The sequence below is a fragment of the Diplotaxodon limnothrissa genome, linkage group LG3 (genome assembly GCF_057381915.1).
Source record: "Diplotaxodon limnothrissa isolate DT_005_m linkage group LG3, D_limnothrissa_male_GT1.1, whole genome shotgun sequence".
In the NCBI taxonomy this organism is placed as follows: Eukaryota; Metazoa; Chordata; class Actinopteri; order Cichliformes; family Cichlidae; genus Diplotaxodon; species Diplotaxodon limnothrissa.
This window is the reverse complement of record NC_140598.1, coordinates 50,089,883-50,234,061: the sequence shown is the minus strand read 5'-3', so window position 1 is coordinate 50,234,061 and position 144,179 is coordinate 50,089,883. Positions and strand designations below refer to the sequence as shown.

The window sequence follows — 144,179 nt, the reverse complement described above, 5'->3', positions numbered from 1 at the left end:
AGGCTTTGTGCTCAAAAACAGAACATTTCAGAAAAAGTTTCGCGTGGTTTACGACAAGAGACGTCTCTTTCCAGACGGCACAACTCTGCCTTTTGGGTACTAGTGTTTTTGTTTTAGTTTTCTTCTAAAAAAAAAAAAAATGGAGGAAACTGATTTTGATCACAGACTGAAAGTGCCTTTTTCCTGTCTCGTTGTGGGTCCTAGCGGGTGTGGGAAAACTCATTTTGTAAAGTGTGTTTTGGAAAACTGTGAACGCGTCATGGATACTGTGCCCGCGAATATTGTGTGGATTTATACTTCTTTTCAACCCATGTACGAGGAGCTTTCAAAGACCAATAAAAACATTAAATTTGTCGAGGGGCTGCCTGATTCTTTCGAAGATTTCCGAGACGTTCTGGTGGTGCTGGATGACGTCATCTTTCAGGCCTCGGATCACCAGGAAGTGGTTAAAATTTTCACTCAATACCGCCACCATAAAAACGTCTCGGTCATGATGCTGACCCAGAATGTTTTCCATCAGGGTAAATACAGCCGCACCATCAGCTTAAACTCCAATTATATGGTGTTGTTTAAAAACCCCAGAGACAAGCTGCAGATTGAGATTTTGGCCCGTCAGATTTTCCCTTCGCAAAAAACATTTTTCTCCGACAGTTTCAAAGACGCCACCGAGGAGCCCCACGGGTATTTAATCCTCGATCTCACTCCCTCGTGCCCAGAACGCTACAGAGTGCGCGCCGGTCTGCTTCCGGGGCAGTACCCCGTCATTTACCTGCCTAAACCCAAGTAGCCATGTCTCAGCGTATAAAAAGAAACGCAGTCTTACTGCAAGCTCTGTACCACGCGTCGCCGCAGAAACGCAAAGACATTCTCGCTCACAGCTCCCCGGATTTCCTCCAGGCGCTGTGCGAGAGCGAGATAGCTTTAAATCTTTTAAAGGGAAACATACCTCTTTCCGCTTCTCAATACCAAAAACTGAAACGCCAGAAAAAGATCATCAGGCTGCTGGCCGACAAGAAAACGAGTTTAAACCGTAAACGTCAAGTTTTAAAGAAACAAACGGGCGGGTTTCTTTTCCCTCTGCTGTCCGCAGCCGTACCCATTCTGGGGAACCTGCTGGGAGGAATATTTCAAAAACGCTGAGATGTTTAAAAAAATGATTCTCGTTCCCTCTCACGAGTTGAAAAAACTGACCCGACCCACCGAGCCTACCGTCAGAGAAACTGCCAAAGACGATTTGGACGAAAAGATGAAAGCCATACTGGAGGATCCGCGGCTAAATTCGTATGAAAAAATCAAAAGATACGAGTCTCTGCTGCGGAGATATCTCACACTCTCTAAACAGGGCCGGGGCGAGGAGAGTAGGGTGACTTTCCACCTCCCGCCCGAGGAGGCGCAGCAGCAGCAGGTGCAGCAACAAGTGCAGCAGCAACAAGTGCAGGTGCAGCGGCCCAGAGAGGAGGATGATGAAATGATGGAAGAAGTATTAAAATCCTTACCCCCTCGAGATCGCAAAAACGCCCGCTACATTATGCAGAAATTAGCTGAGGGTGGAGGAGGATGGACAAAGAGGGGTTCGCACATGATCGATCTATTTAAAAACCTCTCCCTCTCTTTTAAAAGTAAAAACCAAACGCGACCGAAAGGATGGAACGCGTTTTTAACTACTTTGGTCGAAACAAACATCCCCTCATCCTCAATACATAACCGTAGAGCTCGCGACCAGTATGCGCGTCTTAAATCTGTGGAGGAGGAGGAGGAGGGAGGACAGACACCTGCGCGAAGGGGGAGAAAACCTTCTCGGGTCAAAATAACGCTTTCCCCGACCTGGACCTCTATGTAAAATCAAATGTTTTTTGTTTTTTACAAATGAAATAAAAAACGCTGCAACAAACTTTTTTTTTGTTTACGTTTCTTTATTCGATACACGCATCTTTAAACTTTTGTAAGGAGCACGCCCCGTGATGACCTCTGCGAGAGCGAGCGGGGCAGCGTCCTTTCAGAAAGTCAGACACCATGTCATCATTTTTAAACACATCGTTATAGTACAGAGAAAGTATTTTACCGACGGATAACCCCTGAGCCTTGTGACATAGATAAAAAATGCAATGTTGCCCGCAAACGACAGACATAGGGTGCTGAAGTTGACGATCGTGATAGAGTATTTTGTCAGAGCGGCCTTCCAGAAACTCTGAGATGACCGAGGGATAGTGAGCAAAGTCGGGAGGGAATCCGTAAGAGTCAAAAAAAGTGGAGGAACCGTCCCTTTCCAGAGTCAGAGCCAGCCAGTGTTCTCCCCTCAAGTGCGAGGGGTGAGTGTTTACTATAAAGTAGGCGGGGGGTTTAAAGTCGCGCCTCAAAAAGGCCAGCTGGTCCGAGGCCCAAACCCCGCAGAAAACGTCTCCCAAGGCGCGATGTAGAATGTGCTCCAGCTGAAGGTTATCCATGTATATTTTTTAGTAATAATCCACCAGCACCTGTCTTTTAGAGTCAATCTCCAAAATGGAGTCGTAGCAGGCGTACACTATGAGAGTGGTGGTCTGAGGCAGAGGAACTCTGAATCTCATCTCCAGCCTCAAATTCCCGTTGGAGACGGGAGACAGGGCGTCAGCATCCTCGCTGGGTTCCAGATTAAAGGCAAACAGGGCGTACCCCTCGTTAAATTCCCGGCGGTCGATGCTCAGAGGTAAATCTTTGAGGTGTCTCCCCGTGGCGGAAAACATGTGATAAAACTCCCTGACCGAATTTCCGCGGTCAAACTGTGGCTGGAAAGCTTTGGCGGGCACCTGCCTGCCGTCCTGACACAACGCCAGATACTCCACATCGTTGTGTCTAAAGTTGAAAGGCGACAGATCCCTCCTCCCGGTGAAGGCGTCGTGATGAACCATGCCCAGGACCACGTATTTGGGCATGGCTCCCAGAAAGAGATTCTCTTGGTTGCAGATCCTGGAATTTTCAGGGATGGAGTAGGTTTTCACAGAAACGCGCGAAAGAGGATAGAGGGCGTTTCCTTTCATCAGGGCCGCGGCGTGCCCCAGCCTGACGGCCGGCGAGACCGTGACCTTTTTAACAAACAGAGAGGCCGAAGTTATTTTCAGGGCAAACTGCGAATCCCGAGTTCCCATCAGACTGAAGGCGTCGCTGTTGCGTATCAATTTAATTCTCAAATCCACAGAGTTCAGCAGGAGCCTCTCGCAGAAGAAAATATCAGCGTGGAGGGGACCCAGCAGGTCCACTTCTCGCGACTCGGCCGTGAAAACGGCTCTCTGTTTTATCCCTTTGTTCGGCCCGTTGCTTATAACTATAGAATCCATGTCTCCGGCCGTGTCTTTGTAAAACAGACCGGCGCTGAATTGACTCTTTAGAGTGTCTTCTGAAAAGTTGAGCAGCGTCTCGATCATGGCTCTGTAAGGATGGGTGGCGCTGGACTACGAAATCAATCGATCCCCCAGAATAACGTCGCACTGACTGAAAATTGTGTTGAGAGGATAATTGATGAGGGCTACCCCTGCATCGGGTGGGATGTTGCTCCCGTCCTTTTCCGTAATTTTCACTCTCAGATGGAGCATGGTGTCGTTCAGATCGAGATACTTTTCCCCGTCTCCGGGGATGAAAAATTCAATGGGTGAGTTGTCGTTCAAAGCAGAGGGGCTGACATTCTTGATATTTTTTATCCTCTATGGATAGCTGGGTCATGGGAGCCGAAAATAGATCCAGTTCGGCAAGGGTGCATTCGGCAGATTTCTTGTGTAAGAGAGACATTTTTTATTTATTTATTTTCTTCTAAAATATGTCCGAGCTCCTCTGGGGCTTCCTTCTCTTCCCACCGCTGGTCTTGACTGATTTACTTTTTACTCCGGCGCTCTTATTTTTAATCCGCTCGCCCGGAGGGCGTTTCCTCTTCCTGCGGGAGAGGACCATCATACCCCCCGCCCCCTCCTGGCGAGGCTCTGTCAGCTTACCCATCACTCTTTTCACAGCGTCTGTAGCGATATTGGTTGCGGCCGTTTTCAGGTGAGGTTTAGCTACGGCGAACCCGGATTTGAAGAGAGGAGACACGAAACGAAACAGTCTGGAGAAGATGGATCCTATCCCTCTGCCGTACATCACGGGCGCTCCGTAAAAACCCGGAAGGGAACCTCCCACCTGCCCCTCATAATACCTCACAAAACGGTGGGGGTCCTGTGGGAGACGCGCCGCCATTCTCAAGCCGGTTTAAAGTGCAGCTTGACTATCGTTTTCCCGTAAACAAAATCCACGAATCTGTCGCGGTCCGTTTTAATTTCTACGTGTATGGTTTTAATGTATTTTTTAGATACGCGCAAGTAATGGACCGTATTATGTCTGATGCTGATCACGTCTCCGTAATCGCCTTTCACGTTAAGGACGCTGAGCAACGGTGAGTAACTGTCACCGACCGGCTGGTACTGAACGATGTCGGTGTAGAGAAACAGGTTATATACGCCCGCGTTCATATCGCACGGATACGGAGTAGAGCGCTTCGACAGAGTCCACCACTCGTTCGTTTTCAATCCCAGCATGTAAGCCAGAGGAGGGAAGACCTTTATTTTATGGCTCCCGACTCCTTTGACATCCAGACGTTTGGTGATGTTGTTGAAAGAGGCCTCGAAGGACGGGTCGTACTTTTGGATCGCCGGCACCAGGTGATCCAATAGATCTTTAACGCGTCCGTAATGACCTCCCCTGCCGAATTTTAAAATCACCAGGGGCTGATCTTCCTCCGTCGTCCGCATCAGCTCCAAGTAGGAGGCGTCCGGCGGTAGATTGTACCATGTGCGCGGATAAATGAATTCGCATAAGCCCACGCTCCATTCTCCGGTCAGCTCGAGGGGTTTGGCCAGATCCACCGTGTAGCAGCCGCTGGTGTTATCTTTAAATAAGTCCTTGCTGGCGTTGGAAGGCAGGGTCACGTAAAACCCTTCGGACTCCATGATGAATTTTAAAAAATGAGCTGAATGATGCGAGGGGTCTCTTTTTTTATACGCCTACCACTTCCGAGGCTTTCACCCAGCTGTTGAATTTATCCGGCCAGTTTTTCCACTTGACAAAAACCTATTTTTCCCCTCTGACTGTGCGCCGCTTTAAAATCTTCTCCACATGAAACGCTTTGTCCTCGGTCAGTTTCACTTTCTGCAGCTCGGGCTCATAAAACGACCCTTCGATAGGCTCGCCGTCATAATCTTCTAGCTTATACACGGGTGGCGATCGGTGAAGGACCCGGATCACAGTAAAGATTTCGTCCGTGAAACTCTGTTCGTATTTTTTATCAAATACTCCTCTCAATTTGGATATTCTCACCAGATCCCCCCTCTTAAATTTCAACTTTATTTTAGGACGGGCGGGTGTCTTTCCATACAAGTTGCGAAACACCTGATCCGCGTTCTCGGGGCGCACCTCGGCAGGTGTCATTTTAATGCTGCTGTGATAACTGCGGTTATATCCTTCTAACAGGTCGGGCAACACCTCCAGATAGCGTCTGGTATTGTGCGCGGTGAAATATCTCCACATCCTCGTTTTCAGGGTGCGGTTAAATCTCTCCACCACCGAGGCCTTTAGGTCACTGGCGGTAGCAAAATGGGAGATGCTGTGATTTTTCATCAGAGCTTGAAAACTCTTGTTGAAAAACTCTTTTCCCGCATCAGTCTGTAAATTTTCCGGTATTTCACTCTCTCTCAACACAGATTCGAAAGCTTCAGTCACTTCCGAACCCGTCTTCTTTTTCAGGGGGCGGGCGTAAGCCTTTTTTGAAAATACGTCTATGACGGTTAATAAATAATTGAATCCGTCGTTGTATTCAGACAGGTGTCTCATGTCGCACAGGTCGGCCTGAAGCTGCTTCAGGGGTTTGGTCACAAACACTCTATTTCTCTTAAATCTTACTCGCGCCGGCTTGTTTAGAGTATAGGCGTCCTGCTCGGATAAAAAATTCTGCACCTTGCGGATATCAACTTTTTTTTACCAGTTTCATCTTCTAAAGCACGTCGGAGTCTATTTACCCCTCCGAAACTACCGGGGTGATGTGGGTCGTAATACACTTTTTTCATCTCACTTTTCTCGGCCATCTCGTCTTCTGATAAAAAGCCCGTGTGCGTTATAGCGTCGCAGGAGTCGGCTTTTATTATTTTATTCAAAAACCAGAGATGAATGCTTTTTAAATATTTTTTATTCAAAACCAGAGGGTTTAACATGCAAAAAACAGGAATACATTTTTATTCAAAAACCCTGAGATAAAACACACTTATAGAATACAAAAACTCTTTTTTTTTTTTATTCAAAACCAGAAGGTTTAACATGCAAAAAAAAAACCAGGAATACACTTTTATTCAAAACCCTGAGATAAAACTCACTTATAGAATCAAACAGGAATACAATTAAGTTACAAAAACTCTTTTTTTTTTTTTTCAAAACCAGAGGGTTTAACATGCAAAAAACAGGAATACATTTTTATTCAAAACCCTGAGATAAAACACACTTATAGAATACAAAAACTCTTTTTTTTTTTTATTCAAAACCAGAAGGTTTAACATGCAAAAAAAAAACAGGAATACACTTTTATTCAAAACCCTGAGATAAAACTCACTTATAGAGTCAAACAGTTACAAAAAAACTCTTTCTTTTTTTTTTCTTTTTTTTAAAAACATGAGGTAAACATGCTAAAAGGTTACAAACAGGATACTTTTTTTTTTAAAGCATACACGATTAAAAAATGAGGTAGGATTTTAAAAAACAGAATACATGATTAAAATAAAGCAGGATTAAAAAACGAGGTAGTTTTTTTTAAAAAAAAAAAAAAAGAAACAGAATACATGATTAAAATAAAGCAGGATTAAAAAACGAGGTAGTTTTTTTTTTTTTTTAAAAGAAACAGAATACATGATTAAAAAACAAGGTTAAATATAGGAAGCATGCAGGATAAGAATCAGCAACCTTTGTAAAACTCCGTAACCAAACGGAGTTCCCCGATTTTGACCACGTCTTGCCCCACCAAATCGTCATAAGCGTCTGTGATGGCGTCAAAGACTTTCCTCACCGATTTCAGCTCATGAAGCAGAGTCTCCGCAACCATCCCAACTTTAACGTCCTCAGTCTTGATGTTGCGGGCAATCAGCAGACGTTGAATGGAAGGGACAAAGCGAGGGGTGAGCAGTTTCTTTCTGATGTTGTAATAGTTGTCGGAGTAAAAATCATCCTCCAGAATTTGCAGACACTCGTGTTGTCTCTGGCTGGGATGATCTATCTTACAGCCGTTACATTCCTCGGTGCGGTACTTGTTTATCACCAAGTTGACCAGATGATACACAGCCGTTTTCACAGTGTCGATGAATAAAGAAGACGCCCAGCCGTCCATCTCGTCGGCATGCCGCTGCCGCCGCTGTCGCTTCAGAGGCCCGTAGTAGCCGGGAGTGTCGGGTACCAGTTCACCCTCGTCAGAAAAACAATCGGTGGAGCTGGTCTCCTCATCGCGAAGCAGGGGTGCAGAGTCCATCTCTCTCTGAGCTAAAAAAGGCTTTTTGATCGGGCTTCCTTTTTTAAAACAGAAGGAAGGGGGGCGTGGTCCGGGAGGGGCGGGGATTTTCAAAAGCTGAGACATTTCCTTACTCCTACAGCATCCCTCCAGCAGCGGCAAGTTTGAAAAAGAATTGTAATATCCTTCCTCACTTGCAGCATTCTTACGACCCACTCTTTGGCTGGTAAAACCATCATGCTGCGAAATAATCCGCAGTTGGAGTTGAATTTCTCCATGACAAAAATGTCAGGCGCATCAGACTCATCCGTTGAGCGCAGGCTGGCTCTCATTCTCCATCTCCCCGTGGCTGTGGTTCCTGAAGACCAGACGGTTGACAAGATTGTTTTAGTCTTGATCAGTTGCTCATCATTGAAGCGTATGCCCCCGTTCCGTGGCGGAGGAGGGGGAATAGCTTCTATTTCTTCTTCCGTAGCTTTTTCTGGAGCCGGGGGAATGTTTTCTTTATTCTCAGCGGCTGCTTTCTCCTCTTTTATTTCTGGAGCTGGGGGAATGTTTTCTTTATTCTCAGGGGCTGCTTTCTCCTCTTTTATTTCTGGAGCTGGGGGAACATCGTCGTCTTCTGGAAGTTTTTCATCCAGGGGCTCATCATCTTCTTCTTCTGTAACTGTGTAGAGAGGATGATCATCATCATCATCAGCTGATTCAACAGCTGATTCATCAGGGGAGGAAACATCCTCTACAGAGGGGGTCTTTTCTTTATCCTCATCATTCTCAACAGCAGGGTTAGTATCCTCTTTTTCATCAGAGGAGACAGAAGGAGGGGAAGGGGGATCTTTTTCATCATTCTCATCATCAGCAGCATCATGCTCTTCTTCTTCATCATCGGAGCCGAAAGGAGAAGGAGGAGGAGGGGAAGGAGAATCTACCTCTCTCCGGCGTCTTTTAGGGGCAACATCTTCCTCTTCAGGAATGGGAAAATCCTCGTTTGCCTCTCCGATAACCATCGCAACCAGCAGCTTCAGCACGGCCCAGTCACCGGGAGTCAGCTTCACAATGCTGCTCGATTCCGTCAAGCTCTCCCCTTCGTTAAGCTGATAAAGCCAGAGCTCCCCCGACTAATATTTGAATATGTAGCCCCACTTTCCACAACCCTCAGCAGGCAGAGTCCATTCTCCCCGCAAGTTTCTCGGTGCTGGAATTTGGCTGCGGAACATGAAGACGCTCTTACTTCTTCCTTCTTTCCGCGGAGTGGCGGTTGCTTCGGATCTGCTACTGTAGACAGAGACGGGCGTATCGCTGATAATCGACGAGGACCACTCGCTGCTGCTGCCCCCCATGCTCGAGGGTTCGGAGGGAGAGCAGATTTCTTCGCCGTCCAAGTAAACAGGAGCGCTGCTGGGCTGCAGAAGGAAATCCATCTTGTGTGTCTGTGACTTAGAAATTGTGACGGACTCCTCCTCTCTGCTTTTTATTCTCCTCCCCTGCTGCAGACCCTCCCTCTAAAAACTTTTTTTTCCCCAACAACAGATGGCGCTCTTCCGGGGTTCACCCCCCCTTCTCCGGATGCAATTCGTCACGCTCATTACACACTTCCGGGGGGGAGGGGGGAGGTCAAAAGGTCGTGATTAGGGCCATCAATCACTTCGGATTAAATTTTGTCATAAGCTGTATGGGAGTATCTCTCTCTCTGGTCCTAGTTATCTGTAAATGTCTATGTAACCCATGGTTATTTTTATTGTAAATGGTATTTTTTTTTTAAGTTTTACTCTTTGTTAAGTTTAAGTTTTCCTATGTACCGTGAATGCACCTCAGCGCTGCTCTACGGTGTGCATTATATGTGCTCCATATTGTCTGCGCGGAGCAAGGTACATCTCTCTGTATATTGCACTGTGTTTAATGGGTAAAAGAGCTCCATGAAACTTTGTTTTGAGCAGTGATTTTGTTTTGTAGATGCACAAAGCTGTTGTGGAACTTTCAATCCTGTTGAGCTACAGAGTTAATGTATTGTGTGAAGAATATCCTGGTGAGTCTCGAATTATGCAAATTGAATTGTGATACACAGTCTGGTTTCAAAGTTATAAAATCGGTCAGGATATGATGTTTTGTTGGAAATGTGATTGCAGAAGCTGTTAAGGATTTCTTAGCTGTGTTAGCCCTGTGAGAAATATGCTAGCATACCCACATGTGCTCCCTGGGCTAATGCGCTTGCATGAGACACTTTTCATGGTTCACTTGATTTGCGCTAAAATGTATAACATTGTTATTGGCCAGTAAGAACTGTATAGATGTATGATATGTAAAGACACTTACAGGAATTTGATTTTACTTTTTAAAATTTGTACAAATGGGATACAGGGAAGATTAGTCGGTAGAAATATGTGCTTTATTTATTTATTTATTTATTTATTTATTTTTTATGTGCTTTATTACAAGAGAAGTGATTGCTCCGCAGATTTGTGTGCAGCAGATCTTTTTGGTAGAAATCTGCTGCAAGGACCGAGCGGTGCCATTTAAGGACTAGGGATGGGTACCGGTATCGGTTCTGACATAAACAGTAGTAGCCAGACCGAAAAGCAGCGCACATTTCGGTGCTTTATTTTGGTGCTTTTTATTCGTGAGATGTCATACACTTTGGACTCTAGCCAATCATTTTTCCTTTCCAAGGATAGAAGGCGGGCCCAGGTACGTATGTTCTTTTAGAGCAGAGCTACAGATTAAAAATGCCCAAGGCGAAGCAGTCAAAAGTCTCGCTGTACTTCACAGCAAAAGATGCAAACTCAGCAGCCTGCAACAAGTGCTTTAAGGTGATACTGTGCAAAGGAGATAACACCTCAAATCTGATGAAACACCTGGCAAAGCATACCGTTTTTTTAAAAGCCGAGAAATGCGCCGTATTTGATAGCTTGCTGCAAGACCTCACACCGAGCAGCGCATCTACTGCGGGTGTGGTGCCTGTTATCGGACCCGGAGCTAGCAACATCCCCCAAGAACCCGAAGAGGAGAGTCCTGGCCCGTAGCCCTGCCAGGGTAGCAGAAATGATGACGGATGATGATGGCAGCAGCAGCCGTTCTTCTCTGGGTGAGTAGCTTAGCCGTATAGTGACGCATGACAGCCACGAGAAGCCGACGGGTAAAGAGATAGTTTTTTATCGGATTACGTTGTGGAAGAGAAATTGTTCAAGCCATGTTTCCGATGCAACAAAGAGGCGACAGATGGCCTGGATTGCAGCCATTCGAAGACCAAATATAACGTCCAGGAACACTTCAGCTCACATGTTAGTCTGCTCCAAGCATTTCCACAAAGGTAGGTCTTCTGTTGTAGTTATTACGTAATTTATCATAACATAATTGTTGATGTAGTTTACAAATAAGTCTTATATTGATTTGAATTGAATTAGTTGCGCTATGCTGCTTTGTTCACTGTGGCTTTGCGGGCTAATGTTTGTTGTGTTTTGTAGGAAGACCAGCCTACAAAATGCTGGAATGCGATCCAGACTGGGCACCTTCTATCAACCTGGCTCATACCGAGTTTAAAGCTGCTATCATAGCGAGATTTGATCGGTTAAGAGAGAGAGCGATATCAAAACAGCCACGAAACGTCCCGCATATATGTGCCCAAGGGTTGTATTGAAGCAATCAAGTGATGAATAACTGTTTTCCAGTATGTTGTGTTTTTTTTTTTTTTTTTGCATTGTTGATTTGTTTGTCAGCGAAGCAGCTAATAAAGCATGATGGAATACAATTTTGCATCTTTCTTGTAAGATTCTATAATAGAATGAAACAATAATGCCAGTTATAAATAAAGACAATAAATTGAATGAATTACAAAAAACTCATTTTTTTTCTATTAGATCCGAAAATGTTGTGTAATACTACAACCTGAAACGACAAATAGTTTGCGTTTGCCTGTACAGGAGATAGAGGGAAATAATTTAACAACAGCTGTGAAATGGAATAGTCCAAATCACCAAAGTAAACTGGACCTGGGCTTGTTGCAGGGAGCTGAAGTTAATAAACATCTTGTGAGTGTATGCACTAAAACTTAGGACCATATAATAATAAAATGTGCGTGATGAAAGTTGGGCAGCACGCTAACGTCCTTACTTCACTCTGTATGCTCGTATGCGTCTGACCCTTTTACTCCTTTGATTTTTTTTCCTTGTCCTTTTTTTTTTTGCCTTTTCGTCAAGTCTGTCTTTGTACGGACCTGCCGTGTTGTCCGTCGTTTTGTGCATAACTGTTTTTGGGGAAAATAAAATGCAAGTAGGGATTAAAACCGCAGAATTAATGATTACCTGTGCTGGAAATACTAGTGCTTGATGCAGTGTTTTGATTTTGTTGCCACGGGTACCCACAAAGCAATGGGTGAAAGTCACGTGGTCTGTCAATCTCTATAAAATGAGGCCATATTGTTGTCTGCAGTTCAGAGTTCATTAAGTGAAAAAGATGCAGTGTGTGTTTCTGATGAGAGCAGACACTTTAACTAAAGCCTCTAAGATTCATTTAAAAGAGGTAACATGTTAAAAACAACTGAAGTAACTGCATCATATGTTGGTGCAACAGGTAAAAAATAAAAATAAGACAAATGCAGAAGAGAAAATATTGGATGTTACTGTTGTTCTTAGTGGATGTGTTGGAGCAGCTGAAACAGGTTCAGCATTTGTTCTGCACTTCATGTATTAGAGCTGCACAGCAGAGAAGTTACTCTGATATGTTTTGTTCTCTTCACTGTGAATAAAAAGCTGCTTTTTACAGTTTTTTGTTATCAGAATAAAAGAAAAATATTTTACTTAACAGCACAAAAGAAACCGCTACAAAGCTGCAAAACAAGTGATTTCACTTATTTTGATAGCAGATGATGTGGATGAAACTTACATGATACAGTCAGTCTGATGATATCACTCCACTCTGTTAACAAATAGTCCCTTCTGCCCCGGCAGCTGTATCCTTCACCATCAGATTCAGTAACTGTGATTCTGTATTCACTGGATGTTTCAGGTATGTTTTTCTGGCTTTGTCTCCATTCATACGTCCACTGAGCTCCTGCACCTCCCTGAATCTCACATCTGACAGTGACTGTCTCACCGCTGTATATCTGAGTCCAGGATGGCTGCAGGGTCACAGTGGGCTTAGGAGGAACTATTCACATAAGAATGATCCAGTTAGGAGAAGAGAGACATGAAAACTCTGCTGTTTATAACATAAGAGTAGAGTCACTGCAAAGCAAATGATTCACAGACAAACAGTTTAAACTTTAAAACAAAGTCACAACATAACAATTTCAAACTGTAACACAACATTTTTTACAAAGTGTGCAGTATTTACTTTGCACAGTTATCATCTTTTGTTCAGATTCCAAAAGTTACAGATTATTTTTCATGAGTTGACAGCAGATTAAGAAGACTGGAAGAAATTACAGTGCGAGAAACGTTTTCTAAAAGTTCTGATGAGGTCATCATGTGAAACTGGTGCAGTTGCTGATTTGGGACATTGGAGTGTGTCACACTTGTAGTTATTGTATAACAAACAGGTTCTTGTGGCTCTGACTGATTTTCCATGAACTGAACTGTACCAGTTTCACATGATGACCTCATCACAACCTTTATTTTTCATTTATTTGAAAAAAATTAATTGATTCCATGAACAACAATTACATGAAAGAATCTAAGTGGAACCTGTAATGTAGCAGAACAGTCTCTAATAAAATGAGGTTATATTGTAGCCAAACCTGAAACGTCGAGGAATTAATGTAAAAATGCTAAAAACAAAGGAAGTAACTGATCTGCAGTGATAAACTCCACATGTGCAGCCATGAGGTCAAGATGGGACAGACTGGGATTATTACGTTTTGAGTGAATTCTTCTATCAAAATAACAAAATATTTTTCAGAGCGATTATTAAATATTTAATAATGACATTAAAAAATATTTTAAACTGCTTTTGATACTAACCAACAACATAAACCTACAGTGCTGTTGAAAGATAACGTGTTTGGTTGAGGTGATGAAACACTGCAGTATAAATCAAAATGTATGAAATATGTCCAACTTACTTATTACTCTCAATGGGGTGCTATTACTCCACTCTGTCCAGGAAGAGCTTCTTGTGGCCCGACAGCTGTATCCTCCACCATCAGACTCATTAACACTGTTGATTGTATATACACTGGATGTTCCACGTATGTTTTTCTGGCCTCCTCTCCATTCATACGTCCACTGAGCTCCTTCACCTCCCTGAATCTCACATCTGACAGTGACTGTGGTACCTCTGTATATCTGAGTCCAGGATGGCTGCAGGGTCACAGTGGGCTTAGGAGGAGCTGTTCATAAAAAATAACATCATCAGACTTATAGAAATATAAAATGATAATTGAAGCTTTCCTGGTTTTAGTGGTAATCACATTTTTTTCATCCCAGTGACAATTTGACTGAAAATCAACAAAAAAAACTTTAATAAAAACAAACAGATTAAACCTGGTAATTTGCTGATATTTAGAATCTACCAGCAGAGTGACTGAAAACAACCAGATGTGCACAAAACTAAACTGTGAGACTGAACATCAACACATAAACACACAATATCATGTAAACAACTTCAGTTTCTCAGATTTTACATTGCATAAATACTTTTAAAAGTCAAATATCCCACTATTTACTTATTTCTACATCTTCACATTTGCATATTTGTACATTTATGAACATATAATCCAGAGTTGTCAATTGGCTGTTATCCTTCTGAATAACCTGAGATCTTAGTTTCTAAGGAGGCTCAGATCCTTTAATGTGTGGAGCAAGATGTAGGAGATTTTCTACCAGTCTGTGGTAACAAGTGTGTCTATTTTACTGTTGTCTGCTGGGGGGCCCCACTTCAGAGGCACCAGAGCTCCTCTGACTGATTCAACCACGCTGCCATAAAGAACACTTCAATACATCATTCCAACCATTTTCTATAAAGCTGTATAATAACCCTTCATAAAATCCCAAACATATTAGTTATTAATGCAATTTGCATTTCTGTCTTACACAATATGAGCCTTACTTTTACTGTTTTTAACAAACTTTATTTTATTCATTTTTTTCACTGTAAATATAAAAATTTCTGCGCTGTCTCATAGTGTAAGGCCCCACACCAGGCCCCATTGGCACTTTTATTTTATTGTGAAACTTTGTTGTTTATAGTAGACTTTACTACTTTCACTTTTTATCATGCTGCTCTAACACAACAATTTCCTTTGTGGGATCAATAAAGTATCTATCAATATTGACCTGTTGAATATGTGTCCTATGTTGTAAACTCTTAGAGCCGGAACTTTGACGTGAACGACGCGAGCCGGGAGCCGTGTTTTTTTCTTTCTCTCAGGCACTTTTTTTCCGCTTTGCTCCGCAGGCGAGCCTTGTGGTTTGCGCTGGGAAGAGGGGGGAAGGGCGGTAGTTACACTCTCAGTAGCACAGGAACAGAGCAGGAGGGAGAGACAGAGAAAGAGCCACGGACAACAACGTCACATTAGAAAGGTATAGTAATCATCCACAACTATTTTCAGTTGCAGATGATAAAGGATTTAGAAAGTTTATTCATGCAGGCCTATGTGACAGAGAATATGCATGTTCTTTTTGTTTTCATATTTTAATTTATATTTAATTGTGTTGTGGTTTGCAGTGTTTTGTGTTGTTTCATTTTAAATTTGTTTAAAAGGAAAAAAGCTGAAAATTTAAATAGTTAAAAGTTGAAATGTGAATAGTTGGTTTTTGTATTATGATTTATTTATTACATTTTATGTGGATTGAATAAGTAAAAGTATATTTACGGTGGTCCCTACAGACAAAGCACGTACAAACTCCAAAACACGTACAAACTTCAAAACACGTACAAACTCCAAAACACGTACAAACTCAGAAGCACGTACAAAACACAACAGAAGTGCTCCAGGATGCTGGGCGCAGTGTTGAACTTTTGTTACCTAGTGGCTACACAAGCCAGGAAGTACCAACGACCGGATTTGGTGTGTGGTAGTAACAGGTAAATGAATATTTTTGTTTAAATTATTTGAATATATATGAGTGCTTGTGTATAAATACACAAACAATACACATATGCTTTCAATTGTGTAATTTAAGTGATCTAGGTAGCTCTGTTTTGGAAGTTCATTTCATTTTGGGCCGTTTCAATGTGGACGCACAACTCTGTGAAAATGACTGAAAACGCCAGTGTGGACTCAGAGCATTTTCGGACATAGCCTAAATGTTGTTTCTTGGAACTGCAGAGGGCTACAACAAAAGAAAAGTTAAACAGGTTATGAATTTGAATCACATATAAATTATCTGAAGTTGTTTTCTTACAAGAAATTCGACCTTTTGAATGTCTGAGTGCCGGCATGTGACGGCCGTACTGAATACCATTTTGAGTTGTTCCACTGACATTTCAGCGAAATGGATTAGCCACATCATTTTTACACTTTGATTTGTGAGGTATCTTTGAATTCAGCCTGCTGTAAGTTTGTAATTTTCAATTCCATCAAACAAAGTGATGTCCTTTTGTTCCTAACATAAGCTTACATAAGCTGTGATCTTAAGTTTTTCTGTAAACCTTTAGCAACATGTTTTTAAATAACTTAGTTTCAAATGATTAATAAAGCACAGAAAGAGTTCATCATAAGCAGGTAAGGTTTTCATCGTGTGAGATGTCGGATTCAGCAATTTTGTTTTTCGATGGCAGTTCGGCAGTTCGATGGCAGTTAGCACATGTTACAGTGTAATTAGTGAATATTGACTTCCATTACAATTTGGAGAAGACGTTTTTCAACTCTCAAAATTTTTTAAACTCATTAGTTTCCTGAATAATGACTGAATCGCTTTTAGTTGTGACTAAATTCGTGTTTCTTCTCCTTCCTCTGCAGGTGTAGATGCCTCCATCAGAGACAGAGATTGCACTCTTAGAGCTAAAAGAGATGATCTCATTTTCAGATGAGGTTTTTCTGAACAGAGTAATTCACCTCACAGGTCAGTGTCACACTGCCCCCTGCTGGTGTGGTTGTGCTGTCTGCTGTCAGAATGGCCTTGACTTTAAGTTCTGTAACTTAGACAAATATGAGGCTATTATTGTGGTCCTTTTAGTGGAAGAAGGAGAAACCCACCACATCTGCCACACAGATGTTCCAGCTGGTTTTATTTCCTACTGCAACTGAGACTCAAATACAAGGTGAAGAGCAGGTGAGCCTGGCTGAGTAATACGCCACCTGGTGGTTTGTTCTGAGTGTGACAGAAAGCCTGAGCCTGTGAGCCTGAGCTCAGGGTTAATGAACCCTCGATTACAGAAAACCTTCCACACTCATCTGTGGATCTGTCACAGCAGCAGTGCAGCAAAGGTCACAAGTAATAAAACAGACAACAAAGAGAGCAGGTGAGCTGAAACTTGACCACACGTCTGTATTTTAAGTGCTTTATGCAAAACTTTAAGACTTTCCAGCTGATAATATCTGTGCACACAGATGTTTCGACATATTTACAAACCTGATCACACACAGAGATAATAAAATGCACACAAGGGTTAATATATATACACATGACTTTGCTACAGTAAAATCTCCAAACTAAGCTACTATCATAGAAACACCAAATTAGAGAAAAAGTATTTTGTGTCCATTCTTCCAGTAGAGTCCACAGACTTGTAAATATGTGTCTCTGTAACAATGAGTGGAGTGCAGAGGTGTGAACTTAAATGCAGGAAGCAAAATAACTTAAATAAAGCTGAACTAGCTGAAATAGTCTAAAAATGGAAACATACAAAGAATCAAAACGTAAAACTAGAAATAAATAAACTGTCAATAGAAACAACTAAGAGATGAACACACATGAGTGTTCACAGATGCTCTGACAAAGACTGACAAGACACAGCAGGACTATTTAAACATGACTGGGAATGAGAAACAGTTAAAAACAAACAGGAAAATCATAAAAGAGGAAGAAAAATAACACAAAGTAGGAAAGAAAACAAACCTTTAAATTAAAGAGGAAATAATTTTAAAAAAAAACTAAACAAAGATGGGGAAGAAGCACTCAGACTAAAATGATGAAACACCATGACAGTCATAAATGAATAAATCTATATCGATGGCACTTTGTCCAGTTTGTTTTACTTGTTACTCTTCTGTATGTGAAGTCTTTAACAACTTTTAGAGGTTTTTTCAAGAGGACACTGAGGCAGACAGCACACCATGACACTATAAATAACTGAGAGTAAAAATTCATAATAAGACTCATTAAAGTCTTCAGGCAGGACTTTAACTGGCTGATCTGTGGTTGCGTCTGTTTTCAGATTAGAGTTACCTGCATTTACCCTAAACTCATCACGCTGTGCTGTAATAAATTAGATTGATCCTCCAGTTCATCAGCATCTTGTGAATCCTAACTGTGATCTGTGAGGATGGACAGATAAATACTCATGAAAAGGAAATCAGTCAGTTTCAAGGCAACAAACTCTAGTAAATATAAAGTTTGTGTATCGGCTGAGTGAAACATCTGCTCACATGGTTGCACTCTTGATACGATCATTTTAATATTTTAACCAATAAACGCAGTGGAGTGTGAGCTGTATCATATACAATATTTTGTCCCTCAGGTTATTCCTGAAATATAGTTTGTTTCAACTTTGTTATATGACGGGTCACATTTATTCATCTGCTTCTTCCTGGTCTGCTCCAGTCAAAGTCCGCCATCTAGTGGTTAAATGGAGCAAGTGCCGAGTAATAATGGCTAGAGCTCCGTGTCTGTGATAGTTCTGCATCTGCTGCTCTTGAGATGGGATAAAGTGTAAGTTTGGGCAGATGATGGATTGCTTCTACATATTAGTGCTCTGTGGGTCTGTGAAGTTTACATTACTACTGTAAGCTAACTGTTAGTGCTTTGTTTTGCCTGTTAGCATAAAACATGTCAGCATGTGGTATTTGTATTTACATCACTTGACAGGCTTTGTCCATTTATTGTTAATGTTATGATCTTGCATTGGTCATGTGACATGTGTGCATCTACACTGAGATTAAATGTACCTGCTCTGTTTTGTTGTTACAGTTTTACAGACTGAAAGTGGTACAAATGGTACATCAGTAAAAGCTCTGAAGAACGCCACAGTCTCCACATGGAGCGCTTACTGAAGCCATTTATGTTTAACTGCACAGGCTGAATAGAAGCATTGAGTCTGTGCAGAAGATAACATGTAAACACAGGGAGGATATTATTGAGCACATTATAGGACATAACAGCTACATATATGAACAGGAAGAAAAAGATCATTTCTTACCTTCAGCGTTTCCACAGATGACAGTACTGAGCACTAAAATAATGAATAAAACCTCATCAGACATTATACAACTGATAAGATCAAAAACAATATAAAGTAAGACTTTCTAAAGATACATTTCCAGATGAACAGTAATCACCAAATTTCTGTGCTTCTGTTTGTCAAACAGGCTCAAACATAATAACTCAAACTGTTGTAACACAGTGTGTAACTATAAGTGATGCAAAAAGCAGCAGCGTATCAAACATTTAAACACTTAAAGAATCACAAGTCTGCTTTGTTCCAGCTCTCAGGTAAACAGGTTAAAGCAGTGACTCACTGTAATTCTCACAGATCAGAAACATTTTCATTAATCGCTGCCGTTCAAACAATGTCAGACGTGTACTTACAGAAAAAGCCCATCATGCAGAGCAAAGAGTGCCCCATCGTCACATCCAGCCGGCTGCACTCTGATCCTCAGATAATCAAACAGTTTTAGTTTGCAGATAAAGAGAAGTTGTGTTTAATATAGATACAACAAGAGTTTTTCTACAGGCTCTTATTCTGATTGGTCTCTCTGTGCTTCCTGCCGTTACACACAAAACTCAAACAGCTCCTGTAGCTTTGACCGCAGCAGTTGGTTGACATGTTTATATTTCCTGTCCACTGCAAACATAGAAGCTTGTTTCTTGTGTTGTGTTGTTTCCTTTCTCTATAATATATAAAGCTGTTCTGTTGCTTCATGTCAGGACATTTCTTTTGCCCGTTTGGGGTATTTTTTGGGTGCAATATCCACTAATATTTGTCTCCTGGCAGGTTTCTGCAGACTGGGAGTCACTGAGAGTGAATATACCAAAACAGCTTTTCTACTTTGGTGCCTGTATTTTCACTAAAGCCTTTTTAAATCATTTTTCTCCTTTTAATTGTTTAACTGCTGAATTAAAATTAAATTCTTACTTTAGGCTGCATTAAAATATGTTTATTTTTTTTGACTCTTAGCTGAAACATCATCATGCAGTCATATAGTGAAAAGGCTCCTTTGACCTCAGACCTGTGAAAGTTTCCACCTTGTGGTTAAATTCTGGTTTTAAGTTTTGTGGAGACCCAAACACAGGAAATGACTCAGTGTGTGGCTGAAGTGAGACTAAAGACCTTTATGTTTCACCAACTAAAGAACAATTAAATTCATAGATAAATTCAAAGTTATATTTATTATCTGTTGTCATTTCAAAGTAAAGCAGGAACTCATTTATTATGCAGACTGTTCTTTGTCTTGCTTTGACATGTATGTGCAGATGCACACTGACCTCAGCCTCTGACTACATGTAAACACAATAAAATAAAACAAGCTGATGTGAAACAATGATTGAAACACTGTAATAATGATGTTTGTGTTGAACACCACATGTTACCAACCAAGATCATGTGATTGTGTCCAGAGTCAGTTCAAAAAGCAGACCCACATATCCAGAGCAGGACTCAGAGTACCAAACAAAGGTGACCTTTATTATGAAGCTGATAGTTTCAGGCCTCGATGGTAACAAATGAAGAAAACTGAGTTACAGATAACTGATCACATGAACACAGAGACTTACCTGTGGGTCATCACAAAGTCTTCCAGATCACAGAAGTTTCAACTTACACCCTCCAGTCAACATAAATAAATAACTGAGACTTAAACACTGTGTGATTCCACAAATGTTAATCTGTCCAAATGATTCAGTGATGTGTAGACTAATAGATCAGAAGATACTGTGGTGTATTACCTACAACATGACTGTAGACGGATGTTTTTTTTCTGTGTATCTAATGTTATAATAATTATTCCTGATAGACTTTTGCCCTTATTTTTACTCATGTTGCCATAGTAACTTTAAATCGTAAAAGTCTACTGAGAAAATGCACAAAGCAACAAACCACATGTTGCTTCATTGTGTTAAACAGTTCACTTATAACTGGACCAAACTTCCACTTCCTCTTTACATTTACTGAAGTTTGCTAACAAGAATAAGTAACCACACCAGACACCACATCCACACCAGAGTTTTTGAAGTGTTTTAGAGCGGTGGTTTGATGTGGATGATTGTTTGTCCTTGTATATTATGTGCATGTGATCACAGCCCTGGGCCCTGTCCTCAGCTTGTGACGGGTCCCTGGACTCTGGGAGGGTCGGCTGCCCGTTGCCTCTGGTTCTCAGAAGCTCTCCTCATGGGGTCTCTGTCTTCCTTCTGCTCTCTTTCAGGTGCTGTTTGTTTTCTGTATCGCTACCTCTTTTTTCTCTTTCTCTCTCTTTCCTTCTCTTTCCTTCTTCTAATTTCTTCTTCCTAGTCTGGACCTCCCCACCTGTCAGCTCTGGCACTGTTACAGTAAAGATGTGTAATCTTTTTTTTTTTCTTTTACTTTAATACCTGTAAATACTTAATGCAGCAGTTAAAGCACAGTTTCTATAGTAAATGTTCTTCCTCATTTTAACTCTGCGGGCTGATGAAGAAAACAACAAAAGAACATTGAGGTTTGTTTCAGTGCAGAGATGGTGCAGATAAGACTGCAGCTCTGTGTGAACTTGCAGTTATACAAATAACAATGTTTACACAATATTTTCCATCATTTTGAGAAGTGATCCTTCCTGTCACAGTCTGATCTACAGGTCAGAGTCTAAACACTTTCTGCATATGTTCATGGTCTCAATCATTAAACCTTTACATCTTACTGACATGTTAATATTTTAAAGCAGCGGTCTCCAACCTTTTTTGCGCCATGGACCGGTTTATGCCCAACAATATTTTCATGGACCGGCCTTTAAGGTGTCGCGGATGAATACAACAAAATAAAACTAGTACCGGTACCGAAAAAAAGAAGATTTATTCATAACACACGTGAAAAGACCAAGGAAAACTGAGTAAATGATAAAAACGATAACAAAATAACGCTGAAAACCGATAAAAACCTTGAAAACCATACATTTCACACCTGAGCCTCAACTCTCGCGGCCCGGTACCAAACGACTCACGGACCGGTACCGGTCCGAGGCCCGGGGGTTGGGGACCGCTGGTCTAAAGTATTGTCCTCATCAGGGTATGAAGAGGACAATAAAGTGCAGTGTGCTTTAGGACCTTATGTTTGCTGGATACTGATGGCTTAAAATAAGACACTGCTACACACAAAACTGTTGTTTCAAACCACAGGCTGCATTTCCTCTTTTCTATGTGGCCCAGTCGAATATGAGGCCGTTCAGTGGATTAAAAATAAACCTGTTGCAGAACAGACAGCAACCACCAACAACCCTTCACACACATGTGGACACTGTAGCTGCCGCCCTGTGTGTCGGCATTATTCTGTATTGTCACGTTTGCAGTTTGATCTTTAATTTATAGATAGAGTTAGAAGAAATATAATTATATATATATATATATATATATACACACACACACACACACACACACACACATACAGATACACATGTGGTATATATATGCTACAGATACACATGTGGTAAATGCAGACTACAGATACCATGGCAGTGCCAGGATTGTGAGTGATTGCTGAAAATGTTGAATTGTTTGTACTCACTCACTTTTTATTATTATTTGTAAATATGTGTACAAATGGTTGGTTTTTTGTACTGTTTTTATCAATAAATCTCAGCAACAAAGGACATACACCCATGTGTGTTGATTTCTCCCTAAGATGGCAAACTGAAACACTCCAAGTTGGTGACTTTTGGAGATTTATTTCCCTGGATGATTGAGAATGCATCAAGATGAAACACAAAAGGGAAGTTCACAGCTTTTAGCAGCTCCCCCACCCCCTCAATCACACACCCCCACTCCCCTCCCTCCAGAATTCCCAGGTAACAGCCTAATATACATATGAATGACTAGCCAATTTAGCTTCCACTTCCACCATTTGACTGCTCTCCGGGTTTTATAGGTAGAAACGCAAAATAATGTTGCGTGGGGGTTTAAGTGTTAACATCTGCTTAATCTCTGATCTTATTTTATGTGACAAACACCTTAATAAACACTTTGGTTAAGCTTTGGTTACTCTGGCATTGATCCATCAGAATGAGGACACAATGAGACAACTCAGTCACTGAGAGGAAGATTTCCTATATTCATGCAATTTATATTTTTAAGCAATTGTGTGAATTTTTGTACTGATGTACTTGTCTTGATTTCATGTGTACAGGTGTTCCACACACTAACTCCTCTGACTGTAATGCTGTGATATTTTACATTTGTCCTTACTATTGGCTTGCTGAACATAAGGATTCCTCTCATGAGTATTTGGTCTTACATGGAACAAGTTCTGAATTTGTGGGGCAAAGATTTATTTGCTGATTTGTACATTGTTTGCACAGTTCTGAGGTCAACCAAATCTTTAAATTTGAGAATATTTAATTTGATAAAAAGTGGATTTAATGGTTCTCTTGAACTAGTTTTATTTGTTATGCTTATTGCTCTTTTTTGCAGAATCTATATTGGATGGGTGTGTGTTTTATACGTCTTTCCCCACACTTCCACACAGTATGTCATGTACAGCAGTATAATAGAACAATAGATAATATAATGATGTTTGATTGATGAGATCCTTAACCTTGTAGAGAATTGCCAGAGAATTTGATATTTTGCCTTTGATATAAGTAGTTTATAGTTTGTGATGTATTATCACACCGATGAATTTTATTTCAGATACTTTGTCTAATTCAATGTTATTTATTGTCAGTTTACTATTGGTCGAATATGTGCGATTCCCAAATATTATGATTTTTTTTTTCTCAGGTTCAATGTTAATTTATTAAGGTCAAACCAGGTCTTCAGATTATTTAATTCATTTTCTAGTTCATTCAGACGTTGCTCCAAGTTACTTCCACAGCACAGTAAGTTTGTATCATCTGCAAATAATATTACTTTCAAAGAGTTTGAAATTGCACATTTCTCATTAATGTACAATATGAAAAGCAGCGGCCCCAAAACTGATCCTTGGGGAACCCCTCACACAATTTTGGCATTTATTTATTTATTTATTTTTACAGTTTTTAAGGTAACTGTTAACCCATGATAATGCCAACCCCCTGATTCCATATGTACATAGTTTAAGTAAAAGGTTGTGATCAACTGTATCAAATACTTTCTTTAAATCTAAAAAAAACTCTGACAGCATATTCTTTGTTTTCAAAACAGTGTTTACTGTACCTATGAACTCCATTAAGGCAAGCGTTGTGGTCCTTTTGGGTCTAAATCAATATTGCTCTTCATATAGTACATTGTTTTTTGTGATAAAGTCATAAAATCTATTGTAAAATATTCTTTCCAGTATCTTAGAGAACTGCAGTAGTAGAGAGATGGGCCGATAGTTTGTGAGAAGATGTTTATCTCCAGCTTTATATATTGGAACTACTTTTGCAATTTTCATCATATCAGGAAATAAACCACTTTGTAATGACAGATTACAAATTTAGGTAAATTGTTTCACAATACATCCAATAATATCTTTAATTAAGTCCATATCAATGCCATCACAGTCAGTTCATTTCTTAGAGTTAAAGGATGTAACTGCATCAATAGTTTCCTCTTCATCTACTCCCATCATAAACATTGAGTTTGCTACATTAATAGTTTTAGTTTTAGGAGGGTTTCAAGTTTTTACAATTTCTTTTGCCAAGCCAGGACCAACATTAAGAAAAAGGTCATTAAAACGATTTGCATTTTTTTATGTCACTGGTGTCTTTGTCACAAAATTAATATAAATTTAATCCTGTCAGACAGGACAGGATTGGAAGGTTGATGGTTCGCTCCAGTCTGTGTGCCAAATATCCTTGGGGAAGATACTAACCCCAAGCTGCTCTCTGATCCGTCTACTGAAGTGTGAATACGTGACAGAAAGCAAGTAAATAGAGAAAAGTGCTTGGGTAAATTGGGCAAGTTGTGTACAGCGCATTGAGTGCTCAGAATAAAAAAAGTGCAGTATAAGAACCAAACCATTTATCAGACATTCCTCAGAGGTTCCTCACACCTCGATGCTCTTCCTGGTTGTGTTGTTTTGTCTTTCTCCAGGTCTTTCCCTGCAGGATGGTGGCCCTCTCTTTATGCCCACTTTCTGCATCACTTATTCTCTGGTGTAGTAGAGAAACATATAATCAGTAGTCAGGGAGTGAATGTTTCATTTCATTCATTTTTTCATTTCATTTCTTTGTTCATTTTCAGGCACAACAAATACCTATATTGAACATAAAATGCACAAAACAAAAAACAAAAATTGCCTGAAAAAGGAGTGGGACGAAGAAAACTTATTAAATCCCACCCCTATACTTACTCATCAACAAAAAAAAAACAATAAACTTCCCGCAGCTACGCCCATCATTGCATACAGACCCATCAACAGCCCCGGGCAGATACAAGCATCTAAACGGCAGCTCGCAAACAACAATTAGAGCCTTCATAACTGAATACAGAATATATAAATTATAAATTGCATTACCACAGGTAACAGGCAGTAATAACTACAAGTAACAAACACACATACATATACATACATATATATCTACACACACATGTACATATATGTACACGCACACTTTTTTTTTTGGAATCCATACCAGCAATGGTAAGAGAACAGACATTACAGAGCACACTAAAAACCATCATGTTAGTTACAGATGATCTTACACACCACCTCAACATAGTATAGTTTGTATAGGCGTATAGGTTAGCTTGTAAGCCTCTGTATACACACACACAAACAACAACAAAGTAAAGAATCAACAGCATAATGTAGTGTTTGGGATTTCTGAGGTTCAGCAGTGCTGGGAATAGTGGGAGTGTTACTGGGAGGTGCTTGGGTAACAAAAGGCCATGCACAGGTGTAGTTGGCCTCTTTGTCTTAGTTTTGTTGTGTTAATGAAGCTAAGTTTTTCCTCACAAATCAGCTCTGAGCCTGAAGGACTGAAAAGAAACCATTTAAACTTTCACAGCTGCAGAAAAAGATTCAGTGACTTTGTGATTATTTCCTTATTTTCCAACAAAGACCTGACGTTCAAACTTGTGGCTTCAGACATTTTCACATATCTCAATTCTGTTAAGGAGAGATGCTGACACCATGTGGACAAATGCTATTATTGCTGGTTTGTGGGTTACAAATGTTTTTATCATGGCAAACCATATAAGTAATAGTAATACTGGTCCAGTGTGGAAATATCTGTGTGTCCGTTGTTCCAATAAGTGTTTTTATTCATCATTTCTATGAGGAAAAGAAGAAGGGAAAATGTTTCGACATTAAAGTGACAAATTTGTGAGAAAAAAGTGGCCCTTTAGTGCCGAACTGCCATCGCCTGCAGTACAGTAACTGATACCCAATGTCTCATTTACAACAGAGACCCGTTTCAGACAAACATATTTAAATTACAACATCAGCATGTTTGTGATATCAGTGTTGTGACCTGTAGATTGTATAATTCAGAAGTGATATGCTCACTCATACAAACAATCACAGACTTTTTCATGTTTTTAATCCTGTAAGGAGACAAAAGTGATCCAGAGGAAATGTTTTAAGCGCACTGGCGTCTGTTGCATCAGCAGTAAGATTATTTCTAAATTGGTGAACCCAAAATCTTCAAGATTTAAGACGAGGATTGTTTCGAAGGCTTAACTGGTGCAAAAGGTAAAAACTCAAGATAAGATTGGGAGATTTGTTAACATATATTTGATTATTTTATTTTTTTAACCTTTTCCTCTATAACATTATTTTTGCTTTTATTTAGGCCAGAAACAAAAGTAGGCTAAATAATTAAATTTGAAAGAGAGATTATTTTGAAGTAAGAAAGTTTAAAAAAAAATCACAAAAAAAAAAAAAAAAAAAAAAAAAAAAAAAAATCACACTTTTAACACTTTTATTTAAAAAAAAAAAGAAAGAAAGTAAGATCGATTTAAAAACAAATTGCTATGGTTACTGCAGGATGCTGCCTTTAAGTTTGCTTAGAGGCGTGAAAAACAAAACAAAGACCAAAGAACAAAAATGTCAGCTCTTTCAAACAACAAGGATTTTATTTCTCACAGTTTTACTGACAACAAACTGTATTTATATAATTTATTAGGCAAAAGAATTTAAACAAAAACAAAGTCAAGCAGTAAATAAATGTTGTTATGAATTAAAAAAAAGCCACATTCTTCTTTTTCCAAATATTAGATAAAACAGTAAAAAGTGGAGTGTGTTGTAACACATATTTAAAGTGTTGCAGTCATATGTTTCTAATCCAGCTCATTACCAAAACTGTCTTTTAATAATTTTACAGAGAGCAGCGGAAAAACAGAACAACACAACCAAAGATTTTACAAAAACATCAGATGATGTCAGGAAACAGACCAGTTTACTGCTGTTTAGTATAATAGTATAATACTGTATAGGGAAAATTATGAATGCATAGTTGTTATTAGGACTGTCACAAATGATTATTTTATAGTCGACTAGTCACCGATTATTTTTTTGATTAGTCGACTAATCAGATCATCATCCACTGGACGTAAAACGTACAGCTTATTGCACCAGCAGCATCTGCTTTCATATAACTATCACTAGCTTACAGCTTGAAGTGTTTAAGGTATGTGCTCACTATAAAAAAGACGAGATGATAGTTCATTAAACTTTTAATTAAATTTGCAGATTGTGTCGGTGGATTTTAATAAACTCAGCCATCTGCTCTTTGCTCCCTAAAATATAACACAACCGTCATGGTCCTGGGTCGTTGACCCAGCGTTTTGTGTTTATTCTGAATTGTATTAGTTTAGGGTTGAACCTGTAGTTTGGTGTATTGTCAGCCCTACCTGTGTCTGTCCTTGGTGATCTGGGGCCCGTTCTTCGTACGTCGCTTACTACATCCAAGATCAAATGACACATCCAAGATCAAATCATCGCGCTAACCGTGAGCTCGCTAATCCGGTTCCCCGAACACACCTGCTGTTGACGATTACTACAGCTGGACGCAGGAATGTGACATCACTGGGTGTCGTAAAAGGGGCTACGCATCGATAGTAGAAACATTGATCGGCAACCCGCTGATTGGTCGGCGAAAATGTCCAAGGGGCGTGCTCGGTATTTTCCGGCAGCAGAGCAAGAACTCATGAGTGAGGGATTTCAGGAGTTTCAGAGTTTAATTAAAACGCAAGAGAACACTGCAAAGGCTGCAAAAGCAAGGAGAGAGGGCTGGCAGAAAGTTGCTGACAAATCAAACTCGTAGGTAATTTAATAATAATAATAATAATGGATTGGGTTTATATAGCGCTTTCCAAGGCACCCAAAGCGCTTTACGATACCACTATTCATTCACTCCCACATTCACACACTGGTGGAGGCAGCTACGGTTGTAGCCAGGCTGCCATATCGCGCCATCGGCCCCTCTGGCCAACACCAGTAGGCGGTAGGGTAGATCTATCATATGACACTATATTGTCCAATATCATATGGCATTATATTATATTATAATATGTTATATTATATCCCCTTTCACATTAGAGCCACAACAGGACCCACAAGAACATGGGAACAAGTAAAAGTGGAATACAGGAGTATTCTACAGAATGGTAATATTTATCTCTTAGATTGCTTTGCGTCTCTTGGCAAGGTAATACTGGCCTGTAATACTCTGTTAGTTTGTTCATAACAGCAACCAAGAAAAGGGCAGAGGAAAAAAAGACAGGTGGTGGTCCTGCACCCCCTCGTCAACAAGTTGGTTAAGTAAATAATACCCTCACGGGAATATCGATATCTCTCTATGAGCACACTGTCGTGCTGAGCTAAAGGATCCTGTCTGTCCCGCAATATACGCTGAATTCTGAGGACTCTCCTTATCAATCTTGCACCTTCCGCAATGGGTTGGTCGCGTATACGGACAGGACATGGCTGCGACAGGCTTCCCAAATCCACCTTCGCTTTTATAGCCGTGGTCTCTCATCTTGATTACACGAAGTAATTTACAATTACTACTCTGAAATATGAATTACATCTGTAATAATCACATACATGTAATAGAATGTTAATAGTACATTTCCCTTTTTTAGGAAATGACCTGTATGTATCTGTGTGACATCAATAAAAGGATCAAGTGCTGCATTATCTTTAGTTACATTGATAATATTTATTTATGGTGAAACAGTGGAAAAATATCGCTGTTGCTTTCGTATAAATGAAGCGGACATACCTGCGTGGCCGCGATCTAATCCTGTTTACATAAAGTAAACCTGCTCCCGAGCAGGTTTACGCTTACGGCTCTGTTGCTATGACAGCAAGTCCCGGATGAGCTTCGGGGAACCGACTGATCCAGGATCACGCGAAATCGTCAACAATCTAATCCGGCTAACCTACTTAGCGAGGTACGAAGAACGGGCCCCTGGTCATGTCCCCGTGTTGTGCTGTAAAACAGTCTGGGTGTTTCCTGTTTTACTTTGTAGGTCTGTGTCTCGTTATGCCCATTAGTTTCAGCTGTGTCCCCTCCTGTGTACCATTTCCTCATTACCTGGTGTGTGTATTTATAGTTGGTGTCTGCCTGTGCTCCTCGTCGGCTCGTCTGCGTTCCTCCGTATCTCTCTGCATTCATCCGCGTTCCATGGTGTCCTGTCTCTGCGTCTCTCTGCCCCGCACCCCTTTTGTATGGTCTCAGGTAGTGATGGCCAAATGAAGCTTTCCGAAGCACTGAAGCTTGTATTGAAAAACGGTTCATTACTCGAAGCTTTTCAACACAGTCCTCTCCGGTGACATCTGGTGGTGAAAATTTTGAAGAGCAGCTTGAATCTGCAAAATAAAACGGACTGCTCAATTATCACTGCTCACTCAAGAGTGGAGTTCTCTCTGATATTGGGCCACCGTTCCGTTGCTTTGAACATGTAATTGGTTTTGTTTTCTCGATTGGGGGGCTGAAAAAAATGTAATGCGTATCTGCGTAATACATTTTGATCAATAAACTTTCCCTATTTAAACATGCACTATGGTGTGGCCTTTCTTTGCTCATAACTCCTTGATGTTGGTAAATACAATAAGTGAGCAATATATATAATATACATATGATAATGCACAGCACATTATGGAGTATGCCCCTGCTGTGAAGTCCTGCCTCCATCTACTTGTCGTTTAATCACTGGACAGCTGGACAGGTTCATACAAAATATTAGATTAGGCCAATTCCTATACATATTTTTGACCTAGGGGTGGGATTGATTGTGAACTGGAAAGGGAAAATGCTTAGGGGGCTGAGTACGGCTGCATCGTCACTGATTTGTAGAATCCTTTTGATTCGATACAGGATCCGATTCAATTTGATTGGAATCTGGAAAGTTTTGCCTCAGTCAGAAATATTACAATTCTGATCATTTAACAGTATATATCCATAATTTCGTATCTATTAAAAGAAAGCTGACACATGTGAGACTTAATTAGAGATGTAAACAGAGAGTTATGAAACCTGCAGCTGCAGAAGCCAGCGAAAAAAAAAAGAGGCAAACACAGCGCGGACCCGACGACACACCAAAATCTGACTCTGACGCGTCGGGTCCGCGCTCTGTGTTTACGTTTGTATGCAGAATCCGTAAACCTGCTCGCAGTTACTGTTTTAGCTGCATGGTGTTTGACGACATGTTGTGAGGTTTAACCTGAGATGCTGGCGTTTCAGGCATAATAACGTTAATTTACAAATCGACACAGGATTGTAATGAATCAATATCACTTTATTCAATTTAGCATGGATTGTAATCAGAAAAGCGATAATCAAAACCCACCCCTAATCAAGAACTTGCAAAGTAAAAACATGATCTATGTAAGGTAGCCCTTTTGTTATTTACATTTAAAAAGAGGATTAGTGTTACTGTGCGCTGGCTGAGTCTGTTTCTTTTCTTAGAAATAGTTTCTCCTGCCCTGGAGAAAATCCACTTGCATGGAACAGAAGAGGCTGTGGAGTGCAGGAACCACACTTCAAGCTGGTAGATATGCAGGTATTCCTGGGTCCTGCAGACTATCACTTAAAAACAATAAACAAAATGATTTTCTAAACTGTAGCAATGTAATGTACGTATAGTGTCAAATACATTTTTGTAGTCTTCATTAGCTTTAATTCACATGGAAGTGTTCCTAAAGTCATATGCTGTAATGATATTTACATTATGAAAACATGATTTTGGACATTTCAAGTTTTTCACTTCGGCAGATAAAATGAATTGAGCAAAATCAACTCAAAATATTTCCACACGCCATAACGTCCTCTCTTCCTCGCTGGCTCCATATCTGTCAGTGGAATGATCACCTCGTCGCTATCTGTCACCATCAACACACTCCACGAATCCCGTGGATGATTCACTTCCTTATATCCGTTTGAATCAGGTACCGAAGCAGTTACGTGCGTAATGAAGCTTCGGACGTCACTGGTCACGTGACTTTTGCCAAACGAAGCAAGCCTCGACACAGTGCTTCTGAACCAGTGTGTTGTTTTTTTCGACACACGCTCCGGAGCGTCAGCTTCAAGCGGGCCATCACTAGTCTCAGGTTTGCTTTTTAGTTTCTCCCAGTTTAGGTTTCCGTTTGTAATTGCTCATGCTGAGTTGCCTGTTTTTTGCCACCACCTCCACCACCTTGTAAATAAACATCACTCGTGTCATCAGTTTGCTGCATCTTGGGTCCTCCTTTTCCTCCACACCACACGGCTCCCCCCGCCAGCCGTGACAGTACGAGCCGACCAAGCATGGACCCAGCAGCATCCGCGCCGTCCTAGGAGTTTCGGGAGGAAGTGATCGACAGTGTTTCCAGGTTGGTTAACCTATGGCTCGAGCATGAGGGGGAAGAGTGTCTCCGCGCTGTAGAAGCCAGGCTACAGCAGCTCATCTCTGCTCACTCCTGGCTGCTGGACTCTCTTCACCCGCTCGCACAGGACTTCATCCTTAACGAACTGCACCTCCACCCTCCAGCCGCTACCGCTTCCCAACCCAGCCCGGCGGTGAAGATTCTGCCCGGCCCGCCGGAGGTTTTGCCCGGCCCGCCGGAGGTTTTGCCCGGCCCGCCGGAGGTTTTGCCCGGGAGGAAGCGACGATCGCGCCGTCGGCACGTCGCCCCACAGCTGGAGATTAGGACTTCGGAACTGCCGGCTGTGGTGAGTGAAAAAGACACTCCGTCTGGTTTGGCAGCTCGTGTGACTGTTTATTCCGGGGCTGTGTTTGTTGAGCCAGCTGCCCAGCCGGTAGCTCTGTTAGCTGCCCTGCAGCCGCTACCTCAGTTAGCCACTCAACCGTCACCTCCATTACAGTCACAGCCAGACCTATTAGACACTTGGTTACAATCCATAGCTCAGTCAATAGCTCAGTTGGCAAGAGACTCATCAGCCTTATTATCACCTATTCAGCCATCATCTTCACCAACTCCTCCTGCACAACAAGTTAAGTCCATCCAACCCAGAAAGAACTATTTTTCACCTGTTCATGTAAAGCAGAGAGACACACCACATACTGTAGTAGTCAGTCCGCAACAGCTGGCCAGCCCAGAGACTGTGACGCACTCCAGGGCCTCCCCAGAGGCTGGGTTCCAGCCCCCGGCCGACTCTGGACCCCTGGAGGTTAAGAAGCCAGCTGAGGACTGCATCCGGCTGTCGCTGCCTGAGCTGAGTCAATGCTCCGTGCAGCTGCAGTCTGCCTTGTGTTTGCCAGAGGCCCGTGCGCCTGCTGGTTCTGAACTGTGCCTGCCAGAGGCCCGTGTGCCTACTGGTTCTGAACTGTGCCTGCCAGAGGCCCGTGCGCCTACTGGTTCTGACCTGTGTGTTCCAGGGGCCCCGGTGCCCACTGGTCCAGAGACTGTTTTCGCTGGGGGGCCCGAGGAGCCCGTCCAGCCCCAAGACTCGTCAGCTGGAGGGCCCGAGGAGCCCGTCCAGCCCCCTGCTGCAGCATCATCATCTGCCTCGCCTGGCCCGGCTTCAGCATCATCATCTGCCTCGCCTGGTCCAGTCTCCTCATCGGCTTCAGCCTCGCCTGGTCCAGCCTCTGCTTCAGCCTCGCCTGGTCCAGCCTCTGCCTCTGCTTCAGCCTCGCCTGGTCCAGCCTCTGCTTCTGCTTCAGCCTCGCCTGGTCCAGCCTCTGCTTCTGCTTCAGCCTCGCCTGGTCCAGCCTCTGCTTCAGCTTCAGCCGCGCCTGGTCCAGCCTCTGCTTCAGCTTCAGCCGCGCCTGGTCCAGCCTCTGCTTCGGTCTCGTCTGGTGCTGCGACGGCCACGCCACCTTCGGGTCCTGAACTGCCGCCTCGACATCGGCAGTCATCTGCCAGGCCGCTGGTGGAGCGTCATCGTCAATATGGACGACCTCCTAGAAGCCGCCGCTGCCTTCCGCGCGGTCGGCCTCCAGACTTGTGTCATCGCCGCCGTTGCTGTCCGCACGGTCGGCCGCCTGAACGGTTTCCTCATCGCCGCCGTTGCTGTCCGCACGGTCGAACCCCTGAACTGCCTCCGCTCCGCCACCGCTGCCTTCCGCTCGGTCGGCTTTCGGAGCTGTGTCGCCGACGTGGCCGGCCTCAGAAGATGAACTGTCCTGGACTTCTGAGCTGTCAGCCTCTGGGCCGGCCTCCTGAACTGTGTTGTTGTTCTTGTGCTCCAGCATGTGTGTTTTTGTTTTGGTCAATTCCCTCGGTTCGCTGGAGCTTGTTCTGTTCGGTGTTGGTCCCTCCGTCCTGGTCCCCCGCCGCCCGCCCTGGGTTGGTCGTTTGTTTTTGGTTTGGGCTGTCCTTGGTGATCTGTTCATGTCCCCGTGTTGTGCTGTAAAACAGTCTGGGTGTTTCCTGTTTTACTTTGTAGGTCTGTGTCTCGTTATACCCATTAGTTCCAGCTGTGTCCCCTCCTGTGTGCCATTTCCTCATTACCTGGTGTGTGTATTTATAGTTGGTGTCTGCCTGTGCTCCTCGTCGGCTCGTCTGCATTCCTCCGTATCTCTCTGCATTCATCCGCGTTCCATGGTGTCCTGTCTCTGCGTCTCTCTGCCCCGCACCCCTTTTGTATGGTCTCAGGTTTGCTTTTTAGTTTCTCCCAGTTTAGGTTTCCGTTTGTAATTGCTCATGCTGAGTTGCCTGTTTTTTTTGCCACCACCTTGTAAATAAACATCACTCGTGTCATCAGTTTGCTGCATCTTGGGTCCTCCTTTTCCTCCACACCACACGGCTTCCCCTGCCAGCCGTGACAACTACACAGGAGTAAATTCTCAATCATGTCACACTTCTGTTTAATCAGTTTTCTGTTTGACGTTTATTTCGCCGTGTGAAAACTATAACTTTAATCTCCGCTAAACTGATCTACTCAGGAAAAAGTAAAACACTGAAAAAAGCCAAATAAAAACATTTTTAAGTTATCTAAGTTATCTAAACCGGCGAACCGTGGGCAATATGCCAGGTGACACAGCCTGACGGGACACGTCAGCAGCAAGAGTGAACTCACGAACGAGTTCTTTCCCTGCATTCTGTGTCTCCCTGCATCGCCATTTAAGGTTTCAGGTTTGTTTGTGTTAGTATTTTCCAGTTTAGGTTTGCTTAGTTTCCATCCTTGCCTTCGCTGTTTCTCTTTATTTCACCACTTTATGAATAAAACTGACTTGCATCTCAGCTGCCTGCATCTTAGGTCCTAACTCTCAATGTCCAGTCATCTGCCACGGCAGACGTGACAACAATAAATTCAAAAGTAACTGATGTTTGTTTAAAATAATAATAAAAAGTATTTTACCAACCTGGTGAAGCAGGAATCTGTGAAAGAGACAAATGTTATTACACATGTTTGTCATGTATGAATTGTTCCACTGATATTTTGTGTCATGAGATCAGAATACATGTATATGTGTGAATAATTAAAGTGTATGTAGTAAATAAACTCTCTAATACAGCATGAAAAGAAGAGGCTCTTACACTTGGACTGTCTGCAGCGATACAACAAGAGCAGGAGAATAATAATGAGAGAGACTCCACAAACCAGTCCAACCATCAACCACACAGGAGATGAAGAGCTGTCAGCTCCTGACACAGTTACTGTAACAACAAACAATAACAAGACATCTGAGAGCACAAACCTCTGCCAAGGCAGCTCACAGGGAACAGTATCGTAGTATCTATGTATTCCATTGTTTTATTTGTACAATGAGAAGTTTGTAGAGAATAAAATACAACCACTTATTTGGTGGTTGTATGTTATATCTGATATTACAAAACATAGTTTAATGACAGTTATTACAAAATAGACCCAGGTGGCTTCAAACATTAAAAGAGATAATATGATGTTATTTCTAAGCCATGAAACTCATTTACAGAAACACATCAAATATTTTGATCCTGCTCACCTTTAACTGACATCCAGCTCTGTGCTGACTCTCTTCCTGAGTACTGACACTTGTAGAAACCTTCATCAGACTTTGACACTGCAGAGATCTTCAGCTCCCCTCGGGGATCATTTTGAATAAGTTTGTCATTGTGATAGAAAAACACATTGGAAAGTATTTTTTGTGTTCTCAAACTGCAGCTCAGACTAACAGAAGCTCCCTCAGTCACAGGATGAACAGGACTCACCAGGATAGAAACATTACCATCATCTGTGACACAATCACACACAATTGTTTCAGTCACATCAGCTGGTGCACACTTTTAGAAAAAGGTGACATATAAATTTGAATTTCTAAAAACTAAACAAAAGTTTGATCTGTAAAGAAAAAAAAAACATTTAAAGCATTTCAAATTCCAACTTTGAGTCGTGTCTTATGATCTACACAGAGACCTGACTTCAGAGAGATTTTCTGACCCACTGGTTCAGCTAAATGGCCTTTCAAGTGTTTGTATGGACAAAAACTATAAATCAGGTAAAATGAGGAGTGATGGCCTCATCATTGATAATGATGTAAAAGTTTTACGGTTAAGGATACTGTATTTACTCTTGATCTTGAGCTTTTATGTTTAAGTTTAAAACCTTTTCACCAACTGGGAGAACTCAGTAATATTTCTATGTGTGTTGTAAAAATCCCACATAGCGGACTGGAAGTAGAGTTTCCAGTCCACTCATGATGAAGGGAGTTTGGATGCTCCCTTCATCTTCCTTGCAGGAGTCAAATAATTATCAACACAATTATTGAATGGTTATGAGTGAAATTGTAAATGAGTTCTCTAGCATATCGAGACTCTTCACACCGTTACATATTCCATATGTACCGGGTACCCCCCTTGGTCGTGGTGCATGGATGCTTCTTTAAGACACTGCGGCTTGCCCGGCCACGCCCCACAACTCACGTATAAAACGGCTGTGCAGATGTGACATCGGTGATTGTTTGATCTCCGACTTGTGTTGTGCGTGTGAGTGACTTTTCTTCGAGTGTTCGAGTGCTGTGTCTGTGTGCATCCGTCCATCAGGAGGCTGTTTCGACAGCCTCCCATGGCCCCGCCTCTGTGAGGCCTGGGCCTGACTATCAGGAGGCGGATGTTGAAGAAGCTTCCATCCTCTCCTCCAGTCTCGCCCACCTGTCCCTGGGCTGCTCCTGCAGGACCCCAGGCACAGTGTCGGGCAGGATGGGTCCCTTTAGCTCTTGATTGAAGCATGCTTAACAGGGGCGTGAGGGTAACTGATGCCCTGCTGGCGGCCATTTTGTGGCTCCCTTTTTGGCTGCAGGCAGGCTGGGGACACGGAAAGCCCTCCCCCATCCTGTGCTCCTCAGGCTAAAATGGGGATGATGGCTGCAGCATTCCCTCCCATGGCCCCGCCTCTGTGAGGACTGGGCCAGTGGAGGCTAATTATCGTGATGTAGATGTTGAAGAAGCTTCCATCCCCTCTGGCTGCCACTGGAGTGGGGCCCAGACAGGTGGACCCATGGTCTGGATCGCCTGATTTCTGGGCCCCTCCCGCAGCGTTCCCACCCATGGCCCCTGTTACGTTCCCCCCGAAAGGGTCTAGGCATGTGAGTGAGGGGACCAGTAACAAATGAGTCCAGAACAGAATGAAAGGAAAACAGACCAGTGTTTTCAGTAAATAAAATAGTCTTTATTATAGATCATCTTAACATAAAGAGCCGGCAACGCCGTTTTACCAATAACACTTGGAAAAAGAGAAAAAGGGTTGCAACAACAAAGAACACAACAACCAAACAAAAACTCCACACCACGAGGAGGTACTTCCAGGGGCCCACAAGCTCACCCTGTCACTATCAGCAGCTGGCTTTACTGCTGCCAAGGCCCACAAGCCCACACTACTCACGCAAAGCAGCTATGCTGTTTCCACAACTCCACACTTTGAGCAGGCTAACCACACACAACGCAGAGACACCAGAGAACACCCCACACCCTGCTCACAGCTCATCCCCAGCTTATATGACCTCCGAGAGGTGATTGCTGACTGGGCCCAGGTGGTAAATGAGTCCAATGAGCAGCAGCTGTGTCCTGGGGAGAGAGAAGAGCAAGCGAGAGACGGGGGGTGGAGCAAAAGAGGAGGAGGCGGAGAAAAACACCACGCCCACACAAGGGCAGTATCAGGAGGCCCAGCTAGGGCCGTAACAGCCCCGCTTCTGTGAGGCCTGCGCCGGTGGAGAATGATTGTCGGGAGGTTGATGTTTATGACGCTTGGCTGCAGTCAGACGACCAGGGTTGCCCGATGGGACTGCCTGTCTACCTTGCAGCCACCTCGCTGTGCTGAGGGGCCTATGCAGGCGTGTGGGGACGGTCGTGTTCAGGTGAGGTGGTAAGGACTCGGAGCCTAGGCTCATCTGTCCTCCAGCCACCCTCCTCCCTCCTGACATCCTTGAGTTGGCCTAGTGGCCAGCACTGGTGCAGGCTGTGTTCCCCTAGCATATTGCCTGTGCTTCGCCGTTTTATAAGCCAGTAAGGCCTCGCTGCGTCTGGTCAGCAGTTGACAGTTCTCCAGCCTTCAAGGCTGGCTCTCTTTCTGGCAGATTGCTCACATGTTGTGGGTTTATGTAGCCGGCAGGGGCCGCTCAGTGAACTGACACCCCCTGCGAGTCACTTCCCTGGCTGCACTGCAGCTCCAGGCTGTGTTCCCCTGGAATATTGCCTGTGGTTCGCCAGCTTACATTCCAGTCGTACCTCGCTGTGTCTGATTCCTCATCCAGCAAAAGAGTGTTCTCCAGTGTTCTCTGGCTGGCGATCCTTTGGAGAGCGTGCACACGAGCTTGTCCTAACTCACTGCCCATGCTTTCTGGCATGCTAACCAATTTTATATTAAAGCTTAAAAATGAATAAAAAATATCAGCTGAATATAAAGAGCATGGATCTGAAACAGGACACACCTCTGTGTGCTTTATGCTAAAAGATAGTACCAAGTCTATATCATATTATTATTCAATATCATCTTCATAAACACTAAAAAGTGAGCATGTCTGATATTTGGGCAGCAGAGGAGCAACAGTGGAGTCATAAAATGCTCCTTTTTGCTGCTGCAGCTCTCCTCACTGACCTGCAAGACAAACACACAAAGAACAGAAATGTCCAAGTTTCAGGATGTTTGCCATTTAATAACTTGAAGAATAACTCATCCTGCACAGAAGCATAATTACCAGGAAAGCTTCCTAATGTGACTTCAGAATAAACTGCTGCATCAGCTGCAGGACTTGATTTTCCTGTGAGTGGAAAGAAGATTTTAAGACCAGATAAACATGTTGAACAACATTCACTGGAGGTGATGGCAGACTTTGTTTACCTGCTTTCTTCTTGGCTTTTTCTTTTTTGGGGTGTTTGACCTCAGCATACATCAGACTGTCCTCTAAAAGAGAAGTCAGAGCTCAGGATACATTTGATCAGCAGATATATGACACAGAGCTGTCGGACGTAGAGGTGGAACTCTGCAGATTTGTCAGCTGCAGCCATTAACAGCATTAATGCTACGCTCCCCTTAATGATTCTCACTCTTTGTAGTTTCACTAGATTATTACTTTAGCTGCCAAGTAAAGAACAGACTATTTTAAGTGCTAAGAGCAACATGTAAGAACTATGTATGAGATGTATTTACAGTTAAAGTTGCCTTTACTGTTACACAAAAAGTTAACAATTTAGACTTTTGAACACAGGATATTTATTTAAGGAAGTTAGCAAAACAAAAATCTTAATCAACTAGTAATAATCACTTGATTCATTCACCTGAATTTTATCCAAATGTAACTAATCTACTCAGTGCTATTGCTGATTTCAGATATAGTGTGGAGGTGAGGAGAGGGGTAATCAGTACTGCACTCCTCTCCATCCTGTGCATGAAAGTCCAAATGAGGAAGGAGTAACACGGTACAAAGTCTTCCAAGTCTTTTGAGAGACAAAAATTGATCATTTCAGTTCATAAGTCCACAGTGATTGGTCAACTGAAACTTTTGACTGTGAACTCCACAGTGCTTTCTTCAGATGTTACTGATGTTACTCATCTGCAGCAAACTACAAAAAGAACCTTGAACCTTCCCAAACAGCTCCATTTATACTCATCTGCCCGTCTGCATCTCTCCCTTCTTTCATCCCTTACTCATATTTTATATGCCCTACATCTATTCCACATACACACGTTTCCATGCTATTGGCACATCTGATATTTTCCTGTATAAAAAAAAAACAGCTTAAACAGTTCTCTGCTGGGCCTCCAGTGATCGAGCACACTCAGATTATGTGTTTTATTTGATGGTGTTTGGTTTTGTGATCGTTGGTCTGGTTCAGAAGCTCTGGATGCTGTGATTCAGTAAATCCAGCTGAAAGGGGACTTTTTTTGCCTCCCAGATTAAAGACTTTGATCAAAGGCCTTAGATTAGAGATTAACCTGTGATCTGAGGAAGAGACTGAACTCAAACTGTGGAAGAAGTTTGTTTTGAGTTTTCTTCGTTCTTTGCAAACATTCTGACCTGCTGTGTTTCTGAATCACTCATTAAATCTGTTCGACTTCTACAGTGTGTCTGTGTTTGAGTGCTTTAAACAACGACAACAACACAACAAAGTATCATGTTAAACAAATACACCTGATTTAATGACTAACCCACCAAAACCTAAATGACTGCAGATTAACTCTGCTGATGTGTAGCAGCTAAGCTTGGTAAGTGAATAACTAAACTCCATGTTGACCTATAATAACCTGCAACATAATGAAATGACACATTTCAGTACAAACACTGAATGAGACTGTTGTGACTGTACCTGCAGCTCCCGTCTTCACCTCAGAGTAAACAGCACTCTGCTCTGGTTCATGATGCTTCCGTGTGAAGATGATCAGATTATTTATCATGAGAAAATAATTAACTGTTAGATTTTTTAAAATATTTATTTATTTTATTTTACATTACATTTACATTTAATTGCACATGTTTTATGTACTTACTCTTCTTTTCAACGTTTTTAAGTTCAATAAGAGAGTATGTGACATCTTGATGTTCATCTGATCCTGAAATGTTCATATTTTAGTTACAGGATTGTAAACATGTCACATGGAATTAATTTCATTAAATCAAAAACAAGTTTCATCTGTAACTGCTCTGTGCTTTTCAACACATATACTGCACCATTTCTGTCGTCTTCCACTTGGCTAACAGATTCATAGAGGTTAAAGACACAATCAGGTTTGTAAAATTATTTTTGTTTCTCATTTAATGTGTCAGTTTACTGTTTGGATGTTTGTCCAACTGGATTTTGAAAAATATTCTCTTAAAAGCTGCTGAACACAAACTTAATCTAAAAACTGTTCCTGTTAATGAAGACTGATTTAAAAGTCAATATTTGTTTCTACTCTGGTCGAAAGAATCCACCCTTCGTACTGATGTCCACAATTCTTTTATTCCTCTCACAATCATGGAGCACCGTGAAAACTAGAAACAAGTAAAATAATATCGATAGCACATATGATATTCATCTCAGCCACTTATTTCCTTTCACAAGGTGCACAAGTGTTAAACAAATAACAGCATAATGATTTTTTACCGTGTACGCCTTGTAAAACCAGCAGTAGAAAAGTTGTATATTCCGAAAAGTCCGCCGTGTTACCGTTCTGTCTTGTCTCTCCCGCGCACAACTTCCGGTTCCCGCAACTCACAGGAAGTGACTACTTCACATTAATATTTTAACAGAAACATTTCTTATAAGCAGGATATATCACTGGATTCATAGATTACCTTTCCTACTGCAAATGTACACAAGCATGAGAAGCAAATAAAGAAAACAAATAGAAAACAATAACGATCTCAGATTCACTTTGGTGTTGTCATGGCAACCCACACAAACATTTCAGCTGTCACGGCGGGGTGCGCCGATGTGTGCGGAAACAGGACCCAAAAGCAGATGATGACGAGGAATAGTAATGATTAACAGAAAAGTGAACCTTTATTGCGATGACGGCAGGAAATGAACCAAGAGACCAAAGCAAACAGGCAAAACACTAAGAAACAAAACACTGAACTTGCAAAACACTAAGAAACAAAACACTAAAGGTACTAAGACCAAAAACTATAACTATGACCGAGGTGGAAAATAAACAGGCTAAGACTATGACGATGACTGTAACTCTGGTGAGAATAAACAGACGAACTGACAATGGCATGAAGAAAACAAAAGGCTTAAATACAGACATGAGGTGATCAGGGGAAGTGGCGACACATGAGGAAACAGCTGACTGACATGAATCTAATGACAGGACCAGGAGGAGTGAAACTAAATACAATGACCAAAGAACACATGACACTGTCAGAATAAAACAGGAAACACTAAAACTAGACATGACAATACAAACTTAACATACCAAATATGTGATGAATAATGCAAGAACTCAAACAGAAAACCCAGGAGCAATAACTGCCTAAACTAAAGGCAAATAGGAAATAACACAAAACTAACAACATCTCAAAAAATAAGAACAATACAAAGAAAACTCAAAGTGCTGGGTCGGAGACCCAGCCTGTGACATCAGCGTCAGCTACACTCCCACCAATTACCTTTGATTATTACAATTGAGAACGTAAATACACTTGCATTTCTCATTATATCAATGGTAATTCCCAAGCACCATGTTGTTGTTTTAAACATTCTTGCATTGACATAAACAATATTCTTTTCTCAACAAATGAATTCAACAATATGAACAGTAGATTTTACATCTCCATAACATGTGCATGAAGTACAGCATAATGACAACTTCTATTTTAGAAGGGAAATCTAATCAATGAATGACATTTTTCCCATTTAGCTGTTTTTCACCAGGACCACTAATTTCTGAATGGGTCTCTGAATGATTGAGGGTTGGACGAGGCGTTCGCCTCCCTTTCCTAACTTCCGATCACCAGTCTGGATTGTCACCTTCCGTACAAGTCCATCATCATCCTCATGTGCTTCCACAACCCTAGCAAGTTTCCATTCATTGCGAGGAACATCTTCCTCTTTGAGAATCACAATGTCACCCACCTCCACATTACGTCTTGGTGTATGCCATCGCTGTCTCAGAGCAATATTGGCCAGGTATTCCTTTCTCCATCTGTGCCAAAATTGCTCAGTCAAATACTGTACCCTTCTCCACCGTTTCTTAGCATACAGGTCCTCCTTGACGAATTTACCTGGAGGTGGAAGTGGGACTGAGGATTTCATGGTGATCAAGTGGTTCGGTGTGAGTGGCTCCAAGCTTTTGGGGTCATTGATGTTATCAACAGTGAGTGGGCGGTTATTCACGATGCACATAGCTTCATAAAGGAATGTCCTCAATGAAGCATCATCCAACCTTCCCACACTGCAGGCAAGGACTGTGCTCAGTACGCTTCTCACTGTCCGGATTTGACGCTCCCATGCGCCTCCAGCATGACTAGAGTGGGGCGTATTCATCTGGAAGTCGCACTGATTTTCTGCTAGGTATGCAGTCACTCTTTCCTTATCAAGTTCTTTCAGAGCCTTTGCCATCTCGTTTCTTGCCCCCATAAAGTTAGTTCCCTGATCGGACCTAATGTGCCTAACAGCTCCACGAAGGGCAATGAAGCAGCGCAAGGCATTGATGAATGCGTCAGTCGTCAAATCCTCCAACATCTCTATATGCACTGCCCTTGAGCAAAAACATGTGAAGAGGAGGCCGTACCGTTTTTGATCTTTGCGACCTTGTTTGGTGTGAAAAGGACCAAAGCAGTCCATACCACAATAAGTGAATGGTGGTGTGGGATCAACACGGTCACTAGGTAGATCTGCCATCCGTTGCTCCTCTGGTGGCGCGCGGGCTCTCCTGCACTGTACGCACTGCCTGATGTATTGGGCTACAGCCTTACTTCCACCAGTGATCCAGTAACCATTGGCTCTCAGGGCATTGAGGGTTTGTCCTCTGCCTTGGTGTTGTATCTTGGTATGATGGTGTGCAATGATGAGGTTTGTAACAGCACCATCTTTAGGAAGGATCACTGGGTGTCTTAACTCAAGAGGCACAGATGCCTTCCTCAGTCTTCCTCCTACTCTCATTATGCCATCTTGGAGAAATGGGTCAAGCTGAAAGAGTTGGTGGTTGCAAGGCAGCCTTCCTAGTTTCTGGCTGAGTGTGTTTAACTCCTCTTGAAAGGCATCTTGTTGTGCAAGCTTGACGAGAGTCTGTGCAGCTTGCTTTCTCTCTTCCACGCTTAAAGGCTCAGCGGTCCTGATCCTCTTTGCCAGCCGCTGGATACGAGCAATGACGTTGACAGCTGTAGTCCATCTTGAGAACCGCAGCAGATGCTTCTGGATGTCAAACTGCCTTGCTACATCAACCTTCAACACCTGAGTAGTCCTCACCTCTGGGTCTCCCACCAGCAAATCTGAAGTAGCCTGTTTTGTGGCTATCTCTCTTTCCCATAGAAAGCTGGGACCAGAGAACCAATTTGACTTGATGAGGTCAGCTACTTTGAGGCCTCTCGAGGCATGATCAGCAGGGTTTTCTCCTGTGTCAACATAGTACCATTTCCGTGCATCGGTGGTTTCTCGAATTCTCTGCACGCGGTTTGCCACGAACACATGGAACCTTCTTGCTTCATTATTGATGTAACCAAGCACGACCTTTGAGTCTGTCCAAAAATATTCGTCATCAACCTTGAGTTCTAGCTCCTCTCTTAACATGCTGCTCACAGATGCCGAGGTTACTGCTGCAGTTAACTCAAGTCTCGGTATGGTAACTATTTTGGTTGGTGCAACCCTCGCCTTGCCCATGACCAAGGAGCAGCATACCCTTTCTCTGCTTACCACTCTGATGTAAGAGCACTGGCCATACCCTTGACTGCTTGCATCAGAGAAATGATGAAGCTCGACTCTTTGAATCTCGCCAAGGCTGTCAGGTATGAAGCATCTTTGAATTTCAATTCTTTCCAGGTTCTCCCACCTTAACTTCAAGCCTTTGGGTAGTGGCTCATCCCACCCTGTGCCTCTCTGACACATCTCCTGCAGCACTCTTTTCCCTTCAAGAATGACTGGGGCTAGAAACCCCAAAGGGTCATACAAGGAGGCCACAATTGAGAGAATCCCTCGGCGCGTTGCTGGTTTCTCCTCAAGTGACACCTTGAAGGAGAAGCTATCATTTTCAACATTCCACCTTATACCTAGCACTCTTTGAACTGGTAAATCCTCGTGATTAAGATCAACATTCTTTACCTCCGTAGCACGCTCTGCAACATCGACAGAGTCAAGGACCTCTCGGCTGTTGGAGAGAAATTTGTGAAGGTGCAGCTTTCCTTTGGCACACACGGCTTGGGCTTCTTTGACCAGTTCAATTGCCTTACCCACAGACTCTACACTTATGAGACCATCGTCGACATAGAAATGTTTCTGGATGAAGTTAGCTGCGGAGGGGTACTCTTTCTCACATTGGCTGGCAAGGTGCTTCATGCCATAATTGGCGCAGCCAGGGGATGATGATGCTCCAAACAGGTGAACCTTCATGCGGTACTCTCTGGGTTCAGAGTTTGTGTCTCCATTTTCCCACCAGAGAAACCGCAGGTAGTCTCTATCATCCTCGCTCACATGAAACCTGTGGAACATTTTCTCCACATCACACATGACTGCGATGGGATGTTTACGGAAGCGGCACAGCACGGCTGTTAGGCTATTTGTGAGGTCAGGTCCTGTTAGCAGATGGTCGTTTAAGGAGGTGCCTTCATACCTTGCAGAGCAGTCGAAAACCACTCTGATTTTTCCTGGTTTTCTGGGGTGGTAAACTCCTTGGTGTGGGATATACCAGACTTTCCCCAGCTCTGCTTGGTTTTCCACTTTCTCTGCATCTCCATCCTTGAAGACACCTTCCATAAATCTCACGTAGTCTATTTTGAATTTGGGATTTCTGTCCAGCTTCCTCTTTAGATGCTTCAGCCGTACTAACGCCAGCCCTTTGTTGTCTGGGAGATGCGGACGTGCTTTGAAAGGGAGAGGCATCTCCAGGTGACCATCCTTATTTTGTTGGATTCTGTCTTTCAAGATCTGCAGGAAGCAAATATCTTCTTGAGATATGCTTCTGTCACCAGGTTTTGTGTCTGCAAAATCAGACTCCAGGGCCTTGATGACAGCAAATGGTGTTATGGGTGGCACCTCTCTGACAGACACTCGATGACAAAAACCAGTCACATCTTTAGCCTGCACACGCTGTGGTGCGCTTCCCACAATGCTCCAACCAAGATCCGTCTCAATAGCATAAGGCTCATAGTCACCCCCAGTGACGACCCTTCTTGGAATTAACGCTCTGGAGCAGTCGTATCCAATCAACAATCCAACACCACAGTCCATCAACGGGGGTATCTCCTGGGCCATGCTTACAAGGTGTTTCCATTTGTTGGCTGTCTGGCAAGTGGGAATATGTGTGCGGTCAAGGGGAATGAAGTCCCTTGTGTAGGCTGGAGGCAAACTGATGGAAACATTAGAGGAAAATCCTCTAACTTTGAGCTTGCATACTCTTTGACTCTTCACGACTGAGTCTCTCCCCATCATGGTGGAAAGTTTAAGTTTCACTGGTTCCATTGTTGCTTGTAGCTTTTCGCACACCTCCTGATCAACAAATGTGTGACTGCTTTGAGTGTCCAATAGTGCATACACTAGGGTTTCAGTGTCCGGAGCACTAAGTGTTGAGATCCACACTGGGACTATCATTGATGTACTCCCACCTTCACCTCCACTCACACAACATGATAATGACAACGTACTTTCTTCAACTGCGCCTTGTGTTGATGCTGCTGTAGAACGATCTTCATGCAATGGCGTTGGGTGACTCTTTCTGCATATGCCACACATGGCCCTGTTCCTACAGTCTTTAGAATTGTGACCCTTTCTTAGACATGCAAAACACAACTTATTTTCAAGTATGCATTTTTTCTTATCCTCTACAGACATGTCCATAAGCCTCTTGCATTTATGTATGGAATGGTTCTCACTACAGCAAATACACTGGCCATTATTGGAATTTTGTGTTGGTGTGGTCCATTTCTTTGGTTTCCCTGCATCTCCCAACTTGATTTCACCAGGGTCAGATTTGGCGGTGGAGCTTGATGGAATCGGGGGTTTCACATTTGTGGCAAACGTGTTTGCTTTTGAACGCTTCATCTCTCTTGCTGGTGCCTCTGCAGAGTGCCTTAAGGCATGTAAGGATGACACTGGATTGCATGCGATGCGTGACTCCTTAGAGATAAAGGAAGCAAACTCATGAAAGCTTGGATAGTCGTTGCCCCGATCTAGCTGCTCTGTGACATAACGGTTCCATCTAGATGTCACCCAATCAGGAAGCTTGACTAGTATTTTCTGATTCTCCTCACAGTCGTTAAGAACCTGTAAGCCCTTTACGTGAGGCATGGCATTACTACATGTTTGGAGGAAATCACTGAAATCTCTTAACTTGAGATATTCCTTTCCACCAATCTTCGGCCACCCATTTAGCTTATCTCTGAAAGCCCGCTGCACTACAAAGGAATGGCCATATCTAGCATTTAACCTATCCCATGCTTGTTGATAGGCTTCTTCATCTTTTCTGTAGAAGCTGCCTTCAAGAGAGGATTTTGCCTCACCTGCTATGTACTTTTGCAGGTAGAATAGCCTGTCTGCAGGGTCAGAGCATCGTCTCTCTATGAGGGCTTTGAAGCTTATGCTCCATTCTGTAAACTTCAGAGGATCGCCCGAGAATACAGAAGGTTCTGGAGTTGGCAAGCGAGTAAGAGCTAATGACTCTTGTAGCGATTGGACCAATGATGTCTCGTTTTGCACAACCTGCCGTTCTTGATCTGGGATGTGGTGAGCGAAGGGGTGTGCATCACTCACTTTGCTGAATGGAGGACTGCGTGTCCCATCCCTTCCCTCTTCTTCAGTGTAGACATTTAGCTTTGCCTGAATTACATCAATGTCCCTCTGATTTTCAAGTTTTCTCAACTGCTGACGTTGAGCTTCGATGGCAGCTTCCATATCAATTTCGGCTTTCTTTGCAGCCAGCTGAGCAGCCACTTCCGCTCTCATAGCTGGAATGCTGGGTGACTCTGAGAGATGGTTAGAATTGTGACAGCTGGGTGCAGTAACTCAGGAGGCTGTGGATCCATATATGGACCTAGCATATTCATTATCAAGTAGCATGCGTAACCTTGATCTTTCCGCCACCGTGTCAAACTCACCTTCATCTTCAGTCAGACGTACTCTCATCAGCTGCAGCAAGTCGGCCGTCACGGCTGAGCATGCATCGATCTTTCTTCGAAATTCTTGACTTGGTGAGGTTTGGAGTCGAATTCTGTCATACTGTTCCTTTAATTCAGACTCAAGCTTCTCAGCCTCATCCATCATATCATACATGTCACTCTCAGAGCATACTTGCTTTAACTTTGTGCGAATGTCTCTTACGTTGCTTTTCCATTTCTCGTATGTTGCTTTGAACCTCTTCTCCTTTTGAGTTAACTCTTGATCTTTCAGTTCCTGCATTTTTGGCGTTAATCGCCTTTCACGAGAGGATTTTCTTGCTTTTGTCTCAGATTTCTCAGACACTACACTTTTTTCCTCTTCCAAATCCCCTGCATCTTGTACTTCTGACATAACATCAGGGTGACTATGACCATCTTTAGACATTTTCAGACTTTAAAGGGGGTATCTTATGAAGAGGACAAGATAACTAAGGTAATTACAAGAATGGATGTAATAGGCGGAGAATTATTAAAATTAACACAAAGGAACCTTAGCTTAGATTCTTACGTATGACAGCAAATAAATTTTCAGTTTCAGCCTTCATGAAGCTTGCAAGCAACAGGTAAGAAAACAACAATAATTTCCAGAACTTCAACAGATTGTCCTTTTTTTTTTTTCTTTTTTTGTTTGTTTGTTTGTTTGTTTTTTACACAATCCGAAATTTGAACACTATTAATTCCTTGTCCATTACAGCAAATTTGTAGCTCATGTTCTATCCATCAACTCATGAGGCATAATAACTGCGCAATATAGCCTGAGGACTCACGCTTTAGCCTGAAACCGCTTCTTGGAGTGTCCGCTGAATCTGCAGCTCCCGATTGGTTGTCACAAAATGCAAAGCAACGTGTCCACTGAAGCCTGTAGCTCGCTGCAGGATGAGAAGCAACCGAGACCTGTAGCTTGCTGCAGGATGAGAAGAGCTTTGCACACCGAAGCCTGTAGCTTGCTGCAGGAGGGGAAGCGCGTTTGCAAACCGAGACCTGTAGCTTGCTGCAGGATGAGAAGAGCTTTGCACACCGAAGCCTCCAGATGGATTGGGACACGTTTTCACTGTTTCTACTCTGGTCGAAAGAATCCACGCTTCGTACTGATGTCCACAATTCTTTTATTCCTCTCACAATCATGGAGCACCGTGAAAACTAGAAACAAGTAAAATAATATCGATAGCACATATGATATTCATCTCAGCCACTTATTTCCTTTCACAAGGTGCACAAGTGTTAAACAAATAACAGCATAATGATTTTTTACCGTGTACGCCTTGTAAAACCAGCAGTAGAAAAGTTGTATATTCCGAAAAGTCCGCCGTGTTACCGTTCTGTCTTGTCTCTCCCGCGCACAACTTCCGGTTCCCGCAACTCACAGGAAGTGACTACTTCACATTAATATTTTAACAGAAACATTTCTTATAAGCAGGATATATCACTGGATTCATAGATTACCTTTCCTACTGCAAATGTACACAAGCATGAGAAGCAAATAAAGAAAACAAATAGAAAACAATAACGATCTCAGATTCACTTTGGTGTTGTCATGGCAACCCACACAAACATTTCAGCGTCAGCTACAATATTAATAATGATAATAAAGATGGGTAAAATGCTGACCGTATTGAACATAGCCGTACTCATGAGTTTCATTCAGGTTGACTCCATGATTTGTGGAGGAGCCCGGACTGTGACTCTCAGACTGGATCGACCTAAAACATAAAATACACAATAAACTCAAAAGTAACTGATGTTTGTTTAAAATAATAATAAAAAGTATTTTACCAACCTGGTGAAGCAGGAATCTGTGAAAGAGACAAATGTTATTACACATGTTTGTCATGTATGAATTGTTCCACTGATATTTTGTGTCATGAGATCAGAATACATGTATATGTGTGAATAATTAAAGTGTATGTAGTAAATAAACTCTCTAATACAGCATGAAAAGAAGAGGCTCTTACACTTGGACTGTCTGCAGCGATACAACAAGAGCAGGAGAATAATAATGAGAGAGACTCCACAAACCAGTCCAACCATCAACCACACAGGAGATGAAGAGCTGTCAGCTCCTGACACAGTTACTGCAACAACAAACAATAATTAATTATTAATAAAGTATAAAACAAACACAGAGCACAAATTTCTGCTAAGGCAGCTCACTCTGTTGACAGTATTTGCTTTAAAAGAAAAAAAAATTTTAGTGTATTTTTTTGTTTGTACTGTCAGAAGTTTGTAGTTCAGTAAAAATAAGTCCAAAGGCAGATTTTTTTCAACATGACAAGAAAGGGCGATAAGAAATGTAAAATTGAGGTCAGAGGTCAAACAAATGATAGTTTAAATCTTTATACAGTACTTTCTATATGTTGACAATACACAACACCTTTGTAAGAATCATAGTTTCTGTGTTATAAGGATTTTTATTTAGTGATAAAGTTGACCTTGAAGACCTCGGTGGCTGTAGCCAAATGTTAATGGATAGTTAACATGACTGCAGCTCGTCAGTGAGGTAACCAGGCAGGTCTGCTGGGATCCTTTCTAGGAAAATAAAGTTTGTATGCTAACAGATTTTCCCCTTGTTTCAGTTTCTTCCTGCTTCAAGATTCGTTTTCATGCCATCATTCACCTCCAGTCAGACGCCTGCCACCTTGGATCATTGCCCCCCTATTCACCACCACCGCTGCCCCCCTCGGAGCCTCTTCCTCACTTGCCTGCCCATCGTTCAGCAGTTTCCACAGACCTCTGCCTTCATCCACTAAACCCAGCTAGTCTGGACTCCAAGTAAGGCATTGTTGCAGCCACTTTATGAACACTCTCTGTCTTGTCACATTCCCTCAGATTTCCTGCCCTAACTGCTCTCTCCTCTCCCACAGATCTGCCGCCCTCACGCTGTTATGTCCACTCCTCTGGCCTGTCTCTCTCACCTCAGTTAAGATGTTTTTGTAGGACTCACTCCTTAAGTTTAGGTTCATTTATGTTTTGTTCTTGTTGACTGAGTCGAAGCTCGCAATCTGTTTTGTTAAATGAATTATCCTTTGTTTGAATAAAGAAACTGACTGATTACATCCTCCGCTGTTTTCACCTGAGTCCCACACATAAGTCCTGAATCACAATGATATTAAACCTGACAATTTAGAGATATGGATTTAAACATTAAAAGAGATAATATGATGTTATTTCTCAAGCATGAAACTCATTTACAGAAACACATCAAATGTTTTGATCCTGCTCACCTTTAACTGACATCCAGCTCTGTGCTGACTCTCTTCCTGAGTACTGGCACTTGTAGAAACCTTCATCAGACTTTGACACTGCAGAGATCTTCAGCTCCCCTCGGGGATCATTTTGAATAAGTTTGTCATTGTGATAGAAAAACACATTGGAGAGTATTTTTTGTGTTCTCAAACTGCAGCTCAGATTAACAGAAGCTCCCTCAGTCACAGGATGAACAGGACTCACCAGGATAGGACCATCATCATCATCTGTGACACAATCACACACAATTGTTTCAGTCAGACCAGCTGGTGCACACTTTGAGAAAAAGCTGTGAGTCGTGTCTCATGATCTACATGCAGACCTGGTTTTCTGAGTGATTATGAGGACTGGAAATATAGTTGGGTTGTTCCCTGCAGGAGTCAAATTATTGACGGTGACATTATTGAATGGTTGAAGGTGAAATTGTAAATGTTTGTATGTTTGTGTTATTTTGCATGACGTGTTTCCCAAATTTCTCTGAATTGAGACATTAAAGGTTCATCTAATGTGACGACAGCGATGTTGAGCTTTGTTGAGTTTTATTCTGACAGAGAAAATAAAAAATACTGTTGGCAAATTAAGACAAACTGGATTATGAAAGGATGAAATTAGACAAACAACCAAGAATATCTTGATGCTTCGTTGCCTGAAATTCTCATTTTTGTTTGTGTTGCCACATAGAATTACTTCACATAGACCAAAGCTGGGACAAATGTTCATGTGACGTCTAAATCATTCAGATCCAAGTAAATGTATAATAACATACTCTGTACAGTGATGTTGACTGCACTGCTGAACTCTCCTGATCCAGACTCACACCAGTACACTGCAGTATCTGACTTTGATGTGTGGATGTTACATGTGGATCCAGTCATTCTCCTACAGACAGAGTACAGTAGGCCGTCCTCAGAGAACTTCCTCACTCTCCACTCAGTGAAGTTTCCCTCACAGGTCAGTGAGACAGAGTCAGAGGTGAAGTGTTGCACTCTGTCAGGACTCACTGTGAGACACGCTGCTGAATGAACATCTGGAAACAACATGCAGTGAAGAGACAAAGCTCACAGATGTTAGGATTCAAAATATCACAGTGAAAATATTTGTTTGTTTGAAGCTTTTGTTTTGAAGATCAAATTTAATAGTTCAATATGATAAAGTGTTTGTTTGGTGAGACAACACTGAGTCTGACAACAAGCCCTGAATCACACAGACAGTCAAATCAATGGAAAACAAAGGAGCCGAATACTGACATGTTTAAGATGATCTAACCCACATGCTTTATCTGCTGGCAGCTCATGTAGAGCTTGGTACACATCATGGGACATCATGAGCTTTGAGTCATCACTCTCAGCATCATCCACCTGATACAGATCACTCTGAACACACTTCAGTCATTTGCTGTAATGTTTCTGTCATAATTCTGTGATATTGTCTGTTTCACAGATTCCTTCTACAGTGAGATATTTTGCAGCAGCAGGACCAAAACTAAAAACCTTTGAAGTATATTTTAAATGAACAATAACAGCAGCTGTTATTTGTGACGTCTTCTTCTAGCGTCCATCTGTAGTCAGTGTTTGTCTTGTATTTGTCAGAGCTGTTAACCTGCCTGCTGACATCTTTGTTTCTTTATTAACTATATTTGACTTTGTTATCTGAACACCTACCTGAGCACTAAACAAAGTCTTAACTGTGTAAATCCTGTCTGTGCACTAAGTAAAAATAATCAGTACAAACAGAAACATGAGTTTAAATATCAAAGTAAAAGTATTCAAAGAGAAAACATTTAAAACCTCATAGAGGTATTTTTGTTTTTCATGTTATCACATTAAATAAAATTGAAAAATAAGAAAAGGAAAATAAATTCAGTTTGGTTTGATCACAGAGAGAAAGGAAAACATTCAGTTCAGTTCTTCTTTTTGGGAGTTTTCATTTATATAGAGATAAATGGTTGTCATGGAGATGAGATTTTAATGGTCTAAATCCTGGTGAATAAAAATGATATGCTAACATGAGCTCATTGAAAGGACAGAGAAACAAACTGACCTGCAGACCAGACAAACTTTGGTTGACTGTGATCAGTGTGATACTCTGGGTCTCCTCTTCCAACTCTGCACACATATCCTGCTGTGTGTGTCTGTCCATGAATGATGTAGGAGTCCTGTGCAGTCCCACTGCCATCAGGTAGCAGCTCATAACTGGAGGATTTCTCTGATAGATCAGGAACAGCTTTATACCAGTAGAAGCTCCATCCTGCAGACGGATGTTCAACCTCACAGTTCAGAGTTACTGAGGCTCCAGGACTCAGCCATGATGGAGACACAGTGAGGACAGGACGGGGTTCATCTGTTCAACAAAGATTTTCTCTCAGTGAACATGTAGTACAGTCTCTGAACAGTGAGCTCAGTTTATACAAAGAATAATAATCTCAGTCTATATGAACAGAAACACATTTTACAAAGTGTTCAAACAGCTTAAAGCAAACATGACTTACTGTCAGAAACTGTCAGTGTGACTGAATCACTCCACTCTGCTGTTTCATGCTGTGAACTTTTCCTTCTGCCCTTACAGCGATAGTTTCCACTGTTGAATGATGAAGCAGATCTAATCCTGTATTCATTTAGATTTAGAGGTTTTCTGATGCTGTTTGCTTCCCACTCATAATCCCACAACACTGTTTTAACTGTGGCCAATGTTTAGCTGTCAGAAAGATGACAAAACGAACAAGATTGGACAAAACGAACAAGATTGGACAAAACGAACAAGATTGGACAAAACGAACAAGATTGGACAAAACGAACAAGATTGGACAAAACGAACAAGATTGGACAAAACGAACAAGATTGGACAAAACGAACAAGATTGGACAAAACGAACAAGATTGGACAAAACGAACAAGATTGGACAAAACGAACAAGATTGGACAAAACGAACAAGATTGGACAAAACGAACAAGATTGGACAAAACGAACAAGATTGGACAAAACGAACAAGATTGGACAAAACGAACAAGATTGGACAAAACGAACAAGATTGGACAAAACGAACAAGATTGGACAAAACGAACAAGATTGGACAAAACGAACAAGATTGGACAAAACGAACAAGATTGGACAAAACGAACAAGATTGGACAAAACGAACAAGATTGGACAAAACGAACAAGATTGGACAAAACGAACAAGATTGGACAAAACGAACAAGATTGGACAAAACGAACAAGATTGGACAAAACGAACAAGATTGGACAAAACGAACAAGATTGGACAAAACGAACAAGATTGGACAAAACGAACAAGATTGGACAAAACGAACAAGATTGGACAAAACGAACAAGATTGGACAAAACGAACAAGATTGGACAAAACGAACAAGATTGGACAAAACGAACAAGATTGGACAAAACGAACAAGATTGGACAAAACGAACAAGATTGGACAAAACGAACAAGATTGGACAAAACGAACAAGATTGGACAAAACGAACAAGATTGGACAAAACGAACAAGATTGGACAAAACGAACAAGATTGGACAAAACGAACAAGATTGGACAAAACGAACAAGATTGGACAAAACGAACAAGATTGGACAAAACGAACAAGATTGGACAAAACGAACAAGATTGGACAAAACGAACAAGATTGGACAAAACGAACAAGATTGGACAAAACGAACAAGATTGGACAAAACGAACAAGATTGGACAAAACGAACAAGATTGGACAAAACGAACAAGATTGGACAAAACGAACAAGATTGGACAAAACGAACAAGATTGGACAAAACGAACAAGATTGGACAAAACGAACAAAAATACAAGTAAAAGGTTCGTAAGAAGATGGGGTTCCTACAGTGCGGAACCATCTGAGTCTTCTGTCTTTCTAAGGGATCAGAATCTGGAAACAAGCCAACCTGAGGAGAAGAGGAAAAAAAAACAAACAAAAAAAAAAAAAAACAAAGTCAAGCGGACATATTTCGCCAAGTCATAATTTTCACCATTTTCTTCTTTAAAAACTCTTATGTTATTTTATTTTTTTTAAATATATCATTATCTTGCAAAGAGCTGCATCATCTTATCAAAAGCACCTTGTGCAACAGAACTCCACTGGAACAGGATCTTAGGTGAAGTGAAACAGGTTATAGGAGACTTCAGCAGCTACTTTACTAAAATCATGGCTGAATATGACTAACTACTGTCTTAGAGTTTCCACAATGGCTTTTTTCATCATTCTGTTCTGTAGCACATACCTTAACATAAGAGTCACATGGCTCCTGGTGTCACGGCGGGGTGCCCCGATGTGTGATGAAACAGGACCCAAAAGCAAATGAGGACGATGAGTTGTAAGTTTGAACAGAAAAGTGATCCTTTAATGATAACGGCAAGGGAAAACCAGGACACCAAAGCAAACTGTCAAAACACTAAGAGGTACTAAGACCAAAAACTATAACTGTGGTGGAAAATAACAGGCAAAGACTATGACTAATGTAGGCGTGAGAGTGAGAGACCCTGACTAAGGTCAAAATAAACAGACGACCCAACAATGGCATGCAGAAAACAAAGGGCTTAAATACATACATGAGGTGATCAGGGGAAGTGGAGACACATGGGGGAACAACTGACTGATATAAACCTAATGACAGGACCAGGAGAGGAAAGCTAAATACAATGAACAAAGAACACATGACACTGTCAGAATAAAACAGGAAACACTAAAACTAGACATGACAACACAAACTTAAACCTAATGCGTGATGAATAATACAAGAACCCAAAACATAGAAAACCAGAGGAACAATAAACAATAACTGCCCAAACTAAAGACAGATAGGAAATGACACAAAAACTAATCACATAACAAAATGAGACAAATACAAACATGAACTCAGAGCGCTGGGTCAGAGACCCAGCCTGTGACACCTGGCTCTCATTCATCACGTCTCTCGCCTCCAAAACTGTGAATAAGTACAAATACCACATAATACATTTTAATGACTTTCTGGTCACATTAATAAAGAACATCAATGCTCTGTTCATGTTCCAAAAATGTACAAAAAAAAGGTTTGTTCACATTTAGCACGTGTGTGCGTGTGCTTCTGCACCACAGGGTAGAAAATATAAAAGCATATGTACCAGGCAAGCTCTTTTTGTCACCGTCCTGGGTCTCCTGACCCAGCGTTTTTAGTTCTTTGTGGTTTTTGTATTATTGTACTTATGTGTGTGATTTATTCTATGGTTTCTAGTTTCGATCCCTTGCCCTTCATGTTTCTCTGTGTCCCCTCTGTTCTGTGTAAGTCTGTGTCTGCATGTTTGAGTTCCCCTCTGTGTCCCCTCTGTTCTTAGAGTCCTCTGCCTTATGGTTTATGTCTCTGTGTTTCTTAGTTGCTGTCTCCACTGTGTCAAGTTCGCGTCTCTATGTGATCCTTCCTGTTTTACTTTGAAGGTCCGTGTCTTATGTAAATGTGTCCTGCTTTGCTTGTCTCGTCAGTCCTGATTTCTCCCAGCTGTGCCCCCCTTCTGTGTCTCATTCCCCTCGTTACTTCCCAGTGTATTTAAACCCTGTGTTTCTCTGAGTCAGTGTCGCGTCGTCCCTCATGCTGTGTGATTCTCCCCTTGTCTTCTGGTATGTGTTACAATTAGCGCTTCCCAGTTTAGTATCGTATCTCTGTTATCGTTTGTCACCTGTCAGTAGTGATGGCCAAATGAAGCTTTCCGAAGCACTGAAGCTTGTATTGAAAAACGGTTCATTACTCGAAGCTTTTCAACACAGTCCTCTCCGGTGACATCTGGTGGTGAAAATTTTGAAGAGCAGCTTGAATCTGCAAAATAAAACGGACTGCTCAATCATCGCTGCTCACTCAAGAGTGGAGTTCTCTCTGATATTGGGCCACCGTTCCGTTGCTTTGAACATGTAATTGGTTTTGTTTTCTCGATTGGGGGGCTGAAAAAAATGTAATGCGTATTTGCGTAATACATTTTGATCAATAAACTTTCCCTATTTAAACATGCACTATGGTGTGGCCTTTCTTTGCTCATAACTCCTTGATGTTGGTAAATACAATAAGTGAGCAATATATATAATATACATATGAGAATGCACAGCACATTATGGAGTATGCCCCTGCTGTGAAGTCCTGCCTCCATCTACTTGTCGTTTAATCACTGGACAGCTGGACAGGTTCATACAAAATATTAGATTAGACCAATTGTCCTATACATATTTTTGACCTAGGGGTGGGATTGATTGTGAACTGGAAAGGGAAAATGCTTAGGGAGCTGAGTACGGCTGCATCGTTACTGATTTGTAGAATCATTTTTGATTCGATACAGGATTCAATTTGATTGGAATCTGGAAAGTTTTGCCTCAGTCAGAAATATTACAATTCTGGTCATGTATCAGTATATATCCATAATTTCGTATCTATTAAAAGAAAGCTGACACACGTGAGACTTAATTAGAGATGTAAACAGAGAGTTATGAAACCTGCAGCTGCAGAAGCCAGCGAAAAAAAAAGAGGCAAACACAGCGCGGACCCGACGACACACCAAAATCTGATTCTGACGTGTCGGGTCCGCGCTCTGTGTTCACGTTTGTATGCAGAATCCGTAAACCTGCTCCCAGTTACTGTTTTAGCTGCATGGTGTTTGACGACATGTTGTGAGGTTTAACCTGAGATGCTGGCGTTTCAGGCATAATAACGTTAATTTACAAATCGACACAGGATTGTAATGAATCAATATCACTTTATTCAATTTAGCATGGATTGTAATCAGAAAGGCGATAATCAAAACCCACCCCTAATCAAGAACTTGCAAAGTAAAAACATGATCTATGTAAGGTAGCCCTTTTGTTATTTACATTTAGCATGTAGTAACATTTTTTGATGACCTTCAACTCTTCTTAAGCAACACTTTATTCGTGCAGTGCAAAACCAAAAGATCATATCAAGTCTCAATCCTATACTGCATGACCAAATATAGATGACAGAGACATAACAGGGATGCAAAATATGTCTGGAAGGCTGCTTGGGTTTAGTTGGTATGACTCCAAAATAAACAACTTCCCCAAATGGCTGCTCTCCGAGGCTTTAGGTGTTAACTGTTACTTCCTTTGTCTCATCAATTGGCGATTGGCTTCAGCCCTGTCTCATTTTCTTGAGTTGTCTCCACTCCTCTAATCATCCTTCTGTGTATATTTAGTCGCTGCCTCTCCTTAGTTTTGTGCCAGTCTTCCTTCTGTGTTTTTGGTTGTCCTCTCTACAACATACATGACGGTTTATTTGGGTCGGTTATCTCAGTTTGATGCCATGTTTACATCCATGTAGCATGCCCTTGTCATTCTACCACAATCAAATAACTTTACTTCACAGAAATACGAAATGCAGAAGAAAGAGAAGCACTGTTTAATATAGATATAAAAATCCATTTTTATAACACATGTTCTGATTGGCCTGTCTGTGTCCTTCCTTCTTACACCAACCTCAAACAGCTCCTGTGGTTTTGACTGAATGTTTATATTTCCTGTCCTTTTCAAAAACAACAGCTTGTTTCTTGTGTTGTGTTGTTATCTTTATCTATAGATGTGCAAAGTTGTTCTGTTTCTTCAAGCGGACATATTTCGCCAAGTCATAATTTTCACCATTTTCTTCTTTAAAAACTCTTATGTTATTTTATTTTTTTTTAAATATATCATTATCTTGCAAAGAGCTGCATCATCTTATCAAAAGCACCTTGTGCAACAGAACTCCACTGGAACAGGATCTTGGGTGAAGTGAAACAGGTTATAGGAGACTTCAGCAGCTACTTTACTAAAATCATGGCTGAATATGTGACAAAAGTTGGCAAGAGAACTGTGGACTTACAAATTGGATCTGTGTTATTTGCCGCTCTCTGCTCATCTGTACCATGTGGATTAAAAATTTCAGAAGGATTTGGACTATTATGTTGGATATATATAACTGGTGTGATTTGATGATTATTTTGTGATGATTATTTTTGAATCTGCTTTTGTTTTACTCCTGTTAAATTGCTTTAATAAAATTTCATGCAAACAGTAAGAGGAAAACTGCAGAATATAATAATTGAATGGGTTTTCCACGTGTCTGCATGGCCCCTCTCCAGGTACTCCAGCTCCATCCCACAGTCCAGAGACCTGCATGTTAGGTTAACTTGTGATTCTAGTGGTCGTAGGTGTGACTGTGAGCCTGAATGTTTGTGTGTCTCTGTGAGTTAGTCATGTGACACAATGGTGAACTGTCCCAGTGTGTTACAGCTGGGAGAGGCTCCTGTGATTCTGAATTAATAAGTGGAAGAACATGGGTTGATAATTCCTTTTTACATGATGTAGATTTTTAAACTCAAATAGTAAAAGTATTTGTTGGTGTCCACACCAGCACTTCCTAAGAAACTCTGCTGACTTTAAGTCGTTGCTATCAGCTACAAAAATCACAGGCTTCAAACTTTTATCTCACTGCTGTTGGAACAGGATACATTCAAAGTTTTATACAAAAGTTCAACAGTGAATATAAAAAAAAAAATCAGCTGAATATAAAGAGCCTGGATCTGAAACAGGACACACCCTTGTGTGTGCTATGCTAAGCGAAAGTAATAAGTCTATATCATATTATTATTCAATATCATCTTCATAAACACTAAAAAGTGAGCGCGTCTGATATTTGAGCAGCAGAGGAGCAACAGTGGATTCATAAAATGCTCCTTTTTGCTGCTGCAGCTCTCCTCACTGACCTGTAAGACAAACACACAAAGAACAGAAATGTCCAAGTTTCAGGATGTTCACCATTTAATAACTTGAAGAATAACTCATCCTGCATGGCAGCATAATTACCAGGAAAGCTTCCTAATGTGACTTCAGAATAAACTGCTGCATCAGCTGCAGGACTTGATTTTCCTGTGAGTGGAAATAAGATTTTAAGACCAGAGACGTCAGAGCTCAGGATACATTTGATCAGCAGATATATGACACAGAGCTGTTGGACGTAGAGGTGGATTTAAACTGCAGATTTGTCAGCTGCAGCCATTAACAGCATTAATGCTACGCTCCCCTTAATGATTCTCGCTCTTTGTAGTTTCACTAGATTATTACTTTAGCTGCCAAGTACAGAACAGACTACTTTAAGTGCTAAGAACAGCATGTAAGAGCCAATGATGAGATGTAATACTTCACAAGGTTTCCTTTACTGTTACACAAAAAGTTAACAATTTAGACTTTTGAACAAAGGATATTTTATTTAAGGAAATTAGCAAAACAAAAATCTTAATCAACTAGTAATAATCATGTAATTCAATCACCTGACTGTTATCCTAATGTAACTAATCTACTCAGTGCTATTGCTGATTTCAGATATAGTGTTGACATAAAAAAAAAGATAATTTCAGTTCATAAGTCCACAGCGATTGGTCAACTGAAACTTTTGACCGTGAACTCCACAGTTCTTTCTTCCAATGTTGCTGATGTTACTCATCTGCAGCAAACTACAAAATGAACTCATATACTCATTTATACTCTGCATCACCCACCCTGTGTTTAAGTGCTTTGAATGATGACAACACAACAACACAGTATCATGCTAAACAAATACACCTGACTTAATGACTAACCCACCATAAACCTAAATGACTGCAGATTAACTCTGCTGATGTATAGTGGTAGTGTGTAGTAGGTAAGCTTGATAAGTGAATAACTAAACTCCATGTTGACCTATAATTAGCTGCAACATAATGAAATGACACATTTCAGTACAAACACTGAATGAGACTGTTGTGTCTGTACCTGCAGCTCCCGTCTTCACCTCAGAGTAAACAGCACTCTGCTCTGGTTCATGATGCTTCCCTGTGAAGATGATCAGAGTATTTGACACAAGAAAATAATTTTTTTTTAATCTTTATTTTTTGTATTTTTACATTATATTTAAATTTATTATTTTTAAACTGCATGTGTTTTATTTACTTACTGTTCTTTTGAAGGTTTTTAAGGTCAATAAGAGAGTATGTGACATCTTGATGTTGATCTGATCCTGAAATGTTCATATTTTAGTTACAGGAATGTAAACATGTCATATGGAATTAGTTTCATTAAATCAAAAGCAAGTTTCATCTCTGACTGCTCTGTGCTTTTCTGCACATATACTGCACCATTTCTGTTGTCTTCCACGTGCATAACATATTCAGAGAGGTTATTGGTTCCTAATTAAAAGACGAGCCAGGGTCACATTAATCATTTTAATAAAAACCTAAAAGAGATTAAATATTCCTCTTTAAGTCAAAACCAGAACTATGAGATATTTTCAAACCATTAACCCATAATGTTGTTATTGTTTGTGTTGTTATGATATTAAACAACAGCCGTTCTCACTCCCGGGGCGTAGCATACCAATGTTTTGTCACGCAGCGTTCCTGAGGATTGCGAAAGGAGACCTTCCTTGTATGGCAAGCCACCCTGGCCAAATATCGCGATGGCGTGCCATATCCACGTTCTTATGGTAGGCGCCGGGTTATGGATGAATTCCTGTGCAATGACGGTCCCGCGGTAATAGACGTTCCAGCCATGTATTCCAGCCCTAAACCTAACCTTATCCCTAACGTTAACCAGCACTTTAATAAAGTGAAATAGTGTTTTCCAAAGCAATTTTAAGAAAATGAACAAACATGTGTAGATTGCGTCCAAACGGTTCTCATGTTTTCTTATTTTTCCAATGTTGTCATTTAGGAACGTGTTGGGTACCCAAAAGCGTAAAATGTTGATGATTTGTCACCTAGCATGAAATATTACGCTTGGGGAGTGAGAACGTGTTGGAAACAACATCTCTGTGGATTCTTTCAGTAAAGATACACTCAGGTTGTAAACTCCTGTTTGTTTCTGATTTTATGTTCATGTGGCATTTGGCTGTTTGGATTTTTGTCTAACTGGATTTTGATAAAGATCCTTTGAAAAACTGCTGAACACAAACTGAACCTGTTTGAAACTGTTTGAGTTAATGAAGACTGAATGAAAAGTCAATATTAATAATGATAATATTATTTAAATGGTTTAAATACTGACCATGTTGAAGAGAGTCGTACTCATGAGTTTCATTCAGGTTGACTCCATGATTTGTGGAGGAGCCCGGACTGTGACTCTCAGACTGGATCGACCTAAAACAGGAAATGCACACAATAAACTTAAAAGTAACTGATGTTTGTTTAAAATAATAATAAAAAGTATTTTACCAACCTGGTGAAGCAGGAATCTGTGAAAGAGACAAATGTTATTACACATGTTTGTCATGTATAAATTGTTCCACTGATATTTAGTGTCATGAGATCAGAATACATGTATATGTGTGAATAATTAAAGTGCATGTAGTAAATAAACTCTCTAATACAGCATGAAAAGAAGAGGCTCTTACACTTGGACTGTCTGCAGCGATACAACAAGAGCAGGAGAATAATAATGAGAGAGACTCCACAAACCAGTCCAACCATCAACCACACAGGAGGTGAAGAGCTGTCAGCTCCTGACACAGTTACTGTAACAACAAACAATAATTAATTATTAATAAAGTGTAAAAGAAGAACTCTGAGAGCACAAATCTCTGCTAAGGCAGCTCACTCTGTTGACAGCATTTACTTTTAAGGAAACAATATTGTATTTTCTGTGTATTTATTTTGTTTTATTTGTACTGTGAGAAGTTTGTAGTTCAGTGAAAATAAGTCCAAAGGCAGATTTTTTCAACATGACAACAAGGGCACATGTGAAATGTAAAAGTGAGGTCAGAGGTCAAACCTAACATGATATCTTAAATCTTTATACAGTACTTTCTATATGTTGACAATACACAGCACCTTTGTAAGAATCATAGTTTGTGTTATAAGGATTTTTATTTAGTGATAAAGTTGACCTTGAAGACCTCGGTGGCTGTAGCCAAATGTTAATGGATAGTTAACATGACTGCAGCTCGTCAGTGAGGTAACCAGGCAGGTCTGCTGGGATCCTTTCTAGGAAAATAAGATTTGTATGCTAACAGATTTTCCCCTTGTTTCAGTTTCTTCCTGCTTCAAGATTCGTTTTCATGCCATCATTCACCTCCAGTCAGACGCCTGCCACCTTGGATCATTACCCCCCTATTCACCACCACCGCTGCCCCCCTCGGAGCCTCTTCCTCATTTGCCTGCCTGCCCATCGTTCAGCAGTTTCCACAGACCTCTGCCTTCATCCACTAAACCCAGCTAGTCTGGACTCCAAGTAAGGCATTGTTGCAGCCACTTTATGAACACTCTCTGTCTTGTCACATTCCCTCAGATTTCCTGCCCTAACTGCTCTCTCCTCTCCCACAGATCTGCCGCCCTCACGCTGTTATGTGCGCTCCTCTGGCCTGTCTCTCTCACCTCAGTTAAGATGTTTTTGTAGGACTCACTCATTAAGTTTAGGTTCATTTATGTTTTGTTCTTGTTGACTGAGTCAAAGCTCACAATCTGTTGTTTTAACTTATTTATCCTTTGTTCGAGTAAAAAAACCTTCACTTATTACATCCTCTGCTGTTTTCACTTGAGTCCTGAATCACAACGATATTAAACCTGACAATATAGAGATATTACATAATAATTTTATAAAAGTTCTGACAAAATAGATCCAGGTGACTTCAAGCATTAAACCGACAATCTAATGTTCCTTCTCAAGCATGAAATCCATTAAAATCCATCACGTGTTGATCCTGCTCACCTTTAACTGACATCCAGCTCTGTGCTGACTCTCTTCCTGAGTACTGACACTTGTAGAAACCTTCATCAGACTTTGACACTGCAGAGATCTTCAGCTCCCCTCGGGGATCATTTTGAATAAGTTTGTCATTGTGATAGAAAAACACATTGGAAGGTATTTTTTGTGTTCTCAAACTGCAGCTCAGATTAACAGAAGCTCCCTCAGTCACAGGATGAACAGGACTCACCAGGATAGGACCATTACCATCATCTGTGAAACAATCACACACAATTGTTTCAGTCACATCAGCTGGTGCAAAACTTTTAGAAAAAGCTGTGAGTCGTGTCTCATGATCTACATGCAGACCTGGCTTCAGAGAGATTTTCTGAGAGCCTGGTTTTAATGACTGGAGAGACGTTTGAACAAGTGACAACATTTCAGTGCTTAGATGTTCAGTTACAGTAGGTTCATCATGTGGACCATCAACACTTCGTGTTGGCAGCACTTGCATTTTTGTTAGAAGGCCGAGGGTCCATGGAGTAAATAAATGCATCATGTTACTATTCTATATGGAGATTGTTGACTCTGTTATCTATTATGGTATCACTACATGTTTTGGCAAACTTTCTGTCAAACTCAGATCCCAAATTCAAAATTTGATTAAGAGGACTGGAAATATAGTTGGGATGCTCCCTTCATCCTCCCTCCAGGAGTCAAACTATGAAATTATTTAATGGTTAAAGTTGAAATTGTAAATGTTTGTATGTTTGTTTTATTTTACACGACGTGTTTCCCTATTCCTTTATTCTGAAAGGGAGAATATATAAAATATTGTCTGCAAATTTTGACAAACTTGATTATAAAAAGATCGAGTGAAATGAGACCAACAATCAAGAATATTTTGATGCTTTGGTGCCTGTCTGAAAATGATCATTGATCATTGTTGTTTGTTTTGCCACATAGAATTACTTCACATAGAGCACAGCTGGGACAATGTTCATGTGACGTCTAAATCATTCAGATCCAAGAAGTAAATGTATAATAACATACTCTGTACAGTGATGTTGACTGCACTGCTGAACTCTCCTGATCCAGACTCACACCAGTACACTCCAGTATCTGACTTTGATGTGTGGATGTTACATGTGGATCCAGTCATTCTCCTACAGTCAGAGAGTCGGCCGTCCTCAGAGAACTTTATCACTCTCCACTCAGTGAAGTTTCCCTCACAGGTCAGTGAGACAGAGTCAGAGGTGAAGTGTTGCACTCTGTCAGGACTCACTGTGAGAGACGCTGCTGAATGAACATCTGGAAACAACATGCAGTGAAGAGACAAAGCTCACAGATGTTAGGATTCAAAAGATCACAGTGAAAAAAATAGTTCTTGCTAAACCCACCATAACTGCAAATAAATCTATGAATGAGATTTGTTAATACAGATTTAAATGTTGTGACTCCTGCAGCTGGAAAGATTTCACTGAACCATCTGGGTCTCTCAGTAATAATCTCACAGCATCATTAGAAGCAACATTAGAAGTTTCTATAAACCTGCTTTCCTACAGTTTGTCCACAGCGTGCATGTTTGTTGTTGCACAAGCAAATATCTTCATCATCTGTCATGTAATAAGATGTCTGACATTTGTGACCTTACTACAAACAGTCAGATCATTATCAGACAGTTTAACATCAGCAGATCTTAAATGTTTATTGTCTTTGCTTCTACAAATCATGACAGCACTTTTATGGGCATCATGTCTGATATCATTTTTCACAGCAAAAGCACAACAACATGAGGACTAAAGACCACGAGATCATCTGTGTACATAATGTGCTTCACAGGAGTCCTGCCAGCTTTACAGACTTTCTAATCATCACCATGAAGATTAAAAAGACCTGGAGACAAAATTCATTCTTGTTTAACTCGGTGAGAAACAAACAAGGAGGAATTTGAATAACAACAGAAGTGTCTGACTGAAGCTCAGTTTACTTGAATGTAGTGAGAAAGGATGAGATTCAATTTAATGCTTATGAGGAAACTTAAATAAAATCATTTAATGCAATTTAATTGTAATTGGACATCAGATTTCAATGTCAGCATGCCGCTGCAAGAAAAATAATGGGGAATTAAAGTGATGACATAATTTATTAGAGAGAAACAAACTGACCTGCAGACCAGACAAACTTTGGTTGACTGTGATCAGTGTGATACTCTGGGTCTCCTCTTCCAGCTCTGCACACATATCCTGCTGTGTGTGTCTGTCCATGAATGATGTAGGAGTCCTGTGCAGTCCCACTGCCATCAGGTAGCAGCTCATAACTGGAGGATTTCTCTGATAGATCAGGAACAGCTTTATACCAGTAGAAGCTCCATCCTGCAGACGGATGTTCAACCTCACAGTTCAGAGTTACTGAGGCTCCAGGACTCAGCCATGATGGAGACACAGTGAGGACAGGACGGGGTTCATCTGTTCAACAAAGATTTTCTCTCAGTGAACATGTAGTACAGTCTCTGAACAGTGAGCTCAGTTTATACAAAGAATAATAATCTCAGTCTATATGAACAGAAACACATTTTACAAAGTGTTCAAACAGCTTAACCCTTGTATGGTGTTCGGGTCTGTGAGACCCGTGTTCAGTTTTTTTCAAAAGAAAAATTAAACAATTAATTATTTTTTCACGTGTAAATGTGTTGTGTCTTTCCACTCACTCCACTTGATTATAACTGATTTATTTATAACATTTTATATAAAAGAAAAACGAGAAGCACATTAATTCATAAATGTGATCTAACAAAGGTAAAGGGAAAAAATTAACCATGTTTGCTGTTCATATGTCTTGTAATAGGGATGAAGTAAACATCTGTTGAGTAATTTAACATAAAATTGTTTGATAGTGTTAATTTGGAAAGCCAAAACTCTAGCGGGTCCACCAGACCCATGAACACTGGCTGAGTAACAAAAATACGAACACCACACAAGGGTTAAAGCAAATATGACTTACTGTCAGAAACTGTCAGTGTGACTGAATCACTCCACTCTGTTGTTTCATGCTGTGAACTTTTCATTCTGCCCTTACAGCGATAGTTTCCACTGTTGAATGATGAAGCAGATCTAATCCTGTATTCATTTAGATTTGGAGGTTTTATGATGCTGTTTGTTTTCCACTCATAATCCCACTCAGTGTCTCCTCCATGGATCTCACATCTGACAGTGATCGTCTCTCCTCTGTATATCTCAGACCAGTTTGGATGCAGAGTCACAACAGGCCTGTTTGACACTGTTAATGTTCAAGAAAGTACAATAAAAACACGTGAATGACAAAAGGTACAATTACCATCAGATGTAGTGCTTTGTGGTAAGTTCAAGTTTGAACTCACCAGTTGTGTCAATCCAAACTGGCTGACTGTCCTCTGTGTAGTAAACTGGTTCTCCTCTTCCTCCTCTGCACCAGTAGAGTCCTCCCTCTGAGACACTGATTTGTTCATTTCTCGCAGGTTCAGAAGATTTCCCATCTCTGTACCAGTAGTATTTCCATCCAGATGATGATGATGATGATGATGATGATGGGCTCACAGAGCAGGTCAGGGTCACACTGCCCCCTACTGGAACAGCTGTGTTATCAGCTCTCAGTTCAGCCTTTGGTTTGGCTGCAGTTCAGTTTAGAACAAGAACATAAAAGTAAAAATGACTGAATCAGAACAATTTAAACATGGAAACATGTGAATGATCAAATATCACAAAACTTTATTGGTGAAGCTATTATTGGTGAAGCTATAACAAAGTGTGTGACACAAAATACTGAAATACTGTTTTGATCTGCACAGCAATTTTTTTTTAAATTTACTTCAGTGTATTTAAAATTAATTAATAAATGCATAGTTCATTTACTCTCATTAATTTGAAGCATGACTTAGTTAATTCATCTGTAATGAGAAAGTAACCCAGGTTAATATGATCTGATTGTACTTAGCATGCTATGTCCTTGTGTTCTTTACTAAATCTGCTGTTAAAACCTCTGATAGCTAAGATGAGACCTAGTAAGTGTGTTTTATATTCTTTTGCTGTGGAAGCTGACATTTCCTGTCGATGTGCACAGATGTGTCAGAATGGGTTTTAAAAGACACATCGATGGTTTGGAGGAAGTAATTACTGAAGCTAACTCAGAAAGATCAATTAGAGAAAAAACTCTAAATAAATATCAATGGTACTGAAAGTAGCTGCACATAATGTTTTGTCTGTGAGATGATTATGAGTAATTTCTATACTCATTAAATATCATTAGCCTAAATTAATAACATACCAGCACAGACCAGCGTCAAACAAAATGAGGCCATATTGTCGTCTGAAGTTCAGAGTTCATTAAGTGAAAAATATCCAGTGTGTGTTTGTCATGAGACCAGACTCTTTAACTAAAACCTGAAACCTCTAAGATCATTTCAACAATAGACAACATGCTAAAAACAACTGAAGTAACTGCATCATATGTTGGTGCAACAGGGAGTAATAAAAATAAAAAATAACACAAATACAGAAGTGAAAATATTGGATGTAACTGTTGTTCTTAGTGGATGTGGTGGAGCAGCTGAAGCAGGTTCAGCATTTGTTCTGCACCTCATGTATTAGAGCTGCACAGCAGAGAAGTTACTCTGATATGTTTTGTTCTCTTCACTGTGAATAAAAAGCTGCTTTTCAAAATATGTTACTGAGCAGCACAAATGAAACAGCTACAAAGCTGCAAGAACAACAGATTCTTAGTAATGTTGATAAAACAGATCTCCAACTTACATGATACAGTCAGTGTGATGATATCACTCCACTCTGTTAACATATAGTCCCTTCTGCCCCGGCAGCTGTATCCTCCACTGTCAGACTCAGTAGCTCTGATGATTCTGTATTCATTGGATGTATGACCTGTGTTTACCTGGCCTCGTCTCCATTCATACGTCCACTGAGCTCCTTCACCTCCCTGAATCTCACATCTGACAGTGACTGTCTCACCGCTGTATATCTGAGTCCAGGGTGGCTGCAGGGTCACAGTGGGCTTATTGGGAACTGTTCACATAAGAATGATCCAGTTAGGAGAAGAGAAACATAAAAACTCTGCTGTTTATAACATAAGAGTAGAGTCACTGCAAAACAGCTGATTCACAGACAAACAGTTTGAAGACTCAACATCAAAACAAAGTCACAATAAAACTATTTATAGCTTTCAAACTGTAAGACAACATTTTTAGTAAAACGTACAAGTATTTACTTTGTACAGTTATCTTTTATTTATATTCTTTATAAATAAATTTATTATTTACAAAAAGTTACTGTTTTTTTAATGAGTTGTCTTAAGTCTGATTTACTTTCACAAAGATGCGATCTTTGAGGTGTATAAACAAATCAGTGTGGATAAACAAGAAAACACTTTAGATTAAATCTAGAAACAGGATGAGGAGAGACTTTTTTTAAATCCCAGGATTAGTTAGGCTCTTGAAGAAGTTACTCTGTCAAGGCCGATCCTTAATCTCACAGTCTTAAAGTAGACACAACAAAACTGAAGTTCTTCTATTTTTCTATTTCCATCTCTCCAAGTAATCCTGCTGTCAGAAAGAGAAACAAAAGAACAGACTAGTCCCCAAAGACAGGACGTGACAGTAATGACAACTTTATACAAAACTTTTCAAACTCAAAATTTCACAACTCTTTATAGGAGCAGAAGAATAAATAAACAAAAGTGACAAATGTAGAAAAACAGCAACACAGTTCAAAGAACATTAACATGTTGAGTAAAACTGGAGAATTCGTCTCATGGATATATTACTTAAACGAATTAAAAGGAAGTGACTGACTCCATGTCAGACTCAAGGCCATGAAGCACCTTAAAAGCCAATAATTAAATCCTGAAATCAGTTTGAAAACATGCTGGGAGCCAGTGTAACAGTGGGACAGGTGTAATCCCATGTGATGTGATTCGATGTGATGTGATGTGTTTGAGTTGGTCTGCAGTCATTCATCTGATTGTTTGCTGAGACTGTTTCAGTGATTTGGGTGTGAAAAATCAAAGCATGTAAAATGGTTTCCTGTCTTTAAATGTTTTAAAATGATTCATAACTTATGTTGCAATTAATCCAGAAATATTTTTGTTATTGTCTTGAGATTTTCCAGCAGAGAAGCAGCTGATGGCAGCATGTGTTCCGCATGTGTCCAGCGTGTGTTCAGCATGTGTCCAGCGTGTGTTCAGCATGTGTTCAGCATGTGTCCAGCATGTGTTCAGCGTGTGTTTAGCGTGTGTTCAGCGTGTGTTCAGCATGTGTCCAGCATGTGTTCAGCGTGTGTTTAGCGTGTGTTCCGCATGTGTTCAGCGTGTGTTCAGCATGTGTCCATCATGTGTCCAGCATGTGTTCAGCGTGTGTTCAGCGTGTGTTCAGCATGTGTCCAGCGTGTGTTCAGCGTGTGTTTAGCGTGTGTTTAGCGTGTGTTCAGCGTGTGTTCAGCGTGTGTTCAGCATGTGTCCAGCGTGTGTTCAGCATGTGTTCAGCATGTGTCCAGCATGTGTTCAGCGTGTGTTCAGCGTGTGTTCAGCATGTGTCCAGCGTGTGTTCAGCGTGTGTTTAGCGTGTGTTCAGCGTGTGTTCAGCGTGTGTTCAGCATGTGTCCAGCGTGTGTTCAGCGTGTGTTTAGCGTGTGTTCAGCGTGTGTTCAGCGTGTGTTCAGCGTGTGTTCAGCGTGTGTTCAGCGTGTGTTCAGCATGTGTCCAGCATGTGTTCAGCGTGTGTTTAGCGTGTGTTCAGCGTGTGTTCAGCTGAGGAGATTCAATGGCAACATTTAAAGTTTCTCCTGAGTTTAACTGAAAAACATTAGCTCACATTCAGTTTTGAAACAGTGATGAAAACTCTGCGTTTGCAGCCACAGACACAAGGCAGCTGGGACAATGACAATTGCATTTATTTTTTTCATGTTACAAACACCCCACAAGCTTGTGGGGATAGGTTAATTGGATGATCCAAATTGCCAATCCAAATTGCCACTAGGTGTGAATGTGCGAGTGAATGTGAGTGTGAATGGTTGTCTGTCCCTATGTGTTAGCCCTGCGACAGACTGGCGACCTGTCCAGGGTGTACCCCGCCTTTCGCCCTATGACAGCTGGGATAGGCTCCAGCGCCCCCCGCGACCCTGAAAAGGATAAGCGGAAGCGAATGGATGGATGGCTGGATGTTACAAACACTTTTTTTTTTCTTTTCCGGATGTTTGACTCTGAATGACGACTGAATATTTTTATAAAGGAAAAACTGTTTTACATGACTTTGGATACTAAACTAAAAAAAAAACCTGCAGTACTGTTTAAAGTATTTTGTTGTGTTTTGGGAATTAAAATGAGTGAAATATGTCCAACTTACCTGTTACTTTCAATGTGGTGATGTCACTCCACTCTGTCCAGGAAGAGCTTCTTCTGCCCCGACAGCTGTATCCTCCACCATCAGACTCCGCAACGCTGCTGATTCTGTATTCACTGGATGTTGGAGGTGTGTTTACCTTAGCTGGTCTCCATTCATACGTCCACTGAGCTCCTTCATTTCCCTGAATCTCACATCTGACAGTGACTGTCTCACCGCTGTATATCTGAGTCTTGGATGGCTGCAGGGTCACAGTGGGCTTAGGAAGAGCTGTTAAAAAAATATCATTAACAAACTTAAATATAAAATCATTATTAAAGTTGTCCCAGTTTTTATTGCTCTTGTTAATGGTAGTCATAATTTTGCATGCTGTAGACAATATGAGTTGAAAATCAGCAATAAAAAAGTTTTGTTGTGTTAATTATTACTAAAAGACATAAATGCATGACTGCATTTCTTTTGTGATATGAGGACATTGGCTGATATTCAGTTTGAGCCTCACAAAGACAGTCATTAAGAGAACTCAACATGCCAGGGTCACATGTAATTTTACAATCCAAGTCCAAACTTTTCTGAACCAGTGGATTTAGCACTAGACTTTTTTTAATAAGCAGGAATGTAAACATGTGACAGGAAACAGTTTAAAACATCAAGCACATGGGCTCAACAAAGTTTACTAAAAACTTCATCAGCAGCAGATCAAGGTACCTCTCAGTGATTTTCATGAACTGAACTGTAAACAAATGATCCACATATGGACCTGTTCTACATTACAGGTTCTTCTGAGGTATTCTGACACTCGTGAACACCTGTGGTGGGTGTGGTTTGGAGCTCAGCTGCAGGTTCAGGGGACAGAGTCAGGAGTGGGTGGCAGAAACTGCTGATCCCAGCCGCACTAATAACCTTTTCCCTTATTTTAGTAGCTGCTGGGGTCTGGAGGAGGAGAGTCAGACTGAGACTGAGAGTCAGAGTGGAGCAGAATGGAGGGAAGTGTGTGTGTGTGTGTGTGTGTGTGTGTGTGTGTGTGTGTGTGTGTGTGTGTGTGTGTGTAAACAACAGAGATAAAAAGTGAGCACAGGATCTAAAAGCTCTCCCCTTGTGTGTGTGTGTGTGTGTGTGTGTGTGTGTGTGTGTGTGTGTTTGGGCGTGTCGTACTGAGGAAACATGTCAGAGTGCTATAAACCATTAGTTTTTCATTCATTTATAAATGTATTCATTAACATCAATCAGTGGAAAGAATCCAAGTAAAACCTGTTGTGAGAAAGGCTTACATAGCAGATCAGTCTCTGATACAATTATATTGTATTTTTAGGCCAAACTTGAAGAGAAATTAATGTAAAAATGCTAAAAACAAAAGAACTGATGGAACTGCAGCAATAAATCCACATGTGGAAATCTTTTTTCCTTCCAAGTGTTTCAATGTGAGTACTTATGATATGAATCTAAAAAACAGTATAATTGAAAGACAGTATTTTGTTGTGTCTTTGGATGAAACATTATGCAGTGTAAATTAAAATGTGTGAAATATGTCCAACTTACCTGTTACTTTCAATGTGGTGATGTCACTCCACTCTGTCCAGGAAGAGTTTCTTCTGCCCCGACAGCTGTATCCTCCACTGTCAGACTCAGTAGCGCTGCTGATTCTGTATTCATTGGATGTTGGAGGTGTGTTTACCTCAGCTGGTCTCCATTCATACGTCCACTGAGCTCCTTCACCTCCATGAATCTCACATCTGACAGTGACTGTCTCACCGCTGTATATCTGAGTCCAGGGTGGCTGCAGGGTCACAGTGGGCTTAGGAGGAGCTGATCAAATAAAACATAGCATGAGTAGACTGATAATTTGACTTAAAAAATCAACAATAAAAGTTGTTTTTATACTTTTCAAATGTTTTATACATTTATGAACATATAATCCATTACTTGTCAGTTAGCTGTTGTTTGCTAACAATGCTGTTAAACCTCCAGTGGTGGATTCAGAGCTGGAGATTTAAAGATAAACGCAGAAAACTGCTGCTATGAGTAAACATACGAGCAGTTTGAGAAAGGCTAACATAGCAGACCAGTCTCTCCTAAAATGAGGACAATCATTTATTATTGTTTTACACTGCTTTTGTTAGTATTTTGTTCTGTTTTTGGATGAATTGTGTAATACAAATAAAATAAGTGAGGAGATGCGTTTAACTTGTATCCCTGAATCTTATATCTGACAGTGACTTTCTCACCTCTGTATATCTGAGTCGTGGATGGTTGGAGGGTCACAGTGGGCTCAGGAGGAGCTGATCAAATAAAAATATATCATTATCATTAAAAATCTATCCTGGTTTTATTGCTCTTGTTAATTGTAATTATATTTTTGTGTCCTGGTAAAAATTTGACTAAAAATCAACAATAAAAAGTTTAGTTTTTACCAAACAGATTAAATGATATTTAGACTCTACCAGCAGAGTGACTGAACACAACCAGGTGTGCACAAATCTAAACTGTGACACTGAACATCAACGCATAAACACACAATATCATGTAAACAACCTCAGTTTTATAGTCAAATATCACACAATTTACTTATTTCCAGAGGTGGGAAGTAACGAAGTACAAATACTTTGTTACTGTACGTAAGCTATCTGTACTTTACTTGAGTATTTATGTTGACATTGTGTTTTTCATAGTGTGAAGCATGCTGCAAAACAAACTGAGGTAGAATCACTGTGTTATTTAAGGCTGCATGAAAATCCTCTACAGATTAGTGCAGGATAAACAGGTTAGTTTGCTGTACTGTGATGGATTTAAAGGAAAGACCAGTGTGTGACTGGTGCACAGTGACAGTCCAATATAAAGTCAGTATAAACAGTGTACTGTGAGTGTAGAGACGAGGACAACTCATGAAACGTCTGCTTACATCAGACTGAATTCAGGTGGATAAATCTGTAAAGAGCAGCAAGACAGCTGATCACAGCTCATACATTAAGAAAATCTACTGGAGCTCTCAATAGAAAATAGCCTGAGCCATTAAAAACTGATTTTAGGGCTTTCCACACGCTGAATCCCACTTTAAACTCGTGTCCATTCTCTTCCGCTTATCCTTATCAGGGTCGCAGGAGGCTATAGACTATCCCAGCTATCATAGAGCGAGAGGCAGGGTACACCCTGGACAGGTCGCCAGTCTGTTGCAGGGCTAAGACAGAGACACAGACAAACATTCACACTCCCACTTATTTAAAATAATCAATTCACTTAACCCCACTAAGTGCATGTCTTTAGACTGTGGGAGGAAGCCGGAGTATCTGGTATTTCCTTTCATTTTTATCCATGTAGCTTTGTACAAGGATTTTGAGAACTCCAAGAGTTAATACAAAAGCGTACACTGAGGTAAGCAGCACACATGCCAATATCAGTGAGATACACTGCACTACTCACACAAATCATCATCTTCTTGTAAATCTGTGCTGTAAACTGTTCAGATAAACATCCATGAAAAGAGAATTAGTCTGTATGAAGGCAGCACACTCTTAATATGATCATTTTAAACACTCTGTGTTCCTCCGACACTGCCTCGTTTAAGTTTTGGACAAAATGGATTCTGGGATATTGCATTTCGTCATTTCGAGCTGATTGGAGACCAGAACAGCCAATCAGATTTTTTTTGCATCCAAGTCTGTGATTGGCTGGTTTTGTGGCACAAATATAACGGTGTACAGAAAGAGTTGAGCGCGCACGGGCAGAAATGTTGAGAGCGCGAGCAACACATTGCGAGCGAGCGCAAGTGCAAAAACTGAGCGAGAGGGGCTGCTGTTGTGTGTGTGTGGATAATAGCAAACACTGAGATACATTTTTTGCACGTAGCAATGAATTTTGTTCACTCAAATTTAGTTTTTCTTCACTCAAAATAAATTTCTCCTAAAAATGCAACACAAGTTTTTTTTACGTGCGCTCAATCTTTTTTTTTGATCGGTCAGAATAGTGGCACAAAAATAACGCCATATAAAACCGACTGACAACTGATTCCATAAATATACAAGATGGTGATGAGGAAACACACGGAGAAGACAGCTGAGGGGAATAAACATAATGACACAATACAGGAAGCAAAACTGAACACAGGATGGGACACTGTCAAAGTAAAACAGGAAACACTGAGACCTACACCTGAGACACACGGACTTGACAACAACAGTGATAAACAAACAGGGAGGCAATAGCAGAGACACAAGGACAGGAACAGATTTACAGTATTTAACTGTTTTTCTACGTGATGAAGAAAAAGCTGCTGTGAGAAAGAGAGAAACCTGTCGGCACCACCCTTTGACTTAAATTGTAAGAAACAAATGTGTAAAAATAGAAAGAAACTTCTGGCAGCTCATCATTATTATATCTATACTATATTTCTATAGTAGATGCTGAAAAATAGAAACATTTCTGTTTACCTGCACTTTAATCATTTGCTGTTTTACCTGTTTGGTAGTTGTTGAAATGGTTTGGCCTGTACCACTAAACTTGCTGTCTTCAGAACGTCTGCCCCCCTTCTTTCTTTCACATAATGGTATGATCCCAGCCTGTCTTTGCATGCGATTGGTGCGCCCATCAAAGCACGGATTCGTAGCAGGGCTGAAGATTCAGCTCCCACATACCGAGGGTCCATTAATAACTGGCTCGCAGGCCGGAAATAATTGTATCGAGGGCCGAATGTGGCCCGTGGACCGTAGGTTTGACACCCCTGATTTCGAGCATTGTAGGAGATAACAGCTACATATATGAACTGGAGTAAAAACAGTGTTTCTTACCTTCAGCGTTTCCACAGATGACTGTACTGAGCACTAAAATAATGAATAAAAACTCATCAGATATTTTACCTCAGAGTAAAGTTTTTTTTAAAGGCTTTACTCTGATTATTGATTATTGTAAATTTAGGGATGAACAATAATCACCAAATTTCTCCTGTTTGCTAAACAAGCTCTAAACAGTGACTCACTAATTCTCAGAGATCAGAAACATTTTCATTAATCGCTGCCGTTCAAACAACGTCAGACGTGTACTTACAGAAAAAGCCCATCATGCAGAGCAAAGAGAGCCCCATCGTCACATCCAGCCTGCTGCACTCTGATCCTCAGATAATCACAAACAGTTTTACTTTGCAGAAAAAAAGAGAAGTTGTGTTTTGTTTGGGTGTGACAGAGTTTTTCTACAGGTTCTTCTTCTGATTGGTCTCTCTGTGCTTCCTTCCCTTTTACACCAAACTCAAACAGCTCCTGTAGCTTTGACCGCAGCAGTTTTGTGACATGTTTTCCATCGCTTTAAGTCATATCTTACCAGGTCTTTTTTTACTCTGACAGCGTCCCCTGGATCATTATCATGCTGCAATGTTACTTGCATCATGATAAAGTCTTTTTAATGATTTTTTTATATTTTGATTCTTTATCGGAGGAATTATGTGGAAATTCTTCTTTCATGCTGCATAAAAACAGAAAACAGATTTTATCTGACTCTTAGCTGAAACATCATCATGCAGTGCTATAATAAAAATGACCTTTGACCTCAGATCTGTGAATCTTTTCACCTTGTGGTTAAATTCTATGATTGGCTGACACCCAAACAGAGTAAATGACTCACTGTGTGGTTGAACTGAAACTAAAGACCTGTATGTTTCACAAATTAAATTAACAAAGACAGCAAATAAATGTATCTTCTATTGGCACATCAAAGTGAATGTTACATGTTACCAACAAAGACTATGTAACTCTCTCCAGAGTCACATGCAGACGAGGTGACCTTTACTAAAGCTTACTGAAGCTGATCATTTCAGGCCCCAATAGTAACAAATGAAGAAAACTGAGTTACAGATAACTGATCACTGGAACACAGAGACTCTGGGTCATCACAAAATCTTCCATATGGTCTCTATCAAGGTCACAAAAGTTTCAACTTACAACATAAATGAGAATAACATCCTGTATGATTCGACAGAAGTTCAGTCTGTTTAGCTATGTGTAGACTGATATGTCAGATGATATTATGGTGTCCCTACAATACGAGTGAATAAACTCTTAAACATTATCAACACTTATTCATTATTTTCAGTTTTACTGTGGATTGTAATTATTTATTAAAAACTAAAAATCATTTGCAGAAGGTCAAAAACAGAGGAGAGATGTCAGGAGGTTTTTATTGTGTATCTAAAGGCATTTTAGTAATTATTCCTTAAATCATTTATTTTTATATTTTTACTCATGTTGCCATAGTAACTCTAAACTTGAATGCATATTGAGTAAATACACAAAGCACTGAAACAAACCCCATGTTGCTTCATTGTGTTAAATGTTTCAATTTGGTCATGACCAAACTTCCAGTTCCTCTTTACACATCCTGAGGTTTGATAGCAAGAATAAGACATTATCACATAGCACAGAGCCAAAGTGTTTTCAGGAGACATTGAGATTCATTCTGTGGGCTGATGGAGAAAAACATGAGATCACTGAGGGTTTTTAAGTGCAGATAAGCCTGCAGCTGCGTGCAAACTTTCATTCATACTTCACAGAAATACTGACACAGGGTGAAGGGTTTTAGAACGGTGGGTTGATGCAGGTTTGTGCATGTGCCCAGAGCCCTGGGGCTCTGTCCTCAGCTCGTACTGGGGTGGCCAACCTCTGACAGGATCAGCTGCCGGTTGGTTTTTAGGTGATCTTTCTTTTTGGCTCCTTGTTGCTTCTGCTGGTGTGGACACGTGTTTGTTTTTGGGTCTCCTGGATCTTTCTCTGTTTTCTCTGTTGTGTGTCTGTGAAGGTTCTCAGTCATCCAGGTCATCATAGTCAAAGGAGCTTGCAAAGAAAAGCGTCTGGACTTCTTTAAGTTGCTTGAAGACGTTTCACCTCTCATCCGAGAAGCTTCTTCAGTTCTAAGGTCAAATGGTGGAGAGTCCCACCATTTGACTCTCTGTTGTGGTTTTGCACCCTCATGATCACGTATGTTTTATCTCGCACACACACACACACACACACACACACACACACACACACACACACACACACACACACACACACACATACATGAGGTCATTGATGTTTGTTTAAGTGCAGAGATGGTGCAGATAGACTTGCAGCTATTTGCAAACTTGCGGTTTCAAAAATGTTAACACAATATTTTCCATCAGCCACGTCTCTTTAAAAAGTGATCCTTCCTGTCATGGTCTGATCTAAAGGTCCGAGTTTAAAACACCAGTAAATACTTTGTGCAAATAATTGTGGTCTCAGTCACTGCAGTTTCAAATCTTACTGCATGTTAATTTAGTAAAACAGGCTCCTCATTAAAGTCAAAAAGGACAAGAAAGCACTTGATTAAAAAGCTCCTTCCTTATATATGCTGACGTAAAACAAAATATCAGCTACACAAAATACTGCTGTCTGAAACATGCTGCATTTCCTCTTTCCTGCATGGCACAGATAAAAATGAGGCCTTTCAATAGATTAAAAATAAAATGTGGCAGAGTATAGAGTATCCTTAATTTCATTGTACATGTACGATGAGAATAAAGGGCTATTCTATTGGCGGTGTGAAGAGGGAAGGAATGAGGATTTGACCCAAAATGCAGACTCTTAGAAAAGGTTAACTTAAACCCAGCTGTATTGCTGGAATACAAAAAAAAATGCAAAACTACAAAAAAAATTATTTGAAACTAAACGGCAGGCAGAACACACAGCTGTACGATGAGGGAGACCGCGATGCAGGACAGAGAGAGATGCAGGCATAAATACACACAAGAACAAACAAGGGAACAAACCACAGGAGGGAATCGTAGCTAAGAGGAGCTAAGGAAGCACAGCTGGACACAATTTAAACTGAACATGATGCACAAAGCACAAGTGACTATGAAAGTAAAACAGGAAGTGTGCAAAACGCACATTGAGACACAGGCTGTGTCCAAATTCAGGGGTAGCATTCGTCGATGGCTGCATTTGTAGGCAATTATGTCACAGCGACGCGACGAAGGCTGTCCAAATTTGAAGAGTCCTCCAAATGCGGCGAGAAATGCGTCCTTCATTTCCCCAGATTTGAAGGATGTGTTGGCTGTATCGTTCGTGGCCCACCATATCCCAGGATTCATTTTGGATTTCAGGATTTCAGTTTGATATGTTTTAGGGAACAAAGACCAAATGGCTTAATTTCTTAAAATGAGAGGAGAAAACGATCACCTCTTCACTGGGGTGAAGAATTCGGCCACTGTGGCATGGAGGTACAAGAATAATTCAATTTGCACATCATATTCATATGAGTATGGTTTTATTAACCCTCATACTGTACAGAACCGGTGATGTCCAGACGGTATTCCTCTTGTGTTCTGCTGTGAAAACTTTAGGGATTAACATACTTGCCATGTTTTTCTCTCTTCTCTTATTTTTTGTGTGTGATCAGGACAATTCTGGAGAAGATGGGCCTGCATGGGAAAGTCACCCGCATGCAGGCTAGAAGAAATGGGATAACTGAAGGGTGGCTGGCCTCTCCCTTAGAGATAGGGTGAGAAGTTCATCCATTTGGGAGGGGCTCTGAGTAGAGCCGCTGCTGCTCCACATCGAAAGGAGCCAGTTGAGGTGGTTCGGGCATCTGACAAGGATGCCTCCTGGGCGAGGTTTTCCGGGCATGTCCCACTGGGAGGAGGCGCTGGGGCAGACCCAGGACACGCTGGAGAGATTATATCTCTCGGCTGGCCTGGGAACGCCTTGGTGTTCCCCCGGATAAGCTGGAGGAGGTGGCTGGGGAGAGGGAGGTCTGGGCTTCTCTGCTTGGGCTGCTGCCCCCGCAACCCGGCCCCGGATAAGCGGAAAAACATGGATGGATGGATGGACAAACAATAACAATAAAACAAGAATATTTATAATACATCAACAAAAATAAAGCCTGGGATCCTCCTGGTTTAAAATACGGTCCACGACTGGGACACTCAGGTTAATCCTGCAGTACAAGGGTCTGCTCTGGTTAAGGAAAAGGTGGAGAACAACAAACAGTTTTAGTAGAAAGGTATGATTTTATTTATTTTATGACATCAAAGCATTATTGTGATTATCAAGCTTAAGTCAAATATACTAATAGGCTGTGAAAAGACTTAAAATTTATACACTTCATTTGTGTAACTAACTGTTAGGTTTTATGTTGGCACAAACGGCAATTATACTGCAGCTAGCAAAAGCATGAAGCACCAGGCAGAACTCTTTGTGTGATCTTGTGCACGAGGAAGATGACCGAGACGAGCGCTGTTCCTGGAGCCCCAGTCCCTCTCAGTCAGCTCCCCCGTAGCACTGCTCTTTATTGTGGTTACATGAATATGCATAGATTCATTAACATATGACATCTCACACAGGCATGCATGTGCTCAAATAATACCATCTGTGTACGTGTAAGTATGCGCGCGTGTGTGTGTGTGTGTGTGTGTGTGCGTGCGTGGGGGAGGTTGTGTGTACATGGATGTGTGTATGTGTGTGTATGTGGGTCAAAATATGACCCAAAGCTGGTGCTAGGAGCCCAGCTGACCACCTAAATAAAAGGCACTTATACTTATATAAGTATATATATAAGTATAGTAAGTAAGTATATACTTATACTCAACAGATGCAGAGTAGATGTCCTCCTATAATATAAATCGGAAAGAGAAGGTACGACCTCTCTCATGACCTTAGGATGTGTGTGTATGCCAGAGCACTGTGGAACGCACACAGAGCCTTTGCAGACTACTAAGGATGAGACAATCTATCAATATGTAATCGATTATATACCTCTAAGCATATATGATTATATGGTTCCAAGCATAAATGACAAACCAACAATATAACTCTGACACTAAGCTTTTTTGTGAACTCAGAAATAATCATGTTTTCTGCTTTGTTGCATTTTTACAGCCCATCTATGCACATAAATAAGTTACAGGATCAAATGAATAACAGAAAATAAATGGAAATAGAAAATGTTCTTCTATAAGTTTCAAAGAGATTTAGTTTACATATTTTATATAATAAAGTGAATGTGTACGAATGACCGGCAATCATTCAGTCACTGGAATTATGAAAAATGCTAAGTAATTCCTAAATGCATGTAGATTAAAGACAATTATTTTACCTGGATATCACTGTCTCTGACGAGCCTAAGGTACAAAACATGCCGGCGACGACGATAAAGTTTTTAAGCTCCTAGAGAATTAAAAAAGTACAAAAAACTGAGCGACATTTCTGAGTCCTTTTCAAAGTTTTCGCGCTGCGGTGCTAGCGACCGGAAAAATGCAGAATTAAGTGCGGACTTGAACGAAGGCTAGAAGACTGTCCAGTTTCACAGCCGTTTGCTTCCAACCTACCGGCCTTTCTGCTGGAGTGGACACGTGATTGTTTGGTCTCCTGGATCAAACTGCTGGGGTGCATTGTTGCTGTTTCTCACTCTCATGATCAAGTATGTTTCGTGACACACACACACACACACACACACAAACTAGGTAAGAAAACTAAGACGACCTAAAAACATAAACAGAGGGATAACAACTAGACAGGGCAGAATCATGACCTCTGAATATTAAATAACCCAAAACTATAAAGTCCAAACACAAAACGCTGGGTGCAAACCCAGGATCACGACTATATTTATATACCAACAACAGCCTTTGACACACATGTAGGCAATGTGGCTGCTTAGAAGAACAAAGATGTCATTCTGTAATGCCATGTTTGTAGTTTGATCTCATATTATCACTGCATGATCTTACTTGTTGAATAAAAATATCACTGTACATTTGTGTATAGTTGAATATAGTAAAAACAATTTTTTAGGGTTTAAAAAGTTTTAATTTATCAAAACATAAACAATATTTTCCTTTTGCATAGTCTTCAGTGAGACGGCTTCAGAGCGTAAACAGGTCAAAAACAAGCTTTGGTGCTCAGCAGCTCAAAAAGTGTTTAAGTTGTTGACTTTGACTGTTCTCTCTGTATTCTGACACATGATGGCAGAGCCGCATAAAAAAGTGCTGCCAAGTAAAAAAGCAGTAAAAGAGTCACAGACACAGAAAAAGCTCTTCAAAATTCACCAGTGACTCAGTTCATTTCAAAACACTTTATTAAACTGAATTATTGCAGAGACAAAACAAGACAAACAATCAGCGTAATAACAAAAAGCTGTGAAGGGCTTTTTTTCTAACTCTGTCTGTTTCACATTTTCGTTGCCTAATTGTTACGTCCACTCTTACCAGTACCAGTTTATACAGAGATCAAATTAGTACTGAGCAGGATTGAGTTCAGTTTATTGATGCGGCCCTCCACAACAGGCCCAGTTTCTCATGTGGACCCTCAGGAAAATGAATTGCCCACCCTGCTTCAGAGGGTCTCTGTGCCACAGCAGACTCCTGACCCAGAATCACACTTACAGTAAGTCATCGTCTTCAAAAGCAACCGAATGATCTGTGAGGTCAAGCTGCTCAGTTATTATTCATTTCTGGCTCTTTTCCACAGTGTTACCCCAGCAGGTGGTAGATGACCGCCCCTCTCTGAGCCTGGTTCTGTCAAAAGTTTCTTCCTGTTAAAAAATAGTTTTTCATTCTCACTGTCACCAACTGCTCACTCATAGTCGTCTGATTTGGAGTGTTTCTCTGTATTGTTGTACAGTCCTTACAATATAAAGCCCCTGGAGGCGACTGTGGTTATGATTTTGCACCTTATAATAAAAATTGTCAACTTTTATTTATATAGAACCAAATTACAGCAACAGACAGCTAAACTGAATTGAACTGAATTACTTGACAGTTGTGTGCGCTGTCTGAGGACAGTCACTGTGTTTGTAAGTAGCCATGTTCATTTTGTCACATGTTCTTTCTACTTTCTCCTCTTTGGATTTTAAACAATTTGTTGAGCACTAATGTGCACATGAAGCCCATTAGTGCTTTGAGTGCTCCAAGCGGGTAAAAAAGCGCCTCCGTCCAGTGAAAGAGCGCTGCCTGCTGCCGCTCAAAGAGGTCAGAGTCCGCTGGGTCCACAACGCAGGGTCGTGTCATTCTGTCAGGGGTGTCGAGTGTGGATGCGAGGAAAGGAGGACCCAAACGCTGGACTCACAGGGAGGTGAAGGCTGGTGTTTATTATGACGAGCAGATGAGCTGAACATAAGATGACTGGCTGAACTGAAATGACTGGCTTAACTGAACACACGTGCAGAGTGGACAACATGAACATCAATGACACGACAAAGACCAGGATGAAACTGAGGACTTAAGTACACTGGCTAATGATGATGATTAGGGACCGGTGAGAACACAGCTGAACATAATGAAACAGGAAGTAGAGCTAATGACACTGAGACAGAGGGCTGGCACGGTGAAGCGGGAAACATGAATGTGGAACATAAACTGAACATGAACTGAAAACACCAGGTGAACCACCCAGGAACCCTGACACAGTCTTGACTTTAGACAACTGAGCAGAAGATGATTGAATCTGAACAGAAGAGGAGAAAATCAGATGTCTGAGACAAAGTCTGAGCAGAAAACTGAGAATAAATTATTCTGAAAGACAGTTTGGAAACTCAACAGAAGAGAAATATTTTATTTAACTGCAATGCAGCCTGTGAACTGAGATGAACTTCGATTCAAAGCAACTGAGCAGCAACTTGGCAACTGAACAAGAGCAAATTAATGTCTATATGAAACTGACAGACAGTTTGGCAACAGAACAGAAAACAAGTGATTCTCAACAACTGAGCAACAATTTGGCAAATCAACAAAACAGAAATGACTGTAAATTTTTAATCTGAGCAGAAGAAAAGCTGCTCTGGAAACATGAGCAATAGTTTGACAGGTGAACAGAAAGAGCTTGAAACTCAGCAAACACGAGGCAGTTTGATACCAGAACAAAAGAGAAATGTCTCCCAAGAACAGCAACAACTTCAAGTCTGTGAATGTAAAGTGAGTGTAATCTCTAAGACTTGGAACTGCAGATTAGAATATTTTGATGAACATGAAACCATCAGAAATGTTACATGAACCAAATCAGTAAAAGTGGAAGATGGAGGATGGCAAACATGCAAAAGAAAAATCAATACTGAGCAGAAGTATTGTTGTGTGAAAATGTCACATAAGGTGTTCAGCATTAGAGGGGACATGAAACACTACATGTAAAAAAAGGCTAATTTACATCATGGAGCCCAGCTCTCAAAAACTGACACAGATGTAACTCTGACTGTGAAGCTGGATTTAAGAAATAACTGCTTAAAGCTATAAAAACACATGTATCGCCATATTCTGTCAGTACAGAGCATGACTCCACCAGGTCAGTTGGCTACTTTCAGTCAAAAGACTCACATTAGGTTGTGTTAGGTAACTAATAACAGAACCAATAACTCGAGCAAAATTAGGACAGTAAAACATCAGTTTAATGGGGTCACTGGCTGCACCTCGTGCCTGTCCCATCTGTGGCTTCCTGTTGGAGAACAATAAAGTTTATTATAAAAACATCGTCTGCCCTCGATGTAAAGTGAAGTTCTGTTCTGTGTGTTTGAGTCTTTACAGAGAGTGTAACGTTAACTGTACCTTATTGACTGTTTAGGAAGTGCGACCCTCAGACGCACCTCTGTACCTGTGTGGAGGAGGAAATCATCCTCATTTACTTTCATTGATTTAAACATGTGGTCTCTGATATACACATGGTATCATTTGTTGTGTGTTCTGTATTGTAAAGATTTTTTTTGTGCAAAAATGTGAAAATGAAATGAAATGTGTTTTCTTCTTCTCAGAGCAGGTGATACAGAGCTGAGTGTGGAGCTGGAGAAAAAGCTTTATGTGTAAAACTGGTTACAAAGTAGCTGTTAGTCAGCCAGCAGGTGATAAAAGCATCCAGGAAGCTCAGACTTTGTATCCAGTGTCTCTGTACATTATGTGCTTCTGTGAGGTGGAGAGCTAACAAACCAAACACTGCATGGGACTGTTGTGACTGTACCTGCATCCCATCTTCATTGTAGTAAGCAGCGCTCTCCTCTGGTGTGTCGTGTTGGCCTGTGAAGATGATCAAATTCATCCACAAATGAAAAAAAAACATGTTTTTAAAGGATGTTTGTTTTATTTTTAAACTGCACGCGTTTTATGTACTCACTCTTTCTTCTAAGATCTTTAAACTCAATAAGAGAGGAGGCGACGTTTTCATATTCATCTGCTCCTGAAATGTTCATAATTTTATTTACAGGATTGTAAAAACATTGAATTAGTTTCATTAAATCAAAAACAAGATTCATCTCTAACTGTTCTGTGCTTTTCAGCACATATACTGACCATTTCTGTTTGTCACTTGTGTGACTGATTCATAGACGTCAGCAGTACCTAAAGAAAAAAACAAGCCAGGCTCACATTAATCATTTTATTAGTTACACTAAAGATCAGAGCAAACACAGAAACTCTGTGTGAGTCAAAACCAGGACTGTAAGATCTTTAAATGTTCTTTAAAAAACTGCTGAACACAAACTGAACCTGACAAATGTTCGTGTTAATGGAGGTTTAATAAAAGTCAATATTAATAATGATAATAAAGACTGTTTTTCAATGCTGACCATGTTGAAGAGAGCCGTACACATGAGTTTCATTCTGGTTGACTCCATGATTTGTGGAGGAGCCCGGACTGTGACTCTCAGACTGGATCGACCTAAAACAGGAAATAAACACAATAAACTCAAAAGTAACTGATGTTTGTTTAAAATAATAATAAAAAGTATTTTACCAACCTGGTGAAACAGGAATCTGTGAAAGAGACAAATGTTATTACACATGTTTGTCATGTATAAATTGTTCCACTGATATTTAGTGTCATGAGATCAGAATACATGTATATGAGTGAATAATTAAAGTGTATGTAGCAAATAAACTCTCTAATACAGCATGAAAAGAAGAGGCTCTTACACTTGGACTGTCTGCAGCGATACAACAAGAGCAGGAGAATAATAATGAGAGAGACTCCACAAACCAGTCCAACCATCAACCACACAGGAGATGAAGAGCTGTCAGCTCCAGACACAGCTGCTGAAATGACTAATAATAATTAAGTAATAATAAAGTATAATACTTATTATTATACTGCATATTTCAGTTCTCACAAAATAGATCCAGGTGACTTCAAGCATTAAACAGACAATCTAATGTTTCTTCTCAAGCATGAAAATCATTTTTACAAAAATCCATCAAATGCTTTGATCCTGCTCACCTTTAACTGACATCCAGCTCTGTGCTGACTCTCTTCCTGAGTACTGACACTTGTAGAAACCTTCATCAGACTTTGACACTGCAGAGATCTTCAGCTCCCCTCGGGTATCATTTTGAATAAGTTTGTCATTGTGATAGAAAAACACATTGGAAAGTATTTTTTGTGTTCTCAAACTGCAGCTCAGACTAACAGAAGCTCCCTCAGTCACAGGATGAACAGGACTCACCAGGATAGAAACATCATCTGTGAAACAATCACACACAATTGTTTCAGTCAGACCAGCTGATGCACACTTTTAGGAAAAGCTGACATGCAAGCTTCAGGGAGATTTTCACAGAAGCGACTCTGTGAAACAGATGATCGACTTGAATCCAGGTAAGAAAGAAATGCATGTAGTAAATGAAGTAGAATGGCTGATCCTTTTATTTTGCAAGCTCATAATGTGATCTAACAGAGACTCACTTAGTAACTGATCTAAGGGTTGTGAATAGAATGAAATAAAAATAACTGCATTAAAAAACTTAAGTACCAAGAAGGCCTGTGGGCCTGATGCTGTTACATTTGCTGATGAGCTGACTCCAGCTTGGAGTCCTGTTGATATCAGCTTCATCCTCACTATATAGAAAAAGGCTGCAATCAGCATAATAATGATCACAGACGTGCAGCAGTAACATCAGTAGTAATGAAATCCTTTGAATGCATTATGGTTGAGCACTGAATGGAAAGTACAATTTGAATATAATTACTTTAACTCACTTGATTTTAAAGCATTTAGAAAACCCCTCAGCTTATGCACGATTGTTATTTATGATCTAAGATCAGCGTTTAATACCACAAACACTTATACACTGTTAAATAACATGAAAGTGGATCCCTATATAATCAGATGGTTGTTTGGCTATTTTCATTAAAAAAACAACAGGAAGTTAAAGTCAGTTCTGCTCGTTCACACATACAATTTATAAGAACAAGAGTCTCACAGGGCTGTGTGAGATCTCCTGTTCTTTTCACATTTTATTTTAAAAATTGTGGAAATCAGAAGGGATTGTGCAGTGGTATAAGAAACACACCTTTGTGTTAAATATAAAGAAAAATAATCGTCATATTTATAACGATCATTGATGAAAGATCTATTGGAGATCTCAGCTTGGTTTCAATGACTGGAGAGAAGTTTGAACAAGTGACAACATTTCAGTGTTTAGTCTTCCCTGCAGGAGTCAAATTATTATCAATACAATTGCTGAATCATTATGGGTGAAATTGTGGGTGAGTGTTTGCATTTTTGTTTGTTTTTTGCATGATGTGTTTCCCTAAGTTACTCTGAATGGAGACAATAAAAGTTTATCTAATGTGATGACAGAGATGTTGAGCTTTTTAGAGTTTCATTCTGATGGAGAAAATATAAAATACTCATTTAATTAGAGAACAAAAACCAAGAATATTGTTTGAAGCTTTGGAGCCTAAAATCATCTGAAATTCTCATTTTTGTTTGTGTTGCCACATAGAATTACTTCACATAGAGCAAAGCTGGGACAAATGTTCATGTGACGTCTAAATCACTCAGATCCAAGAAGTAAATGTATAATAACATACTCTGTACAGTGATGTTGACTGCACTGCTGAACTCTCCTGATCCAGACTCACACCAGTACACTCCAGTATCTGACTTTGATGTGTTGATGTCACATGTGGATCCAGTCATTCTCCTACAGTCAGAGAGTCGGCCGTCCTCAGAGAACTTCCTCACTCTCCACTCAGTGAAGTTTCCCTCACAGGTCAGTGAGACAGAGTCAGAGGTGAAGTGTTGCACTCTGTCAGGACTCACTGTGAGAGACGCTGCTGAATGAACATCTGGAAACAACATGCAGTGAAGAGACAAAGCTCACAGATGTTAGGATTCACAATATCACAGAGAAAAAATAGTTCTTGCTAAACCCACCATAACTGCAAATAAATCTATGAATGAGATTTGTTAATACAGATTTAAATGTTGTGACTCCTGTAGCTGGAAAGATTTCACTGAACCATCTGGGTCTCTCAGTAATAATCTCACAGCATCATTAGAAGCTACATTAGAAGTTTCTATAAACCTGCTTTCCTACAGTTTGTCCACAGCGTGCATGTTTGTTGTTGCACAAGCAAAGATCTTCACCATCTGTCATGTAATAAGATGTCTGACATTTGTGACCTTATTACAAACAGTCAGATCATTATCAGACAGTTTAACATCAGCAGATCTTTAATGTTTGTTCTCTTTGCTTCTACAAATCATGACAGCACTTTTATGGGCATCATGTCTGATATCATTTTTCACAGCAAAAGCACAACAACATGAGGACTAAAGACCACGAGATCATCTGTGTACATAATGTGCTTCAGAGGAGTCCTGCCAGCTTTACAGACTTTCTAATCATCACCATGAAGATTAAAAAGACCTGGAGACAAAATTCATTCTTGTTTAACTCGGTGAGAAACAAACAAGGAGGAATTTGAATAACAACAGAAGTGTCTGACTGAAGCTCAGTTTACTTGAATGTAGTGAGAAAGGATGAGATTCAATTTAATGCTTATGAGGAAACTTAAATAAAATCATTTAATGCAATTTAATTGTAATTGGACATCAGATTTCAATGTCAGCATGCCGCTGCAAGAAAAATAATGGTGAATTAAAGTGATGACATAATTTATTAGAGAGAAACAAACTGACCTGCAGACCAGACAAACTTTGGTTGACTGTGATCAGTGTGATACTCTGGGTCTCCTCTTCCAGCTCTGCACACATATCCTGCTGTGTGTGTCTGTCCATGAATGATGTAGGAGTCCTGTGCAGTCCCACTGCCATCAGGTAGCAGCTCATAACTGGAGGATTTCTCTGATAGATCAGGAACAGCTTTATACCAGTAGAAGCTCCATCCTGCAGACGGATGTTCAACCTCACAGTTCAGAGTTACTGAGGCTCCAGGACTCAGCCATGATGGAGACACAGTGAGGACAGGACGGGGTTCATCTGTTCAAAAAAGATTTTCTCTCAGTGAACATGTAGTACAGTCTCTGAACAGTGAGCTCAGTTTATACAAAGAATAATAATCTCAGTGTCATGGTCCTGGGTCTTTTGACCCAGCGTTTTAAGTTTGAGTTTATTTTGTTCATTAGGTTATCTAAGTTCATTTGGTTATTAGACTCCTTGTGTTTTCTTCCCCTGTATTTAAGCTTCCCCTCACCCTTCGTGTTTCATGCTGCGTGTCTTATGTTATCAAGTTTGTATTATTATGCCTAAGTGTTTCTAGTTATTATTTTCCCCTCGTGTTTCCAACCATGTTAAATCTCCCCTGCTCTTCATGCGTTTCATGTCTGTGTCTTACGTTGTCAAGTTCGGGTTGTCATGTCTGTCTCATTATGTTTCCTGTTTTATTGTGAAGAGGTCTGGTGTTCTGTGTTCATCATGTTCAGTTTTACTCTCCCACTGTGACGTCATTATGTTCATGTGTGCCAGCTGTTTCCTCATGTGTCTCCACTTCCCCTAATCACCTCCTGTGTATTTAAGTCCTCTGTTTTCAGTGTGTGATTGTCAGGTCGTCTGTTGTCCACGCCATGTTTCCTATGCCATGCTTCCAAGTTTCTTGTCTAGGTTTTTCTTATTGTTTGTTTAGATTTCCCAGTTTAGGTTTGTGTTAATTTTGCTTCAGTTTGCCTTGCCCTTTGTTTGTACCTTTTTTACCAGCCATATTAAACGGCTCGCTTTTTGTTAACATTAAAGTTTTGTTCCCTGTTCCTTGGAGTCTGCATTTTGGGTCCTTTTTCAATTCATACAGTCTGCCCTCGCCAGACTGTGACAGAACGACCTGACCAGAATGGACCCAGCAGACATCTTTGAGGATTTTTGGGAGTTCAGCACTCGTGTGACCATTCTCCATGGACAGTGGAAAATCTATTCTGCGTGCAGACAGGAGAGTGAGAAGGAGTCAGTTAGAGTTCAGCTGTACCGGATTCTGTCTGCATACCCGGCTTACATGGAGGGATTGTCGGAGGATTTGCACGGCTTCATCCGCACCGTGTTGCCAAAGCAGCCCCCCAGCATGCAGACTGAATTACTCCAGCCCCTCTGTGACGCAGCCCTCCCTATGCCAGCTATAGGAGCTAAAGTTGGCGTGTTGAGTCTCCCGCCTGTCTCCATGTCCATGTCGCCACTGCAGCAGACAAGTGCTGCGTTTTCCTCACCTCAACCGGTGGCTGCTTCCAGCGCTACATTCATCTCAGCCGTAGCGGCGCCGGCCTCCACGACCACGGCTTCCAGGAGGAGGCGGCGTCCAGGTCGTCACCACGGCTCACAGCAACATGAGGTGGGTGATTGTATTCTGAATCCACGCGTTTTTTCTAAGGACAATATTGGAACAAACACTGCCTTAAAGGTTCATGGGCATGTTTATGAAATGACTAAGACTGAAAAATCACCAGCCAAGTCTTCCACGGAATATCTTATCCCTCTGCACAATTACCTAGCATCCCAGTGTATTGATCATGCTATGAACTTTGCTTCCAAGAAGCCAAATTATAAGACTGTTTGCACTGGAAGTGCTAGCCATGAGGCTCAGCTAAGCTACTGTGGGACCGAGATCCAGGCCAGGTTGGAGCCAGGGGCTAAGTTGGAGTTTGTGCAGCCTTTTCCTGTGTCTGCTGGAGGGCCCGAGGAGCCCGTCCAGCCTCATGCTTCGTCAGCTGGCGGGCCCGAGGAGCCCGTCCAGCCTCATGCTTCGTCAGCTGGCGGGCCCGAGGAGCCCGTCCAGCCTCATGCTTCGTCAGCTGGCGGGCCCGAGGAGCCCGTCCAGCCTCATGCTTCGTCAGCTGGCGGGCCCGAGGAGCCCGTCTGGCCACCTTCTGCTTCACCACCTGTGGCTGCAGCGCCACCTCCTGCGGCTCCCGTGCCGCCGCCTGCAGGACCACCACCTGCTGCGCTACTGCTTGCTGCTTCTACGCCTCAGCCTGAGGACGACGCCTCACCTGGTTCTGCCACACCTCAGTCTGAGAACTCATACGAACTCATTTCACCCACTATAGACTGTGTGTTGCTGCAACTTGAAAAGCAACCTGCCTCGTCAGCTGGAGGGCCTGAGGAGCCCGTCCAGCCTCATGCCTCGTCAGCTGGAGGGTCCGAGGGGACCGTTCAGCCGCCACCTGCGGCCGCCTCGTCATCACCTGGTCCAGCTTCGTCAGAGTCTTCAGCCTCGTCTGGTCCAGCTTCGTCAGAGTCTTCAGCCTCGTCTGGTCCAGCTTCGTCAGAGTCTTCAGCCTCGTCTGGTCCAGCTTCGTCAGAGTCTTCAGCCTCGTCTGGTCCAGCTTCGTCAGAGTCTTCAGCCTTGCCTGGTCCGGCCTCTGCTGCGTCTGGCCCTGCCTCGCCTGGTCCGGCCTCTGCTGCGTCTGGCCCTGCCTCGCCTGGTCCTGTTGTGCCAGCTGGAGGTTCAGCCAAGCGCGCCCAGCATCCTTCCACGCCATCGCCTGCAGCGCCGCCACCTGCGGCTTCCACGCCGTCGCCTGCAGCGCCATTATCTGTGCCTGCCACGCCTCAGCCTTGTCTCCTTCCACCTGCCAAGCCACGTCCAGGTCCAGCACGGCTGTTTCCGAAGCCTGTCAGGACAGCCTGTCGACGGAAACCAACCAAACCATCCAAGGATTATCGTCCACGCCGTCGACCACCCGCCAAGCCGCCCGACAGGTCTCGTCCACGTCACCGCCGGCCACGAGCCAAGCCACCCGACAGGTCTCGTCCATGTTGCCGCCGGCCACGAGCCAAGCCACCCGAGTGTGGCCAGCCATGCTTGCTTCGCCACTGCCACCTTCCACATGGCCGTCCCCCTGAACCCTTGAACTATGGACTACTGTGCCATCGGCCTCCAGGTCGGCCACCTGAACTACTCCGCCATGAACTCCTTTTCTGCCGAGATCATGGTCGCCCTCCTGAAACAGGGTCTCGGACTCTTAAGCCCTTGTGTTTGGACTGAGTGCTTCAGATTCTTTGTTTTTGTGGTTTTGTTTCTGGCCCTCCGTCCTGGACCCCCGCCGCCCGCCCTGGGTGGGTTGTTTTGGTTTTGTTTCATGTTTGTTTTCTTGTTGCTGCATTTCTTTGTTCATGGTTTTGGGCGTCTGGAATCCGCCCTTGAAGGGGGGGCTCTGTCATGGTCCTGGGTCTTTTGACCCAGCGTTTTAAGTTTGAGTTTATTTTGTTCATTAGGTTATCTAAGTTCATTTGGTTATTAGACTCCTTGTGTTTTCTTCCCCTGTATTTAAGCTTCCCCTCACCCTTCGTGTTTCATGCTGCGTGTCTTATGTTATCAAGTTTGTATTATTATGCCTAAGTGTTTCTAGTTATTATTTTCCCCTCGTGTTTCCAACCATGTTAAATCTCCCCTGCTCTTCATGCGTTTCATGTCTGTGTCTTACGTTGTCAAGTTCGGGTTGTCATGTCTGTCTCATTATGTTTCCTGTTTTATTGTGAAGAGGTCTGGTGTTCTGTGTTCATCATGTTCAGTTTTACTCTCCCACTGTGACGTCATTATGTTCATGTGTGCCAGCTGTTTCCTCATGTGTCTCCACTTCCCCTAATCACCTCCTGTGTATTTAAGTCCTGTTTTCAGTGTGTGATTGTCAGGTCGTCTGTTGTCCACGCCATGTTTCCTATGCCATGCTTCCAAGTTTCTTGTCTAGGTTTTTCTTATTGTTTGTTTAGATTTCCCAGTTTAGGTTTGTGTTAATTTTGCTTCAGTTTGCCTTGCCCTTTGTTTGTACCTTTTTTACCAGCCATATTAAACGGCTCGCTTTTTGTTAACATTAAAGTTTTGTTCCCTGTTCCTTGGAGTCTGCATTTTGGGTCCTTTTTCAATTCATACAGTCTGCCCTCGCCAGACTGTGACACTCAGTCTGTATGAACAGAAACACATTTTACAAAGTGTTCAAACAGCTTAAAGCAAATATGACTTACTGTCAGAAACTGTCAGTGTGACTGAATCACTCCACTCTGTTGTTTCATGCTGTGAACTTTTCATTCTGCCCTTACAGCGATAGTTTCCACTGTTCAATGATGAAGCAGAAATAATCCTGAATTCATTTTGATTTGGAGGTTTTCTGATGCTGTTTGCTTCCCACTCATAATCCCACTCAGTGTCTCCTCCATGGATCTCACATCTGACAGTGATCGTCTCTCCTCTGTATATCTCAGACCAGTTTGGATGCAGAGTCACAACAGGCCTGATTGAGACTGTTAATGTTCAAGAAAGTACAATAAAAACACATGAATGACAAAAGGTACAATTACCATCAGATGTAGTGCTTTGTGGTAAGTTCAAGTTTGAACTCACCAGTTATCACCAGTCAATATCAATGGCACTGACAGTAGCTGCACATAATGTTTTGTCTGTGAGATGATTATTTCTATATTCATTAAATGAAATGGCCTGTATTTGTATAGCGCTTTAATAGACCCTAAGGACCCCAAAGCGCTTTACACATTCAAACACTGGTGATGGCAAGCTACATTGTACCCACAGCCACCCTGGGGTGCACTGACAGAGGCGAGGTTCATTAAGTGAAAAAGACCCAGTGTGTGTTTGTCATGAGACCAGACTCTTTAACTAAAATCTGAAACCTCTAAGATCATTTCAACAATAGACAACATGCTAAAAACAACTGAAGGAACTGCATCATATGTTGGTGCAACAGGGAGTAATAAAAATAAAAATAACACAAATACAGAAGTGAAAATATTGGATGTAACTGTTGTTCTTAGTGAATGTGGTGGAGCAGCTGAAACAGGTTCAGCATTTGTTCTGCACTTCATGTATTAGAGCTGCACAGCAGAGACGTTACTCTGATATGTTTTGTTCTCTTCACTGTGAATAAAAAGCTGCTTTTCAAAATATGTTACTGAGCAGCACAAATGAAACAGCTACAAAGCTGCAAGAACAACAGATTCTTACTAATGTTGATAAAACAGATCTCCAACTTACATGATACAGTCAGTGTGATGGTATCACTCCACTCTGTTAACATATAGGTCCTTGTGCCCCGGCAGCTGTATTCTCCACTGTCAGACTCAGCAGCGCTGCTGATTCTGTATTCATTGGATGTTTCAGGTATGTTTGACTGGCCTCGTCTCCATTCATACGTCCACTGAGCTCCTTCACCTCCCTGAATGTCACATCTGACAGTGACTGTCTCACCGCTGTATATCCAGGGTGGCTGCAGGGTCACAGTGGGCTTACTGGGAACTGTTCACATAAGAATGATCCAGTTAGGAAAAGAGAAACATAAAAACTCTGCTGTTTATAACATAAGAGTAGAGTCACTGCAAAACAGCTGATTCACAGACAAACAGTTTGAAGACTCAACATCAAAACAAAGTCACAATAAAACTATTTATAGCTTTCAAACTGTAAGACAACATTTTTAGTAAAATGTACAAGTATTTACTTTGTACAGTTATCTTTTATTTATATTCTTTATAAATAAATTTATTATTTACAAAAAGTTACTGATTTTTTTTAATGAGTTGTCTTAAGTCTGATTTACTTTCACAAAGATGCGATCTTTGAGGTGTATAAACAAATCAGTGTGGATAAACAAGAAAACACTTTAGATTAAATCTAGAAACAGGATGAGGAGAGACTTTTTTTAAATCCCAGGATTAGTTAGGCTCTTGAAGAGGTTACTCTGTCAAGGCCAATCCTTAATCTCACAGTCTTAAAGTAGACACAACAAAACTGAAGTTTTTCTATTTTTCTATTTCCATCTCTCCAAGTAATCCTGCTGTCAGAAAGAGAAACAGAAGAACAGACTAGTCCCCAAAGACAGGACGTGACAGTAATGACAACTTTATACAAAACTTTTCAAACTCAAAATTTCACAACTCTTTATAGGAGCAGAAGAATAAATAAACAAAAGTGACAAATGTAGAAAAACAGCAACACAGTTCAAAGAACATTAACATGTCGAGTAAAACTGGAAAATTTGTCTCATGAAAATATTACTTAAACGAATTAAAAGGAAGTGACTGACTCCATGTCAGACTCAAGGCCATGAAGCACCTTAAAAGCAAATAATTAAATCCTGAAATCAGTTTGAAAACATGCTGGGAGCCAGTGTAACAGTGGGACAGGTGTAATCCCATGTGATTCGATGTGATGTGATGTGTTTGAGTTGGTCTGCAGTCATTCATCTGATTGTTTGCTGAGACTGTTTCAGTGATCTAGGTGTGAAAAATCAAAGCATGTAAAATGGTTTCCTGTCTTTAAATGTTATAAAATGATTCATAACTTATGTTGCAATTAATCCAGAAATATTTTTTGTTATTGTCTTGAGATTTTCCAGCAGAGAAGCAGCTGATGGCAGCATGTGTTCAGCGTGTGTTCAGCGTGTGTCCAGCATGTGTTCAGCGTGTGTTCAGCATGTGTCCAGCGTGTGTTCAGCGTGTGTTCAGCTGAGGAGATTCAATGGCAACATTTAAAGTTTCTCCTGAGTTTAGCTGAAAGACATTAGCTCACATTCAGTTTTGAAACAGTGATGGAAACTCTGCGTTTGCAGCCACAGACACAAGGCAGCTGGGACAATGACAATTGCATTTATTTTTTTCATGTTACAAACACATTTTTTTTCTTTTCCGGATGTTTAACTCTGAATGACGACTGAATATTTTTATAAAGGAAAAACTGTTTTACATGACTTTGGATGCTAAACTAAAAAAAAAAACAAAAACTGCAGTACTGTTTAAAGTATTTTGTTGTGTTTTGGGAATTAAAATGAGTGAAATGTGTCCAACTTACCTGTTACTCTCAATGTGGTGATGTCACTCCACTCTGTCCAGGAAAAGTTTCTTCTGCCCCGACAGCTGTATCCTCCACTGTCAGACTCAGCAGCGCTGCTGATTCTGTATTCACTGGAAGTTGGAGGTGTGTTTACCTTAGCTGGTCTCCATTCATACGTCCACTGAGCTCCTTCACCTCCCTGAATCTCACATCTGACAGTGACTGTCTCACCTCTGTATATCTCACCGCTGTGTATCTGAGTCTTGGATGGCTGCAGGGTCAGAGTGGGCTTAGGAGGAGCTGTTAAAAAAATATCATTAACAAACTTAAATATAAAATCATTATTAAAGTTGTCCCAGTTTTTATTGCTCTTGTTAATGGTAGTCATAATTTTGCATGCTGTAGACAATATGAGTTGAAAATCAGCAATAAAAAAGTTTTGTTGTATTAATTATTACTAAAAGACATAAATGCATGACTGCATTTCTTTTGTGATATGAGGACATTGGCTGATATTCAGTCTGAGCCTCACAAAGACAGTCATTAAGAGAACTCAACATGCCAGGGTCACATGTAATTTTACAATCCAAGTCCAAACTTTTCTGAACCAGTGGATTTAGCACTAGACTTTTTTTAATAATCAGGAATGTAAACATGTGACAGGAAACAGTTTAAAACATCAAGCACATGGGCTCAACAAAGTTTACTAAAAACTTCATCAGCAGCGGATCAAGGTAACTCTCAGTGATTTTCCATGAACTGAACTGTAAACAAATGATCCACATATGGACCTGTTCTACATTACAGGTTCTTCTGAGGTATTCTGACACTCGTGAACACCTGTGGTGGGTGTGGTTTGGGGCTCAGCTGCAGGTTCAGGGGACAGAGTCAGGAGTGGGTGGCAGAAACAGCTGATCCCAGCCGCACTAATAACCTTTTCCCTTATTTTAGTAGCTGCTGGGGTCTGGAGGAGGGGAGTCAGACTGAGACTGAGAGTCAGAGTGTAGCAGAATGGAGGGAAGTGTGTGTGTGTGTGTGTGTGTGTGTGTGTGTGTGTGTGTGTGTGTGTGTGTGTGTGTGTGTGTGTGTGTGAACAACAGAGATAAAAAGTGAGCACAGGATCTAAAAGCTCTCCCCTTGTGTGTGTGTTTGGGCGTGTCGTACTGAGGAAACATGTCAGAGTGCTATAAACCATTAGTTTTTCATTCATTTATAAATGTATTCATTAACATCAATCAGTGGAAAGAATCCAAGTAAAACCTGTAATGAGAAAGGCTTACAAAGCAGATCAGTCTCTGATACAATTATATTGTATTTTTAGGTCAAACCTGAAGAGAAATTAATGTAAAAATGCTAAAAACAAAAGAACTGATGGAACTGCAGCAATAAATCCACATGTGGAAATCTTTTTTCCTTCCAAGTGTTTCAATGTGAGTACTTATGATATGAATCTAAAAAACAGTATAATTGAAAGACAGTATTTTGTTGTGTCTTTGGATGAAACATTGTGCAGTATAAATTAAAATGTGAGAAATATGTCCAACTTGCCTGTTACTTTCAATGTGGTGATGTCACTCCACTCGTCCTGGAAGAGTTTCTTCTGCCCCGGCAGCTGTATTCTCCGCTGTCAGACTCAGCAGCGCTGCTGATTCTGTATTCATTGGATGTTGGAGGTGTGTTTACCTTAGCTGGTCTCCATTTATACGTCCACTGAGCTCCTTCACCTCCATGAATCTCACATCTGACAGTGACTGTCTCACCGCTGTATATCTGAGTCCAGGATGGCTGCAGGGTCACAGTGGGCTTAGGAGCTGATCAAATAAAACATAGCATGAGTAGACTGATAATTTGACTTAAAAAATCAACAATAAAAGTTGTTTTTATACTTTTTAAATGTTTTATACATTTATGAACATATAATCCATTACTTGTCAGTTAGCTGTTGTTTGCTAACAATGCTGTTAAACCTCCAGTGGTGGATTCATAGCTGGAGATTTAAAGATAAACGAAGTGAAAAAACTGCTGCTATGAGTAAACATACGAGCAGTTTGGGAAAGGCTAACATAGCAGACCAGTCTCTCCTAAAATGAGGACAATCATTTATTATTGTTTTACACTACTTTTGTTAGTATTTTGTTCTGTTTTTGGATGAATTGTGCAATACAAATAAAATAAGTGAGGAGATGCGTTTAACTTGTATCCCTGAATCTTATATCTGACAGTGACTTTCTCACCTCTGTGTATCTGAGTCGTGGATGGTTGGAGGGTCACAGTGGGCTCAGGAGGAGCTGATCAAATAAAAATATATCATTACAAAACGATCCTGGTTTTATTGCTCTTGTTAATTGTAATTATATTTTTGTGTCCTGGTAAAAATTTGACTAAAAATCAACAATAAAAATTTTAGTTTTTACCAAACAGATTAAATGATATTTAGAATTTACCAGCAGAGTGACTGAAAACAACCAGGTGTGCAAAAATCTAAACTGTGACACTGAACATCAACGCATAAACACACAATATCATGTAAACAACCTCAGTTTCATAGTCAAATATCACACAATTTACTTATTTCCAGAGGTGGGGAGTAACAAAGTACAAATACTTTCTTACTGTACGTAAGCTATCTGTACTTTACTTGAGTATTTATGTTGACATTATGTTTTTTTATAGTGTGAAGCATGCTGCAAAACAAACTGAGGTAGAATCACTGTGTTATTTAAGGCTGCATGAAAATCCTTTACAGATTAGTGCAGGATAAACAGGTTAGTTTGCTGTACTGTGATGGATTTAAAGGAAAGACCAGTGTGTGACTGGTGCACAGTGACAGTCCAATATAAAGTCAGTATAAACAGTGTACTGTGAGTGTAGTGAGGAGGACAACTCATGAAAATTCAGGTGGATAAATCTGTAAAGAGCAGCAAGTCAGCTGATCACAGCTCATACATTAAGAAAATCTACTGGAGCTCTCAATAGAAAATAGCCTGAGCCATTAAAAACTGATTTTAGGGTTTTCCACACGCTGAATCCCACTTTAAACTCTTGTCCATTCTCTTCCGCTTATCCTTATCAGGGTCGCAGGAGGCTATAGACTATCCCAGCTATCATAGAGCGAGAGGCAGGGTACACCCTGGACAGGTCGCCAGTCTGTTGCAGGGCTAAGACAGAGACAGAGACTAACATTCACACTCCCACATATTTAAAATAATCAATTCACTTAACCCCACTAAGTGCATGTCTTTAGACTGTGGGAGGAAGCCGGAGTATCTGGTATTTCCTTTCATTTTTATCCATGTAGCTTTGTACAAGGATTTTGAGAACTCCAAGAGTTAATACAAAAGCGTACACTGAGGTAAGCAGCACACATGCCAATATCAGTGAGATACACTGCACTACTCACACAAATCATCATCTTCTTGTAAATCTGTACTGTAAACTGTTCAGATAAACATCCATGAAAAGAGAATTAGTCTGTACGAAGGCAGCACACTCTTAAGTGCAAAGTGCAAAGTGCAAGTGCAAAAACTGAGCGAGAGGGGCTGCTATTGTGTGTGTGTGTGTGTGTGTGTGTGTGTGTGTGTGTGTGTGTGTGTGTGTGGGGATAATAACAAACACTGAGATACATTTTTTGCACGCAGCAATGAATTTTCTTCACTCAAAATAAATTTCTCCTCAAAATGCCACACTTGCACCTGCAATTTTTTTTTACGTGCGGTCAGAATAGTGGCACAAAAATAACGCCATATAAAAACGACTGACAACTGACTCCATAAATATACAAGATGGTGATGAGGAAACACACGGAGAAGACAGCTGGGGGAAATAAACATAATGACACAATACAGGAAGCAAAACTGAACACAGGATGGGACACTGTCAAAGTAAAACAGGAAACAGTGAGACCTACACCTGAGACACACGGACTTGACAACAACAGTGATAAACAAACAGGGAGGCAATAGCAGAGACACAAGGACAGGAACAGGGGAAGACAGGATGACGATGAAGATGAAACACAGTAAAACGACTAAGACACAAGGGGTTGAGGGAGAGGGCGAGAGAGAGAGGGCAGAGAGATACAAACATCGAATAAGGCACATGGAGACAAACATGGGTGACAAAACAGACTCACCACAGAGAGGAGACATGGAATGAAACACGGGAACAGAAAAGGGAGCCAATGAGCCACCACCCTGACACCATCAGTGTAAGAAATGGTTTACAGTATTTAACTGTTTTTCTACATGATGAAGAAAAAGCTGCTGTGAGAAAGAGAGAAACCTGTCGGCACCACCCTTTGACTTAAATTGTAAGAAACAAATGTGTAAAAATAGAAAGAAACTTCTGGTAGCTCATCATTATTATATCTATACTGTATTTCTATGGTAGATGCTGAAAAATAGAAACATTTCTGTTTACCTGCACTTTAATCATTTGCTGTTTTACCTGTTTGGTAGTTGTTGAAATGGTTTGGCCTGTACCACTACACTTGCTGTCTTCAGAACATCTGCCCCCCTTCTTTCTTTCACATAATGGTATGATCCCAGCCTGTCTTTGCATGCAATTGGCCACATGGTGCGACCATCAAAACAGGGATTCTTAGCAGGGCTGAATATTCAGTTCCCACATACCGAGGGTACATTAATAACTGGCTCGCAGGCCGGAAATAATTGTATCGAGGGCCGAATGTGGCCCGTGGACCGTAGGTTTGACACCCCTGATTTCGAGCATTGTAGGAGATAACAGCTACATATATGAACTGGAGTAAAAACAGTGTTTCTTACCTTCAGCGTTTCCACAGATGACTGTACTGAGCACTAAAATAATGAATAAAAACTCATCAGATATTATACCTCAGAGTAAAGTTTTTTTTAAAGGCTTTACTCTGATTATTGATTATTGTAAATTTAGGGATGAACAATAATCACCAAATTTCTCCTGTTTGCTAAACAAGCTCTAAGCAGTGACTCACTAATTCTCAGAGATCAGAAACATTTTAATTAATGGTGCCTTTCAAACAATGTCAGACGTGTACTTACAGAAAAAGCCCATCATGCAGAGCAAAGAGAGCCCCATCGTCACATCCAGCCTGCTGCACTCTGATCCTCAGATAATCACAAACAGTTTTACTTTGCAGAAAAAAAGAGAAGTTGTGTTTTGTTTGGGTGTGACAGAGTTTTTCTACAGGTTCTTCTTCTGATTGGTCTCTCTGTGCTTCCTTCCCTTTTGGACACAATGCTCAAACAGCTCCTGTAGCTTTGACCGCAGCAGTTTTGTGACATGTTTTCCATCGCTTTAAGTCATATCTTACCAGGTCTTTTTTTTACTCTGACATGTTTTCGCAACGTCCCCTGGATCATTATCATGCTGCAATGTTACTCTTCCTGCACACTGGAAGTGAATGTACCAAAACCCCTTTTCTGTTTTGCAGCCTGTATTTTTATATCTAAGTCTTTTTAATTATTTTTTTTTTACATTTTGATTCTTTATCGGAGGAATTATGTGGAAATTCTTCTTTCATGCTGCATAAAAACATCTAGAGATTTTATCTGACTCTTAGCTGAAACATCATCATGCAGTGCTATAATAAAAATGCTCCTTTGACCTCAGATCTGTGAATGTTTTCACCTTGTGGTTAAATTCTATGTTTGGCTGATACCCAAACAGAGTAAATGACTCACTGTGTGGTTGAACTGAAACTAAAGACCTGTATGTTTCACAAATTAAATTAACAAAGACAACAAATAAATGTATCTTCTATTGGCACATCAAAGTGAATGTTACATGTTACCAACAAAGACTATGTAATTCTCTCCAGAGTCAAATGCAGACGAGGTGACCTTTACTAAAGCTTACTGAAGCTGATCATTTCAGGCCTCAATAGTAACAAATGAAGAAAACTGAGTTACAGATAACTGATCACTGGAACACAGAGACTCTGGGTCATCACAAAATCTTCCATATGGTCTCTATCAAGGTCACAAAAGTTTCAACTTACAACATAAATGAGAATAACATCCTTTATGATTCGACAGAAGTTCAGTCAAACTGTTTAGCTATGTGTCAGAAGACATATCAGTCTGGTGTCCATACGAGTGAACATTATCAACACTTATTCATTATTTTCAGTTTTACTGTGGATTGTAATTATTTATTAAAAACTAGAAATCATTTGCCGAAGGTCAAAAACAGAGGAGAGATGTCAGGAGGTTTTTGTTGTGTATCTAAAGGCATTTTAGTAATTATTCCTTAAATCATTTATTTTTATATTTTTACTCATGTTGCCATAGTAACTCTAAACTTGAATGCATATTGAGTAAATACACAAAGCACTGAAACAAACCCCATGTTGCTTCATTGTGTTAAATATTTCAATTTGGTCATGACCAAACTTCCAGTTCCTCTTTACACATCCTGAGGTTTGATAGCAAGAATAAGACATAATCACAGCACAGAGCCAAAGTGTTTTCAGGAGACATTGAGATTCATTCTGTGGGCTGATGGAGAAAAACATGAGATCACTGAGGGTTTTTAAGTGCAGATAAGCCTGCAGCTGCGTGCAAACTTTCATTCATACTTCACAGAAATACTGACACAGGGTGAAGGGTTTTAGAACGGTGGGTTGATGCAGGTGTGTGTCTTTGTGCATTTATGTGCATGTGCCCAGAGCCCTGGGGCTCTGTCCTCAGCTCGTACTGGGATGGCCAACCTCTGACAGGATCAGCTGCCAGTTGGTTTTTAGGTGATCTTTCTTTTTGGCTCCTTGTTGCTTCTGCTGGTGTGGACACGTGTTTGTTTTTGGGTCTCCTGGATCTTTCTCTGTTTTCTCTGTTGTGTGTCTGTGAAGGTTCTCAGTCATCCAGGTCATCGTAGTCAAAGGAGCTTGCAAAGAAAAGCGTCTGGACTTGTTTAAGTTGCTTGAAGACGTTTCACCTCTCATCCGAGAAGCTTCTTCAGTTCTAAGGTCAAATGGTGGAGAGTCCCACCATTTGACTCTCTGTTGTGGTTTTGCACCCTCATGATCACGTATGTTTTATCTCACACACACACACACACACACACACACACACACACACACACACACACACACACACACACACACACACACACACATGAGGTCATTGATGTTTGTTTAAGTGCAGAGATGGTGCAGATAGACTTGCAGCTATTTGCGAACTTGCGGTTTCAAAAATGTTAACACAATATTTTCCATCAGCCACGTCTCTTTAAAAAGTGATCCTTCCTGTCATGGTCTGATCTAAAGGTCCATGGTCTGATCTAAAGGTCCGAGTTTAAAACACCAGTAAATACTTTGTGCAAATAATTGTGGTCTCAGTCACTGCAGTTTCAAATCTTACTGCATGTTAATTTAGTAAAACAAGCTCCTCATTAAAGTCAAAAAGGACAAGAAAGCACTTGATTAAAAAGCTCCTTCCTTATATATGCTGACGTAAAACAAGATATCAGCTACACAAAAGACTGCTGTCTGAAACATGCTGCATTTCCTCTTTCCTGCATGGCACAGATAAAAATGAGGCCTTTCAATAGATTAAAAATAAAATGTGGCTGAATATAGAGTATCCTTAATTACATTGTACATGTACAATGAGAATAAAGGGCTATTCTATTGGCGGTGTGAAGAGGGAAGGAATGAGGATTTGACCCAAAATGCAGACTCTTAGAAAAGGTTAACTTAAACCCAGCTGTATTGCTGGAATACAAAAAAAATGCAAAACTACAAAAAAATTATTTGAAACTAAACGGCAGGCAGAACACACAGCTGTACGATGAGGGAGACCGCGATGCAGGACAGAGAGAGATGCAGGCATAAATACACACAAGAACAAACCACAGGAGGGAATCGTAGCTAAGAGGAGCTAAGGAAGCACAGCTGGAAACAATTTAAACTGAACATGATGCACAAAGCACAAGTGACTATGAAAGTAAAACAGGAAGTGTGCAAAACGCACATAGAGACACAGGCTGTGTCCAAATTCAGGGGTAGCATTCGTCGATGGCTGCATTTGTAGGCAATTACGTCACAGCGACGCGACGAAGGCTGTCCAAATTTGAAGAGTCCTTCAAATGTGATGACAAATGCGTCCTTCATTTCCACAGATTTGAAGGATGTGTTGGCTGTATCGTTCGTGGCCCAACATATCCCAGGATTCATTTTGGATTTCAGGATTTCAGTTTGATATGTTTTAGGGAACAAAGACCAAATGGCTTAATTTCTTAAAATGAGAGGAGAAAACGATCACCTCTTCACTGGGGTGAAGAATTCGGCCACTGTGGCATGGAGGTACAAGAATAAATCAATTTGCACATCATATTCATATGAGTACGGTTTTATTAACCCTCATACTGTACAGAACCGGTGATGTCCAGACGGTATTCCTCTTGTGTTCTGCTGTGAAAACTTTAGGGATTAACATACTTGCCATGTTTTTCTCTCTTCTCTTATTTTTTGTGTGTGATCAGGACAATTCTGGAGAAGATGGGCCTGCATGGGAAAGTCACCCGCATGCAGGCTAGAAGAAATGGGATAACTGAAGGGTGGCTGGCCTCTCCCTTAGAGATAGGGTGAGAAGTTCATCCATTTGGGAGGGGCTCTGAGTAGAGCCGCTGCTGCTCCACATCGAAAGGAGCCAGTTGAGGTGGTTCGGGCATCTGACAAGGATGCCTCCTGGGCGAGGTTTTCCGGGCATGTCCCACTGGGAGGAGGCGCTGGGGCAGACCCAGGACACGCTGGAGAGATTATATCTCTCGGCTGGCCTGGGAACGCCTTGGTGTTCCCCCGGATAAGCTGGAGGAGGTGGCTGGGGAGAGGGAGGTCTGGGCTTCTCTGCTTGGGCTGCTGCCCCCGCAACCCGGCCCCGGATAAGCGGAAAAACATGGATGGATGGATGGATGGACAAACAATAACAATAAAACAAGAATATTTATAATACATCAACAAAAATAAAGCCTGGGATCCTCCTGGTTTAAAATACGGTCCACGACTGGGACACTCAGGTTAATCCTGCAGTACAAGGGTCTGCTCTGGTTAAGGAAAAGGTGGAGAACAACAAACAGTTTTAGTAGAAAGGTATGATTTTATTTATTTTATGACATCAAAGCATTATTGTGATTATCAAGCTTAAGTCAAATATACTAATAGGCTGTGAAAAGACTTAAAATTTATACACTTCATTTGTGTAACTAACTGTTAGGTTTTATGTTGGCACAAACGGCAATTATACTGCAGCTAGCAAAAGCATGAAGCACCAGGCAGAACTCTTTGTGTGATCTTGTGCACGAGGAAGATGACCGAGACGAGCGCTGTTCCTGGAGCCCCAGTCCCTCTCAGTCAGCTCCCCCGTAGCACTGCTCTTTATTGTGGTTACATGAATATGCATAGATTCATTAACATATGACGTCTCACACAGGCATGCATGTGCTCAAATAATACCATCTGTGTGTATGTGTGTGTGTGTGTGTGGGGGGGGGGGGGGGTACATGGATGTGTGTGTGTATGTGGATCAAAATATGACCCAAAGCTGGTGCTAGGAGCCCAGCTGACCACCTAAGCAAAAGGCACTCATACTTATATAAGTATATATATAAGTATAGTAAGTAAGTATATACTTATACTAAACAGATACAGAGTAGGTGTCCTCCTATAATATAAATCAGAAAGAGAAGGTACGACCTCTCTCATGACCTTAGGATGTGTGTGTATGCCAGAGCACTGTGGAACGCACACAGAGCCTTTGCAGACTACTAAGGATGAGACAATCTATCAATATGTAATCGATTATATACCTCTAAGCATATATGATTATATGTTTCCAAGCATAAATGACAATCCAACAATATAACTCTGACACTAAGCTTTTCTGTGAACTCAGAAATAATCCTGTTTTCAGCTTTGTCATTTTTACAGCCCATCTATGCACACAAACAAGTTACAGGATCAAATGAATAACAGAAAATAAATGGAAATAGAAAATGTTCTTCTATAAGTTTCAAAGAGATTTAGTTTACATATTTTATATAATATAGTGAATGTGTACCGGCAATGACCGGCAATCATTCAGTCACTGGAATTATGAAAAATGCTAAGTAATTCCTAAATGCATGTAGATTAAAGACAATTATTTTACCTGGATATCTCTGACGAGCCTAAGGTACAAAACATGCCGGCGACGACGATAAAGTTTTTCAAGCTCCTAGAGAATTAAAAAATGTACAAAAAACTGAGCGACATTTCTGAGTCCTTTTCAAAGTTTTCGCGCTGCGGTGCTACCAACCGGAAAAATGCAGAATTAAGTGCGGACTTGAACAAAGGCTAGAAGACTGTCCAGTTTCACAGCCGTTTGCTTTCAGCCTACCGGCTGCTGGGGTGGACACGTGATTGTTTGGTCTCCTGGATCAAACTCCTGGGGTGCATTGTTGCTGTTTCTCACTCTCATGATCAAGTATGTTTCGTGACACACACACACACACACACACACACACTAGGTAAGAAAACTAAGACGACCTAAGAACATAAACAGAGGGATAACAACTATACAGGGCAGAATCACGACCTCTGAATATTAAATAACCCAAAACTATAAAGTCCAAACCCAAAACGCTGGGTGCAAACCCAGGATCACGACTATATTTATATATCAACAACAGCCTTTGACACACATGTAGGCAACGTGGCTGCTTAGAAGAACAAAGATGTCATTCTGTAATGCCATGTTTGTAGTTTGATCTCATATTATCACTGCATGATCTTACTTGTTGAATAAAAATATCACTGTACATTTTTGTAGAGTTGAATATAGTAAAAACAATTTTTTAGGGTTTAAAAAGTTTTAATTTATCAAAACATAAACAATATTTTCCATTTTCATAGTCTTCAGTGAGACAGCTTCAGAGCGTAAACAGGTCAAAAACAAGCTTTGGTGCTCAGCAGCTCTAAAAGTGTTTAAGTTGTTGACTTTGACTGTTCTCTCTGTATTCTGACACATGATGGCAGAGCCGCATAAAAAAGTGCTGCCAAGTAAAAAAGCAGTAAAAGAGTCACAGACACAGAAAAAGCTCTTCAAAATTCACCAGTGACTCAGTTCGTTTCAAAACACTTTATTAAACTGAATTATTGCAGAGACAAAACAAGATAAACAATCAGCGTAATAACAAAAAGCTGTGAGGGGCTTTTTTTCTAACTCTGTCTGTTTCACATTTTCGTTGCCTAATTGTAACGTCCACTCTTACCAGTACCAGTTTATACAGAGATCAAATTAGTACTGAGCAGGATTGAGTTCAGTTTATTGATGCGGCCCTCCACAACAGGCCCAGTTTCTCATGTGGACCCTCAGGAAAATGAATTGCCCACCCTGCTTCAGAGGGTCTCTGTGCCACAGCAGACTCCTGACCCAGAATCACACTTACAGTAAGTCATCGTCTTCAAAAGCAACCGAATGATCTGTGAGGTCAAGCTGCTCAGTTATTATTCATTTCTGGTTCTATTCCACAGTGTTACCCCAGCAGGTGGCAGATGACCGCCCCTCTCTGAGCCTGGTTCTGTCAAAAGTTTCTTTCTTTTTCATTCTCACTGTCACCAACTGCTCACTCATAGCCATCTGATTTGGAGGTGTTTCTCTGTATTATTGTACAGTCCTTACTAGGGATGGATACCGGTATCCGGTGCCATCTGACATAAACGGTAGTAACCAGACCGAAAAGCAGCGCACATTTCGGTGCTTTATTTCGGTGCTTTATTTCGGTGCTTTTTTTTCCTGAGCTGTGATACACTTTAGATTCTAGCCAATCGTTTTACGTTTCTGAGGACAGTAGGCGGGTCCAGGTACGTACGTTCTTTTAGAGCAGAGCTCCAGATTAAAAATGCCCAAGGAGGACCGGTCAAATGTGTGGCTGTACTTCACAGCAAAATATGCAAACTCAGCAGCCTGCAACAAGTGCTTTAAGCTGATACTGTGATACTGTCAAAGGAGGTAACACCTCAAATCCGATGAAACACCTGGCGACGCATAGCGTTTTTTTTAAAAGCCGAGAAATGCGCCGTATTTGATAGCTTGCTGCGAGACCTCACTCCGTGCACATCTACTGCGGGTGGGTTGCCAGTTATCGGACCCGGAGCAACATCCCCCAAAAACCCGAAGAGGAGAGTCCTGGCCCCTAGCCCTGCCAGTGTAGCAGAAATGATGACGGATGATGATGGCAGCAGCAGCCGTCAGTAGCTTAATGTTGTTCGTGTGTGTTACAGGAAAAATGATTCTATGTTTCTTTACCTTCTTTTAAATGTACAAAGATGCCCTTTGCCTATGGTTAGATTAGTTTAGAATTATCCTTTTAGACTTTCCCAGCGAAGACATATTGTTTTGGGACATATTATTTTAGATTGTTTTATCTCTCACAGCTTTATCCCAGCTCTCTGCTGACGAGACTAGCGCCACATATGGAGTTGTTTATTTTATCTGTTTATTATTTTCTTATCCTGTTCTCACTGTCTTTCCTATAAAAAGTGCCAAGCCTCTGTTCACGGTGTGAGTTGTTCTTGCAGCTCACCCGTGTGCACGTTAAAGCATAAAAAGTAACCTTGTCTCATTGTGTCTTTATTTCTCCTGAGTCTTTAACAGAGTTTTCCCCCAACATTTCTTGGTCCTTCGGAGCCGGAGCGCCTCCATCGTGTCCCATCTCCGTGACCAGTCCACGTTGTTCGCCTGTCGACAGCTCACACACCAGGTGTGTGGTAAAAGACCAAGAGCGTTAAATTCGAGTCTTGGCCAACGTCTTAGAAAGCGACCCACGGTGGTGGGGCCCGATCGAGGTGGACCAGACCCGGCAACACTGACCAGGTAGATACAGACACACTGACACAATTTTGCGTAAAAGCGTATTTTGAATTCAGGGAATTTAAAATAGCGGAAGTAGCTCGTCGACTGGTAGCTTGGAGCTCGTCGACTGGAAGCTCCCCACCTCTGTGGGTTAGGTTTGAAGTAGCTCGTCGGCTGGTAGCTTGGAGCTCGTCGACTGGAAGCTCCCCACTTCTGTGGGTTAGGTTTGGAGCTCTGGGTAGCTCCCCCAGCTGGGTCTAGACTGGGTCTAGGGAGTAAGTAGCTCTGGGAGCTCCCCTTATCATAAGGGTTCCGGTCGCGCGCGCGTCGAAGCTGTGAATGTGAATGTGTGTGTGTATTGTTTTAATTAACGGAGCAAGCTGAATTTTCACGGTCCAATAAGAGACTGAGCTGCTCCTACTGTGTTTTTCTTTTACTGCTGTTCACTGACGTGCTGGTGAGTTGAGAGAACGGTCGAGTTCCGTCTCGTAAAGTTCACACCGCTTTCGGAACTAGTCCGAAAGTCGAAGGGCGTGTGAGCAACCACTCTCGTCTCTAATACCAGCGAAGGTAATAGCAGCTGTATCGTGTATATATTACTTAAACAAAAATAAGTAAATACATAAATAAGATGGGTAATCAAGCAAGTGAAATTAAAACTCACTCCTGCTGACGAGCAGTGGTGAGAAAAGAAAAGTCCAGACGCCGGACAAAAACAGAGAGAGATTTAAGAAAACAAAATATAAACAGTCAGAAGAATAGAACTCAACTGCCAGTTTAGTAAAACCAGAAGACGAGACACTGTGCAGTTCCCACAATCCTTTTAGTAAACCATCACTCATTCCTGCAGCCGCATCTGCAGCAACACCCATATCAGGAAGAACATAATAATCCCTTATTAAGTGAAAACTAGAGATCAAAGTAGTTTGAAGTAGTTTAAAAAGGGTTGAAAACAGACCCCACTGAGTAGATATAAATATAAAAAGTACGAAATAAAGATAAACAAAGGGAAAATTACAGTAGAAATTATCTTTAGAGTATTTGAAATTAATAATAGCAAGGATAACAACCTGTAAAGTGATATTAACAATGAAACACAGTTGGCATGATGACCATGCCCAGCATGTATAAAATGAATATAAAGCAAATAATTCACACGAAAATATTTTAATAAAATAAATAAGGTATATTAAGGCTGTGTCACTGTTCAGCCAAGGACAGTGTGTGAAAAGGTAACTGTCTCCACCTTGGGAAAATGGTGATAACTGCAGATCACCTGAAGCCCTTGATGGATACAAAATAAAATATAAATAATACATTATAATAGACCTGCCTGGTCCGCCATGCAACAGAGAGAACAAATGTGACCGCAGATTGGATGAATTCTAAATTATCTGTTTGCTGAATAAGATGATCCTAACTATCAAATTGGCTCAGTAGTAGTATAGTGGTACACACTGATAAAATATTATAATATGCTATTGCTGTTATATAAGACAAAGAGGATAATATTAACAATGACATAATATTAATATGAAGAGGCACCTTAGTCGGTTATGATATGAGGTGGATAATTGTTAAACAGTAGTCTGCATCAAGCTTAAAGTTTGCTGAAACTCAGTGTAATGACATGTGAGATGAAGACAATACAGAGAATAACCAAACTAATGAAGTGCATAGAGGCACTTGACCAGCTTGAAACCTATCATTCTAGAATGACACATTGCTGAGATATAGAGCACACCTATAATAACAACCAATAAGCAAAACCCTGTAGACAACAGCTAAAACTACAGGATTGAGAAGCTGAATTAAATATGTAGACACTGCTAAGCTGATGAGCATGTTACACATTTTCTTTTCTTTTTATTTATTTGTTTCTTTTAGAGCAGAAGCTGCTGTAACACACCCAAAGAAAGACTCTAGGTCTGACCAACCGTCTCAGTCGTGGGCAAAAAGATGACAGTCAATAAAATTCTAAAAGATAATTTATTGACGAAAAATATATCAAGAGATAAAAGATAAAACAGTCCAGTGTCCCACTTATGAATTGTATAAAAACACACAGTCCCAAGGCCAGAGCCAGCTATGCCACACGGCCAAGTTGCACTCCACATGTTGCCTTTAACAGGGTTAGAAGTTGTCCTTGGAGACCCACCACCCTGCAAGCATATAGTCAGTGGTCACTCAAGCCTCTGTAACCCTGCTGCCTTTAGGCTGTGGCATATAATAGGCCCTGGACTGCACAGAGAGACAAAACGACCGTGGCTCAGGGGGTTGGGAATCGCATCTGTAACCGGAAGGTCGCCGGTTCGATCCCTGGGCTCTCTGTCCTGGTCGTTGTGTCCTTGGGCAAGACACTTTACCCTACTTGCCTACTGGTGTTGGCCAGAGGGGCCGATGGCGCGATATGGCAGCCTCGCTTCTGTCAGTCTGCCCCAGGGCAGCTGTGGCTACAACTGTAGCTTGCCTCCACCAGTGAGTGAATGAATAGTGGCATTGTAAAGCGCTTTGGGTGCCTTGAAAAGCGCTATATAAATCCAATCTATTATTATTAGCAGTGTTTGTAGTGTGGGCTATAAGTAGACCAGTGTATCAGTGCAATCAAGTACACCTGCCTCTAATTAGTCCAACCCCATTCCAGCCATTGGCTCACCAAAAATGTGAAACACACAAAACCACTCCCAACCCAGTGCAACTTCACACAATAATATGGAGCTGAATTAACACAGGCACATTAGTCTACCATGTTACAAGCTGCATGCTATTAAAAGCCAACATATGCAGACTTCTGCCTTGTTCGGGTGGCAGCATTTTTTCTTTTTCTTTTGTGTCCTGACACGTTTATGTTTTTTGTTTTTGTTTGATTATTTTGTTGGTTTTGGAAACGAATTTAAACGAACTTGTGACAATACTTGAGAGTCACAGTGACACATAGTGATTAGGCATATGATTGAAAAATGCCTAGGTTTAGAGCTGTGAGCTATGAGCTGTGAGCAATGCAAAGTTAAATATATATATATATATATATATATGTATAAATGGGAAACAACCCTAACTTGAAAGTTTGAAATGTGTGAGATCCACGAATTGTTTGAAAAACTAGAAATTATTTAAAACTGCCTTAAGTGAAAATGTAGTGTTGCATCTATTCTCCCAAACCAAGACAAAAAAAGAAGAAGCATTCTGTAACTTAAAAATAAGGCTGACGTGTTGACAATAGACTAAAACACTAATCCGCAGGTGGCTATCAGGAACAGAGAGGCGAGCAAAGTCACAAACACCAAGGCTGCAGACAGCCACGCAGAAACAGCAGATAACATAGAGACAACGCCTGCTAGAACCGTGGAGAGGAAGGTCACTTCACACGAGATTGTAGGAGTAGGCCACAGAGAAATAATGCAAAACAGTTTTGAGGCAGCCACTTAAGAACTTACAGTTTTCAAAGGACAAATTAGTTGTAAAGTCAGCATTCAGGCCACACAACTGTACAACAATTAACTGCCCCTTTAGAACTAGTACATACAGCAAGTGGCCGCAGGTGCTTTATTAAATGCATATGACCCGTCGTGTCCAGTAAATTTGCTAGGTAGAGACGCTCTGACAAAACTTAAGATAGCAGTCATGCCATTCTTTTCTGGTATTACACCTGAGTGCATGCTAAATGACACCCGCCACATCCACTTTCCAGAAACCGACCGAGTATCACAACATTCTGAGATTTAAACAAACTCCAGGCCCAGATCCACCTTATGATCAGCAAGTGTGGAAGCTAGGAGAACAGCATTTGACCTTACAGCACAGGCCGAAATTGTGTAGGTTACGCAGTAACCACAGATAGTAAAATAATAGAAGCAAAACCACTTTCTTCTTCATGTTCTGCACAGAGCGCTGAGCTGATAGCTGTGATACGCGAAAGCTAAATACACAAAGACAAACTAATAAACATACATACAGACAGCCAGTATGTTTTCTCTGCTGTGCATCATTTTGCAAAAATTTGGCAAAACAGAGGAATGATTACACCAACCGGAAAACCGGTTCAGCATGCTAACCTCTTACAACGCCTACTGACTCTTTCATTACTACAGGCAACAATTTTGCTGACAGAGCAGCAAAATAGGCGGCACAAAAGACAAACATCACATTGATGGCAGTAAACACACATCAGATTCCACTGGATGTGTTGAAAAATGAACAAAAAACAGCAAGCACAGCAGAGCGGGCAAAATGGCTAAAACATGGTGCAGTTCTGAAAAACGACTTAATGATGCGTTATGGCAAGCCAGTGTTGCCAAAATCCCTCCACAAAACGGCCGCATTTGTCAACGGGGGGACTGACCAGTATTGTCAACTCTCATTTCTACAGTGGTTATAGATGTATTCTCAAAGTGGCCAGAAATCTACCCAGTGAAAAAGGCAGATGAAATGTCAGTAGCAAAATGTATGTCTAAGTTGTAGGAAAATAAAGAGATGATTGTAAATAACGAAGAATGTAATGATGTCTATCAAGTGTCTTGCAGACTACAGCCCGGTGACTGGGTTCTGATCAAGGTGCTCCAAAGGAAAAACTGGAGCGCACCCAGGTGGGAGGGACCACATCAGGTTCTCCTCACCACGCCCACCGCTTGCAAAATTGCGGAACGACCATCCTGGATCCATCAGAAGTGAAGCCATCTAAACTCAGCCGACACAGGCTCGCCCAATTGTTGTGATCTCGCCCGGTGGAGGGGTCAGCCTTCCTGGCCGGGGGGTCTACTCACGACAGGAGGGTGTGTCCTGTCGTCATGAGGTGGTGGCTCCTAATAACTGCAGCGGCCCTGACCCTGGCCGGGCTCCTCATCTTTGCTTCCGTGAGGGACAACAAGTCACGCTATATGAAGAAAAGGCAGACACTGTATGACAAAGGAAAGTACACCAAGTTTCCCCATGGCTACGCCACTAATTTCTGGTGGCAGTTTATGAACACTACAGCTCACTTGAATAATAAAACTGACTGCTATGCATGTACCCATATGCCCCTATCCTCGCAGACGTCTGGCCTGTGGCCGTACAGCATACCTGAAGATCGCAGTTGGTGCCTGTTGGGCCTGGCAACACATCCAGGCTACGGTACTCTTTGGTCCAAGGCCAACTACAGCATCCCAGCAAAAGCAACCTGGAGGTCATCATCACCCACAAATGTGAACTGTTCCGGACAGACCAACCTGCTGACCTGGCCCCAAGTCTCAGACCCACTGCCTGATGTAATTCTACTGAACAAGCTGAACGCAGCGCAACTGCCAGTATGTGTGATGAACAATGGATCGCGGGCAGTGGGGGAGCTGCCTACTCACCTATCTACCGGATGCCACTATAAAAAAAGACTCAGTACCAGACAGGATGTGCACGGACGGCACCAAGCAGTAAAGGAACCAGAGTTTCGCATCTGAGGAGGAGTGAAACTCTTACAGAGCTTGATCCCCGGCATTGGAGCTGCCGAGGTGCGGGATCATGTGGAGATCAACCGATATGCTCTGCTACGACACATCAACTTTGCCAAAGACCCTGGGACCGGCTTTAGCAGGAGAACAGAAGGCCATCAGAACGATGGTGCTGCAGAACAGACTGACACTAGACCTGCTAACAGCATCACAAGGAGGAGTTTGTAAGCGGAGACATTTATGAAGCTTTGCAGAATTTGACCATTCTGCAGAAATATGTCACTGACCACACATCTGGAGCAGCTACACCGCCATGTCTAAGAGTAATGATTTCAAAGATGATAACAACTACAATGACTGCTTATGTTGCCGTGCCTCAAGAAGAACAGCATCCCGTTGCAATTCTGTTAGAGGAGAACTTGTAATAGCTACTAATAAATGACGTGGTGATTAAAAATGACTTGTCAAGTGATCATGCACTGATTAACACATTAGTAGTTATGCAGGTACAACATGAGGTTTATATTCTTTTCTTTTTATCATTTTATTTTTGTAGTTTTAGTTTTATTGTTTTCTCTTGATTATTCCTTTTGTTATTTCATTTACCATGCTTTTCTTTGTTCTTTTTATTATTTTATTATTTGTTTTATTCTTTAGACCACATGATTTACATTTCTGCTATGCTGACATTTTGAAAATTAAAAATTGCTTAAGATACTTAATAAATAACCTTCACAGACAATTGTTGTGTACATTTAAAATAAGTTAAAACAGGAGGGAATGTTACAGGAAAAATGATTCTATGTTTCTTTACCTTCTTTTAAATGTACAAAGATGCCCTTTGTCTATGGTTAGATTAGTTTAGAATTATCCTTTTAGACTTTCCCAGCGAAGACATATTGTTTTGGGACATATTGTTTTAGATTGTTTTATCTCTCACAGCTTTATCCCAGCTCTCTGCTGACGAGACTAGCGCCACATATGGAGTTGTTTATTTTATCTGTTTATTATTTTCTTATCCTGTTCTCACTGTCTTTCCTATAAAAAGTGCCAAGCCTCTGTTCACGGTGTGAGTTGTTCTTGCAGCTCACCCGTGTGCACGTTAAAGCATAAAAAGTAACCTTGTCTCATTGTGTCTTTATTTCTCCTGAGTCTTTAACAGAGTTTTCCCCCAACAGTGTGTAATTTACGTTGAGTAAGCTAACCACGTTATTACATTAATGCATGTAAGGTGAACTAGCAAACATCATCATAGCTACATGCAGCTGTCTTCTTGTTTGATGGCAGATACTCCCTTCACCCTGGCCAAAAAGGCTAAAATGACCAAAGAAGAAGTGGAAAACAGTTAAACATGAGAGGTTTTTGGACAAAGTTTGTGTTGTTTCATTGTTTAAGCACTGCTTCTAGCCAAGAGTGATACCATATATGCCCCATAGCTGCAGAAAAGGCTAACATTGTTATCTTTTTTACAAAAAAACAGCTGAACATGAGAGGTTTTTGGACAAAGTTGGTGTTCTCCATTCTTTAAGCACCGGTTTGAGCACAGTTTAAGCACCGGCACCGTTTCAAAAGTACCGGTTTGGCACCGGTATCGGATAAAACCTAAACGATACCCATCCCTAGTCCTTACAGTATAAAGCCCCTGGGGGCGACTGTAGTTATGATTTCGCACCTTATAATAAAAATTGTCAACTTTCATTTATATAGCACCAAATTACAGCAACAGACAGTTAAACTGAATTGAACTGAATTACTTGACAGTTGTGTGCGCTGTCTGAGGACAGTCACTGTGTTTGTAAGTAGCCGTGTTCATTTTGTCACATGTTCTTTCTACTTTCTCCTCTTTGGATTTTAAACAATTTGTTGAGCACTAATGTGCACATGAAGCCCATTAGTGCTTTGAGTGCTCCAAGCGGGTAAAAAAGCGCCTCCGTCCAGTGAAAGAGCGCTGCCTGCTGCCGCTCGAAGAGGTCAGAGTCCGCTGGGTCCACAACGCAGGGTCATGTTATTCTGTCAGGGGTGTCGTGTGTGGATGCGAGGAAAGGAGGACCCAAACGCTGGACCCACAGGTAGGTGAAGGCTGGTGTTTATTATGACAAGCAGTTGAGCCAAACATAAGATGACTGGCTGAACTGAAATGACTGTCTTAACTGAACACACGTGCAGAGTAGACAACATTAACATCAATGACACGACAAAGACCAGGATGAAACTGAGGACTTAAGTACACTGGCTAATGATGATGATTAGGGACCGGTGAGAACACAGCTGAACATAATGAAACAGGAAGTAGAGCTAATGACACTGAGACAGAGGGCTGGCACGGTCAGGCGGGAAACATGAATGTGGAACATAAACTGAACATGAACTGAAAACACCAGGTGAACCACCCAGGAACCCTGACACAGTCTTGACTTTAGACAACTGAGCAGAAGATGATTGAATCTGAACAGAAGAGGAGAAAATCAGATGTCTGAGACAAAGTTTGAGCAGAAAACTGAGAATAAATTATTCTGAAAGACAGTTTAGAAACTCAACAGAAGAGAAATATTTTATTTAACTGCAATGCAGCCTGTGAACTGAGATGAACTTCGATTCAAAGCAACTGAGCAGCAACTTGGCAACTGAACAAGAGCAAATTAATGTCTATATGAAACTGACAGACAGTTTGGCAACAGAACAGAAAACAAGTGATTCTCAACAACTGAGCAACAATTTGGCAAATCAACAAAACAGAAATGACTGTAAATTTTTAATCTGAGCAGAAGAAAAGCTGCTCTGGAAACATGAGCAATAGTTTGACAGGTGAACAGAAAGAGCTTGAAACTCAGCAAACACGAGGCAGTTTGATACCAGAACAAAAGAGAAATGTCTCCCAAGAACAGCAACAACTTCAAGTCTGTGAATGTAAAGTGAGTGTAATCTCTAAGACTTGGAACTGCAGATTAGAATATTTTGATGAACATGAAACCATCAGAAATGTTTACATGAACCAAATCAGTAAAAGTGGAAGATGGAGGATGGCAAACATGCAAAAGAAAAATCAATACTGAGCAGAAGTATTGTTGTGTGAAAATGTCACATCAGGTGTTCAGCATTAAAGTGGACATGAAACACTACATGTAAAAAAAGGCTAATTTACATCATGGAGCCCAGCTCTCAAAAACTGACACAGATGTAACTCTGACTGTGAAGCTGGATTTAAGAAATAACTGCTTAAAGCTATAAAAACACATGTATCGCCATATTCTGTCAGTACAGAGCATGACTCCACCAGGTCAGTTGGCTACTTTCAGTCAAAAGACTCACATTAGGTTGTGTTAGGTAACTAATAACAGAACCAATAACTCGAGGAAAATAAGGACAGTAAAACATCAGTTTAATGGGGTCACTGGCTGCCCCTCGTGCCTGTCCCATCTGTGGCTTCCTGTTGGAGAACAATAAAGTTTATTATAAAAACATCGTCTGCCCTCGATGTAAAGTGAAGTTCTGTTCTGTGTGTTTGAGTCTTTACAGAGAGTGTAACGTTAACTGTACCTTATTGACTGTTTAGGAGGTGCGACCCTCAGACGCACCTCTGTACCTGTGTGGAGGAGGAAATCATCCTCATTTACTTTCATTGATTTAAACATGTGGTCTCTGATATACACATGGTATCATTTGTTGTGTGTTCTGTATTGTAAAGATTTCTTTTTGTGCAAAACATGTGAAAATGAAATGAAATGTATTTTCTTCTTTTCAGAGCAGGTGATACAGAGCTGAGTGTGGAGCTGGAGAAAAAGCTTTATGTGTAAAACTGGTTACAAAGTAGCTGTTAGTCAGCCAGCAGGAGATAAAAGCATCCAGGAAGCTCAGACTTTGTATCCAGTGTCTCTGTACATTATATGTTTCTGTGAGGTGGAGAGCTAACAAACCAAACACTGCATGGGACTGTTGTGACTGTACCTGCATCCCATCTTCATTGTAGTAATCAGCACTCTCCTCTGGTGTGTCGTGTTGCCCTGTGAGGTGATCAAATTCATCCACAAATGAAAAAAAAACATGTTTTTAAAGGATGTTTGTTTTATTTTTAAACTGCACGCGTTTTATGTACTCACTCTTTCTTCTAAGATCTTTAAACTCAATAAGAGAGGAGGCGACGTTTTCATATTCATCTGCTCCTGAAATGTTCATAATTTTATTTACAGGATTGTAAAAACATTGAATTAGTTTCATTAAATCAAAAACAAGATTCATCTCTAACTGTTCTGTGCTTTTCAGCACATATACTGTACCATTTCTGTTTGTCACTTGTGTGACTGATTCATAGACGTCAGCAGTACCTAAAGAAAAAAACAAGCCAGACTCACATTAATCATTTTATCACAGTTACACTAAAGATCAGAGCAAAAACAGAAACACTGTGAGAGTCAAAACCAGGACTGTAAGATCTTTAAATGTTCTTTAAAAAACTGCTGAACACAAACTGAACCTGACAAATGTTTGTGTTAATGGAGGTTTAATAAAAGTCAATATTAATAATGATAATAAAGACTGTTTTTCAATGCTGACCATGTTGAAGAGAGCCGTACACATGAGTTTCATTCAGGTTGACTCCATGATTTGTGGAGGAGCCCGGACTGTGACTCTCAGACTGGATCGACCTAAAACAGGAAATAAACACAATAAACTCAAAAGTAACTGATGTTTGTTTCAAATAATAATAAAAAGTATTTTACCAACCTGGTGAAGCAGGAATCTGTGAAAGAGACAAATGTTATTACACATGTTTGTCATGTATAAATTGTTCCACTGATATTTAGTGTCATGAGATCAGAATACATGTATATGTGTGAATAATTAAAGTGTATGTAGTAAATAAACTCTCTAATACAGCATGAAAAGAAGAGGCTCTTACACTTGGACTGTCTGCAGCGATACAACAAGAGCAGGAGAATAATAATGAGAGAGACTCCACAAACCAGTCCAACCATCAACCACACAGGAGATGAAGAGCTGTCAGCTCCAGACACAGCTGCTGAAATGACTAATAATAATTAAGTAATAATAAAGTGTAATACTTATTATACTGCATATTTCAGTTCTCACAAAATAGATCCAGGTGACTTCAAGCATTAAACAGACAATCTAATGTTTCTTCTCAAGCATGAAAATCATTTTTACAAAAATCCATCAAATGCTTTGATCCTGCTCACCTTTAACTGACATCCAGCTCTGTGCTGACTCTCTTCCTGAGTACTGACACTTGTAGAAACCTTCATCAGACTTTGACACTGCAGAGATCTTCAGCTCCCCTCGGGGATCATTTTCAATAAGTTTGTCATTGTGATAGAAAAACACATTGGAAAGTATTTTTTGTGTTCTCAAACTGCAGCTCAGACTAACAGAAGCTCCCTCAGTTACAGGATGAACAGGACTCACCAGGATAGGACCATTACCATCATCTGTGAAACAATCACACACAATTGTTTCAGTCACATCAGCTGGTGCACACTTTTAGAAAAAAACGGACATGTAAGCTTCAGGGAGATTTTCACAGAAGCGACTCTGTGAAACAGATTATCGACTTGAATCCAGGTAAGAAAGAAATGCATGTAGTAAATGAAGTTGAACGGCTGATCCTTTTATTTTGCAAGCTCATAATGTGATCTAACAGAGACTCACTTAGTAACTGATCTAAGGGTTGTGAATAGAATGAAATAAAAATAACTGCATTTAAAAACTTAAATACCAAGAAGGCCTGTGGGCCTGATGCTGTTTCAGCTTTTCTCTTTAAACATTTGCTGATGAGCTGACTCCAGCTTGGAGTCCTGTTGATATCAGCTTCATCCTCACTATATAGAAAAAGGCTGCAATCAGCATAATAATGATCACAGACCTGCAGCAGTAACATCAGTAGTAATGAAATCCTTTGAATGCATTATGGTTGAGCACTTGTGAAGTGAAGTACAATTTGAATATAATTACTTTAACTCACTTGATTTTAAAGCATTTAGAAAACCCCTCAGCTTATGCACGATTGTTATTTATGATCTAAGATCAGCGTTTAATACCACAAACACTTATACACTGTTAAATAACATGAAAGTGGATCCCTATATAATCAGATGGTTGTTTGGCTATTTTTATTAAAAAAACAACAGGAAGTTAAAGTCAGTTCTACTCGTTCACACATACAGGTTATAAGAACAAGAGTCTCACAGGGCTGTGTGAGATCTCCTGTTCTTTTCATATTATATTAAAAAAAATTGTGGAAATCAGAAGGGATTGTGCAGTGGTATAAGAAACACACCTTCGCATTAAATATAAAGAAAAATAATCGTCATATTTATAACGATCTTTGATGAAAGATCTATTGGAGATCTCAGCTTGGTTTCAATGACTGGAGAGAAGTTTGAACAAGTGACAACATTTCAGTGTTTAGTCTTCCCTGCAGGAGTCAAATTATTATCAATACAATTGCTGAATCATTATGGGTGAAATTGTGGGTGAGTGTTTGCATTTTTGTTTGTTTTTTGCATGATGTGTTTCCCTAAGTTACTCTGAATGGAGACAATAAAAGTTTATCTAATGTGATGACAGAGATGTTGAGCTTTTTAGAGTTTCATTCTGATGGAGAAAATATAAAATACTCATTTAATTAGAGAACAAAAACCAAGAATATTGTTTGAAGCTTTGGAGCCTAAAATCATCTGAAATTCTCATTTTTGTTTGTGTTGCCACATAGAATTACTTCACATACAGCAAAGCTGAGACAAATGTTCATGTGACGTCTAAATCATTCAGATCCAAGAAGTAAATGTATAATAACATACTCTGTACAGTGATGTTGACTGCACTGCTGAACTCTCCTGATCCAGACTCACACCAGTACACTGCAGAATCTGACTTTGATGCTTTGATGTCACATGTGGATCCAGTCATTCTCCTACAGTCAGAGTACAGTCGGCCGTCCTCAGAGAACTTCCTCACTCTCCACTCAGTGAAGTTTCCCTCACAGGTCAGTGAGACAGAGTCAGAGGTGAAGTGTTGCACTCTGTCAGGACTCACTGTGAGAGACGCTGCTGAATGAACATCTGGAAACAACATGCAGTGAAGAGACAAAGCTCACAGATGTTAGGATTCAAAATATCACAGTGAAAAAAATAGTTCTTGCTAAACCCAACATAACTGCAAATAAATCTATGAATAAAATTTGTTAATACAGATTTAAATGTTGTGACTCCTGTAGCTGGAAAGATTTCACTGAACCATCTGGGTCTCTCAGTAATAATCTCACAGCATCATTAGAAGCTACATTAGAAGTTTCTGTAAGCCTGCTTTCCTACAGCTTGTCCACAGCATGCATGTTTGTTGTTGCACAAGCAAAGATCTTCACCATCAGTCATGTAATAAGATGTCTGACATTTGTGACCTTACTACAAACAGTCAGATCATTATCAGACAGTTTAACATCAGCAGATCTTAAATGTTTGTTGTCTTTGCTTCTACAAATCATGACAGCACTTTACAGGCATCATGTCTGATATCATTTTTCACAGCAAAAGCACAACAACATGAGGACTAAAGACCACGAGATCATCTGTGTACATAATGTGCTTCACAGGAGTGCTGCCAGCTTTACAGACTTTCTAATCATAAACATGAAGATTAAAAAGACCTGGAGACAAAATTCATCCTCGTTTAACTCGGTGAGAAACAAACAAGGAGGAATTTGAATAACAACAGAAGTGTTTGACTGAAGCTCAGTTTACTTGAATGTAGTGAGAAAGGATGAGATTCACTTTAATGCTTCTGAGGAAACTTAAGTATAATCGTTTAATGCAATTTAATTGTAATTGGACATCAGATTTCAATGTCAGCATGCCGCTGCAAGAAAAATAATGGTGAATTAAAGTGATGACACAACTTATTAGAGAGAAACAAACTGACCTGCAGACCAGACAAACTTTGGTTGACTGTGATCAGTGTGATACTCTGGGTCTCCTCTTCCAGCTCTGCACACATATCCTGCTGTGTGTGTCTGTCCATGAATGATGTAGGAGTCCTGTGCAGTCCCACTGCCATCAGGTAGCAGCTCATAACTGGAGGATTTCTCTGATAGATCAGGAACAGCTTTATACCAGTAGAAGCTCCATCCTGCAGACGGATGTTCAACCTCACAGTTCAGAGTTACTGAGGCTCCAGGACTCAGCCATGATGGAGACACAGTGAGGACAGGACGGGGTTCATCTGTTCAACAAAGATTTTCTCTCAGTGAACATGTAGTACAGTCTCTGAACAGTGAGCTCAGTTTATACAAAGAATAATAATCTCAGTCTATGAACAGAAATACATTTTACAAAGTGTTCAAACAGCTTAAAGCAAACATGACTTACTGTCAGAAACTGTCAGTGTGACTGAATCACTCCACTCTGTTGTTTCATGCTGTGAACTTTTCACTCTGCCCTTACAGCGATAGTTTCCACTGTTGAATGATGAAGCAGAAATAATCCTGTATTCATTTTGATTTGGAGGTTTTCTGATGCTGTTTGTTTCCCACTCATAATCCCACTCAGTGTCTCCTCCATGGATGTCACATCTGACAGTGATCGTCTCTCCTCCGTATACCTCAGACCAGTTTGGATACAGAGTCACAACAGGCCTGTTTGACACTGTTCATGTTCAGGAAAGTACAATAAAAACACATGAATGACAAAAGGTTCAGTTACCATCAGATGTAGTGCTTTGTAGGAAGTTACATTTAAACTCACCAGTTGTGTCAATCCAAACTGACTGGCTCAACTCTGTGTAGTAAACTGGTTCTCCTCTTCCTCCTCTGCACCAGTAGAGTCCTCCCTCTGAGACACTGATTTGTTCATTTGTCACAGGTTGATAAGATTTGCCATCTGTGTACCAGTAGTATTTCCATCCAGATGATGATGATGGTGATGATGATGATGGTGATGATGATGATGGGCTCACAGAGCAGGTCAGGGTCACACTGCCCCCTACTGGAACAGCTGTCCTATCAGCTCTCAGTTCAGCCTTTGGTTTCGCTGCAGTTCAGTTTAGAACAAGAACATAAAAGTAAAAATGACTGAATCAGAACAATTTAAAGATCTGGATGGAAAAATGTAAATGATCAACTTTATTGGTGAAGCTATAACAAAGTGTGTGACACAAAATACTCTGAAATACTGTTTTGATCTGCACAGCAAATTTTTTTAAAATTTACTTCAGTGTATTTAAAATTAATTAATAAATGCATAGTTCGTTTACTCTCATTAATTTGAAGCATGACTTAGTTAATTCATCTGTAATGAGAAAGTAACCCAGGTTAATATGATCTGATTGTACTTAGCATGCTATGTCCTTGTGTTCTTTACTAAATCTGCTGTTAAAGCCTCTGATAGCTAAGATGAGACCTAGTAAGTGTGTTTTATATTCTTTTGCTGTGGAAGCTGACATTTCCTGTCGATGTGCACAGATGTGTCAGAATGGGTTTTAAAAGACACATCGATGGTTTGGAGGAAGTAATTACTGAAGCTAACTCAGAAAGATCAATTAGAGAAAAAACTCTAAATAAATATCAATGGCACTGACAGTAGCTGCACATAATGTTTTGTCTGTGAGATGATTATTTCTATATTCATTAAATGAAATGGCCTGTATTTGTATAGCGCTTTACTAGACCCTAAGGACCCCAAAGTGCTTTACCCATCCACACACACATTCAAACACTGGTGATGGCAAGCTACATGGTACCCACAGCCACCCTGGGGTGCACTGACAGAGGCGAGGTTCACTAAGTGAAAAAGACCCAGTGTGTGTTTGTCATGAGACCAGACTCTTTAACTAAAACCTGAATCCTCTAAGATCATTTCAACAATAGACAACATGCTAAAAACAACTGAAGGAACTGCATCATATGTTGGTGCAACAGGGAGTAATAAAAATAAAAATAACACAAATACAGAAGTGAAAATATTGGATGTTACTGTTGTTCTTAGTGGATGTGGTGGAGCAGCTGAAACAGGTTCAGCATTTGTTCTGCACTTCATGTATTAGAGCTGCACAGCAGAGACGTTACTCTGATATGTTTTGTTCTCTTCACTGTGAATAAAAAGCTGCTTTTCAAAATATGTTACTGAGCAGCACAAATGAAACAGCTACAAAGCTATGGAACGCCAGGACTGCCATAATGAATTAATTAAATACACCATTAAATAATTAATTAAATGTGGCAATAATTAATTAAAATTGGAATTAATTAATTAAATAAATAGTTATGACACATGTAATTAATTAATTATTGACACATTTAATTAATTATTTATGTATTTCACATTTTAATTAATTATTGACACATGTAATTAATTAATTATTGACACATTTAATTAATTATTTATGTATTTCACATTTTAATTAATTATTGACACATTTAATTAATTATTGACACATTTAATTAATTATTTAATGATATATTTATTTATTTCATTTTGGCAGTCCTGACGCCTGGCTCTCGTCATGAAATAATTTTATCTGTCAGCCTCACCCATCAAACTCAGGGGGCGGGGTTAACGCTGCCCATGCAGCTTCTCTAACATTTGATTGGTTGCCGTGCAAAGTAAGTCAAAACAGGTCGATCCTAGAAAATCGATTGCTTGTGTAGACTTGGGGCAGCCAGTTATCCCAGAATGCAGATCAAATCACAAGCAGCAATGGTGGTGGTGTAGTTTTAAAATACCCCGTTTTTCTGTCACCAGCTACACTTTTAACAGTGTTTTAGCCGCGAATGTCGCGACGTATGTCTGGTCAGGTTGTCAACATAGAACATGTTTGCAAAAGTGCTCAGATGTTTTCAGAGATTTCACTAGCTCTGCTAACAGTTAGCATGCAGAGTGCACCGAGGGGGTTACGTTAACCGGTTTGTTTACATATTCCACTCTCCGTGTTCCACATGTTGCATTCGCAGATTCTCACCGAACGATCGTCTCTTTCCGCCTGGTCTTGTGTCTCTGTGCTTCTGTAACATAAAGAACGAGCTGACATTTTTCTCACGAAACCAGCGATCAGCTCAGCAGACCCTCAGTTTACCTGCATGCATCCTCCTCCTCATCTGTCAGCTGTTTAACACCTGCTGCTAATTCAAGAAACACGCCTAGTTACCTGGTGATAGTCACAGTTTAACTGGGCAGCCGGTGCTCGATATAACGCAATGTCAGCGCATTTTTCTGCACAAGATAAGTAAATATAGTGTTTTCCCCGAGCGCAGAGCTGCTGGAGCTCGTTTCCTTACAGAGCACTTTATAGGCGAACAGCTTTATCAGCGGCTGATGTCCAATCACCGGCAAACAGCTTTCAAACCTCAGCTGAGTTTTAGCTCTCAGTGGTTAAACGCTGGACTTCATTCACTCAGGTTCTGTCTGTCGGGTCACGTTTACTTCGCTGTTTTATTTACAACTGAGCAAATCGGTTTGGCTGAGGTTAAAGTTACGTTTCATAACTGCATAGTTTCACAGACGTTTAATGGTTCACTGGCACATGTGTTAGACTAAACTATCATCTAAATATCATCTGTTTTTTAATAGTTATTCAACTGTATTCTAAGCACCAGCTGTCTGTTAGAATGTGATTTTTTTTCTCTCTCTGTTGGCAGAGGTATAAAAATGCGCAGGAAAATCTGACATGCATGGCGAACTTCACCGACGATATTTAGGGAGGAATAAACACACATCAAACATAAATGAACCATTTGTCTGTCTCCATAATTGAGAGAATTTTCTCTTCTTATGTCAACACTCTCTCTCTTTTTTTTTTCTTTTTTTTTGCTTTTTCGGTCATGTTATGTTTACCTGTCAAAGGCTTGTTACAAACTATGAAACACATTGTGCAGACTTCTGGATGTTAGAAGAAAACTAATACTGCTCATGAAGGAGACTAAAGGCAGGAAGGTGTCCTTTAAAACTAAACATGTTAATAGGACCTCCCTGTTTATATCATAGTTTATGATATAGCACGTGTATTTCAGTAATAGCCTGCTGAGGCCACTATACGTGCTGGCCTCATATCAAATGTGAAGGCAGACTGAGTCTATGTTTGACGTTTTTTATATCTAATCTTCCTTTTCAAACATTTAAACAGCAGCGAGTCTGCAGCTGAGGGAATACAAATTCAAATTGTCGGAACAGGTTTGCTCGTTTCTTGGATTCATTTGGTGATTTATTAAATGTATAACTGTTATTCTAATCTGCTGCTGAGTCTCTTACACTTTTCTTTATGCTGTATATTTTCACGTCTCTGGAATAGTTGGCAGTTAGATAGTCAGCTGGGAAACTTTGTGTTAACTCATGGAGCTGAGGATATCGTGGATATGCTGACCTCGCTGCGTGGTGTACAGAGCGAGGTCAGCATGATTAATATTCACAATAAAAATATTAGCCGAACATCATGAAGTCTGTATGTGTTTCATAGTGTCAAACAACCTTTGTACAGTTAAAGCCAGCAGTTACTACATGACGGAAACACCAACGTTATCTCTTTTATGTGTTTATACACAGGTCACACTGATTACTGAACAAAAACCCAAAGATCAGATGTTAAACAGGTTTATTTGCTCTCTCTCCTCCTTAAACATGTTTTTAATGTTAGTTATAATTCAGAATTGGCGACTGAAACACGTAGGACACATAAGAACATCAGGAAATAAAACATCGATAAATATAACCTCAGTAAAAGAAGTCAGCGGGGGTTACTACAGCTGTGTACCGGGGCCTGCGCTTTGTCGGTGGGATTGCTTGCGAGGCGAGCGGGTCTATCCCACGCTTTGCCGTGAGACTGGGACGACATCTCCGAAATCATCGAAACACTTTTGCAAAGAGGCTGTATCTTGACAAACCGACCAGACACATGAAGATTAAACCACTACATTCTCGGCTAAAAAAATATTAAAACGGTATTTGGTAACACACAAACAGGGTTTTTCAAAGCTCAGTTCTGTTAGCTTCCACATGCCGGTTGTTGTGTGCTAGAAACAATGGCCACCAGGCCAAAGCAATGGTTTTGACTCAATCAGCGTTAACCCCGCCCCCTGAGTTTGATGGGTGAGGCTGACAGATAAAATTATTTCATGATGAGAGCCAGGCGCCAAGACTGCCAAAATGAAATAAATAAATATATCATTAAATAATTAATTAAATGTGTCAATAATTAATGAAATGTGTCAATAATTAATTAAAATGTGAAATACATAAATAATTAATTAAATGTGTCAATAATTAATTAATTAAATGTGTCAATAATTAATTAAAATGTGAAATACATAAATAATTAATTAAATGTGTCAATAATTAATTAATTAAATGTGTCAATAATTAATTAAAATGTGAAATACATAAATAATTAATTAAATGTGTCAATAATTAATTAATTACATGTGTCATAACTATTTATTTAATTAATTAATTCCAATTTTAATTAATTATTGCCACATTTAATTAATTATTTAATGGTGTATTTAATTAATTCATTATGGCAGTCCTGGCGTTCCATACAAAGCTGCAAGAACAACAGATTCTTACTAATGTTGATAAAACAGATCTCTAACTTACATGATACAGTCAGTGTGATGGTATCACTCCACTCTGTCCTTGTGCCCCGGCAGCTGTATTCTCCACTGTCAGACTCAGCAGCGCTGCTGATTCTGTATTCATTGGATGTTTCAGGTATGTTTGACTGGCCTCGTCTCCATTCATACGTCCACTGAGCTCCTTCACCTCCCTGAATCTCACATCTGACAGTGACTGTCTCACCGCTGTATATCTGAGTCCAGGGTGGCTGCAGGGTCACAGTGGGCTTAGGAGGAGCTGATCAAATAAAACATAGCATTAGTAGACTGATAATTTGACTTAAAAAATAAACAATAAAAAGTTTAGTTTGTACCAAACAGATTAAATGATATTTAGACTCTACCAGCAGAGTGACTGAACACAACCAGGTGTGCAAAAATCTAAACTGTGACACTGAACATCAACGCATAAACACACAATATCATATAAACAACCTCAATTTTATAGTCAAATATCACACAATTTACTTATTTCCAGAGGTGGGGAGTAACGAAGTACAAATACTTTGTTACTGTACGTAAGCTATCTGTACTTTACTTGAGTATTTATGTTGACATTATGTTTTTTTATAGTGTGAAGCATGCTGCAAAACAAACTGAGGTAGAATCACTGTGTTATTTAAGGCTGCATGAAAATCCTTTACAGATTAGTGCAGGATAAACAGGTTAGTTTGCTGTACTGTGAGGGATTTAAAGGAAAGACCAGTGTGTGACTGGTGCACAGTGACAGTCCAATATAAAGTCAGTATAAACAGTGTACTGTGAGTGTAGTGAGGAGGACAACTCATGAAACGTCTGCTTACATCAGACTGAATTCAGGTGGATAAATCTGTAAAGAGCAGCAAGTCAGCTGATCACAGCTCATACATTAAGAAAATCTACTGGAGCTCTCAATAGAAAATAGCCTGAGCCATTAAAAACTGATTTTAGGATTTTCCACACGCTGAATCCCACTTTAAACTCTTGTCCATTCTCTTCCGCTTATCCTTATCAGGGTCGCAGGAGGCTATAGACTATCCCAGCTATCATAGAGCGAGAGGCAGGGTACACCCTGGACAAGTCGCCAGTCTGTTGCAGGGCTAAGACAGAGACAGAGACTAACATTCACACTCCCACATATTTAAAATAATCAATTCACTTAACCCCACTAAGTGCATGTCTTTAGACTGTGGGAGGAAGCCGGAGTATCTGGTATTTCCTTTCATTTTTATCCATGTAGCTTTGTACAAGGATTTTGAGAACTCCAAGAGTTAATACAAAAGCGTACACTGAGGTAAGCAGCACACATGCCAATATCAGTGAGATACACTGCACTACTCACACAAATCATCATCTTCTTGTAAATCTGTGCTGTAAACTGTTCAGATAAACATCCATGAAAAGAGAATTAGTCTGTATGAAGGCAGCACACTCTTAATATGATCATTTTAAACACTCTGTGTTCCTCCGCCACTGCCTCGTTTGAGTTTTGGACGAAATGGATTCTGGGATATTACATTTCATCATTTCGAGCTGATTGGAGACCAGAACAGCCAATCAGATTTTTTTTGCATCCAAGTCTGTGATTGGCTGGTTTTGTGGCACAAATATAACGGTGTACAGAAAGAGTTGAGCGCGCACGGGCAGAAATGTTGAGAACGCGAGCAACACATTGTGAGCGAGCGCAAGTGCAAAAACTGAGCGAGAGGGGCTGCTGTTGTGTGTGTGTGGATAATAGCAAACACAGATACATTTTTTGCAAAGCAGCAATGAATTTTGTTCACTCAAATTTAGTTTTTCTTCACTCAAAATAAATTTCTCCTCAAAAATGCAACAATTGCACCTGCAATTTTTTTTTACGTGCGGTCAGAATAGTGGCACAAAGATAACGCCATATAAAAACGACTGACGACTGACTCCATAAATATACAAGATGGTGATGAGGAAACACACGGAGAAGACAGCTGGGGGGAATAAACATAATGACACAATACAGGAAGCAAAACTGAACACAGGATGGGACACTGTCAAAGTAAAACAGGAAACACTGAGACCTACACCTGAGACACACGGACTTGACAACAACAGTGATAAACAAACAGGGAGGCAATAGCAGAGACACAAGAACAGGAACAGGTGAAGAGAGGATGAAGATGAAGATGAAACACAGTAAAACGACTAAGACACAAGGGGGTGAGGGAGAGGGCGAGAGAGAGAGGGCAGAGAGATACAAACATCGAATAAGGCACATGGAGACAAACATGGGTGACAAAACAGACTCACCACAGAGAGGAGACATGGAATGAAACACGGGAACAGAAAAGGGAGCCAATGAGCCACCACCCTGACACCATCAGTGTAAGAAATGGTTTACAGTATTTAACTGTTTTTCTACATGATGAAGAAAAAGCTGCTGTGAGAAAGAGAGAAACCTGTCGGCACCACCCTTTGACTTAAATTGTAAGAAACAAATGTGTAAAAATAGAAAGAAACTTCTGGCAGCTCATCATTATTATATCTATACTGTATTTCTATGGTAGATGCTGAAAAATAGAAACATTTCTGTTTACCTGCACTTTAATCATTTGCTGTTTTACCTGTTTGGTAGTTGTTGAAATGGTTTGGCCTGTACCACTACACTTGCTGTCTTCAGGACATCTGCCCCCCTTCTTTCTTTCACATAATGGTATGATCCCAGCCTGTCTTTGCATGCGATTGGTGCGCCCATCAAAGCACGGATTCTTAGCAGGGCTGAAGATTCAGTTCCCACATACCGAGGGTACATTAATAACTGGCTCGCAGGCCGGAAATAATTGTATCGAGGGCCGAATGTGGCCCGTGGACCGTAGGTTTGACACCCCTGATTTCGAGCATTGTAGGAGATAACAGCTACATATATGAACTGGAGTAAAAACAGTGTTTCTTACCTTCAGCGTTTCCACAGATGACTGTACTGAGCACTAAAATAATGAATAAAAACTCATCAGATATTATACCTCAGAGTAAAGTTTTTTTTAAAGGCTTTACTCTGATTATTGATTATTGTAAATTTAGGGATGAACAATAATCACCAAATTTCTCCTGTTTGCTAAACAAGCTCTAAGCAGTGACTCACTAATTCTCAGAGATCAGGAACATTTTAATTATTGGTGCCTTTCAAACAATGTCAGACGTGTACTTACAGAAAAAGCCCATCATGCAGAGCAAAGAGAGCCCCATCGTCACATCCAGCCTGCTGCACTCTGATCCTCAGATAATCACAAACAGTTTTACTTTGCAGAAAAAAAGAGAAGTTGTGTTTTGTTTGGGTGTGACAGAGTTTTTCTACAGGTTCTTCTTCTGATTGGTCTCTCTGTGCTTCCTTCCCTTTTACACCAAACTCAAACAGCTCCTGTAGCTTTGACCGCAGCAGTTTTGTGACATGTTTTCCATCGCTTTAAGTCATATCTTACCAGGTCTTTTTTTACTCTGACAGCGTCCCCTGGATCATTATCATTCTGCAATGTTACTCTTCCTGCACACTGGAAGTGAATGTACCAAAACCCCTTTTCTGTTTTACAGCCTGTATTTTTATATCTAAGTCTTTTTAATGATTTTTTTACATTTTGATTCTTTATCGGAGGAATTATGTGGAAATTCTTCTTTCATGCTGCATAAAAACATCTAGAGATTTTATCTGACTCTTAGCTGAAACATCATCATGCAGTGCTATAATAAAAATGCTCCTTTGACCTCAGATCTGTGAATGTTTTCTCCTTGTGGTTAAATTCTATGTTTGGCTGATACCCAAACAGAGTAAATGACTCACTGTGTGGTTGAACTGAAACTAAAGACCTGTATGTTTCACAAATTAAATTAACAAAGACAACAAATAAATGTATCTTCTATTGGCACATCAAAGTGAATGTTACATGTTACCAACAAAGACTATGTAATTCTCTCCAGAGTCAAATGCAGACGAGGTGACCTTTACTAAAGCTTACTGAAGCTGATCATTTCAGGCCTCAATAGTAACAAATGAAGAAAACTGAGTTACAGATAACTGATCACTGGAACACAGAGACTCTGGGTCATCACAAAATCTTCCATATGGTCTCTATCAACAAAAGTTCACAAAAGTTTCAACTTACAACATAAATGAGAATAACATACTGTATGATTCGACAGAAGTTCAGTCAAACTGTTTAGCTATGTGTAGACTGATATGTCAGAAGACACATCAGTCTGGTGTCCATACGAGTGAACATTATCAACACTTATTCATTATTTTCAGTTTTACTGTGGATTGTAATTATTTATTAAAAACTAAAAATCATTTGCAGAAGGTCAAAAACAGAGGAGAGATGTCAGGAGGTTTTTGTTGTGTATCTAATGGCATTTTAGTAATTATTCCTTAAATCATTTATTTTTATATTTTTACTCATGTTGCCATAGTAACTCTAAACTTGAATGCATATTGAGTAAATACACAAAGCACTGAAACAAACCCCATGTTGCTTCATTGTGTTAAATATTTCAATTTGGCCATGACCAAACTTCCAGTTCCTCTTTACACATCCTGAGGTTTGATAGCAAGAATAAGACATTATCACATAGCACAGAGCCAAAGTGTTTTCAGGAGACATTGAGATTCATTCTGTGGGCTGATGGAGAAAAACATGAGATCACTGAGGGTTTTTAAGTGCAGATAAGCCTGCAGCTGCGTGCAAACTTTCATTCATACTTCACAGAAATACTGACACAGGGTGAAGGGTTTTAGAACGGTGGGTTGATGCAGGTGTGTGTCTTTGTGCATTTATGTGCATGTGCCCAGAGCCCTGGGGCTCTGTCCTCAGCTCGTACTGGGATGGCCAACCTCTGACAGGATCGGCTTCCGGTTGGTTTTTAGGTGATCTTTCTTTTTGGCTCCTTGTTGCTTCTGCTGGTGTGGACACGTGTTTGTTTTTGGGTCTCCTGGATCTTTCTCTGTTTTCTCTGTTGTGTGTCTGTGAAGGTTCTCAGTCATCCAGGTCATCGTAGTCTAAGGAGCTTGCAAAGAAAAGTGTCTGGACTTGTTTAAGTTGCTTGAAGACGTTTCACCTCTCATCCGAGAAGCTTCTTCAGTTCTAAGGTCAAATGGTGGGGAGTCCCACCATTTGACTCTCTGTTGTGGTTTTGCACCCTCATGATCACGTATGTTTTATCTCACACACACACACATATACATGAGGTCATTGATGTTTGTTTAAGTGCAGAGATGGTGCAGATAGACTTGCAGCTATTTGCGAACTTGCGGTTTCAAAAATGTTAACACAATATTTTCCATCAGCCACGTCTCTTTAAAAAGTGATCCTTCCTGTCATGGTCTGATCTAAAGGTCCATGGTCTGATCTAAATATCCTTAATTTCATTGTACATGTACGATGAGAATAAAGGGCTATTCTATTGGCGGTGTGAAGAGGGAAGGAATGAGGATTTGAACCAAAATGCAGACTCTTAGAAAAGGTTAACTTAAACCCAGCTGTATTGCTGGAATACAAAAAAATGCAAAACTACAAAAAAAATTATTTGAAACTAAACGGCAGGCAGAACACACAGCTGTACGATGAGGGAGACCGCGATGCAGGACAGAGAGAGATGCAGGCATAAATACACACAAGAACAAACAAGGGAACAAACCACAGGAGGGAATCGTAGCTAAGAGGAGACACTTGGAAGCACAGCTGGACACAATTTAAACTGAACATGATGCACAAAGCACAAGTGACTATCAAAGTAAAACAGGAAGTGTGCACAACGCACATTGAGACACAGGCTGTGTCCAAATTCAGGGGTAGCATTCGTCGATGGCTGCATTTGTAGGCAATTACGTCACAAAGACGCGACGAAGGCTGTCCAAATTTGAAGAGTCCTCCAAATGCGGCGACAAATGCGTCCTTCATTTCCCCAGATTTGAAGGATGTGTTGGCTGTATCGTTCGTGGCCCAACATATCCCAGGATTCATTTTGGATTTCAGGATTTCAGTTTGATATGTTTTAATAATAAATTTTAAGAATAAATCAATTTGCACATCATATTCATATGAGTACGGTTTTATTAACCCTCATACTGTACAGAACCGGTGATGTCCAGACGGTATTCCTCTTGTGTTCTGCTGTGAAAACTTTAGGCATTAACATAATTGCCATGGTTTTCTCTCTTCTCTTATTTTTTGTGTGTGATCAGGACAATTCTGGAGAAGATGGGCCTGCAGGGGAAAGTCACCCCCATGCAGGCTAGAAGAAATGGGATAACTGAAGGGTGGCTGACCTAAGAACATAAACAGAGGGATAACAACTCTACAGGGCAGAATCATGACCTCTGAATATTAAATAACCCAAAACCATAAAGTCCAAACCCAAAACGCTGGGTGCAAACCCAGGATCATGACTATATTTATATATCAACAACAGCCTTTGACACACATGTAGGCAACGTGGCTGCTTAGAGGAACAAAGATGTCATTCTGTAATGCCATGTTTGTAGTTTGATCTCATATTATCACTGCATGATCTTACTTGTTGAATAAAAATATCACTGTACATTTGTGTATAGTTGAATATAGTAAAAACAATTTTTTAGGGTTTAAAAAGTTTTAATTTATCAAAACATAAACAATATTTTCCTTTTGCAAAGTCTTCAGTGAGACGGCTTCAGAGCGTAAACAGATCAAAAACAAGCTTTGGTGCTCAGCAGCTCAAAAAGTGTTTAAGTTGTTGACTTTGACTGTTCTCTCTGTATTCTGACACATGATGGCAGAGCCGCATAAAAAAGTGCTGCCAAGTAAAAAAGCAGTAAAAGAGTCACAGACACAGAAAAAGCTCTTCAAAATTCACCAGTGACTCAGTTCATTTCAAAACACTTTATTAAACTGAATTATTGCAGAGACAAAACAAGACAAACAATCAGCGTAATAACAAAAAGCTGTGAAGGGCTTTTTTTCTAACTCTGTCTGTTTCACATTTTCGTTGCCTAATTGTAGCGTCCACTCTTACCAGTACCAGTTTATACAGAGATCAAATTAGTACTGAGCAGGATTGAGTTCAGTTTATTGATGCGGCCCTCCACAACAGGCCCAGTTTCTCATGTGGCCCCTCAGGAAAATGAATTGCCCACCCTGCTTCAGAGGGTCTCTGTGCCACAGCAGACTCCTGACCCAGAATCACACTTACAGTAAGTCATCGTCTTCAAAAGCAACCGAATGATCTGTGAGGTCAAGCTGCTCAGTTATTATTCATTTCTGGCTCTTTTCCACAGTGTTACCCCAGCAGGTGGTAGATGACCGCCCCTCTCTGAGCCTGGTTCTGTCAAAAGTTTCTTCCTGTTAAAAAGGAGTTTTTCATTCTCACTGTCACCAACTGCTCACTCATAGTCGTCTGATTTGGAGTGTTTCTCTGTATTGTTGTACAGTCCTTACAGTATAAAGCCCCTGGAGGCGACTGTGGTTATGATTTTGCACCTTATAATAAAAATTGTCAACTTTCATTTATATAGCACCAAATTACAGCAACAGACAGTTAAACTGAATTGAACTGAATTACTTGACAGTTGTGTGCGCTGTCTGAGGACAGTCACTGTGTTTGTAAGTAGCCGTGTTCATTTTGTCACATGTTCTTTCTACTTTCTCCTCTTTGGATTTTAAACAATTTGTTGAGCACTAATGTGCACATGAAGCCCATTAGTGCTTTGAGTGCTCCAAGCGGGTAAAAAAGCGCCTCCGTCCAGTGAAAGAGCGCTGCCTGCTGCCGCTCGAAGAGGTCAGAGTCCGCTGGGTCCACAACGCAGGGTCATGTCATTCTGTCAGGGGTGTCGAGTGTGGATGCGAGGAAAGGAGGACCCAAACGCTGGACTCACAGGTAGGTGAAGGCTGGTATTTATTATGACGAGCAGATGAGCCAAACATAAGATGACTGGCTGAACTGAAATGACTGTCTTAACTGAACACACGTGCAGAGTAGACAACATTAACATCAATGACACGACAAAGACCAGGATGAAACTGAGGACTTAAGTACACTGGCTAATGATGATGATTAGGGACCGGTGAGAACACAGCTGAACATAATGAAACAGGAAGTAGAGCTAATGACACTGAGACAGAGGGCTGGCACGGTGAAGCGGGAAACATGAATGTGGAACATAAACTGAACATGAACTGAAAACACCAGGTGAACCACCCAGAAGAAAAGCTGCTCTGGAAACATGAGCAATAGTTTGACAGGTGAACAGAAAGAGCTTGAAACTCAGCAAACACGAGGCAGTTTGATACCAGAACAAAAGAGAAATGTCTCCCAAGAACAGCAACAACTTCAACTTCAACTGAATGTAAAGTGAGTGTAATCTCTAAGACTTGAAACTGCAGATTAGAATATTTTGATGAACATGAAACCATCAGAAATGTTACATGAACCAAATCAGTAAAAGTGGAAGATGGAGGATGGCAAACATGCAAAAGAAAAATCAATACTGAGCAGAAGTGTTGTTGTGTGAAAATGTCATATAAGGTGTTCAGCATTAAAGGGGACATGAAACACTACATGTAAAAAAAGGCTAATTTACATCATGGAGCCCAGCTCTCAAAAACTGACACAGATGTAACTCTGACTGTGAAGGTGGATTTAAGAAATAACTGCTTAAAGTTATAAAAACACATGTATCGCCATATTCTGTCAGTACAGAGCATGACGGATAGTGGGAACAGCAGAGAAGATCATCGGGGTCTCTCTCCCGACTACACGCTGTATTCGCAAAGCCACCAGCATTGTGGCTGATCGGACACACCCCTCTCACACACTCTTCACACTCCTAACATCTGGAAAAACGTACCGAAGCATTCGGGCACACACATCCAGACTGTGCAACAGCTTTTTTCCACAAGCCATCCGTCTCCTCAACAAAAAGGGACTGGACTGATAAACACAAACGCGCACACACACATATAGAAACATACACACACACACACACACACACACACACACACACACATACACACACACACACACATACACACACACACAACATTATCACTCACCTTAACTTAACTACCTCAAGCATTGAGTCTAGACTGACTAATCAACACAAGCGCAAACACACCGACCCACACCGACCTACACCACCAAACTATCGTATACACCAACCTGTAAATGCTCTTTTGCACAATATTATTACTGGATTTTTGCACTAACTTCTTTACTTCCTAGTCTTCCTTAGATAGTTAGATAGTTAGTTTTTTGTTAATTTATGTTGTAATTTATGTTAGGTCAGTCTGTCTTGTCTCTGCTAGCCAGCAAACTAGGCCTCTTAGTTAGCTAGTTTAGTGTTACCTTATGTTGTAAATTTATGTTGCATGTAGCACCTTGGTCCTGGAGGAACGTTGTTTCGTTTCACTGTGAACTAAATGTATATGGTTGAAGTGACAATAAAGCCAACAAGACAAGACTCCACCAGGTCACTTGGTTAGTTTCAGTCAAAAGACTCACATTAGGTTGTGTTAGGTAACTAATAACAGAACCAATAACTCGAGGAAAATAAGGACAGTAAAACATCAGTTTAATGGGGTCACTGGCTGCACCTCGTGCCTGTCCCATCTGTGGCTTCCTGTTGGAGAACAATAAAGTTTATTATAAAAACATTGCCTGCCCTCGATGTAAAGTGAAGTTCTGTTCTGTGTGTTTGAGTCTTTACAAAGAGTGTGACGTTAACTGTACCTTATTGACTGTTTAGGAGGTGCGACCCTCAGACACACCTCTGTACCTGTGTGGAGGAGGAAATCATCCTGATTTACTTTCATTGATTTAAACATGTGGTCTCTGATATACACATGGTATCATTTGTTGTGTGTTCTGTATTGTAAAGATTTCTTTTTGTGCAAAAATGTGAAAATGAAATGAAATGTATTTTCTTCTTTTCAGAGCAGGTGATACAGAGCTGAGTGTGGAGCTGGAGAAAAAGCTTTATGTGTAAAACTGGTTACAAAGTAGCTGTTAGTCAGCCAGCAGGTGATAAAAGCATCCAGGAAGCTCAGACTTTGTATCCAGTGTCTCTGTACTAGGGATGGGTATCGTTTAGGTTTTATCCGATACCGGTGCCAAATCGGTACTTTTGAAACGGTGCCGGTGCTCAAACGGTGCTCAAACCGGTGCTTAAAGAATGGAGAACACAAAATTGGTCCAAAAACCTCTCATATTCAGCTGTTTTTTTGTAAAAGGATAACAATGTTAGCCTTTTCTGCAGCTATGGGGCATATATGGTATCACTCTTAGCTGGAAGCAGTGCTTAAACAATGGAAAAAATACAAACTTTGTCCAAAAACCTCTCAGTTTAGCTGTTTTCCACTTTTTCTTTGGTCATTTTAGCCTTTTTGGCCAGGGTAAAGGGAGCATCTGCCATCAAACAAGAAGACAGCCGCATGTAGCTATGATGATGTTTGCTAGTTCACCTTACATGCATTAATGTAATAACGTGGTTAGCCTACTCAACATAAATTACACACGAACAACATTAAGCTACTCACGCAGAGAAGAACGGCTGCTGCTGCCATCAAATACGGTGCATTTCTCGGCTTTAAAAAAAACCCCGCTATGCGTCGCCAGGTGTTTCATCGGATTTGAGGTGTTACTTCCTTTGACAGCATCACAGTATCAGCTTAAAGCACTTGTTGCAGGCTGCTGAGTTTGCATATTTTGCTGTGAAGTACAGCCAGACTTTTGACCGCTTCGCCTTGGGCATTTTTAATCTGTAGCTCTGCATAAAAGAACGTACGTACCTGGACCCGCCTACTATCCTCGGAAACGTAAAATGATTGGCTAGAAGTGTATCACAGCTCAGGGAAAAAAAGCACCGAAATAAAGCACCGAAATGTGCGCTGCTTTTCGGTCTGGTTACTACCGTTTATGTCAGAACCGGTGCCATCATGGCACCGGACACCGGTACCCATCCCTACTCTGTACATTATGTGTTTCTGTGAGGTGGAGAGCTAACAAACCAAACACTGCATGGGACTGTTGTGACTGTACCTGCATCCCATCTTCATTGTAGTAAACAGCACTCTCCTCTGGTGTGTCGTGTTGCCCTGTGAGGTGATCAAATTCATCCACAAATGAAAACAAATACGTTTTTAAAGGATGTTTGTTTTATTTTTAAACTGCACGCGTTTTATGTACTCACTCTTTCTTCAATAAGAGAGGAGGCGACGTTTTCATATTCATCTGCTCCTGAAATGTTCATAATTTTATTTACAGGATTGTAAAAACATGGAATTAGTTTCATTAAATCAAAAACAAGTTTCATCTCTAACTGCTCTGTGCTTTTCAGCACATATACTGACCATTTCTGTTTGTCACTTGTGTGACTGACTCATAGACGTCAGCAGTACCTAAAGAAAAAACAAGCCAGGCTCACATTAATCATTTTATTAGTTACACTAAAGATCAGAGCAAACACAGAAACTCTGTGTGAGTCAAAACCAGGACTGTAAGATCTTTAAATGTTCTTTGAAAAACTGCTGAACACAAACTGAACCTATTAAATGTTTGTGTTAATGGAGGCTTAATAAAAGTCAATATTAATAATGATAATAAAGACTGTTTTTCAATGCTGACCATGTTGAAGAGAGTCGTACACATGAGTTTCATTCTGGTTGATTCCATGATTTGTGGAGGAGCCCGGACTGTGACTTTCAGACTGGATCGACCTAAAACAGGAAATAAACACAATAAACTCAAAAGTAACTGATGTTTGTTTAAAATAATAATAAAAAGTATTTTACCAACCTGGTGAAGCAGGAATCTGTGAAAGAGACAAATGTTATTACACATGTTTGTCATGTATAAATTGTTCCACTGATATTTAGTGTCATGAGATCAGAATACATGTATATGTGTGAATAATTAAAGTGTATGTAGTAAATAAACTCTCTAATGCAGCATGAAAAGAAGAGGCTCTTACACTTGGACTGTCTGCAGCGATACAACAAGAGCAGGAGAATAATAATGAGAGAGACTCCACAAACCAGTCCAACAATCAACCACACAGGAGATGAAGAGCTGTCAGCTCCTGACACAGCTGCTGAAATGACTAATAATAATTAAGTAATAATAAAGTATAATACTTATTATTATACTGCATATTTCAGTTCTCACAAAATAGATCCAGGTGACTTCAAGCATTAAACAGACAATCTAATGTTTCTTCTCAAGCATGAAAATCATTTTTACAAAAATCCATCAAATGTTTTGATCCTTCTCACCTTTAACTGACATCCAGCTCTGTGCTGACTCTCTTCCTGAGTACTGACACTTGTAGAAACCTTCATCAGACTTTGACACTGCAGAGATCTTCAGCTCCCCTCGGGGATCATTTTCAATAAGTTTGTCATTGTGATAGAAAAACACATTGGAAAGTATTTTTTGTGTTCTCAAACTGCAGCTCAGACTAACAGAAGCTCCCTCAGTCACAGGATGAACAGGACTCACCAGGATAGGACCATTACCATCATCTGTGACACAATCACACACAATTGTTTCAGTCACATCAGCTGGTGCACACTTTTAGGAAAGCTGACAAACAATAATAAGAACAGATTGTAAAAATGCTTTTCATTATGAAGATCTGATCTTGTGTATTTATAACTGTTGTATGAGTCGTACTATACTATACATTCATCATCTGGTCATCTTCAAACACTCTCTGACATTATCATAGCCCTTAATAAAAATGTTTAATATTTCTGCAGAATTCTTTCTAAAACTTTTCATATTATACTGACCAAGTTAAAGACATATAATTATCAGGACTTTACCAGCTTTAACCCTGATCAGCACTAATAAAACAGACAACACTGAGTCTGACAAATAAGTAAAATAAATGGAAAGCCAAAGAGCCGAATACTGACATGTTTAAGATGATCCTGACTTTTTTTTTTATCTTTCTCCATCTCTGAGTGAAGTTAGCTCTCTATCTTTTGTCTCCCTGTTAAATACAGCAGCTGGACCTTTAGCTAGCACTCTGCCCACAAACTTTATAGAATAGTGTCTGAAATTGACAGAATCCAGAAAGTCCAAATGTCTTTTTCCTTGTCTTCTTTGAACTCCTCCCACACCCAGGTTTTTCCTTCAGCCAGTGCCCGAGCCATGTTTTTCTTTGCCTGCCAAGAAAAATCAGCTGCCTCCAAAGTCCCACAGGCTAACCAAGCCCGATAGGACTCCTCCTTCACCCTGATGGCTCCCTTCACTTTTGCTGTCCACCAGCTGGTTCATAGGTTACCACCACAATAGGCATCAACCACCTTTCAGCCACAACTCAGTGCACCACCAGCAACAGGGATTCCCTGGTGTTCCTGGGACACACAAACCTCCACTACGATAAGGTAGCGAGACACAGAGTGCATATAATAATAATAATAATAATAATAATAATAATGATAATACACGTTGACTGGACTGTGTAAATGCCTGGCTGTGACTTCCCCGAGCCAGAGGACCTCAGTATAAAGAGCCAAGATGGCTTTCCACTTACAGAGGAAAATTTGCCCAACCACTTGCATAAGTGTTATGTTGTAACTTTTAATGTTTGATCTGCATCTTGAAGATGTAAGCAGCAGTGAGCTGCTATTTATTATTAGTCTTGGGAGGTTAGCTATTGTTTTTTGGGTTACTTCTTTTGGGTTTGTAATCTCAGTTTGCAGTAGACATTTCTGTGTGTTTCTTATTTTGGGTTAAGTCCTGTGTTTGTAAAGCTGTGGAATAATCAAAACATCTATTCTTTATTTAAATGTTGTTTCTGTGCCGCCTTGTGGCTTGCGGATAACTGATGCGTTTTCATGTTGGATCTTAGCTTCAATGACAGGATGTAAGATGTAAGTGTAATCACACATTTATGAAGCACTTTTCAAAGTCCATATTTTAAAGTGCTCTATAGGAGCAACAGAATAAAGTAGAATAAGGTGGCAAATAGAGGAATAGGTCAGTTAAAATAATTTCTAACAAAGACAAGGGGTTTTATTAGATAATAAGGGATTGCCACAGACAGTAGTTGCAGTTTAAAGATGAACAGTGTATAACTGCTGCTATGATTATTCTTTCTACTCTCAGTGTGGCCGTGAGTTTAATGCTCTTGGGTTTAGAGCAAAAATAAAGCAAAGCATGGTTTGTTAAGTAAGTCTTGTAGATGCCTCCATCAGAAACAGTGATCACAGCCTCTGAGCTCAGTGGAACAAAGAAAGTCTGCAAACCCACCACATCTGTCACACACATAATAACAATGGATTGCATTTATATAGTGCTTTTCGAGAACCTCAAAGCGCTTTACAATTCCACTATTCAGTCACTCTCACATTCACACACTAGAGGAGGCAGCTACAGTTGTAGCCACTGCCCCGGGGCAGACTGACAGAAGCAAGGCTGCCATATCGCTCCATCGGCCCCTCTGGCCAACACCAGTAGGCAGTAGGTAAAGTGTCTTGCCCAAGGACACAACGACCGAGACTGTCCGAGCTGGGGCTCAAACCGGCAACCTTCCGATTAAAAGACGAACACCCAACTCTTGAGCCACGATCACTCCCAGCTGTAGGTTTATTTCTCCCCTTCTTCTGCAACATTGACTTCAAAACTAGGTGAATACCTGAGAATGACCAGGTGAGCCCACCTTGCATGAACTTGCATGAATTAAGTACAGCTCCACACACATTTGCAAATCTATAAAACGTAATTTATTTTTACCAATTTAAGAAACAAATTTCATCACTCTAAATAAAAAATATTTATTGATTATACACAGATTGAAATACGCACACAAAAAGTCACTATCATTCAAACACCAAATTACAGGGAAAAAAGTATTTTTTGTCCTTTTTCCAGTAGAGCCCATAGACATGTAAATATGTGCCACTGTACAAATCTGTGAAGAGGTGTAAGCCCAATGCAGGAGACAAAATTAAATAAATAATAAGGAGCTCTACCAGCTAATCGGTCTTTAAAAAGGGAGAACAAAAGAACAAAACAAGTACACTGACAAGGAAAAAGGGGACGATTTAGGCATGACTGGAAATGAAAGACAGGTGAAAACCATCTGCAAAGTTGCAAATGATATAACAATTTCTTACCTTCAGCCATTCCATAGATGACTGTACTGAGCACTAAAATAATGAATAGAACTTCATCAGACATTATACAACTGAAGAAATCAAAATCAATATAAATTAAGGCTCTTTTTAAAAGATGAACCGTAATCATCAAATTTCTGTGCTCCTACTTGTCAAACTAAACAATATAACTAAAATAATTGTAACACAGTGTGTAACTATAAATGATCCAGCATCCAACATTCAGTAAAAAAAACTCACAAGTCTGCTTTGTTCCAGCTCTCAAGTAAACAGGTTAAAGCAGTGACTCACTGTAATTCTCACAGATCAGAAACATTTTCATTAATCGGTGCCGTTCAAACAATGTCAGACGTGTACTTACAGAAAAAGCCCATCATGCAGACCAAAGAGTGCCCCATCATCACATCCAGCCTGCTGCACTCTGATCCTCAGATAATCAAACAGTTTTACTTTGCAGAAAAAAGAAAGACAGAAAAGAGTTGTGTATCGTACAGATAAGACAAGAGTATTTTTCTACAGTTTTTTCTTCTGATTGGTGTCTCTGTGCTTCCTTCCCTTTTCCACAAAACTCAAACAGTGCCTGTGGCTTTGACCGCAGCACTTGTGCATCATGTTTAATTTCCTGTGCATTGCAAACATAGATGTTTGTTTCTTGCGTTGTGTTGTTTCCTTTCTCTATAATATACAAACATGTTCTTTTGCTTGAAGTCAACATATTTGACCAGGTCAATTTTTTTATCATTTAAACTCTGACAAGTTTTTGCAGTGTCCTGTGTATCATTATCACGCTGCAATATTCCACTTGCAGCAGATTGGGAGTCACTGGGAGTGAATGTACCAAAACACCTTTTCTGCTTTGCAGGCTGTATTTTAATATTTCAGTCTTTTAAATGAAGAAAATTATGAGAAATTATGTTGAAATTCTTATTTCATGCTGCATAAAAACATGTAGATTTTATTTGACTGTTAGCTGAAAAATCAGCATACAGTACTGTGGTGAAAAAGGTTCTTTTGATCTCAGCATAGACCTATGAATGTTTTTACCTTGTGGTTAAATTCTGGCTTTAGGTTTGGTTGAGACCCAAACACAGGAGACTAACCTGTGAGTCATCACAAATTCTTCCATATGAAGAACTTGTGATGACCCAACTTACAGCCTTCAGTAAACATAAATAAATAAATCAGAATAATACACTCTATGATTTGACAGAAGTACAGCCAAACATATCAGTGTACACTGATATGTCAGAAGATATTACCCTGTTCCTACAATATGAGTGAATGAACTCTACCATTACCAACACTTATTCATTGTTTTCATTTTTGCTGTGGATTGTAATTATGTGAGATGCCAGGATGTTTTGTTGTGTATCTAATTGTGTTATAATAATTATTCCTTAAAAATTTTTATTTTTATATTTTTACTCATGTTGCCATAGTAACTTTAAAATTTGAATTCATACTTAGTAAATTCACAGAGCATTGCAACAAACCACATGTTGCTTCGTTGTGTTAAACATTTCACTTATAACTGGATCTAACT

The 144,179-nt window shown here is 40.7% G+C and overlaps 3 protein-coding genes and 1 pseudogene across 3 annotated transcripts; all 4 read right to left on the bottom strand.

The window, feature by feature from the left end:
• Positions 1–2,453: 2,453 nt before the first annotated feature.
• LOC146636447 (uncharacterized protein F54H12.2-like) lies at positions 2,454–4,200 on the bottom strand. The gene is made up of 3 exons (XM_085350331.1): positions 3,853–4,200; positions 3,504–3,674; positions 2,454–3,425 (listed from the first exon to the last, which is right to left on the bottom strand). The coding sequence occupies exons 1-3, from the start codon at positions 4,198–4,200 to the stop codon at positions 2,454–2,456; spliced, it is 1,491 nt and encodes a 496-aa protein (XP_085206457.1).
• Positions 4,201–38,181: 33,981 nt separating this feature from the next.
• LOC146636446 (Fc receptor-like protein 5) lies at positions 38,182–66,374 on the bottom strand. The gene is made up of 15 exons (XM_085350330.1): positions 66,311–66,374; positions 65,476–65,775; positions 64,361–64,618; positions 52,663–52,962; positions 51,389–51,649; positions 50,601–50,849; positions 49,332–49,451; positions 49,157–49,172; positions 48,979–49,079; positions 40,261–40,302; positions 40,082–40,142; positions 39,899–39,960; positions 38,433–38,495; positions 38,290–38,352; positions 38,182–38,189 (listed from the first exon to the last, which is right to left on the bottom strand). The coding sequence occupies exons 1-15, from the start codon at positions 66,372–66,374 to the stop codon at positions 38,182–38,184; spliced, it is 1,968 nt and encodes a 655-aa protein (XP_085206456.1).
• A 271-nt stretch (positions 66,375–66,645) lies between these two features.
• LOC146636445 (high affinity immunoglobulin gamma Fc receptor I-like) lies at positions 66,646–75,765 on the bottom strand. The gene is made up of 6 exons (XM_085350329.1): positions 75,729–75,765; positions 75,473–75,505; positions 72,231–72,497; positions 70,695–70,961; positions 68,095–68,361; positions 66,646–66,956 (listed from the first exon to the last, which is right to left on the bottom strand). Exons 1-6 carry the CDS (start codon positions 75,763–75,765, stop codon positions 66,646–66,648), a joined length of 1,182 nt encoding a protein of 393 aa, XP_085206455.1.
• Positions 75,766–84,079: 8,314 nt separating this feature from the next.
• LOC146636444 (sialoadhesin-like) lies at positions 84,080–142,646 on the bottom strand (annotated as a pseudogene).
• Between the last annotated feature and the right edge of the window lie 1,533 nt (positions 142,647–144,179).

Excerpts from the sequence above, each read along its gene's own strand:
- LOC146636447 (XM_085350331.1), bottom strand. The coding sequence starts at position 4,200 with ATGGCGGCGCGTCTCCCACAGGACCCCCACCGTTTTGTGAGGTATTAT. Across the intron at positions 3,675-3,852 it reads TTAAAAATAAGAGCGCCGGA|AGGATAAAAAATATCAAGAA; the intron begins GTAAAAAGTAAA and ends AGCTATCCATAG. Across the intron at positions 3,426-3,503 it reads ACATCCCACCCGATGCAGGG|TCCAGCGCCACCCATCCTTA; the intron begins GTAGCCCTCATC and ends TTGATTTCGTAG.
- LOC146636446 (XM_085350330.1), bottom strand. The coding sequence starts at position 66,374 with ATGAAAAGTTCACAGCATGAAACAACAGAGTGGAGTGATTCAGTCACA. Across the intron at positions 50,850-51,388 it reads AGTCAACATCACTGTACAGA|ATGATGATGATGGTCCTATC; the intron begins GTATGTTATTAT and ends ATTGTGTCACAG. Across the intron at positions 40,143-40,260 it reads AGTGGAAGACGACAGAAATG|GATCAGATGAACATCAAGAT; the intron begins GTGCAGTATATG and ends TGAACATTTCAG.
- LOC146636445 (XM_085350329.1), bottom strand. The coding sequence starts at position 75,765 with ATGGGGCTCTCTTTGCTCTGCATGATGGGCTTTTTCT. Across the intron at positions 70,962-72,230 it reads CACCACATTGAAAGTAACAG|CTCTTCCTAAGCCCACTGTG; the intron begins GTAAGTTGGACA and ends TTTTTTTAACAG. Across the intron at positions 68,362-70,694 it reads CACCACATTGAAAGTAACAG|TTCCCAATAAGCCCACTGTG; the intron begins GTAAGTTGGACA and ends TTATGTGAACAG.